Genomic DNA, 116394 nt, shown 5'->3' on the forward strand with positions numbered 1-116394 from the left:
AATTGAGGGTTATCAAAATTAGGAGCATAAATATTTATCATAGTAAGTGGGGTGGAGTGAATTTCTCCCAAAACTATAACATACCTTCCCTCTTTATCTGATATAATATTCTTTGATTTAAATGGTATGCCTTTTCGAATGATAATAGCCGTACCTCTGGATTTAGAAGTAAATGAAGAGTAAAATGTTTGACCTATCCAATTTGCCTTCAATCTTATCTGTGTTTGTTGTTTCATGTGTGTTTCCTGCAGAAACATTATGTCAGAGTTGAGTGATTTTAATTGGGCAAAGATTTTGCCCCTTTTAATTGGTTCATTAGTACCCCTTATGTTCCAACTACAGAAAGTAATTCCTCCATTCTTTTTATGTCTGTCGTCTTGCATTGTGGATCAATTTGATATCTTTAAGTTATATGGTGCAACCAAATACCTCAGAACTTTGGGCGTTAGGTGGTTGTCCCGAACTTTTGCGTTTATTTGGCATCTCCTTTCTAAAACGCACCTTAAAAAAAGATAAGAAAGTGTATTGTGATAAAAATAAAAAAGTAAAAATCGTAGTAATAAAAAAAAAAGTGATGTTAAGGTATCGAAGAGAAGATACCTTAAGAGAAAGAGACCACCTAAATTGGAAAAATCTTGATGGACTTCCGTTTATGTTATTCTACATTCAGCTCCGCCCCCTTGACCAAGTGTCATAAAAGGCTGATGGGCCGTTTAGTATTTGTGGAATTTATCCAGCCAGAGCAAGAAAAAAGAAAGAGAAAGAAATTTAGTTCTAAATATATATATATATGCATTTCCAAGTAATCTAGCAATAAGTATATACTAAGATTTACCATATGTAAATTATATGCCCGTGTTTACCTATACGCCCGGCGTTATTACATTATTTCCCGCATTTAAAACCCAGTCTTTTATCTTAGACAAGAGCAGGTTCCGAGGGGATAAACATAGTATCAAACGTATGACTCTCCTCCCCCTCGATCACCCATGGTTGTATTAGTATTATTATAATCATTTTGATTAATTGCTATATATTTGTATACATCATTATTTTTACATAATTATCTTCAAACTTAATTAAAGTTAGTTAACGTCTTGAACTGAGCTTCCTGTGGGTTAGTCATTGTTAGAATTACGTTAGAGGTAAATTAGTATTATTAAGTTAGTAAAGTTAATTGATTATTTTATGTTAATATATGATAATATGAGGATTTTTTAAATCAAAAGATTTTTATATTCCAGTCCGTTAATATTTTTTTCCATGTTCCCAGGCCGATTTTGTATCTGTAATCTTTGACTTCGTTTTGTTTATCTTTAAGTCTTTCATTCAAGGTGAAACATGAACTGTGCGCTCGAAAACACATTCCAGGGAGATAACATGTCTGGCCAGTGACTGTAAAGGAATTCCACCATCTTAATGAATGCAATTTCTTTTGTTAAAAAGTCTGATCTTCGTCGGTTCTCCACTATAGACTTCTGGTAATCAGCCTTGCTCCTTTACGATGTCTTGTGCATACTTAAATGCCAGTTCTGGGTCCGCAAAGGAACGTTCAGCAGAGTTATAGGTGATCCTCATTTTTGCAGGATACATTACTCCAAATCGTACATTGGAGATTCCTTTCAGAATATATCTTGTCTTTTATATATCTTCCCTTTTTTTGACAATTTCAGGAGGATAATCATGGAAAAATCTGAGATTATTTCCTTCATACGTCAGATCCGATCCATAGGGAATCTTTTCCATTATATCTTCCAGTGCAGAGATGTCAAGAAATTTCACTATTATCTGTCTTGGGGGGGCATCTTGTCTTTTTTGTGCACGTCGCACCCGGTGAGCCACGTCTATGTTTGGGTTTTTCGGCAATTTTAAAACTTGTTTAAGTAAGTAGATAACGAATTCCCGTGTTTGAACTCCGGTCTCTCGTCCCTCCTTAACTCCAACAATTCTCAAATTCTGCCTTCTCAATCTCGCTTCCAAATCCAGACATTTATCAGTCATTTTTGCAAGATTCTACAGATTCATGTGCTTCTCTCAGATTCTTTATCTCCTCAGCCATTTCATTCATTGTAGCCTTCATATCTTCCATCAGCGAGTCATACTTTTTAGTAGTCACGAGCATAGCACCAAACTTCCTATTACAGTTTTTCTCCACGCGGTTAATTTCTGCAGTTAACTTTTTGTCAACATCTTTAACTTGCTTCTTTAAAGAAGTAAGTTGCTCCTTTAATTCTCCACAAGCAACTTCAATTTTTCTAGAGAGATTATTCTCCAATGTACTGTTCCCGTCCAGTATCAGTTGGGAAATGTCCTTAGTAACAGTATTTCTTACCGAGCAGAGGTGTTGGGCGAAGCGATCGCCAAGCCTACGCTTGGTCTCACAGATGTAGAGCAGCTGACACCTAGAGCAGCGGATGCAATAGATGAGGTTGGAGGAGGTGCAGGTGAACCTCTACCGCAGGTGAACCTCTACCGGGGAGGAGATGGGAAGATGTGGCCAGCGGTGGGATCCCGTTGGAGGTGGCGAAAATGTTGATCGCTTCGCCCAACACCTCCGCTCGCTTTGCTATAACCAACCCGATCTCCCGGTGGTTCAGCACTTCAACTCCCCCTCCCATTCCAAATCTGACCTTTCTGTCCTGGGCCTCCTCGATGGCCAGAGTGAGGCCCACTGTAAATTGGAGGAGCAGCATCTCATATTTCGCTTGGGTAGTTTACACCCCAGCAGTATCAACCATGACTTCTTCAATTTTAGTTAGTCCCTGCTTTCTCCTTCTTTCCCCTCTCCTTCCCAGCTCTCACACAGCCCACTGTCTCCTCCTCTTCCTTTCTTCCCGCCCCCCCCCCCCCCACCCCCACATCAGTCTGAAGAAAGGTTTCGACCCAAAACGTCGCCTATTTCCTTCGCTCCATAGATGCTGCCTCACCCGCTGAGATTCTCCAGCATTTTTGTCTACCCTGAATGCAGAGAAGATTATTCGGAGCGGTGTAGGTTTGGAGCGGAGCTAGGATTGTTCCCTAGCTAACAATTGGCTTATCAGGGAACCACCATGCCTGAGGTAATCTGTTGCTGGCCCTGATTTGTTCTCGTCTTTTCTTACCTCCAGTTCATCCCCCCCCACATTACTTTCAGTCTGAAGAAGGGTTCCGACCCGAACTGTCACATATCCTTTTTCTCCAGAGATGCTGCCTGACCCGCAGAGTTAATTTGTGTCCATCTTTGGTATAAATCAGCATCTGCAGGTCTTTGTTTCTGCCCTTCACCAGCCCTCTATTTGTGAAGGTATTGCATATAGGCACCTTTAGACTTTAGACTTTAAAGATACAGCGTGGGAACAGGCCTTTCACCCCGCTGAGCCCCGTACACGAGCACTATCCCACACACACTAGGGAAAATTTACAATTTACATAGCCAATTAACCGACAAACCTGCACATCTTTGAAGTGTGAGAGGAAACCGGAACACCCGGAGAAAGCCCACGTGGTCACTGGGCGAACCACATCAGGATAAGAAGCCTGGGTATCTGGCGCTGTAAGGCAGCAACTCGACCACTGCACCACTGTGCTGCCCAAACCTCTGAAAGTTAAAACTAGGTTTTTCATTTACCATGCTCTTCAGTAACATTTCATTTCATGTTTGGATTATCAAATACTATTTATTCTGCTATAACCATCAAATTAAGTGTCAATTAATTTTTAGCAAGGATTTTTCCAAACGTTTGAATAGAATTAGAAAATGTAGAAAATGTTCAGTTGGTCAGGCAGCATCTATGGGGCCAGAACATTCATATTTCAGGTTAGACACAAACTGCTGAAGTAACTCAGCTGGTCAGGCAACATCTCTGGAGAAAAATCTTACAACCCAGTGCTATGAACATTGATTTCTCAAATTTCAAGTAAATTCTGCACTCCCTCCCCTCCCCCCTCTCCCCACCTCCCCCACCCTATTCGTCCTACCAGTTCCACAGTTCATATCCCTCTTGTTATCACACCTTCCCCAATCAACAATGGACCATTATGGGCTCCACCCTTCCTGAGGTCATCTATTGCTGGCCCTGATTTGTTCTGACCTTTTTTCGCCTCCAGTTTATTTCCCACCTCTACTTTCAGTTTGACGAAGGGTCTCGACCCGAAACGTCACCTATTCATTTTCTCCAGAGATGCTGCCTGACCCACCGAGTTACACCAGCACTTTGTACCTGTCTTCAGTATAAACCATCATCTGCAGTTCCTTCCTACATGGTTAATGTTTCAGTTTCATCACATTTGTTTAAAATTGGAAAATGACTCATGGTGCAGAGCCAGGGAACAGGGAGAATGTGTGGAAGAGAATGAAAGGATGGCATGGAAGGCAGGAGAGCTGCAACACCAATCAAGAGATTAATATCTACGTTCAAGAATAGCTTCGTCCCAACAACCATCAGGTTATTGAACAGTAAGAACTCCAACTACACTCTAAATAATGAACTGTACTCGGTTGTGCTAGGGACTTGGTGCTATCTTTTGGTTTTGGGCTATATTGGGTTTTTTTAGTTATTGAACTTTGCTAAACATCATCTGTTGCTATTACTGATTGGATGGTTTACGAGAAGAACATCAAACCTGACTATCTCGAGGAATTAAAAGTCGTAAGGTTTCCGTAGGTGAAATTGCGGATAGACCATTAAAGAGCGGAGGTGTGGCGCAGCGGTAGAACTTCTGCCTCACAACGCCAGAGACCCGGGTTCGATCCTGACTACAGGTGCTGTCTGTGTGGAGTTTGCACGTTCTCCCTGTGACCGTGTGGGATTCCTCCAGGTGTTCCGGTTTCCTTCCTCATTCCAAAGACTTGCGGGTTTGTAGGTTAATTGGCCTCTGTACATTGTCCACAGTGTGTAGGATAGAACTAATGTACGGGTGATCACTGGCCACTGTGGACCCAGGTGGGCTGAAGGGCCTGTTTCTACGCTATATCTCTAAACTAAACTAAACTCATGTTTTTGTTTGTTCATGATATTATCTATTGAGTTATGTGTTTACAAACCTGCTGCAAGTAAAAATGTAATTGTTCTGTTCTGGTACAGTCATGACAATAAAATACTCTTGACTCAAAATGGAAAACAATCGCCTCAGGGGAGGTTTGATTGATAAAAACAGAAGCATTATATGATATTGATGAGCTCAGTGTTAAGGACAAACATCCAGTACCTATATTGATCACTGCTGAGAAGATATATTGATGGTAATTCTCAGAAAGGTAAAATTAATTCAACTAAGTGGGAGCTGAAAAGTATTGAAGATAAATTCTTATTTGAGAACAATTGTTTGTGTCAATATTATTCTAGGAAACACTATATCACCCGCTTACATGATACCGTCCAGAGATGCTGCTGGACCCGCTGAGTTATTCCAGCACTTAGCGTCTTTTCTTTGTGAACCAGCATCTGTAGTTCCGTGTATCCACATGATTCTCTCTGATTGCCTCATGGCCTGGTACGGAAATTCCAATGCACAGGAACGCAAGAGGCTGCAGTAAGTCAACCAACCAACACAAGCCAACCCTACCTCAATGGGACACAAAGTGCTGAAGTAACTCAGCAGGTCAGGCAGCATCTCTGGAGAGCATGCATAGGTGACGTATTGGATTAGCACCCTCCTTTAGACCCAAGATTCAAGAAGTGTCTTAACCTGAAACATCATTTATCCATGTTCACCAGAGATACTGCCTGACCCGCTGAATTACTCCAGCACTTTGCATCCTTTTGTGTATTAACCAGCATCTGTTGTTCATACCTTAACGACGGAATTTTAATCTCTTGCAACATTATGGACATTTTTCTAATACTATTTTTGTACTAATATCTTGGGGTTTTTTTTGCACAGTCTTCCTTTTTTCAGAACTTTTATGTGTAATTTTTGTGTAACTTGTTTTTTGTGTATTATCTGAGTATATGTCTGTGATGCTGCTATAAGCAAGATTCTCATTGTACATGTACTTCACCATACATGTGTGGCACAGTGACAGAATTACTGCTTTACAGAACCAGAGACCCGGTTTCAACAGGTGCGGGCGCTGTCTGTACGGAGTTTTTATGTTCTCCATGTGACCGCATGGGTTTTCTCAGGGTGCTCCGGTTTCCTCCCACACTCCAAAGGCGTACGGGTTTGTAGGTTAATTGGCTTTGGTAAACATTGTAAATTGTCCTTACTATGTAGGATAGTGCTAGTGTATGGGGGTGATCTCTGGTCGGCATGGATTCAGTGAGCAAAGGGCATGTTTTCACGTTTTATCTCAAATGTCTAAAGTAAAAATGATCGTAAACTTGAACTTGAACTCTCTTTAATCTCACTGGACCATGGTTCCCATGCCCTGATCTACTGCTCCCTTGCAATTCACTAGGTTCTGTTCACCTCACTCCCCTGAAACTCAACACGTTCCATATCACTCAGAGGCCTGCTGGATCTGCCAGTTGCTAACCATTTCAACTCCCCTTCCCATTCCCACAATGACCTTTCTGTCTTGGTCCTCCTCCATTGCCAGAATGAGGCCACACTCAAACTGGAGGAACAGCACCTCATATTCCGCTTGGGTCAGGCATGGAAATCGCTATCAAAATGTGGGGGGGAACGGACAGAGGGACACAATTTCTTGGCAGCCGCACGCGCATGCGCACACTCACACACACACACGCGCGAGGCTTTGGAGGCTCAATCCAGCGCTAAATGCAGCTCAACTCTGCCTGTCTCGCCGGGTTAACCTACAGCCCTGCCTGGTCTGATGGGGCACCAGCCTGGAGTCGTGGAGCTAGCGCTGCTTCTCCGCGCTGGCTGTACACCTGGGCCATATTTCCCGCGTCCAGGCAGGGCTGTAGGTAACCTGGCGGGACAGGCAGAGTTGAGCTGTGTTTAGCGCTGCTTCTCTGCATTGTCTGTGGGCAGCGCGCCCGTCTGACTACCGGCGTCTCTGGCCACCCCCGGGAGCGATCCTGGCTGCGGATGAGGCGCAGGTCTATGCCGCCCCCATTGCCTGCTGACCGACGTCGATCTTGTCTAAACGGCGCCCTCGATCAGCAGTCCCCCCCCCCCACTGTCTCACGGAAAGAGGAGATTTCACCAGGTTTTAAAAATACGGATTACAAAAAATGGGGGGGGGGGGGGGGGAACTGTCCACCCCGCCTCTCAAAACAGGGGGGGATGTGCCCCCACCTGTCCCCCCCGGGATTTCCGCCCCTGGCTTGGGTAGTTTAATGTACAAGGGTGTGAACATTGAATTCTCCAATTTTGTGTCAACCTGTTATGCAGCTGCAAGTTAGAATTTCATTGTTCTATTGTCAGGATATGTGACAATTAAACACTCTGGACACTTGATTCTTGACTGTTGCTGAAACTTTGTACCCCGGTGGCTCACTGCCTTCGAGTGAAGTGAATGAGATGCAGTGTGAATAGTGAACAGTATCGCCACCTGGTGTCCACACTCTTATTTGGTCGCCTGAACCAACAGTTCAGTTTAGTTCAGCTTAGAGATACAGCGCAGAAACAGGCCCTTCAGCCCACCGAGTCCAAGCTGACCAGCGATCACCCTGTACACTAGCACTATCCTCCACACCAAGGACAATTTCCAATTTTTAGCACAGCCAATTAACCTACCAACCTGCATGTCTTTGTGATGTGGGAGGAAACCGGAGCACCTGGAGAAAAACCACGCCGTCGCATGGAGAACGTACAAACTCTGTACAGACAGCACCCGTACTCAGGATCAAATCCGGGTCTCTGGCGCTGTGAGGCAGCAACTCTACTGCTGCGCCACCCCCACTTGGTGCACCATCCATTAAGCTATTATGTTTTAAATTCAATTGAACATGTAAGGTGAGGAGTGAAATACTTAATGGAGATGTGCCGGACAAGTTTTTTACATAGAGAGTGGTGGGTGCCTGGAACACACTGCCAGGAGTGGTGCTGATAAGATAGTGGCATTTAAGAGGCTTTTAGACAGACACATGGATATGCAGGGAATGGAGGGATATGGATGATGTACAGGCAGATGAGATCAGCTTAACTTGGCAACATGTTCAGCGCAAACATTGTGGACCGAATGGCCATTCCTCTGCTGTACTTCATATGTTCTATGTTCTATGTTCTATGCAAAAGCGCCAGCATATTCAAATGTATATGGTCCAATCTATATAATTTAGCTTCTAGTATTGGTATCGTCTTTTTTTAAATTACATCATTTGATTAGAGGCATAAAAGACTGCAGAAGCTGGAATCTTGAGCAAAAAACTAACTGCTGGAGGAACTCAGCGAGTCAGGCAGCATCTGTGAAAGGAAATGGACAGGCGATGTTTCAGGTTGGGACTTTTCTTCACACCATCTGATTGTCTTTTTTATTGGTAGATAAGTTGTGACTACTGTTTGAAAAGGCACAAGGAACTGCAGATGGTGGAATCTTAAGTAAAAAATAAAGTGCTGGAGTAACTCAGCGGTTCAGGCAACATCTCTGCAGGGAATGGACAGGCAATGTTGCAGGTCAGAATCCTTCTTCAGACTGATTGAACAAGGGCCCTGAGCCGAAACATCGCCTATCTATTCCCTTCACAGGGAGAGGTGTATAAGATCTATATCTTATAGATACGTATGGATCTTAAGAGGAATAGATAAAGTAAATGCACGGAATATTTTACCCAGAGTTGGGGAATTGAGAACCAGAGGAGAAAAGGTTGAAGATGTGAGGGGAAAGATTTAATAGGAACCTAACGAGCAACTTTTCTTCACAAAGAGTAGTAGGTGTATGGAATGAGTTGCTGGAGGAGCTAGATGTGGCAGGTACTATCTTAACATTTAAGAAACATTTAGGCAGGTACATGGATAGGACAGGTTTAGAGGGATATGAGCTAAAGGCAGGCAGATAGAACTAGTGTAGAAGGGGCATGTAGGTCGGCGTGGGCAAGTTGAGCTGAAGGGCCTGTTTCCACACAGTATGACTCTATGACAATCTGTGGAGGGAATGGACAGCCAACTTTCGGGTCAGGATCTTTTTTGTACAAGGGTCCCGACCTGAAACGTCGCCTGTCCATTCCATCCATAGATGCTGTATGACCCGCTGAGTTCCTCTCGCACTTTATGTTTGGGGAGATCGTGGTATTATGCAGAGATGTCAATGACTATACCTTTTAACCCAACGTCAGTTTGCAGTTTCTCCTTTTTAACATCAACCAGCGTCAGACTTTCCAGTTTGTTTCAACTGTTGCAGCAGGTGCAGGATTTGCTAATTGAAATCTTATTTTGTTTTAAGAAATCTGAGGGCATAAAATCAAAAGCCTTCAGGTGACAATTCCAACGGTGATTTAAACCTGTCTTTTTCGGCAGTAATTATCTGGTTCAAGTCAGGAGGAGTCGCAAACATGAAACCTATTTCCCTGCGCTCTCAGTCCCTGCACCACATTTTAATAAAAGAGTTTATTAACGTTTATTGGAAAGCCTAAGATTGGGGAGTTGGGGGAATTTAGAGTTTGTTACTTGCCAGAGTTGTAGCAAATTGCCTAAATAGCTTTGGGGCATGGATCAAACAATTTTTCTTAATTGCAATACAGATCCTAATTCCTCAACTGCCTTCCTGACGCACGTGTTTGGCCGGGACCCGTGGGACAAATTCAAAGTCTCACTTCAACTTTTAGCAGTTTGGAAACAGATCAATCAGAGGTTCAGTCTCCAGACACGAGTCTCACCCTCCAGGTCAAAACAAGACAACCCATCAAAGCAAATCCTCTGGGCTTCCAATGGAGAGATTGGAACTGAAGATTATTTATTCACTCTATAATGAGCAGTACTTTCCATGCAAACAAATAGTTTACTTTAGAGTGAACAGTGCGGAAGCAGGCCCTTCGGCCCACCAGGTCCATGCCGACCAGCGATCACCCCGTACACTAACACTATCCTACACATTAGGGACAATTTACAATTTTACCAAAGCCAAAGGGGTGGCAGAGTGGCGCAGCAGTAGTGTTGCTCCTCACAGCGCCCAGAGACCCAGGTTCAATACTGATTACGGACGCTTGTCTGTACGTAGTTTATATGTTCTCCCCTTGACCTGCCTGGGTTTTTTCCGGGGTGCTCCAGTTTCCTCCCACACACCAAAGACGTACAGGTTTGGAGGTTAATTGTTTTGGCAAAATTGTAAATTGTCCCTAGTGCGTGTAGGATAGTGCTAGTGTACGGAGTGATCATTGGTCAGCGCAGACACGGTGGGCCGAGGGCTGGTTTCCACACTGTATCCCTAAATTAAACTAAACTATAAATTAACCTATAATCCTGCACTTCTTTGTGATGTGGGAGGAAACCCACGCGGTCACAGGGAGAACGTGCAAACTCCGTACAGAAAGCACCCGTAGTCAGGATCAAACCCGGGCCTCTGGCGCTGTGAGACAGCAGCTCTACCGCTCCGCCACCGTACCTCCCCAAAGTTATTTTTGTGTTCTGCGATGGTTAAATCGAGTAAGATCGAAGCCATTTCAACAACAATTAATTTATGCATCTTTTCTCATTTGTGAATGGGAAGAGGCGTAGAAAGAAATTGTCGTATAGCTTTCAGATTTTGGTTAACGCAGCGGCGGCACCATGGCGCAGCTGGTAGAGTTCCTGCCTCACTGTGCAAGAGACCTGGCCTCCAGCGTAGTCTGTATGGAGTTTCCATGTTCTCCCTGTGACCGCATGGGTGTCCACCACATGCACTGGCTTCTTCCAACCATAATTGTGCCTGTAAAGTTGCAGCAAGTAAAACTTTCACTGTGCTGTTCTGGGTGCATATGACAATCTGGCCACATCTCTTTAGTACATTAAGAACAGTCTAAGTCTATGTTATGTTTTACGAAGCACTACCATGATTTTCTAATGTTGAATTTTCGCCCAGTGTTAGTGAGTAGAGTCCTCTTCAACGCACACACACACAAATCATGTGGGATCATTATTTTAGCTTCCACTGTCATCTTTCCCAAGAACATAGAACATTACAGCACAGGACCAGGCCCTTTGACTATTGCCAACCATATGCCATGTTCAACTAATCTCCTCTGCCTGCACGTGACCCATATCTCTCCATTCCCTGCCTACCGAGGGACCCGGGTTCAATCTTGATTGCGGGTGCTGTCTGTACAGAGTTTGCACGTTCTCCCTATGACCTCGTGCATTTCCTCCAGGTGCTCTGGTTTCCCCCCATGTTACCAAGGCGTGCAGGTTTGCAGGTTAATTGGCCTCTGTAAATTGCCCTTAGTGTGTAGGATAAAAGTACTGTACATGTGATCGCTGGTCGACACAGACTTGTCTATAAGCCTCTTAAACACCACTATCATATCTGCCTCCACCACCACCCCTGGCAGTGTATTCCAGGCACCCACCACCCTATGTGTATAAAAAACTTGTCCTTCACATCTCCTTTAAACTTCGTCCCTCTCACAAACTTATACCCTGTAGTCTTTAACATTTGACATCTTTTATTGGCATATTTGGCAGATATTGGAATTTTAGGGGCATCTTAGGGTATATATTGGTAAATATTTAGCATTTTTGCAATCTGTACAGAATGGCAATCCTTCTGTGACCTGCTCATTCAAGAATCTGTCTCTTAAATGTTCTTACTGTCCTTGCCTTTAACACCAGTACAGCGATGCAGCCGGTAGAGCCACTGCTTCACAGTGCCAGGGACCCAGGTTCGATCCTCACCCCGGGTGCTGTCTGTGTGGAGTTTGCCCATTCTCCCTGTGACCGTGTGAATTTCTTCCGGGTGCTCCGGTTTCCTCCCACATCCCAAAGACGTGTAGGTTTGTATGTTAATTGGCCCTCTGTAAATTGCCCCCTCGTGTGTAGGGAATGGATGAGAAAGTGGGATTACGTAGAACTAGTGTGAACGGATGATCAGTGGTTGGTACGTACTCAGTAGGCCAAAAGGTCTGTTTCCATGCTGTATCATGAAAAGAAACAAAACTAAACTAAAACTAAACCTCTTCTGGCAGCACTTTCCCAATACCAACTACTCTGTGAGTGAAAAATGTATCTGTCAGATCTCCTTTAAACCACCTCATGTTCATGTTAAACCCATGTCGTGTAGTTTTAGATATTCCTCCATGGGGACCAGATAATGCCTAACTCACCATCCAGTCAGTGCTCTACTCTCACTGCTACTGTCGAGCAGGAGGTACAGAAGCCTGAAGTTCCACACCACCAGGTTCAGGAACAGCGACTTTCCTGCAACCATCAGGTTCTTGAACCGAACCGCACAACGCTAATCCTACCTCAACAACAGAACACTAGGGACCACCTCATGCATTATCGTGGACCTAATTGTGTTTTTGCACTAATGTCTTGTTTTTTGCAGACTTTCTTTTGGAAATGTATTGAATAATGTATGGACACAAAGTGCTGGAGTATCGCAGCCGGTCAGACAGCAGCTCTGGAGAAAATGGATGGGTAACGATTGAGGTCGAGACCCAAAATGTGAGTTGAAGAAGAGTCTTTCCCCAAAACATCACCTATCCATGTCCTGACCTGAAACATTAAACATCCTTTTGCTCCAGAGATGCTGCCTGACCCGCTGAGTTAGCTTGTGTTTTTCTTAGGAGCTGCCAGAGGAAGTAGTTGAGGCAGGTGTGACAACAGCATTTTTGATATCTCTCATTTCCCTTTTCCCTAACTAATCTGAGGATGGGTCTCGACCCAAAACGTCACCCATTCCTTCCCTCCAGAGATGCTGCCTGTCTCGCTAAATTACTCCAGATTTTTGTGTCTACAGTTTAAACCAGCATCTGCAGTTCCTTCCTACACAATAGCATTTAATAGATGGGTGGGTACATGGATAGGAAAGGATTAGGGGGATATGGGTCAAAAGCAGGTAAATGGGATGAGCTCAGATGGGGCATCTTGGCCGACAAGGGCTAGCTTGGCCATAGATGTTGTTTCCATGCTGTATGACTATGACTAATATTTTTGCTCTTCTATTTTGGATGATGGAACATTGCCCATGTATCTTTTCCATCATTACCAACATGACAGATAAAAGCAACATCCTGTTTATCTGTTTCCACAAAAACAAATACTGCTCATTATATCGTGAATTAATGATTTTGGTTTGCAACGTCCCTTGTCTATCAGGTTTATTAGTTATTCTGCTCTGTTATATTTAACCCGGAGCTCGGACTGTCCCTGGGTATTCTGCATCTAATTAATCAAATTTTAAGATGCCAAAAAAATCAAAGTGAGTTAATTAATTTCTAATCCTGGGTCCCATGAATGCATTCAGTGAGGCAGAACTGGAAGCTGAGCTCTGGTGGGACGTGAGACATGATTTAATCTTTGTCTTTGAGTTATTTTGATGTTCTATCACACTTCCTTGTCATTGATTAACAGAGGCAACAAATTACATTTACTTCAGACACCTGTGACTCCACTAACTGTGTCTTCAACTTTTCAGTGGAAACTTGGAAAACTTTGATTTGAGGTGAAGATTTCGTAACATTTCTCAGTTTTACCAGAATGCTGCCAAGATTAGAGGGGTTCGGTTACAAGGAGAGGTGGGACAGACTAGGAGTTTAGTTTATTGCCACGTGTACCGAGGTTAACCGGTTAGCACGCAACAAAAGTTTTTGACTGTACCTCATACACACGAAGATAAACAAAATTAACAGTGAAAAGCTTTTGTAGCATGCTAACCGATCAGTAGAAAGACAATACGTGATTACAATCGAGCCATCCACAGTGTACAGATATAGGATAAAGGGAATAACCTTTAGTGCAAGATAAAGTCCAGTAAAGTCTGATTAAAGATAGTTTGAGGGTCTCCAATGAGTTCGATATTAGCTCAGGACCTCTCTCTAGATGTTGATAAGATGGTTCAATTGCCTGATAGCAGCTGGGAAGAAACTGTCCCGGAATCTGGGTGTATGCATTTTCACACGTTGGAGGTTGAGGGGAGTCTTGATGGAAGTATATAAAATTATGAGAGGCATAGTGGACAATTAGAACCATTTTCCCAGGGTGGAAATCTCCAACACCAGACGGAATAGCTATAAGGTGAGAGGGAGAAAGTTTAAGGAGATGTGCGTGACGTTATTTACACAGAGAGTGATGGGAGCCTGGAACGCATTGCCAGGAGTTGTGCTGGAGGCAGATAGTAGTGTTTAAGAGGCTTTTAGATAGACACACAGAAGCGCAGGGAATAAGGGGATGTGGTTCATGTTCAGGCAGATAAGAGTTGATCTAGGCATCGTGTTCAGCACAGAAATTGTGGGCCAAAGGGCCCATTCCCCGTGCTGTACTGTTCCTTGTTATATGCCCTATAAATACATTTGATCTGAGGTAATAAGATCATGTGATATGAGTAGAATTAGGCCATTCAGCCCATCAAGTCTACACCATTCAGTCATGGCTGATCTATCTCTCCCTCTGAACCCCATTCTCCTCTGTCATAACCTCTGGCACCTGTACTAATCAAGAATCTATCTCTCTGCCTTAAAAATATCCATTGACTTGCACTCCACAGCCTTCTGTGGCAAAGAATTCCACAGATTCACCACCCTCTCACTGAAGAAATATCACCTCATCTCCTTCCAAAAGAACATCCTTTAATTCTGAGGCTATGATCTCTAGTCCTAGACTCTCCCACTGGTGGAAACATCCTCTCCACATCCACTCTATCTATCTAAGCCTTTCACTATTCTATATGTTTAAATTAGGTCCCCATTCTTCTAAACTGCAGCGAGTGCAGGCCCAGTGCCGACAAGCGCTCATCATAGGTTAACCTACTCATTCCTGGGATCATTCTTGTAAACTTCCTCTGGACCCTCTCCTGTGGAGATATGTTTTTATTTAACCTTGTTTCTTTTTCTTCTAATTTGAAAAAACGCGTAAAATAATGCTTGTCTAAGAATGAATTTGCATTTACACACTGTTTTTGATCACAGGTACATTAACACGGTATAAGTTAATGGTTCAATGGTTCCTTTATTATCAAGAGTAACAAGGTACAATGAAATTCTTGTTTTGCATACAGATCAGTAAGATTACTGCCTTACATTGAGTACAACCCCTGATTAAGTACAGAATGCACAGAAACAGCCCATTGTGTCCATATGCAAGAGTCGCCAGGCTTTAGTGCCACTTCCAAATCCCAGCTACAGCTGGCCACAAAGACCCGTGCAGCCGTTGCCTCCGTCAGGAGTGTCCCGCGAACTGTCGTCCCTCTCCTCGCCCGGCCACCGTCAGCCTTCGTGCCCCAGGGCGCCTCTTGCATCCGACCTTGAGGGTGCGGAAAGTAAGATCCCGGGTTCTTCCTACCAGCCCCTTGTCCGTTCTCCCTGTGACTGCATGGGTCTTCTCCGGTGCTTTGCTTTCCTCCCACACTAAAAACACATGCAGGTTTGTAGGTCAATAAGCTTTGGGAAAATTGTAAAATTGTCACTAATGTGTAGGATGGTGTTAGTGTACGGGATGATCGCTGGTCTGCGTGGACTCGGTGAGCCGAAGGGTCTGTTTCCATGCTGTATCTCTAAAGTCTAAAAATCTAAAGAAGAAAGCTCACCAACTCAGTCTCTGGGTGTTGGTCTTATTTTGGGAGCGGTTGAGGACTCTGTTCCTTGGTGCGCAGGAGGATAAGCTGTGATTTTATAGAGGTGTAAAAAATCATGAGAGGTATAGAGCGGGTAGACACATAGTCTCTTGCCCAGAGTAGGGGAATCAAGAATCAGAGAACATAGCTTTAAGGTGAGGGGGAGAAGATTTAATAGAAACCTGAGGGGCGACTTTTTCACACAAATGGTGGTGCGTGCATGGAATGTGTTGCCAGAGGAGGTAGTTGAGGCAGGTACCATCGCAACGTTTAGGAAACATTTGGACAGGTACATGGATGTGACAGGTTTAGGGGCTAAGGACCAAATGCAGGCAGGGGGGACTAGTGTAGATGGAGCCTGTTGGTCAGTGTGGCCAACTTGGGCCGAAGGGCCTGTTTCCACACTGTATCACTCTATGACTCTTCGACTCTAATCAGAAGTTCCCTGGACTGTGCCGAAGGACTGTCAAATGTGGAGAAGGGACCTGACCCGAAGCACTGCCTGTCAATTCCCTCCACAGATGTTGCCTGACCCGCTGAGTTCTTTCAGCACTTTGTGTCTTTCCCAAAATGGAACCAGTAAGCGGTAATGGGTGAATCCATATCCTTTTGATGATACAAGCAGCACAGTCTTTCCAATGTTACAATGAAGCACTTAGATTCACAATCCCGTTGTTTTACCTCACAGGGCAGCTTCCCCTTGTATGAAAGAAAGAACACCGATCACCTGGGTTACTGAACTGTTCTGATGTTGATTGGGTATTGTGGTGGGTCCCATTGTTACTCTCCCATCACCTTTGTATTTTAGTTTTACAGCTGGGGGACAACATGGTTAGCAACTGGAAATATATTTTTTCTTATTGTGTTTTAAAATTTTCTTTACAATAGTTTCACATGATTTCATTCCGGATCTGGCTAGTTCTTGTGCGCAGTTGACCAACTTATACAAGTACAGATTATCTCACTCACTGTGAGGCTCGATATCGGAATGATTTTATTTTTAAATGGAGTGATATTGTTTCATGTTGTTTATTTGCCTTGGAGGCTGTTCCATCTTCTTGTGAATCTCACTACACTGGCAGCCCCATTGGACTTAAAACTAAAGAACAATCAGCATTTAACAATAATTTCATATTAACGAAGAGAGAGCCATCCCCTGCGATTAAAATATAGAATAGAATAGAATAGAATAGAATAGAATAGAATATGTTTATTGTCATTGCACAAAACTGAGCAACGAAATTCCATTTGCTTCTCCTCCGTTAAAAGAAAAACAACACAACAACCAATACACATATGTACAGTTAATAGTAAAATAATAGATACATTTTTTTAAAAGTTTAAAAGAATTTAGCGGTATTCCTCAAAGTTACTTCTTGCTTCCCAGTGTTCACTATTGGAGTTAAGCTCTTTTACCGCACATGGGTAGAAACTATTTTTTAGTCTACCGGTGCGAGCCTGCAGAGACCTGAGTCGCCTCCCCGAGGGTAGCAGAGTAAAAAGGTGGTTGGCAGGGTGGGATGTGTCCTTCTTGATATTTATGGCCCTGCGCAAGCATCGGGCCTTGTATATGTCATCCAAGGAGGGCAGGTTAGCGTTTGTAATGCGCTGCGCAGTTTTTATAATTCCCTGCAGCACCCTCCTCTCAGCCACAGTACAGCTGGCAAACCACACCAGGATTCCGTAGGTGAGGATACTTTCCACGGCACATCGATAGAAGGACAGCAGCAGCGGCTGTGAGACGTTAGCTCTCCGTAGAGACCTCAGGAAATACAGCCGCTGATGAGACTTCTTCAAGAGAGTGACGGTGTTCATTTGCCATTTGAGGTCCTGGGAGATGTTTATTCCCAGGAACCTAAAGTCGTTGACTCTCTCCACCATGTCTCCTTTGATGTATAAGGGAGCAGGTTCCTCTCTCCTCTTATATGCAGTCAAGTGACAGTCAATAGTCATGAGTGTCTAATTGTCATATGTTCCACAAACGGTACGATGAAGTTTAGTTTAGTTTGGAGATACAGCGTGGAATCGGGCTCTTCGGCCCACCAAGCCCGTGCTGACCGGCGATCACACATGCACAATCACATTCACAATAATACTTTATTAGCCAAGTATGTTTTGCAACATATGGGGAATTTCATTTGCCAAGTCAGTCATACAAATAAAAAGCAACGGAATGCACAAAACACATTTTAACATAAACATCCACCACAGTGACTTCTCCACATTCCTCACTGTGATGGAAGGCAAAAAAAAAAGATTCTTTAGTGTCACATGTACTTAGGTACAGTGAAACCATTGACCATTCTTTATTTTTGTATACGATACACAAAGCATCGTTTTACACTAGTTCTATGTTATCCCACTTTCTCATCTGCTCACTACACACTAGGGGCAATTTACAGTTAACCTATAAACGTTTTTGGGATGTGGAGAAAGCCCACGCACGTCACGTGCAGAACATACAAAGTCCTTACAGACAGCACCTGAAGTCAGGATTACATAGAAACATAGAAATTAGGTGCAGGAGTAGGCCATTCAGCCCTTCGAACCTGCACCGCCATTCAATATGATCATGGCTGATCATCCAACTCAGTATCCCAGGATTGAACCGGGATCTCTGGCGCTGTAAGGCAGCAACTCTCCTGCTGTGCCACTGTGCAGCAATGTAACGTCTGGAAATATATAGATAACAGAATAACCAAAAGAAAGTTCAATACATTTAAATATATATTAGTGCAAAACAAAAGCCCGAAGTCCCTAATGCAACCAAGACAGTTTGTAGTTCAAAGTTTAGTTGGTGTTTATAATGTTCAAGAATCTGATGATTGTTGGGAAGAATCTGTTCCCGAACCTGGAGGTCACAGTTTTCAGACTCCCATACCTTTTTCAAAGGTCAGGTCAGAAAAATTAGAGAATGTGCATTTGAGCCTCTAAAGACAAGTTCCTGACCCAAAAGTATTGCAGTGTACAGCCTCTCGTAGATTCATACAGCATGAAATCAGGCCCTTTGGCACAACTTGCCCATACCAGCATGGAAACAGACCTTTTGACTTATCTCGTCCTTGCTGACCAAGATGCCTTATGTAAGCTAGTCCCATGTCCCTCTGAACCTTTCCCATCCATGTACCTGTCCAAATGCATTTTAATTACTGTTATAGAACCTGCCTTAACTGCCTCCTCTGGCAGCTTGTTCCATATACCCACCACCCTCTGTGGACAGAGATTACAACATTGTGGACACTGCCAAGTCTATCATTGGTACTGACCTCCCCACCATCAAAAGGATCTACAGGAGGCGCTGCCTCAAAAAGGCTGCAAGGTGTTGTCATCAGAGACACACACCACCCTGGTCATGCTTTCATTTCTCTCCTGCCATCAGTAAGAAGGTACTGGAGCCTGAAAACTCTAACGTCCAAGTTCAGGAACAGCTTCTTCCCAACGACTATCAGGCTATTTAACACTACAAATTCCAACTAAACTCCAAACTACAAACTGCCTGGGTTGCACTGGGCTTTTGTTTTGTTTTGTACTATATATGGATTTCTAATTTATTAAACTTATTTTTTCATTTGTTTATTTTATTATCTATTGAGTATTGTGTTTACAAGCCTGTTGTGCTGCTGCAAGTAAGAATTTCATTGTTCTATGTCGGTACATACTGTATGACAATAAAACACTGATGTGTTTTTGAATGGCTTGTTTAACGTATAATTATAAAACTACTTGTGTAAATAGCTTGAATAACTACCACCCCTATGTGCTTTGGGATATGTTAAAGGTGTTATATAACTGAGCTAAAAGCAGAGTCTGAAGAAGGGTCCTAACCTAAAATGTCATCTCTCCATATCCTCCAGAGATGCTGCCAGACCTGCTGATTTACTCCAGCACTGTGTTCTACGCAAGATTCCAGCATCTGCATTTCCTTGTGTATCCATTTTACTGCTGCACTGTGAAATCTCCTCAATGTATGCTTACTTTGAAGAAGTTCCTCTTTGGAATCATAGAGACATACATACAGCACGGAAACAGGCCCTTCGGCCCAATTTGCCCACGTCGACCAACACCAGCAAAACCAAGGAACTGATTGTGGACTTTGGAAGGGGTAGGATGGGGACCCATAGTCCCGTTTATATCAACGGGTCGATGGTAGAGAGGGTCAAGAGCTTCAAATTCCTGGGCTTGCATATCTCTGAAGATCTCTCCTGGTCTGAGAACACTGATGCAACTATAAAGAAAGCACATCTGCGCCTCTACTTCCTGAGAAGTTTACGGAGAGTCGGTATGTCAAGGAGGACTCTCTCGAACTTCTACAGGTGCACAGTAGAAAGTATGCTAACCGGTTGCATCGTGGCTTGGTTCGGCAACTTGAGCTCCCAGGAGCGGAAAACACAGCAAAAAGTTGTAACCACTGCCCAGTCCATCATCGGCTCTGACCTCCCTACCACCGAGGGGATCTATCGCAGTCGCTGCCTCAAAAAGGCTGCCAGCATCATCAGCCACTCTCTCATCTCCCCACTGCCTTCAGGTAGAAAGTACAGGAGCCTGAACTCTGCAACATCCAGGTTCAGGAATAGATTCTGCCCCACAGCCATCAGGCTATTAAACTCAACTCAAACAAAACTGAACATTAATAGCCCATTGCACTTTATCTGTTTATTTATGTATGTATATATATATTCAATGGTATCTGGTCACACTGACCTGTTCTATATTTATTTATGCCGACTATATTCTGTTGTGCTGAAGCAAAGCAAGAATTTCATTGTCCTATCTGGGACACATGACAATAAACTCTCTTGAATCTTGAATGTCCATTCAACACTAGTCCCGCCTGCCAGCGTTTGGCCCATATCCCTCTAAACCTATCCACTCCATGTACCTGTCTAAATGTCTCGTAAACATTATGATAGTACCTGCCTCAGCTACCTGCTCCGGCAGCTCATTCCATACACCCACCACCCTTTGTATAAACAAGTTACCCGTCAGATTCCTATTAAGTCTTTCCCCCTCACTTTAAACCTTTGTCCTCTGGTTTCTCGATTCCTCTACCCGAGTTAAAATACTCTGGATTTGGAGTCTGAAGTGGGTCCCAGCCCAAAACATTGTCTGTCCATTCCCTCCACATATGCCGCCTGACCCACTGAGCCTCTACCTTGCGGAATTTATATGTAATTTATGTAGTTTATATTTTTGTGTGTTGTCTGAGTCAATGTACCTGTGATGCTGCTGAAACATTTTCAATGTACCTGTACCTCACCGCATCTATGCATGTGACAATAAACACGACTCGACTTGAAATTATTGATTGATTGATAACCAATAGCTGAGGGCAATGGAAACAGGCCCTTAAGTTCAGCCATCGAGTCCATGCCAACCATTGATCACCCATTCACATTAGTTCTCTGATGTCCCACTTTTGCATCCACTCCCTGCACACTAGGGGCAATTTTACAGAGGGCCAAATAACCTAAAACCCACTTGTCCTTGAAATATGGGAAGAGGCAGGAGATTATAGTTGGGAGGGAAAGATAGATTAGCCAGGATTGAATGGCAGTGTAGATTGGATGGGCTGTATGGCCTAATTCTGCTCTTATAACTTATGAAACTGGAGCTCCTGGAGGAAACCCAAGCGGTCATAGTGAGAACATACAAACTCCACACAGACAACACCTGACGTCAGGATCGAAGTCCGGTCTCTGGCGCTATGAGGCAGTAGCTCGACCTGCTGTGCCACTGTGCTGCCCTTGACTCAGAATTTCTTCAAAGATCACGATGGCGCAGCGGTAGAGTTGCTGACTTACAGCAAATGCAGCACCGGAGACCCGGGTTCGATCCCGACTACGAGTGCTGTCTGTACGGAGTTTGTACGTGCTCCCCGTGACCAGCGTGGGTTTGCTCCGAGATCTTCGATTTCCACCCACACTCCAAAGACGTACAAGTTTGGAGGTTAATTGGTAAATGTTAAAATTGTCCCTCGTGGGTGTAGGATAATGTTAATGTGCGGGGATCGCTGGTCGTCGCGGACACGGTGGGCCGAAAGGCCTGTTTCTGCGCTGTATCTCTCAACTAAACTAAACCTGGTGTGATGCCAGGTGACTCCAACTGCGACACTGGCTCCAACCAATAGGTCCATCTATCTCTCATCTAAGGTCTGAAGAAGGGTCTCGACCCGAAACGTCACCCATTCCTTTTCTCCAGAGATGCTGCCTGTCCCGCTGAGTTACTCCAGCATCTTGTGTCTACCTTCAATTTAAAGCAGCATCTGCAGCTCTTTCCCACACACAGGTCCACCAATCCCTCAGGCTAGATGTTTTTTCTGACCCTTCTGGGTCACAGGTGTCTCTGAGATGACAGTGTTGGAACTTGGTTTCACCAGATTGGGCTACAGTTGCAACTTTGGACAGGTGAGAGGATGCTGCTGCTTTGCCCCTCCCAGGCGCTGGGTGGTGCCGCGACTGCCGCCATGCCTCATCCGCGGCGCTGGGCGGCGCTGCGGCTGCACGCTTTACGCGGCTCGGACTCGAGGTGGCGCTGCGGGAGCTTGCTGTACCCCGCCCGGACAGCAAGGGGGCGCTGCGGCCGCTGCCCTGCTCCATCCCGGCTGCCGGGGGGGGGGCGCTGCGGCCGAGTCTCGCGATGTTTGGTCGCCCCGTTACACGTCACTTGGGGCCGGAGAGATGGCGGAGCGGCGCAAGCAGAAGAAGCGGAGTCAGGTACCGGGGTGAGGGTCCGCCGTCCTGCCGCCGGGGACACGGCCATGGGGCGGGTGGCGAGGGAGCTAAAGGCCATGGGCTGGTTGAGCGAGGGGAGGTGGACGAGGTGAGAGTTTTGAGGGGAGATGAGGTGAGGATTAGGCTGAGCAGTGGTTGCAGGGGGTGAGGGGGGAGGGGGAGGGTGAGGTACAGTGGGGAGGGGGTGAGGTACAGTGGGGAGGGGGTGAGGTACAGTGGGAGGGGGTGAGGTACAGTGGGAGGGGTGAGGTACAGTGGGAGGGGTGAGGTACAGTGGGAGGGGGTGAGGTACAGTGGGAGGGTGAGGTACAGTGGGAGGGGTGAGGTACAGTGGGAGGGGTGAGGTACAGTGGGAGGGGGTGAGGTACAGTGGGAGGGGTGAGGTACAGTGGGAGGGGTGAGGCACAGTGGGAGGGGGTGAGGTACAGTGGGAGGGGGTGAGGTACAGTGGGGAGGGGGTGAGGTACAGTGGGAGGGGGTGAGGTACAGTGGGAGGGGTGAGGTACAGTGGGAGGGGGTGAGGTACAGTGGGAGGGGTGAGGTACAGTGGGAGGGGTGAGGTACAGTGGGAGGGGTGAGGTACAGTGGGAGGGGTGAGGTACAGTGGGAGGGGGTGAGGTACAGTGGGGAGGGTGAGGTACAGTGGGAGGGGGTGAGGTACAGTGGGAGGGGGTGAGGTACAGTGGGAGGGGTGAGGCACAGTGGGAGGGTGAGGTACAGTGGGAGGGGTGAGGTACAGTGGGGAGGGTGAGGTACAGTGGGAGGGGGTGAGGTACAGTGGGAGGGGTGAGGTACAGTGGGGAGGGGGTGAGGTACAGTGGGGGGGGGGGGTGAGGGCGAGTTGAGGATTGGTGGGACAAGAAGGAGACATTGGGAGGGATGGAGGGTGTTTGATGGGAGGGGAGGTTGAGGAGGGGGTTTGGATAGGGAGAAGGTGTTAAATGTGGGAAGAGTGGATTTGCGGGGCTGGGTGATGAGGGTAGATGGGATAGAAACATAGAAAATAGGTGCAAGAGGAGGCCATTTGGCCTTTTGAGCCAGTACCGCCATTCAATATGATCATGGATGATCATCCAAAACCAGTCCCCTGTACCTGCTTTCTCCCTTGATTCCGTTAGCCCTAAGAGCTATATCTAACTCTCTTGAATACATCCGATAATTGGATGGATGAGGGAGGTGGGTGTGAACGGTGAAGGATTTGGGGTGGTGGGGAGAAGTTAATGGGATGTGGAGGGGTGGGTTTATATTGAGAAGTAGAGATGCTAAGCAATGGGATGGGTGAAGGGTGATTTAACTGGATGGAGGCTTGTGCAAAGAGATAGTTGGGGTGGTGGGATGTGGAGGGCTCGAGTGTGGGACAGGTTTAGGTTTAAAGCTCATGGAGAACTGGTGAGCAAAAGGCCAACTGAGACACTGGTTCATAGCTTTGTTCATAATTAGCTCTTTACTTAATGCTCTAAATTCCATCTTTATTCTCCTTGTTAAATTTGGTAGTGGAATAATGTGAGAACATGCCATTAAGTGGTTGTAGAATTTGGTCTTTTTTTTCCCCAGGGCAAGGTTAATCCAGAAATTGGATCAATTAGCATTGATACAAATGTGCAGATTGCACAAGCATTGAGTTGATGTGGTGATCATTTCTAGGTGAAGTGATGTCCATTGGACTGAATATTTAACCTAGAACACAGTATAGGAGACAAGGAACCACAGTGGCTGGAATCTTGTGCAAAACGCAAAGTGCTGGAGGAACTCAGCGGGTCAGGCAGTATCTATGGAGACTTCATACTAATCAGTCTGTGTTTTTGGATGCACATTTTTCAAAGATGAATGCAAATTTTATATCTTACCTTACAAAAAAACAAACGTGGTCGGTTAACTAGTAATTTAGAAATTACAAACTCTGCAATTAGAAATTAGAACAGTACAGCATAGTAAAATGCCCTTTAGCCCACAATGTCTGTGCCGAACATGATAGTTCATAAGTTGTATGAATAGAATTAGGCCATTCGGCCCATCAAGTCTGCTCCGCCATTTAATCATGGCTGATCTACCTTTCCCTCTCAACCTCATTCTCCTGCCTTCTCCCCATAACCCTTGCCACCTTCCTCATCAGGAACCTTAAAAATATCCATTGATGGCCTCCACAGCCGCCTGTGCCGATTAATTCCACAGATTCACTTCCCTCTGATTAAAGAAATTCCTCCTTGCCTCCTTTCCAAAGATACGTCCATTTATTCTGCAACTATGGCTTCATGTCCTAGACTCTTCCACTGGTAGATGCATCCTCTCCACATCCACTCTATCCAGGCCTTTCACTGTTCGGTAAGTTTTAATGAGGTCCCCCCCTCATTCTTCTAAACTCTAGTCAGTACAAGCCCAGTGCCATCAAATGCTCTTCATATGTTAACCCACTTATCCCTGGGATTATCTTCGTAATCCTCCTGTGGACCCTCTGTGACGCCAGCACATCATTCCTCAGATATGGAGCCCAAAATCGGCTCGCAATGCCACCTGGGTTGCCTCATAATGCCACTAATCTTTTCTGCCTGCACATGATTCAAAGCCCCCCATTCCTGACACCAGTTGCACAACTAATGGTGTCACCGTTTAGGCAGCACCACTTGCTTCCATAAATTGTAACCATCATTGAACAGCCCACAGAGAACGAGGAGCAGATTGTTCTTTGTTGCTGACCTCAGAGTTTAAGTTGACATTCTTGCAGACAGCGAGATGTGTGGCTGGATAATTTTGCAGGTGATTCAGACATGATCTTCAGAGGATGCAAAAACTAACAGGATGCGTTTTCTGCATAATTCAACAACCAGCAACTGGGTAGTTACATGGCTGCCAACATTAATCGGCGATGTAATGATGGCCTTAGCTAGCCGCTCACAGTGGATCAGGGTGCTCAGGACAGAAGGCAAATACCTTGCCCACCGATGAAGAATCTGACCTTGCAACTCTTCTCCGATGAACAACCAGGCTCGGGTTTCTGGTTTGGTAGCAATGGTAGCAGAGTCGCAGAAACAGGCCAACCCAACCTGTCCATGCTGACCAAGATGCCCCATCTTCGCTAGTCCCACTATAGTGTAAAGAATTACCTGAAATTAGCAATGTTACAAAATTTTGAGATTTTAAAAATCAAGTCTGTAATTTATCCCATCAGATAAAGCATAAAAATAAGTTTAATTTGACATCTAATTCACTTTCATATCTCAAGTATTTAAAAAGTTATGGCCATTTTCATACTCGGAAATGAGCATCTTGTTCCCTATTGATTTTCTATGGACATAACAAAAAAGTTGTGATCGTGAACAGTCAAAAGCCCATAACTTTCTTAAAAATTAAGAGAACTGAATGAAATTTTCAGTTATCATAGATTGAAGCATTCTGAAACAAATATAAAATAATCTTACTTGGATGACCTGAAATTAAAGCATATAATTAGTTAGTTACCTAATTGTAGCTAATTTCAGACTTCAATTACTAGATCTAAACATCTATCCATTTCTTAATAAATGATTAACATTTTTAAATAGCCTAAATGTCCAAATAATATTCACAAATAATTCACAATAAAACATGATTTTTAAATCTCATTTACATTAATTTATAGGCCAAATGGAAGGAATTCAGTGTTCAATTGCTGTAAATAAATGCCCATTTAAATCAGCTTTCCAGTGGGTCCCTGTGGAACGCGCTGGTTTAGAACGTTCACATTGCGGTAGATTTGTGCCTCAAATGCCGAGAAAAATACTGCGCGATATAATGGGCCCAAATTGAGCTACTCGCAATATTAAATTTTGTATAAAAGGATCTTTAGAAGCCCTTTTGAATGTAAAAATATACAACCTACCTTCTGCTATTTTCTTTATGAGACCCTGCGGTTGCTGACGGTCGCGGGTTTAAAGATTGATTTTTAAACTACTATAACTATTATTCAAGGCCTTTAAACCTAATAATAGCTTTTGCGACGGGGTCTATCAGCGATTTTTCGTTAATAATTAACTAGGCTGAACATTTTCGATTGGAACAGCTTAGAGAAAATCGCGTTTTAAACCCGCCCCCTCTAAACGGCGCCAAAATCGCGCACAACCTCAGCGGCAGATATTCAGCGACGCTTCAGGTAGGCTTTGCAACATACCTACTGAAATGTCACTGAGATACAGGGCGGAAACAGTTCCCTACAGCATGGAAACAGACTCGACAAATAAACCTCCTTCCTTGAGTCAACTCGCCTAACATCAACACATGCATTCTTCTTCATGTGCAATGAATCTGAAAATGTTAAATTTTCTAGTACACACTGTTTGCACATTCTATAAGCCCACCTCTATTATTCACCTGACATTTTCTCCACAATTTCTCTGGGGGTATTCTGAATTAGTATTCCATGTGTTTAGTCATACAACACAGAAACAGGCCCGGCTCAACTTGTCCACAGCTGACCAACATGCCCCATTTAAGCTCAGTTCCACCTACCCGAGTCTGGCCCATATCCCTCTAAACCTCTCCTATCCATGTACCTGTCTAAAGTGTCATTTAATTGTTATAGTACGGTCCTCTGGCAGCTCGTTCCATATTACCACCACCCTCGGTGCAAAAGTTGTGCCACAGATTCCTCTTAAATCTTTCCCCTCTCACCTAAAATGGCGGCATAGTGGTGCAGCAGGTAGAGCTGCTGCCTAACAAAGCTGGAGACCCTAGTTTCAATCCTGACAATGGGTGCTGTTTGCACGTTCTCCTTGTGACTGCGAGGGCTTTCTCTGGGTGCTCCAGCTTCCTCTGTCATTCCAAAGACGTACAGGTTTGTAGGTTAATTGGCTTCTATGAATTGCCCCTAGTTTGTAGGATAGAACTCGTGTATCAGCGCAGACTCGGTGGGCCGTAGGGCCTATTTTCACGCTGCATCTATAAACTGAACTAAACGATGTCTGCTGGTTCTTGATTCCCCTACTCTGCATTTACTCTATCTGTTCCTTTATACATCTCTATAAGTTCAGCCCTCAGCCTCCTGTGTTCCAAAGATTCTACGCTATAGGTGTGGGGCCTATATCCCAAGGCAGTGGTGATCTTACGGGACTCTTTAGCACCTTTTTTTGGTGCATGTAACATTTGTCTGAGGAGAGTATCCTGTCTGAACATGCAGGGGGAAAATTGCAGAGAGATTTATATAACTGAAATAGTTTATTGTCCTACCTTACCTGATCCTGACTTTGTTGTTAGTAGCCGTTTATCCATTGACCTGTAAAAAGTTTGAATATATTCCACGAGAAATTAGTAAGAGTAAGTCATGTTTTTAATATATATTTCACAACAGTACGCTGAACAGTACACCACAGGAACGGGCCCTTCCGCCACAACGATTGCAACAAATGACGCCAAGTTAAACATCTCATCAGCCTGTACTTGATCAATATCCCTCTACTACCTGCACTTCGATGTGCCTTTGTAAAAGGCTCTTGAATGCCATTATTGTATCTGCCTCCACCCTCGCCCGTGGCAATATCCTGCAACCAAATTTAAACAAAATGCTTACTAGCCTAACACCAAAGAAGTCTATTGATAGACACAAGTGCTGGATTAACTCAGCAGGTCAGGCAGCATCTCTGGGGGAAAATAATGGGTGATGTTTTCGGTCAGGACCCTTCTTCATATAGTTGTACATTATCTACACCTTCGGCCCACCTTGTTACTGTTCCTGCCTCCAGCATCATCTCTGGCAGAACAGTCCTGATACCAACAACTCTGTGTGAAAAAATCTATCCCTCAGATCCCCTTTCAAACTCCTACTTACCTTAGACTTAGACCCTTTAGTTTTAGACCCCCCTCTCAAGGAAGGCAGATTCTGGCTGTCTCCCCTGACAATGCCTCTCGTTGTTTTATATACCTCCATGAGATCACCTCTCATCCTCCTGTGGTCCTGGGAAAACAGACCCAACCTATCCAATCACTGCTTAAACCTCCAACCCTCCAAGCCAGGCACTAACCTTGCATAGGAACAAGGAACTGCAGATGCTGGTTTACAAAAAAGGACACAGTGATGGAGTAACTCACTGGGTCAGGCAGCATGAGTGGATGGACTGGGCTGACTCCCATACTCTCTGCAGCCTCTAGCAAGTGGATCTGTTGAGCATGCACAGTCTCGAGTCAACATTCGGACTATGGCTGCAATTAAAAAATCATTATCCTAGAGCAAGAGAGATCAGATTATGTTTTTGACAGCATTGGAATGATTTTAGGAGTGCAGACATATCTTCTTCATGTATCTTGCAGGCAAGACTGCCCAACAAATGCCGCCAACTTTACGAAATGTTGCCAATTTATTTTAAAACTGCAGCTTGTTTCTGCAGAAACCCACTTTATCTACACCCAGTGCAGTTCTTACTGGCTAGAAACCTTCAGCTTGTGCCTATAACCTGTAACTATTGAAGGTATGTTTGATGTCAATGGTTGCAAATTGGATAGCCTCAGGGATAATGTCAGAAAATATTTTCTTTACAGTTCCATTTACCATTTTCACAAGCTTTTCTCCTTGTGAATATATTAGACTTGGCTATCATCTAGCTAATTGTTTTTTTTTATTGTCACCTGTACTGAGGTACAGTGATAAACATTTTGCGTACTATCCAGGGAAACGATCTATACATGATTACAATTATACCATTGACGAGTACAACAGATAGTGCAAAAAGAGAAAGGAAGCAGTGTGCAGAATGTAGTGTTACCTCTGCAGAGAAAGTGCAGGTTAAAAAAAAGTACAAGGGTTGCAATGAGATTGATTGGGAGATGGGGCATACATCCCCTAGCTTATGGGGAAAACCAATAGTCTGAGAACAGCAGGGAAGCAGCTGTTCTTGAATCTGGTGGTATGTGCCTTCAAGCGTTTGTATCTTATATCAGAACCGACAAGGGGGGAGGCAATCTTGGATCTGGTCCTGTGTAATGAAGCAGGATTGATTAAAAATGTCATAGTTAGGGACTCGTTGGGAACAAGTGACCACAATATGGTCGAATTCCATATTCAAATAGAAGGGGAGCAGGTTGAAACTCAGACTAGGGTGCTTAGTCTAAATAAGGGGGATTATGAAGGTATGAGGACTGAGCTGATCAAAGTTGACTGGGATAGCAGACTCAAGAATAAGACGGTACATGAGCAGTGGTGTACGTTTAAGGATCTACTGTATAACCTTCAAGAAAAATTTATTCCTATGAAGAAAAAAAGGGGTAAGGGTAAGAACAGTCAGCCATGGCTCAGTAAAACTATAAAGGATAGTATTCGGCTGAAGGCAAGGGCATATAAGGTAGCCAGAGATAGTGGGAGGGTAGAGGATTGGGAAGCATTTAAAGGTCAGCAAAAAATAACTAAGAGATTAATTAAGACGGGGAAAATAGACTATGAAAGGAATTTAGCGAACAACATAAAAACTAATAGTAAGAGTTTTTATAGCTATATAAAAAGAAAAAGGGTGGCTAAGGTAAACGTTGGTCCATTGGAGGGTGAGACTGGAGAGTTGTTGGTGGGGAACATGGAAATGGCAAAGGCATTAAACAAGTATTTTGTATCAGTCTTCACCATAGAAGACACAAAAAATATTCCAACGCTGGATATACAGGGGGCGGTAGGAATGGAGGAGCTAAATACTATTAAGATCACCAAGGAGGTGGTATTAGGGAAATTAATGAGACTGAAGGAGGATAAATCCCCTGGGCCTGATGGATTACATCCAAGGGTCTTGAGGGAGATAGCGGTGGGGATTGTGGATGCATTGGTGATAATTTTCCAAAACTCCCTGGAGGCAGGAACGGTCCCAGTGGATTGGAAAATGGCCAATGTAACACCTATATTTAAAAAAGGAAGTAAACAGAAGGCGGGTAACTATAGACCGGTTAGTCTAACATTGGTGGTGGGTAAAATGTTAGAGACAATTATTAAAGAAACACTAACGGGGCACTTGGATAAACATGACTTCATCGGACAGAACCAGCATGGTTTTGTGAAGGGGAAATCCTGTTTAACGAATCTGCTCGAATTCTTTGAGGAAGTAACAACCCGGGTGGATAAAGGGGAACCGGTGGATGTGGTATACTTGGACTTCCAAAAGGCTTTTGACAAGGTGCCACATAAGAGACTATTGCTAAAAATAAAAAATTATGGGATTGGAGGTAATATATTAGCATGGGTAGAGGATTGGCTAACAAATAGGAAGCAGAGAGTGGGGATAAATGGTTCATACTCGGGATGGCAACCGGTAACTAGCGGGGTTCCGCAAGGGTCGGTGCTGGGACCCCAGTTGTTCACAATTTATATAAATGATTTGGAGGAGGGAACCAAGTGTAATATATCAAAATTTGCGGACGATACAAAAATGGGAGGAAAAGTAGGGGATGAGGAGGATAGGAAGAGTCTGCAAAAGGATATAGATAAGCTAGGTGAGTGGGCAACAACTTGGCAGATGAAATTTAATACTAATAAATGTGAAGTCATTCACTTTGGGAAAAAAAATGATAGGGCAAGTTATTTTCTAAATGAGGAGGAGCTGCGTTGTAATGCAACTCAAAGGGATCTAGGGGTATTAGTACATGAATCACTAAAAGTCAGTATGCAGGTGCAGCAAGCAATCAGGAAGGCCAATGGAGTTTTGGCCTTTATTGCTAGGGGGATTGAGTATAAAAACACGGAGGTCTTGCTGCAGCTGTACACAGTATTAGTGAGACCACATTTGGAATACTGTGTACAGTTCTGGGGTCCATACTTAAGGAAGGATGTACTAGCCCTGGAGGCAGTGCAGCGAAGGTTTACAAGATTAATTCCTGCAATGAGGGGATTGACATATGAGGAAAGGTTAAGTAAGCTGGGACTCTACTCTTTAGAGTTTAGGAGAATGAGAGGCGATCTCATTGAAACATATAAGATCGTGAGGGGCCTTGATCGGGTGGATGCACCGAGGATGTTCCCAATGATCGGGGAAACTAGAACCAGGGGACATAGTTGCAGAATAAGGGGGGGCTCTTTTAAAACTGAGATGAGGAAGAACTTCTTCACCAAGAGGGTGGTTAATTTATGGAATTCACTGCCCCAGGGAGCAGTGGAAGCAGAAACGTTAAATATATTTAAGTCTAAAATAGATGGTTTTTTAGCTGCCGAGGGGATAAGGGGCTACGGGGAGAGGGCAGGGATATGGACCTAGGTATGGTTAGTATAGTAAGACCTGAGTGATCTCCTGGACAAGTGTCGATCGCCTGGATTGGGGTCGGAGAGGAATTTCCCGGATTTTTTCCCCGAATTGGACCTGGGTTTTTATCCGGTTTTTTGCCTCCCCCAGGAGATCACGCGGTTCTTGGGGTGGAGAGGGGTGATAGCGGTATAAAGGGGAGGGTAGTGTCTTGTGTTCTGTGTCTTGTGTCTACTGTTTGTGGGTAAGTGTGTCTGTTTAGTGTTCAGCCATGAGCGAATGGCGGTGCGGGCTCGACGGACCTGGTGGTCTACTCTCGCACCTACTTTCTATGTTTCTATCTTCTGCCTGATGGGAGAGAAGAGGGAATGACTAGGCTGTGAGTGGTTCATAGTGATCAAATATAGTTCTCTTTGAATTATAGATCAAACTACAGTGCTCTCTATAATGTTTGGGATAACGATCCATCATTTATTTATTTGCCTCTGTACTCCACAATTTGAGATTTGTAATAGTAAAAAATCACGTGTTTAAAGTGCACATTGTCAGATTTTATTCAAGGGTATTTTTATACATTTGAGTTTCGCCATGTAGAAAATACAGCTGTGTTTATACATAGTCCCCCCCATTTCAGGGCACCATAATATTTGGGACACATGGCTTCACAAGTGTTTTTAACTGCTCAGGTGTGTTTAAATGCCTCCTTAATGCATGTATAAGAGAGTTCTCAGCACCAAGTCTTTCTTTCCTTAGTCTTTCCATCACCTTGGGAAACTTTTATTGCTGTTTATCAACATGAGGACCAAAGTTGTGCCAATGAAAGTCAACTAAGCCATTATGAGACTGAGAAACACGAATAAAACTGTTAGAGACATCAGTCAAACCTTAGGCTTACCAAAATCAACTGTTTGGAACATCATTAAGAGCGAGCACTGGTACGCCTACTAATCACAAAGGGACTGGCAGGCCAAGGAAGACCTACACAGCTGATGACAGAAGAATTCTCTCTATAATAAAGAAAAATTCCCAAACACCTGGAACAGATCAGGAACACTCTTCAGGACTCGGGTGTGGATTTGTCAATGACCACTGTCCGCAGAAGACTTCATGAACAGAAATACAGAGGCTACCCTGCAAGATGCAAACCACTGGTTAGCTGCAAAAATTGGATGGCCAGGTTACATTTTGCCAAGAAGTACTTAAAAGAGCAACCACAGTTCTGGACAGATAAGACAAAGATTGATGGCAAGAGCAAAGTATGGAGGAGAGAAGGAACTGCCCAAGATCCAAAGCATACCACCTCATCTGCGAAACACGGTGGTGGGGGTATTATGGCTTGGGCATGTATGGTTGCTGAAGGTACTGGCTCACTTATCTTCATTGATGATACAACTGCTGATGGTAGCATAATGAATTTTGAAGTGTATAGACACATCCTATCCGCTCAAGTTCAAACAAATGCCTCAAAACTCATTGGCCGGCGGTTCATTCTACAGCAAGACAATGATCCCAAACATACTGCTAAAGCAACAAAGGAGTTTTTCAAAGCTAAAAAAAGGTAAATTCTTCTGTGGCCGTCAATCTCCCATTCTGAACCCAATTGAGCATGCCTATTATATGCTGAAGAGAAAACTGAAGGAGACTAGCCCCCAAAACAAGCATAAGCTAAAGATGGCTGCAATACAGGCCTGGCAGAGCATCACCAGAGAAGACACCCAGCAACTGGTGATGTCCATGAATCGCAGACTTCAAGCAGTCATTGCATGCAAATTATATGCATCAAAATACTAAACATGACTACTTTCATTTACATTACATTGCTGTATCCCAAACATTATGGTGCCCTGAAATGGGGGGACTATAACACTGCTGTAATTTCTACATGGTGAAACCAAAATGTATAAAAATGGCCTTTATTAAAATCAGAAAATGTGCACTTTAACCACGTGATTTTTTTTTCTATTACAAATCTCAAATTGTGGAGTATAGAGGCAAATAAATAAATGATGGGTTGTCCCAAACATTAAGAAGGGCACTGCATATCAAGTAGATGAAGTCACAGGGACTATAGATGCTGGTTTACAACAATTGATACAAAGTGCTGGAGTGACTCAGAGTTAAAGAGAAATGTGAGGTAGAATTTGCTTTCAACTTTGAATAAACATGTAAGATTTTTGTCAAACATATAAGATTGAAAAGTCATAAGAACAGAATTAGACCATTCTGCCCATCGAATCTGTTCCACCATTCGATCATGGCTAATCTATTTTTGCCTCTCAACCCCATTGTCCTGCCATCTCCCCATAACCCTTGATAAGATTCATAAGACATCGAAGCAGAAATGTTTTAGTTTGGAAGGAAGTGTACAGTTGACTGTATTTAAAGTGCAGGTTGAAACTATTCTGGTCCATTATTCTGTGGTCCAACAACTCCCAATTTTTGGATCCGTGGTATACATCCGTACTGATTAACTAATTCCACCTGAGATTTAAAATCAACCAAGATCTGTACTGATCTGTACCTTATTAACCCATCAGTGAAACTTCCATGATCGTAGCTGACAGCATTCCCTATTTATTGAAGCTTTGAGTTACCAACACTTTTCAGAAATGGAACAACGCTCATGTAACCATGACGTGTCTTCTATCGAGACATGGAACAGTTCTACTCAGATGAGGATGTTTGTGGGGAATTTTCTGTGGTCTCACACTGGATAAACTCCAAGGCTTGGGGTAAACCTGGAGTAATTTCCCTACATATTCTTATTACACAGGCCCACCACTGATTTTCCGGCAGCTGGTGGTCTGCCACCTCCTTCAATCTTGTCAAAATTACTATAGCACATTGGACATCCCTCACGCCCGGAGGTTTCCCCGAAAATGTGGCGCCTAGGCTGGGTGAAACAGCCGATCTCAACATCAACGCCACTTCCGCGCCAATCAGCGGGTTGAATTGCCCCCCTGCAGCCACGGTTCTGGGACTGCGGCCACGGCTCTGGGACTCTGGTACGGGCGGAGCCGGCAGGTCCATTCTCATAGTCGACTTCCAAGGCCAACTTGGTGGGCTGTTATCTCGGTCCCTCAAGGCTCTGAAATCAAGGGTGATTCAGATTATTTCTCAAAGGCAGCAATGTGGTAGCTTTCATTCATGATGTTGGTATTCCTGGACAAACTCAACAAATTAGATCTGTATTTTCAGATAGATTCATGTTGCTGTTTACATATTTATAAGATACTTTTTTTGATGGTGCTGTCTAGTTCCTGAAATGAATAACAGTTACAAAATATAAACCACAAACCAAGATAAAACACTGTCATTTTTAAGGAAATGATTTTGCAATTGAATGATTTAGTTGAAAGCTACAACATGGAAACAGGCCCTTGGACCCACCGAGTCCACACCGACCATCATTCACCTCGTTCACACTAGTTCTCTGTATCCCACTTTCTCTACACAGCAGAGGCAATTTACAGAGGCTGATTCACCTACAAATATGCACGTCTTTTCAGATGTGAGAGGAAAGCAGAGAACCCGGAGGAAACCTACACGATCACAGGGAGTATGTGTGAACTCCACACAGAGGTCAGGCTTGAACTTGGGTCTCCTGCGCTGAGGCAGCAGCTCTGCCGACTGTGCCACAGTACTGCCCTGGTGTATTGGAAATGTATTTTTCAGAACTTTTTTTTAAATAAGGGAAATCAGCAAGAAATGGCTTCCCAAAGCCCGAATAAATATTTAAATTAAATATAGAGAGTGACGGAAAATACCACAGGTGCTGAAATCACAAGCCAAGCACAAATGCGGGAAGACCTCAGCAGGTCAGGCAGCATCTATGGAGGGAATAGACAGGTCATTTAAGGTCGGAGCACTGCCTGAGCTGCTGAATTCCTCCAGCATGTTTTGTTTTGCCTTAAAGAGGTAATGTGAAGCAGTTTTGGTGAAGGTGCAGTCTTCCGAGTTTGCTTGAGTGTGTAGAAGCTGGAGGATATCATCATTTGCTCTGAAACTTCATCAGTTATCGTGTACGGTTGAAAATGAAATACAGATGGGCTTTAGATAAAGAACACTGGATGACATTTTAATTAAACAGATAATTGCACGAGTTTGGCATTATCTCAGTGGATCTCAGTCAGCGTATACATTGGGTATGCAAGCAAATAATTTCACAGTGCCTAGCCACATGTGACAAAGTATTCCTTCCTATCAAACTTATTCTTGCAGTCAAGGAAATTTGCTTTCAAAATTGATCAAGTGCATCATAGGTCTCAATGGAAAAGAGCAGGAGGAATATTGTCAATAATACCATGCAAACCAGTTCTGTTCATAACTAGTTCATTGTTTAGGAAGCAAATTTATCTTCCATTGAGTGGATCTTCCCAACCTCCCTACCGAACTATACGATGAGGTTGGACAACTTAGATTGTTTTCTCTGGAGTGCCGGAGGCTGAGGAGAGACCTGATGGAAGTATATAAAACTATGTAATGTATAGATAGGGTAGACAGTTGGAACCTTTCTCCCCAGAGTGGAAAGGTCCAAGACTGGAGGGTATATCTCCAGTCTGAAGAAAGGTTCTGATCCAAAACGTCTCCTATTCTTTTTCTCCAGAGATGGTCTGACCTGCTGAGTTACTCTAGGATTTTGTGTCTCTCTTGGGTATACTTTTAGGTCAAGTGGGTCAAAGTGTAAAGGAGATGCACGGGGCAAACATCCATGTACCAGTCAAATTGTCTTTCAAATGTAGATACAAGGAACGGCAGATGCTGGTTTACAAAAAAAGACACAAAGTGCTGGAATAACTCAGTTGGTCGGGCAGCATGTCTAAAACGCGGATAGGAGGTTTTTTTTAAGTTGGGGATCTTCTTAAAATTGATTATCCATGAGACGAGAATGGTTGAACTTGGAGGAAGCCCATGTGGTCACAGTGAGAACGTGCAAACTCCCCACAGACAACACTCAAGGTCAGGATTGCACTCGGGTCTCTGCCGCTGTGAGGCAGGAGCTCTACCAGCTGAGCCATTGTGCTGCCCCAAGCCAGAATACTACAGCATTTCTTCAGTGCTGCATTAAGGGCTTTGTGCTTTGGCCATTTTCGGAGGTTAAACCCCCAATTTTCGATCCAATGGCATTAATGCAGGATTCTCACTATTAGCAAAAACGGACAATAAGGTGCACAAAGCTTATACTGCTTGGACCCTCCAATGTGTTCTGTATAGTACATATTGATTCATTTTCAGTAACATATCTGGAGGACATGGATGGGCAATGGAACATTGATTCTAGGACGTCTCCTGCCATATGTCATTCCTAATCCAAAGTAAATTTAAGATGAATCAAGACAGAAACACAAGGAGCTGCGGATGCTGCAAGATTCCAGCAATTGCAATTCTTTGTGTTTCTGTCTTGATTCATCTTAAATTTACTTTTGAACTGGAATGATATTTGGCAGGAGACGTCCTAGAGTCATACGGCATGGAAACAGGCCTGGGCCCAACTTGCCCACGTTGACCAAGAACCCCCATTTACGTTAGTACCTTCCTGAGTTTGACCCATATTCCTCTAAACCTTCCCTATCTATGTACGTATCCAAATGTCTTTCAACTGTTGTTATGGTACCTGCCTCAACTACCTCCTCTAGATCCATATACCCACCACCCTCTGTGTACTGAACTCCGATTAAAGTCACCATTTACAAACTACAATTGTCTTTTGTTTTTAAGGAGGTTGGAGAACCGACGAAAGAGGAGAAAGTGGTGGCGAAGTACTTGCGATTCAATTGTCCAACCAAGTCCACCTCCATGATGGGCCACAGAGTTGATTATTTTGTTGGTAAGATCACAGCGTAACATATTAAAATCAATTGTCTTTGTGCCTCTACATGTTTCTTGACAATGACAATTCTTAAGCTAATGAATCATGGGTTTGGTCAGGAGCATATTCTTTTGTAATTCTTGGATTATGCAGTCTTGCACCATTCTGCTGTTTTGCACATTGCATTTATTGTTGTATTTATCATTACTGTTCATATACTTTTACTCTGAACTTCATGCAAACAAGGAATTTTATTGCACCCAGGTGTATATGACTTTAGACTTTACTTGAGAGATACAGCACAAAAAAAGCCCCTTCGGCCCACCGAGTCCATCCCAACCAGTGATCACCCTGTACACTAGCACTATTCTACAGACTAGGGGCAGTTTACAATTTGACAAAAGCCAATTACAAACCTGTATGTCTATGGAGTGTTGGATGAAACCAGAGCACCCGGAGAAAACCCAATGTAAAAACAGCACCTGTAGTCAGGATTGAACCTGGGTCTCTTCAGCTGCAAGGCAGCCACTCGCTGTGCCGCCCATAACAATAAACTAATCTGGTATCATTCAGCCACTGGGGTCTTAACTGCCATTCAATTAGGTTATCACTGACATGCACTGTGGATCCATTTAGTTCCAATTTCTGATATCCAACAAAGCCTGTCATTCTCGGTTTTGAAAACGTCACTTGTTCTTTAGCAATTGTATGTTGAAATATTCTAGCAAGTGTTAGAAAGGGAAAGAGTTAAGCAACCCTTCAGCCCAACTCTGAAACAGTTTAGTTTATTATTGTCTCGTATGGAGAGGTACAGTGAAAAGCTATTTTGTTGCATACTATCCAGACTATACATGATTGCAATTAAGTCAACCATAGTGCACAGATATAGGATAAGGGAATAGGGGAATAACGGGAATAACGTTTAGTGCAAGATAAAGTCCAGCAAAATTCGATTAAAGATAGTCCGAGGGTCCCCAATGGCCCAGACTCTTCAGCCCAACTCGTCCGTGCTGACTAAGATGCCTATCTAAGCTGACATGTATCCCTTTAAAACTTTCCTATCTGTGCACCTGTCCAATTGTCTTTTAAATGTTGTTATATTCTACTTATACTGTTATTTACAGTTATACTGGAATAAAGGTCTTCAGATATGAATATCTGTTTTACTTTCCATAGCTCCCAATCCCGATCTCTCTGAAAGCTTTTCTATTCTTGATCCCATTGTTTCAAAACTCTTCATCGGTGACCTTTGCCATAAGTTATTATCCATTGTCTAAAGTACTGTAACTTGAAGAGCATTGTTTCTCCTGTGCATTTTGTTCTTAATTTGCATGTCAATAAACTCAGACCAGTTGTAATGATGGTATTTTGGCTTATTGTATTTGTGCAAAATCCATCTTCCCTGAATATTTTCTTTGTAAAATAATGTAGTAATAATATTTTTTAAATAAGTTTGAAAGTTAAAAAAAATATTTGATCAGAATTATTCCAGATATGAGAGGCTATATCGCACCAAGAAAAGTGGGTTCCATTTATTCTTGAGAAAATAGATATTGTATGATATATTTTTTAATTATAAAGAGGTTTGATAGGGTAGATCTGGAGGAAATGTCTCAATTTGCCTGCTAGATTGGAACTGGGGACCACATAAGTAGTCATAGTCATACAGAGTGAAAACATGCCCTTTGGTGCAACTTGCCCACATCGACCAACATGTCCCAACTACACTAGTCCCACCTGCTTGTGTTGGGCCCATATCCCTCTGAACATGTCCCATCCATGTACCTGTTTCATTGTTTCTTAACCATTGCAATAGTCCCTGCCTCCTCTGGCAGTTCATTGCATGCACTCACCACCTTTGTGTGAAAGTAAGCCCATCAGAAAATTCATGAGCTGTCTCTTGACTGATTGTTAAATTGTGGAGCTCACTATCATTATTAAATAAATGACTGTTAAAACACAAAGTACACCAGGATAAGCGTTCAACCAAGAAAACCAAGCTCAATGCCAAAGTAGTATCTAAACTGCTTATGTACACTTATGCTATATTATGCTCAGTAATAAGCTATCTTCATGATCACAAACACATAAGCTAAATGTTTAACCAAGAAATCCAATCCCATTGACACATAAGAATCTAAGATGCCTTTACACAGTTGCACAAAGACTAGGCGAGTAGATGCCACTATATCATTGGGGTTATCAAGTGGGCACCTCCCTTCACTGGTGTTTCTTTGAGTTGGGGCCATGACACCTCGGGAAGGCTCAACAGTTAGTTCTGGCATCCCAGAACCATCCTCTCAATACCTGCTCTCACCACCAATGCTACCAGTCAAAGCAAACAAAGTGAAAACTAACAAGATGTATGAAGAACAACGGGGTAGTTTAGTGGGATTAAATTAAGTTGAGTGATGGGTGGTTGTTGCATTATTAATAAAGCTATAAAATAGTGGGGTTGAATGGTCTATTGCTGCTCTTTGAAATGCTTGGTAATACTGCCACCTCATTTCAGCTTCCAAAGCTATAGATTGCTTGTTGGATTCTAAATGGGCAAAAACAAAGAAAGGAGAGGAGGCTGTCTTTACAACCAGAGAATCAGCAGTGGAATATTGTAACAGGTTTGTGGAATTTTTCTATTGCTACATTAGCAAATGTTTCCTATATTAATACCATTGGCAGTTGAAACTAATCCCATCTACCCCATTTATCTCTATTCCCTGCCTACTAAAATATGCGTCTAATGAATCAGAATGGATGAAAGGGGATGGGGCATCATTAGGAACATCTTCCCTCTCCTCCATCTTCTGTCTCAGTGCCCCACCAGGATTCACAGCCATTTCTTCCATTTCCCCTCCTCTTCCACCTATATTTCTTCCTCTGGCTTCACAATTCACAACTCTTTAACCCTTATCTCACACCTTTTGTCTTCTCATCTCTGGCCTTTGTCCAACCATCCTCCTATCAAGAACCCTCCTCACCTGCATCTACTTACCACTCACCTTCCCCTTTCTCTTCCAACTTTCTCCTCCCCACCTTCACAAATCGTCTGAAGAAGGGTTCCGACCCCAAACGTCACCTATTCCTTTTCTCCAGAGATGCTGCCTGACCTGTTGAGTTACTCCTGCAATTTGTGTCTTTGTTTATAAAACAGCATCTGCAGTTCCTTGTTTGTCCGTATTAAGAGCATCTGTTTGGGTTAAAGGTATTAATGATAACAAACTCGCAAATATTTTTCTTTAACTTGTACTTTAATGGTGAACGTAACCCAAAACATTTCCCCCGAATTGCCGACAGGCTCCTCAAGAAACAGTTCTTCCACAGAGCCCTGAAAGTCATGAAAAAGAAGTCTGAAAAGGAAATCAAAAAGGAGAAAGGGAAAAATGACAGCAGCAAAGAGGAGGAAAAGAAGAGCAAGAAGGAATTGGCTAAGGATGAAAAGAGTAAGAAGGAGAAGAAAAAAGATAGTGAAAAAGAAGAGTCTAAGAAAGAGAAGAAGGTATGAGACCTAGTCCCCTCCTTCGTACACCCATCTCCCATCCCCTTCCACATAATTTTCCTTTTATCCTCCCCATCCCCTTCCACCCATATCCCTCCCTCTGACTTTACATTTCACTCCTCAGTATCTGACACCCTCTTGCCTCATTTTCAACTCCAGCCTTTGTCACTTACTCCACCCATCAATCCCTTCCCACCCCTCCCAGCTTTCTCCCCCTTACTAATATCATTCTGAAGAAGGGCCCTGACCCAAAATGTCGTCTGTCCATTCCCCTCCAAATATGCTGCCTGACTTAGTATTATAGAGACACACAAATAAATTGCAGATGATGGAACTTTGAGCAAAACAAACAAAGTGCTGGAGGAACTCAGTGGCTCAGAACAGCATCTGTGGAGGGAATGGGCAGGCAACATTGTCAAGTCGCCAGATATACACCATGGAAACAGATCCCTACAGCATGGAAACAGGCTTTGTGTTCCAGGTAGAGCGGATGGTTGGGTTTAATCAATCAATCAATCAATGTGTTTTATTTGTCAAATGAGCAACTGCACAGTGAAATTCTCTTTGCATACGTATGTGTCTTGCATACACATGCAGGCGCCGCCTTGATTTGACACCATTTCCAGAGTCCGGTCCGCCCGCGCGCTCGGTCTACTGCCACAGTTCTACTGGAGCGGAGGACTTCCTGCGGTTGCAAAAGGCACTGTTGATCTCACTGCACCCCTTGGAACTGCTCCAGTCCGCAAGTTTGGGCAATTCCGCATATAAGTGCGACCTGCAGAGAACGGTGGTGAGTGGAAGAGGCCCAGCACAGCCCACGAATTCTGGGCCCAAAGGGGCTCAGGACAAATGCGTTCACTGAAACCTCAACACTGTACCCAGCAAAATGTCCACGTGGTTGCCCAAGGTAGTGGTCAGAATTGGAGGTTAGACAACATTCCCCATCTCCTTCCACCCCTCCCCTCCGTCCCATTCTTCCTCCTAGACTTGAAAGCCTAACGTTAGCTACTGTGGAGGAGTTCAGAAGCAATAATAGATAGTAACTGTCCCATCCTACAACATTCTGGGTATTATTAAAGCAGGACTTGACAGATTCTTGATTAGTAAGGGTGTCAAAAGTTTAAGGAGAAGGAAAAGTTTAAGGAGAAGGGTTGATAATGGGGTTGAGAGTGAAAGATACTATAGATCAGCCACGATTGAATGGCAGGGTAGACTCGATGGGCCGACTGGCCTAATTCTGCTCCTATGAGCTAAGAACATTTTATTATTTGGAAACATGGTTGTGCCCTTTGAGTTCAGCACTATTAAAAAAAGATTTGATGAGGCATTGAAGATTATTAAGTTAAGGAATTTGCCAAAACGGACAGTCCATAAAATCATGAGGGGAATAGATAGGGTAAATGCACAGAGTCTTTCACCTAGGGTAGGGGAATCAAGAAATAAAGGACATACATTTAAGGTGAGAAGGGAAAGATGTAATATAAACCTGAGGGGCAACTTTTTCATCAGTGTTTATGGTGGGTAAAAAGAACTGTTAGAGGAGTTAGTTGAGGCAGTTACTAAACAGCATTTAAAAGACTTTTGGATAGGTACGTGGATAGGGAGGATATCGAGGGATTAGGACCAAACACAGGCATGTGGGACTAGCTTGGATGGGGCATCTTGGTCAGCATTGACCAGTTGGGCCAAAGGGTCTGTGCTAGTATAAGGGGTGATCACTGGTTGGTGGCGACTCAAAGAGCCAAAGGGCCTGTTTCTGCGCTGTATCTCTAAAGTCTGTTTCTGTGTTTTATCACTAACACTGAGGTGATTCTTTACTCTTTTCCAAACCATCATCGCAATCGCAGGACTTTATGTCAGAACCTTACACTCTGTGTTTGTTGTTTGTTTAGGATGAAACTCCAGGAACACCAAAGAAGAAAAAAGAAACAAAAAGAAAATTTAAGTTGGAACCGCACAATGACCAACTTTTCCTTGATGGGAATGAGGTAATCACCAGCTTTAGAAGCTTTTTCAAAAGAGGTTATCTCCTGTCCCTCCCGAAGCTGGTGACCAGCTGCAGACATGAGTTCCACAGGTGATCAGAGATCCTCCGTACCTCAGTGATCAGAGCCCATCAGTCACAGCCGAGTGCCATCCTGACCCCACCAAGGTCCATTCATGTCAGTCACCCAGATGGACAGGTGAGATGGAACTGATCTTCCCAAATCCCAGTGGCTGGATTTAATTCAAAATAATGGTCTGCACAATGGAGCTGCTGGTGCCTCTGAATCACAGTGCCAAAGACCCGGATTCAATCTGACTATTCTGGGCGCTCCGGTTTCTTACAACATCCCAAAGCAGGCAGGTTGGTGGGTTAAAGTGGGTTTAAGAAGCAGCACAGTGGCACAGCAGTAGAGTTGCTGCCTCACAGCGCCAGAGACCCAGGTTCGATTCTGACCTTGGGTGCTGTCTGTACAGAGTTTGTACGTTCTCCCCGTGACCGCGTGAATTTTCTCTGGGTGCTCCGGTTTCTTTCCACACTCTAAAGACGTTCAGGTTTGTAGGTTCATTGGCTTGGTAAAATTGTAAATTGTCCCTAGTGTGTAGGGTAGTGCTAGAGTACAGGGTGATCATTGGTTGGCACAGACTCGATTGGCTGAAGAGCCTGTTTCCATGCTGTATCTCAAGTCTAAAGTAAAGACTGCTGTAAGTTGCCGCTGGTGTGTAAATCATAGAACCTTGCTAGAGTTGATGGGAGAAAAAATGGTGGGATCAATGCACATGGGTGGTTGATGGTCGACAGAATCGATAAGCTGTGCCGCCTGTTTCTCTGCTGTATCCGAGCCCCGACTTTCAGCAAGAGAAAAGCACACAAAGAGACTGCAGACACTGAAAACATGAGCAAAAAACAAAGTGCTGGAGGGACTCAGTGGGGCTGCAGCATCTTTTGAGGGAAATGGATAGCCGACATTTTGGTTTTGGACGTCGTCAACCTCCTTCTGTATGAGGAAGGGTCCTATCCCGAAACGTCGACTATCCATTCCCTCCACATGATGCTGCCTGACTCGCTGAGCTCCTCCCAGCACTTTGTTTTTAATTTTAAGCAAGAGAGTTTTGAGTGTGGATACGGAAACATTGAACTGAAGTGACTGTGTAATTTGAGAATACCCATTCTTCAGTAGTACCTTGCTTTACTTTTATCTCAATCTGGCATCTATAAACTGCATGATGTGAAATGAATGTAATCCGTCAACCCTGTCTTGAGACAGTCTGAGGAAGTGGGATTTTCTTCTGCTGAAGCCAACACCGTTCCTGAGATACCTAGCCATTCTTACTGAATGGGACAATATTAATGGTACATAATAAGTTTCCTCCAGGTGCTCCGGTTTCATCCCACATCCCAAAGACGTACAGGTTTGAGGGTCAATTGGCTCTGTAAATTACCCCTTGTGTGTAGGGAATTGGTGCGAAAGTGGGATGACATAGGATGGGTGATAGATGCTCGCCGTGGACTTAGTAGGCCGAAGGGCCTTTTTCCATGCTGTATTTCTAAAACTAAAACTGGATATCCACGGATCTGATGCTTTTCTTACTATTCTTTCGATGTTTTGAGTGAATCCAGTGTCTGTCCATTTTTTTTGCAGATATACGTGTGGATCTATGATCCTGTTCATTTCAAGACTTTTGCGATGGGACTGATATTAGGTAAATGGCCCAAGAAGCTGTCTTGCACCAGCAATTTATGGAAGCTTATTATTCAATTTGTTTTTACTTCCTCTCCTCACTCCTGTATCCTACCCACTCCTGTCATCCCACCCCACTCCACTTGCCCTATCTCACTCGACCATCATTTCAGCAGCCGGCTGGACTAACTCTCTGTGTGTTTGCTTGTTGAACAGTTATTGCAGTGATAGCTGCCACACTGTTCCCACTGTGGCCAGCAGAGATGAGAGTAGGTGTTTACTACCTCAGCGTTGCGGCAGGCTGTTTTGTGGCCAGCATCCTTCTCCTGGCAGTGGGTGAGTAAGGATTTCTGTTCAAACTATTCTTACCATGTATTGTACTCATTTATTTCAGTTAAATAAACTGCTGAACCTTAGGGGTAAAAAGGCTTTAAGAAGCAGAAGCTAAAAGCACTTTAATGGTAAAGACTGCTTTTGCTACAATCCTGGATGGGGCATTTGGATGGCATGGGCAAGTTGGATTGAGGGACTCTGCTGGTAATTATATATTTGTTTCTTCAACCCCTTGTAGCTCGATGCATCCTCTTCCTCTTAATCTGGCTTCTGACCGGTGGCCGACACCATTTCTGGTTTTTGCCAAATCTGACTGCAGATGTTGGCTTCATTGACTCCTTCAGGCCCCTGTACACACACGAGTACAAAGGGCCCAAGTCGGACTCCAAGAAACCTGGTGAGGAGACGAGCCCCGAGATACCCCAGCCTGGCGAAGAGGAAGCCAAAGAGGAAGAGGGAGAGGGAGAGGAGTCGGCGACAGGAGCGGAGGGAGTGGCGGCGGGTAGTCCGGCTGCGGAGCGACCGTCTGACACGGACAGCGACCGTAGAGATGAAGACTGCTCCCAGCACAGCAGCGGCAATGGGAATGACTTTGAAATGATCACAAAAGAAGAACTGGATCAGCCCACAGACGACGAGGAAGAAGACGAAGAGGAGGATGAGGATGAAGATGATGAGACACAACCACTACACAGTAAGTCGTAGAACCGGGACATTTCCACCTCCAGCAGCCAAGCACAACGAGCTGATGTTGGAGACAGTTCCACGTTGGTGCAGACATCTGCCTAGTCCACTGTGAGCACCGCCAATGAGAAATTATGAAGTTTAAAACTGCATGATAATCATAGCATTTTAAAATTACCCCACTCAAAACACAACGATCATATGCCGTTACATTCAGGTGGAGCTGAGGGTCGTCAAGGAAATTGTGCCGGTGCAAGTTTGTTTCAAATGAATAGTAGGGCTTCCCACCAATTTGCATTGTGATATTTCAGAATATGATTTCACAAAGGCCCATCGACACAACCCACCTAGAGTTCCAGGGGAGTTCTCAATGGTGTGTGTTATTGCTCAGCTGAAGGAATCGAGAGCCAAAGGCAGGGTGCTAAGGTTTGAAATATCCCCGCTCCCAGCATTGTAACCTCCCCCTCCTCCCCCATGGCTCACAGGAACTCCACTCTCCCGCCAGTTAATAGGTGATGCCATGAAGATGGAAGGTGAGGTTATGAAAGATGAGACTTACTGTCATCTGGGAAAATATTGCTGTTTGTGGGTTGGAGAATATGTGGGTGCTAGATGGTCTATAAAAAGTAACGCTAAATTTCACCACATATTTGGGCTTCTGTGCGAAACAGAGCCCTGTGCAAAGCTGCTGGTTTCTTACGGACCTTTGGTGCTAGGAACGGTGGCTTTGGTGGCCTTGAAGAAACTAAAAATGGAACCAGAACAGAACGGTCCGTTTCTGTTTAACGATCTCCTCAAATCTGATAATGAACCATAAAATGCACCTTGACTGCTGGATCAAGCACCAACATGTTCCATTGCAATTCAAATTCTCTTGTCTGGCTTTGGTCATTTTTCGGGTGATTATCAATTGAGCATTAAAAACGGATGTCTTTTTCAGCTGTGGATGGAATTGATTAAGCCTAGACAGGAACAATACTTAAGTATGGGTTTTATAATTAGGTTTAAAAATTTGTGATAGGTACACACAGTATGTGATAATTTGGTACGTTTAGATTGCAGCCAAAGAATTTCCACCCCTTCAAAGCGTGGGATAACTGAATAAAGCATTTGATTCTCCAACTTCCATTAGTTTAACCTCTTGATGGCTGCGCAAAATACTCCTTTAAAAAAAAGTGGAAGTGTTGGGGGTCTGTTTCAACGGAAGGAACACTCAGCTTGCTGCAGTTTTCACATTGCATTTAATTTAGTTTGTACAACTGGGGCTGTGGACTTTGAGAAGACAGGATGTTGTAGTAAAACCCTTGTAGTAAGCAAGCGACAGGAAATCCTGATGCAATTACAAACCACACTGACCATGTTACCCAATGCATAGTTAAATAATTCCTTGTGTAATGGATGTTCAGATATATCAGCATTACACAATTTGTTCAATATCTCTTCAACTGAAACACACACACACCTCCGAGCTAATTAGAAATGATGAACATTTGGAGTTGTCAGTTTTCAAGCCTTCATTAGATCTCTGACACTGATGCATTGAGTTAAATGTGGAACTAAATTAGTCTCCAGTATCTGTTCATGGAGCAGTAATTAACTGAGGTCTGACATTTCACCGAGCTATCTCAACGTGGACCACACAACTTAATAGTTAACTGTTTAATTAATTAAACTATAGCACAGAAAATAAATACTTGGTAGTGTAGGAATTTTCTATATTCATATGCTTTTCCTAATGAAATGATAAAGCATTTTTTTTTCTGTTATCATGTGTCTTTCTTGGAGAAAGATTTGCCGGCATGCCAGTTGTTCTTCTGGTAGTATCTCAACCTGCTCTCGGCTGTTTTTTTGAGTATTTGTACATCGTATAGTGTAGCTCCTGGCTAGTGCTATTTGTGTATATTGCAGCAGAGAGAGTGGTGGAGAGAGAGTAAGAGGGAGGCAAGTGCTTGCTTCTTGCTCTTGTTCAAACCCCGTTATGTCCATATTTGGATTGCTATATAATTTAAAGATTTGTCTTTATGATTACTGGAACATTATTTAAACAATAACTGTTTAGCTATTTGAGGAATTAAATGTATCCTTCAATGCAATTAAAAAAAAGTGAAACAAATGTGTCTCTTGATTTACCTTTTCACTCAATTTCTAGGAGCAGGAGTTAAAGAATCTTGTTTTTCAACAAGGTTAACACTATAAATGTTCACACAATTCTGCGCTCCACTTGTAACATCCCTTAAGAGAATATCTCCTAACCAATTGCCTAAAAATGGTCCACCACCAATTTTCCGGCACCCTTGGTTCCAGAGCCTTTCCTGATTTATCTGTTCTGCCGGACCAACAGTACTGGAACGGTCCGCCCAGGGCCTGAGATGCAGCCCGCAAAGTTGGCTATGGGAACAGATCTGCCGGGCCAGAGTCGACAACGCTGGGGTAAATTTGACCCGATGATCGGCGCGCTAGTCCTGATATGGTCGAGGTCGGCCACCTCACCCGGCGCCACATTTTCAGGGGGGATTTCAAGTGCGCTCTTGCAATTCTGTCCGAAAATCGGTGGTGAGCCTGTATCTAATGGATACAAACCTTACATGAAATTTGCAAGGAATCGTGTAACTAACAAAAAAAATACAGAGAATGATTTAAGATTTAAAATAGTTTATTGAAAAAAAATCTTGGTAATTTTGTATAATATCCTATTTTCTTAAACTGGAAATACAAACTGGTTTAATGGCACAGGTGTATCTTAACCAAATTTAACATCGACTTCACTATAATGTGCATTTGTCCATTATGAAAACATAGAAACTATTTTTGGTTTGGTTCTCTTTGACACAGTACCTGAAATTTAATCAGAAACATTAATGCTAATTTACAGCAGAAGGTTCTCCTGTTTTGAGCATATTTTCAATTGAAGGATGCTAATCATTTAAATGCAAACACTGAATTTTGATCACTAGTTAAAATATGACTTTAACTAGTTATATAGCTCTTAACTCTGCAGTTGTAATGGATAGATCTCTCTTTGTCCTTGTCCCTCCTAGTGTCAGAAGAACATCCATACCAAGGCTGGATGTAGTTGTGGATGTTTACACTGGAAACTAAACACATCAGACACCATGCCGTCTGCAGTGGAGATATTTGTATCTAATCAGTGTTGGCTGGATTCAAGTTTAGATTCTCGAGGCAAGTTCATCTTGTTCATACAACATTTAAATGTGACTGATTTAATTAACCAGAATTAAACAGAACGAGGAACGCAGGCCATCAAATTCACAACAAGTCTCACTTGATTACAAAGCAAACAAATGACAGACCTCAAAATTGATCATATTTTTAATGTTTTTTTCTTTGAAACAGTAACCATTCTCAAAATTATTTTCTATTTTCACTATGAGTGGAATGCTTGATCCCATTTACAGACCTTGTTCTGTTGACAGAGGGGGCATAATTTCATTGGCAATAAGAGGCTAATATCTAAGCCAGATGATGAAATTTGGGACATTTGAGGTAGAGACTGATTTGCCTTCAACCAGCAACTGGGAATAAACCTGGTCTGTGCTAGTAAGCTTTGGACTTAAAAGTAATTTGTTGGAAGTTACATTTATATGGCACAACTTATAACCTCAGAATATTCCAATGTGCTTTACATTCAATCAGGTTACTATTGAAATTCAGTCACTGTGGTCAATTCCATAAAGAGCAATAGCGATGACTATCAGGTTCAGTGCTGGAGATTAACTGGGTAATGAAGATACATCTCCTGCTCTAAAAATAAACAATATGGATACTTATGTTCACCGCAGAACTAATGCATCCAAAACAGCACCTCTGGCACTGTAGCACTCCCTCTGCAATGGGAGAAGATTATGCTCAAGTCTCTGGAGTTGGACTTCAGTCCAACCTTCTGACCCAGGTGATAGAGTCATCCATTAAGTCAAGGGTACATGCCAAAATGTTCCAATTTTCTTACATTTACAACCGTGGCAAGGACATGTTCCATAAATCTGTTAACTTACTCATAAAGGCACCTTGAAAGAAAGGCAATAAAATAGTAACATCCAAATTCAGGTCCATAGTGAAGGAAGCCGATGCATTCTTTCCCCACTTGCTGATTCCGGACTTAATCATTCCTTCAAGATGACATGGATCTGGGTACAGAATGGGGGGTTCTGCAGAGAGGAAAACAAGACAGTCGTACCTGATAAAATGTTATATGCACGGTCGGCCAATATGCCCATCTACACTAGTTCCACCTGCCTGCATTTGAGCCCATATCCTGCCTAACCTGTCCTATCCATGTACCTGTCTAAATGTTTCTCATATGTTCCTATAGTACCTATCTCGTCCGGCAGTGCTTTCCACCGCCTTTTGTGTAAAAAAAGTTACCCCTCAGCTTCCTCTTAAAGCTCTCCTCCCTCACCTTAAACCCATGTCTTCTGATTCTCAATGCCCCTACTCTGGGCAAGATACTCCATGCATTTACCCAACCTATTCATCTCATGATTTTGTACACCTCTAGAAGATCACCCCTCATCCTCCTACGCTCCACGGAATAGAGCCCTAGCCAGCTCAACGTCCCTTATAGCTCAGTCCCGTGAGTCCTGGCAACATCCCCGTAAATCTCTGCATCCTTTCCAGCTTGACGCCATCTTTCCTATAAATGGTGCCCAAAACTGAATACAATACTCTAAATGTGGCCTCACTGACGTCTTATGTAACTGCAGCTCACCGCAGAAGTGTCAGATGTTTTTTTGTGGGGTGGGGGAGGGGAGTGGGGTGGGGCGGTTTGGGGTTAACAGGGAGAGGAGATGGGAATGGACATACACCTTCGACTAACATTCAGTGTCTGAAGAATCCGTGATTTCTTCGAAGCGCGACTGTTTTTTGCGGACGTTCCAATGGAGGCACTCGGCGAGGCTGTCAAACCAGTCGTACACCAGGTCATGGCAACAGATGGATGGCACTGGGTAGCAGGACGTGGTCACCGTGATGCTGCAATGGGAAAGCACAAGACAGTGTTACCGAAGATAAACACAAAGTGCTGGAGTAACTCAGCTGGTCAGGCAGCATCTCTGGTGAATCTCCAAAGATGTGCAGGTTGTTGGTTAATTGGCGTTTTTTTTAAAAAAATGTACATTGTCCCTAGTGTAGAGGATAGTGCTCGTGTACGGGGTGATCGCTGGTCGGCACGGACTTGGGCCGAAGGGAACGTTACCGCGCTGCATCTCTTAAGTCTAAATTCCAGCTCACGCTCACTAATGAGTGCGTCAAGTCATTTTGCAAGAACTCGATTTGTTCTATCATGTACAAATCAACTGCGCAATGAACCTTTCACTTTAGACTCCCACGCACGCACCCCTTCACCGTGGCAGGCAGCACGTTGGTGCGAGGGGAGAGGTCCAGAGCTAGAGCAGTGGGGCACTTGCCTGTCCGCGTGTTGTATCTCCTGCCTGCTCCTGCCATCAAAGGACACCCATGCCATGTTCCTAGTGTCGGGTGACAGCATTATCTTCAGAAAGCAAACACAGACAGTTGGTGAGCTCACTGTTCATTTCAGAGCGACTATGCACAAGTTCATTTACCTATTACATTTATATTTTAGGGATACCGCCCTTCGACCCACTGAGCCACACTGGTTATCCCACTAACACTAGAGGCTATTTTACAGAGGGCCAATTAACCTACAAACCCACAGATCTTTGGGATGTGGAAGGAAACTGGAGCACCTAGAACAAACCCATACAGTCATAGCGAGCACATGCAAACTACACACCCGAGATCAGGATCAGACCCAGGTCTCTGGCACTGTGAGGCAGTGGTTCTACATGAGGCAGTGGTTCTACAGCTGCACCACTGTGCCAAATGTGTTTTTGGAAACACCATTTCTGTGGTGCAGAGTTAAATGAACCGCTGTGAATGGACGCACTCGAAGACAAGACGGCTTCTACAGACATTTCCCTTGTAATCAATGTTCCCTCTCTTCCACAGCCACTGACACACATGCCACCATAGATGCACTGTATAAAGCATGTCAGGTTGCATCACAGCTTGGTTTGGCAACAGCTCTGCCCAAAACCACAAGAAATTGCAGAGATGTAGATGTAGCCATGACACAGACCAGACTCCCCTTCATCTGAACTTCACGCTGCCCCAGGAATGTAGCTAACATAATCAAAGACTTGTGTAGGAAGGAACTGCAACTGCTGGTTTAAACCGAAGATAGACACAAAATGCTGGAGTAATTCAGCTGGACAAAAGAGAAAAATAGGTGACGTTTTGGGTCGAGACCCTTCTTCAGACTGAGAGTCAGGGGAAAGGAAAACGAGAGATATAGACAGTGATGTAGAGAGATATAGAACAAATGAATTAAAGATATGCAAAAAAGTAACAATGATAAAGGAAAGATTTGCTAGGCGAGAACAAGAAGCTGGTGCGACTTGGGTCGAGGAGGGATGGTGAGAGAATGAATGCAGGAGTTACTTGAAATTAGAGAAATCAATATTCATACCACTGGGCTGTAAGCTGCCCAAGCGAAATATGAGATGCTGTTTCTCCAATGTGCGTTTAGCCTCAATCTAACAATAGAGGAGGCCGAGGACAGAAAGGTCAGAGTTGGAATAAGAAGGGAAATTAAAGTGTTAGGCAGCCGGGAGATCAGGTAGGTCCAGGCGGACTGAACACAGGTGTTCAGCGAAACGATTGCCCAGTCTACGTTTGGATATCTTTTTTGCATATCTTTCATTCATTTGTTCAAATATCTCTCTACATCACCATCTATATCTCTTATTGTGTACCGACCCCACTCAAAACGTCATCCATTCGCTCCAGTGATGCTGCCTGTCCCGCTGAGTTACTTCAGCATTTTGTGTCTATAATCGAAGACTTGACCCACCCTAGTCTTTCCTCCTTCTCCCTCTCCGTCTGGCAGAAAATACAGAAACTTGAAAGAGTGCACCACCAGATTCCATGTTTAAGAAAGAACTGCAGATGCTGGAGAAATCGAAGGTAGATGCTGGAGAAACTCACCGGGTGAGGCAGCATCTATGGAGCGAATGAATAGATGACGTTTTGGGTTGAGACCCTTCTTCAGACTGATGTGGGGGTGGGGGGAGGGCGGGAAGAAGAAAGGAAGAGGTGTTTCTGTGGGAGAACTGGGAAGGGGAGGGGAAGGAGGGAGAAAGCAAGGACTACCTGAAATTGGAGGTCAATGTTCATACCGCTGGGTGTAAACTACCCAAGCGAAATATATGGTGCTGCTCCTCCAATAGGACTCTATCCCCTACTCCCAATTCCTCCGTCTACGCCGCAACTGCACCCAGGATGAGGTGTTCCAAACCAGGGCATCAGATGTCCTCATTCTTTAGGGAATGGGGGTTCCCCTCTTCGACTATAGATGAGGCTCTCACCAGGGTCTCCTCTATATCCCGTAGCTCCACTCTCACTCCCCATTCCCCCACTCGTAACAAGGACAGAGTCCCCCTTGTCCTCACATTGCACCCAACCAGCTGTCATATACATCAGATAATCCTTCGACATTTTCACCGCCACCAACGGGATCCCACCACTGGCCACATCTTCCCAACTCCTCCCCTTTCAACTTTCCACAGAAACTGCTCCCTCCGTAACTCCCTGACCAATTTGTCATTTCCCACCCAAACCACCCCCTCCCCTCGTACTTTGCCCTGCAACCGCTTTACCTCCCCCCTCGACTCCATCCAAAGATACAAGCAGTCTTTCCAGGTGAGGTAGAGGTTCACCTGCACCTCCTCCAACCTCATCTATTGCATCCGCTGTTCTAGGTGCCAACAGCTTTACATCGGTGAGACCAAGCGCAGGCTTGGCTATTGCTTCGCCCAACACCTCCGCACAGTGCGCATTAACCAACCTGATCTCCCGGTGGCTCAGCACTTCAACTCCCCCTCCCATTCCGAATCTGACCTTTCTGTCCTGGGCCTCCTATATGGCCAGAGTGAGTCCCACTGCAAATTGGAGGAGCAGCACCTCATATTTAATTTGGGTATTTTACACCCCAGCGGTATGAACATTGACTTCTCCAATTTCAGGTAGTCCTTGCTTTCTCCCTCCTTCTCCTCCCCTTCCCAACTCTCCCACAGCCCAATGTCTCTGCCTCTTCCTTTCTTCTCCTCCCCTCCCCCCACATCAGTCTGAAGAAGAGTCTCAACCCAAAACGTCACCTATTCCTTCGCTCCGTAGATACTACCTCAGCCGCTGAGTTTCTCCACCATTTTTGTCTACCAACAGACTCAAGAACAGTTTCTTCTCCTCTGTTATCAGGCTTCTGAAAGCTCCTTCCATAAGCAGGGTAATGTCCGATTCACATCTATCCCGTTGTTCTCCTAGCCTGCTATCATGATTCTACAAATCTCCCCTCGTGATTCTATATCATATGCAAGCCTCCCTTCATGATTTTGTATAGTTTTACACATGATTTTATCTTTTACAAACCCCTCACAATTTTATGTTGTTCCACAAATCTCCCCTCAGGATTTTATATAATCTACAAGTCACCCCTCATGATTTTATATCGTTCTACAAATCTCTCCTCAATCTTGTACACTCGAAGGAAAAAGACCCAGCCTCTCCTTATAACAAGGCCCCCAAGTCTCAGAGGGTACTGCAGTCCCCATAAACCGATCGTAAACCTGCTCACCTTCAGTTCCATTCCAGCAGGCACCACGATGGGTCGGAAGGAAAGGGAGTGGGGGCAGATAGGGGTGATCATGATGGCCGGGACATTGGGGTGCATCATAGAGGCACCTGCCGCTGCAGCGTACGCTGTGCTCCCTGTCGGGGTGGACACAATCACACCTGAAAAACAACAAGCAAACATTCTCCGTTTATTTAGGCCGTAACACACTAGTGATTGCCAGGAAAGAGACCGGCAAGAACCTGGAACACAAGGAACTGCGGATGTTGGAATCGTGAACAAAATACAAAGTGCTGGAGGAACTCAGTGAGTCAGACAGCATCTACAGAGGGAACGGACAAACATAGGATCCTTCTTCAAATGGAAATTATGGGTCTTGGGGAGGGGAGATGGAGCCCCTCTGGTGCGTACACTTTTCCCCTCCTCATTACACTCATCATCTCCCAAACCTGAGCCCATAATGTTCTCTTTCCTCTTTCCCATAAATAGAGAATGGGGGGGTTGGCGTATTCAGATACAATATCCGTATGCCGATTTTCTGTAATACAAATCCGCATCATCTGTGCTTGGGTCAAGAAACAAGAGGTGAGATTAGACACGCAGTGTTAGAGTAACAACAGTCAGGCAGCGTCTCTGGAGAACATGGATAGTTCTAGATCGGGCGTGTTTTCAGCGGTGAAATAATGTGTATATTTCCTCCCTTCCCTTCCTTCACCTCCCACCCCCCCGATGGTGATGTGAAGCCTCATTACTACTGCGCTAATCTGCAATCTGTTGCTATAGATGTGGAAACCAAATCACTTCATCCAAGGGGGTTTCATACATCACTAGCATCAGGGCCAACGGATGCCCCCAAAAAAATCGTTTTAACACATTTATAACTGGCACAAGAACAAATGATCTATTACTATAGTCATACTGCATGGAAACAGGCCCTTCGGCCCAACTCAACCATGCCGACCAAGAAGCTGCATCTAAGCTAGTCCCATTTGGTCCATATCCTGAACCTTTCCTAACCATGTACCTGTCCAAGTGTGTTTATAGACCCTGCTTCAACTACCTTCTCTGGTAGCTCGTACCATATATCCACCACTGACTGAGTGAAGAAGTTGCCCCTCAGGTCTGTTTTAAATCTTACCCCTCCCACCTTAAACCTACATCCTCTGGTTCTCGATTCCTCTACCCTGGATAAAAGACTCTGTGCATTCACCCTGCCTGTCCCCCTTTATGATTGTACTATCATTCATCTTACCATCACCCTGGACAGATGTGATGAGTCGCCCATCCAAGTACAGATCCACATTGGAGAGGTATGAAGAAGGACCTCGATCCACCACCAGTTCATTCAGCACCTGGAACAAAGCCCGATCAGACCAGTTAGTGACCGCTGGAATGGCACATGTTGTTCTCAGCTCAATGACAGCGGCACAGCATATCATGTACTTCACAACTTGTAACAAGCATTAGTTCTTTTTATCCCCCTTGTATCAATAATGCCCATTCGCTTCAGGTGGCCAAATGAAAACCAGTAGTGAGGGAGGCAAATGCAATGTTAGCTTTTATTTTGAGAGGACTAGAATATAAAAACAGGGATGTAATGCTGAGGCTTTATGGCACTGGTCAGACCGCATTTGGAGTATTTCAAGCAGTATTTCAAGCTATGAGCAGTTTTGGGCCCCATATTTGAGTAAGGATGTGCTGCCGTTGGAGAGGATCCAGAGGAGGTTTACGAGAATTATCTCGTAATTCTCGTAATTCTAGGAATTATTAGGTTAATATATGATGAGCATTTGACAGCACCGGGCCTGTACTCGCTGGTGTTTAAAAAGATGAGCGGGGACCTCATTGAAAGCTATGAATAGTGAAAGGCCTGGATAGAGTGGATGTGGAAAGGATGTTTCCACTAGTGGGAGAATCTAGAACCAGGGGACGTAGCCTCAGAATAAAAGGATGTTCCTTTAGAAAGGAGATAAGGAGGATTTTTATTAGTCAGAAAGTGGTGAATCTGTGGAATTAATTGCCACCAATGGCTGTGGAAGCCAAGTCAATGGATGTTTTTAAGGCGGAGATTGCCAGATTCTTGATTAGTAAGGGTGTCAGGGGTTATGGGGAGAAGGCAGGAGAATGTGATTGAAAGGGAAAAATAGATCATCCATGATTGATTGGCAGAGCAGTTTGATGGGCCAAATTACCTAATTCTGCTCATATAACTTATGTAACTAGCACGAGTTGTTTTTATCCCCCTTGTATGCCTATTCACTTCAGATGGCAAAATAAAAATTTGAAAATCACCTTGGTTCTTCCCTTCAGTGAGAATATTACAAGAGAAACAGTCCAAATCTATATGAACACAGAAGACAAGGACATGCAGCAGCAGTCAAGTGATTCAAATTCATTGGCATTTTGTAAGGGATGAAAGCAAAGTGGGACACAGTGGTGTAGCTGGTAAAGCTTCTACCTCAGCCCCAGCAGCCTGAGTTCAATTCTATCTTTTGGTGCCGTCGGTGCAGAGTTTGTACATTCTACTTGTGACTGTGTGGCTTCCACACCACTCCTGCCCTCCACCCCCCACTCCAAGTACTCTGGGTTCCTCCCACATCCCAAGTATGCAAAAGGATCAAATCAACCACTGTATTTTTCCCCTAGTCTGTCAGTGAGGGGTAGATTCTGTGGCGAGTTAACATAGAACAGTACGGCATAGGAACAGGCCCTTCGGCCCACAATGCCTGTGCCAGACATGGTGCCAAGACCAACTCTAATCTCAATGATTCAATGGCAGTTTATTGGCAAATGTACCCAAGTACATTCTTTTTTTGCGTGCAGTTCAGTGACAACCTTGCTATACATTAGGCACAATCATACCAAGTACAAGAGAGTAAAATAGTAGACCACACTGAGTCAGTACACCAGAGTCACTATATTATAGGCTTCAGGTCCAAAATTAAAATAAATAAATTAGTCTTAACTTGGCCATAAAGGCCATTTATCTGTCTTTTCACTGTACCTCAATACACGACAATAATAAATCCAAGCCAGAAAAATCTCTCTATACAAATCAAGTCTGAAGAAGGGACCTGACCCGAAAAGTCACCTAACCATGTTCTCCAGAGATGCCTGACCCGCTGAGTTACTGTAGCACTTAGTGTTCTTTTTTCTACATTAAATTGGTTAGTTATTATACAGACCACAGAACAACAGGTTAAGTTGAAAGCTTTGCCTGACATCAGTTTTATACAGTTTATGAAATACAGTAGCTTTATCAGTAACTTTATCTTTTTCAAAGATGTTGTTTAACTGAAATAAAAACAGGCAATGCTGGAAACATTCAGCGGGTTATGCAATGGTGACGGAAAGTTTGCGGCCCAAGACCCTTTGTCAGACTTGTATAACGGTGACTAGTCAAAGTGAAAGTAACTTTAAAATGCAAGTTTAAATGCTCATAGTTTACATTTTCAATACGAGTCCACTATATTTTAAAATTACAACTTCACCTTTGCCCTCCAAGCCTAAACAGGTACACAAATAGAAAATGCTGGAAATACTCATCAAATCGGGCAACATCTGTGGAAGGAGAAACAGTTAATATTACCCATCCGGGACCCTTCGCCCTATTTAGTTTGCAGTAGCATATTTTAGTTTGCAGTAGCATAGAAGACAGGGCGAGCATGGGAAGAACAAAAAGAGATATGTCTGATAGGGCAAGTCCCAATGGATCAATGGTCACTCAACCCCATAGCAGAAGCCTCCACGTCACGGGGCTGGAAACTGGAAGTATCCTGAGCTAATTCTGCTACCACCATCATCTATTGCAAGTGATGGCTTCCACTGATTGTCGCCGGAAGCTTGCATCCTTTTCAGGACGGACGATGACAGCGAGGTCAACATTTGTAACAAGATGGACACAAAAAGAAGAAGAAGAACGGTCACTTGCAGTTACCGATGCGCAAAGCTTTTTTGTCTATTGAATGTGCTGTAAATTGTGAGGATGTGAGATATGCCCTGTAGACCAGGCTAAAGCCAAGAAATACCGAGCCAAGATGATGCATGACACAAAAGGCTAATTCTGATAACCCTCAAAAACCATCAGGGTCTTGAACACTACAAAACCCCAACTATACCCTATTATGGAACTGGTGCGCTGCAATGAAGAGAACTATATTCTGCACTCGGTATCTTCCCCTTTGCGACTTCTATTGTTTAACTTGGTTGTATTTTTGTACAGTATTATATGTTCTGCTTGGGTAATATGGAAAACAAAGATTATCACTGTACCTCAGTACACATGCCCATGTCCCAGTGCAATTCTTACTCGTACTCGAGTATGATTGTGCTTATGTATAGTGAGATTTTAATGAATTGTATGCAAAAAGAGAATTTCACTACACGTGACAACAAAGTACCATTGAAGAGGAGGGGATGGAGACAAAGAACTGCAGATGCTGATTAATAGACAAAAGGACACAAAGTGCCGGAGTAACTCAGTGGATTAGGCAGCATCTCTAGAGAACATGGATAGGTGACGATTCGAGTTGAGACCCTTCTTCAGACTGGATAGGCGACGCTTCAGGTCAGGACCCTTCTTCTGAAGAAGGGTCTCAACCATAATGTCACCTACCCATGTTCTCCATAGATGCTGCGTGACCAGCACTTTGTATCTTTTTGATGGAGAATGTGTGTCTGGTGTCTCTAAACCTAGATAAAGATCTCCTTTAGCAGCCTGAAACAGCGGTGAGAGCAGCTAGACTAAGTTACTGCTTTGGAGTGCCACTTCCCATATATAGTGCAGCTACACTATATATGGGAAGGGACATACACCAGCACAAAATGTGCAGGAAAGAACTGCAGATGCTGGTTTAAATTAAAGATCGACACAAAATGCTGGAGTAACTCAGCAGGACAGGCAGCATCTCTGGAGAGAAGGAATGGGTGACGTTTCGGATCGAGACCCTTCCTCACACCAGCACAATGTTGACCAACAGCAATCCAAGTGCTGGTGACGCATTGTAAGTGCAGCAAAGCCATTACACTAGCGCCATCTACTGTCTCAGAGGTTGGATTCAGAGACATGATTCACCGCTCTATTTCCTCCTAGATTTCTGTACTCGATTGGACACAAAATGCTGGAGTAACTCAGCGGGTCACGCAGCATCTCTGGAGAGCATGGATAGTGATGTTTCGGGGAAGAACCCTTCTTTAGACTGATTATGGGGGTGGGGAGGAGAAAGCTGGGAGAGGCAGGATAAAGTGTGGCAGGCAATCACATAAGGCAAACGGTTGGAGCAAAGGCCAGTTGGTAAGGGAACTCGAGGTAAAGGAGCCATTAGGAGGTAGTGACCATAATCTGATAAGTTTTAATCTACAATGTGTGAGGGAGAAGGGTAAATCGGAGCTGTCGGTATTACAGTTGAGCAAAGGAGACTATGGAGCCATGAGCGAGGAGTTGGCCCAAAGTTGACTGGAAAGATACCCTAGCAGGGATGACAGTGAAACAACAATGGCAGGTATTTCTGGGAATAATACAGAAGGTGCAGGATCGGTTCATTCCAAAGAGGAAGAAAGATTCCAAGGGGAGTAAGGGGCAACCGTGGCTGACTAGGGAAGTCAGGGAGAGTATAAAAATAAAAGAGAAGAAATATAACATAGCAAAGATAAGCGGGAAGCCAGAGAATTGGGTCACTTTTAAAGAGCAACAGCAGATAACTAAAAGGGCAATGCGGGGAGAAAAGATGAGGTACAAAGGTAAGCTAGCCAAGAATATAAAGTAGGATAGTAAAAGCTTCTTTAGGTATGTGAAGAGGAAAAAAACTAGTTACAGCCAAAGTTGGACCCTTGAAGAATGAAAAAGGTGAATTTATTATGGGGAACATGGAAATGGCAGACGAGTTGAACAGGTTCTTTGGATCCATTTTCACTAAGGAGGACACAAACAATCCTCTTGATGTACTAGTGGCCAGAGGATCTGGGGTAACGGAGGAACTGACGGAGATTCACATTAGGCAGGAAATGGTGTTGGATAGACCGATGGGACAGAAGGCTGATAAATCCCCAGGGCCTGATGGTCTGCATCTCAGGGTACTTAAGTGGCTCTAGAAATCGTGGATGCATTGGTGATCATTTTCCAATGTTCTATAGATTCAGGATTAGTTCCTGTGGATTGGAGGGTCGCTAATGTTATCTCACTCTTTAAGAAGGGCGGCAGAGAGAAAGCAGGGAATTATAGACCAGTTAGCCTGACCAAACTGTCCTATTTTAACCTCTCTTTGAGCACGATGAAATGGATTGAGTCATATATGGTACAGAGAGAACAATGTGTTAGAGTGCATAACAGTAAATCTGCAACTTCTAAAAACCCTCTTGGAGTACCTCAAGGTTCAATCTTGGGACCGTTATTATTCAGTCTGTACATTAATGATTTACCAAGTAGCTGTCCATCAAATATGACTTGCCAGATGTATGCTGACGATGCAGTTGTGTATGTACATGCCAAAAGCAGATATCAAGCTGCACACGACCTATCAGCTGCTATGATTAATGTGTCAAACTGGTTGCAGTTTTCTGAATTGCATCTAAATTTGTCAAAAAGGCAAGTACAGATGCAGATCCGGATGTGTTTGTTCATGGAACAAAACTTAAAATTGTAAAGGAGTTTAAATATTTAGGAATCGTGATTGACTCACAGCTCGGTTTTAAACAACAGGTAAAAAGAACAGTGAATTTAATTAAATTAAATTTGTCCAATTTTAGATATATTAGGAATAATTTAACTACTGATTCGGCTAAATTATATTTTAATGCTATGATTATGCCATACATGACCTACGGTATAACGACTTGGTCATTGGCATGTAAGTCCACGATAAAGCCTGTTGAAATTGCTTACAAACAAGCCTTAAAAACTCTTGATAAAAAGCCCAGAATGTACCATCACTGCAGCATCCTTAAAAAAGTTGATCTGCTAAGCTGGGAAAATGTAATAAATTATTCGGACTCAATTTTAGTTTATAAAATCATCCATGGACTAGCCCCACCTCCGTTAAAATAATTTATAAAGAAGAACATAAATAGGTCGACAAGAGCAGCATCCAGGGGTGATTGTGTTTTCCCGTTTAAGAAAAGTGTATTTGGCCAGACAGTATTTTCCTATAGAGCGTCGCATACCTGGAACGCGATCCCCTGCTTCATACGGGATCTGCCAACCATCACCACATTTACAAAACAACTCAAAAAATGGTTACTGGAAAATCAAACCTGTATTCATAATCAACCGTAATATAATCATCTGGCAGTCTTTTATTGTTACTTTTTAACTTTATTGTCTGTTTTGTTATGTTTTTTGTTTGTATTTTGTTTTGATTCCTTTCTTATGGATTGAATGTGTTGTGATGTGTTAACCTGGTTTACCAGAGGGACCACAGATGGAAATTAGCCTATAGCTATAATCTTGCATATTGCATGCAAATGTTTATAAATATGCACTGTCCTTAATAAAAAACAACAACTAACTAACATCGGTGGTGGGGAAGATGCTGGAGTCAATAATAAAAGATGAAATAGCGGCACATTTGGATCGCAGTAGCAGGATCTGTCCGAGTCAGCATGGATTTACGAAGGGGAAATCATGCCCGACTTCTGGAATTTTTTGAGGATTTAACCAGGATAATGGACAAGGGAGAGCCAGTGGATATAGTGTACCTGGACTCTCAGAAAGCATTTGATAAGGTTCCACATAGGAGATTAGTGGACAAAATTAGAGCACATGGTATTGGGGGTAGGGTGCTGACATGGATAGAAAATTGGTTGGCAGACAGGAAACAGAGGGTTGGAATTAACAGGTCCCTTTCAGAATGGCAGGCAGTAACTAGTGGGGTACCACAAGGCTCGGTGCTGGGACAGCAGCTATTTACAATTTATATTAATGATTTGGATGAAGGGATTAAAAGTAACATTAGCAAATTTGCAGATGTTACTCCAACACTTTGTGTCCTTTTGTGTAAACATGCTTCTGCAGCTACTTATTTCTATGACGTTTTTGATCCTTTTACGAACAAAGAGGTGGAAGAGATGAAAGAGGGGCAGGCACACAAATGTTTTCCCTGCCCACGTTTTAATATTAAATTAGTTTTCTCTCTTGTTCCAACATCAACTATCAATTATGTAACATCTTTAAGATACCCCAAAGCACGGAATCATTATTATAAGTTCAAAGATTAGAGCACTAGAAGAAATTTCCAATTCTGGGTTTATACCCGCACAATATACAAAGTCACAAGTTAAGTTGAAGTTATTAGGATATTGAAAGCATGATGGAATCTCCCACAACTCTTGGAAATTAAGATGTCTGGAGTCATAGAGTAATACAGCACAGAAACAAGCCTTCTGCCCAACTTGCCCACGCTGACTAAGCTATCCCAACTGTGTTTGGTCCATATCCCTCAAAACCTCTCCCATCTGGGGGGGGGGGGGGGGGGGGGAGTGAGGCGGGGAGAGTGAGGGGGAGTTGTACCGCTCTAGCAGCTCTACCGCTGCACCACCCATTTTAATCCAAAACCTTAGTTAGGAAGCAATCCACATAACCCTCGCTGTTCCTCCAGCGAGAGTAAATGGTGGCTCTGATTGTGCCCTCACAATGCATCGACTTTAAGAACTCCCAAAGGCCTGCTGGCCCGGCTTGCCTGCCACGGAAATGGGATCCCCGCCTGGAGTGGGAGCTTCATCCGACTCTTTGCTCCCACTCACCCACGTGGACTGGGAACCGGAGAGGGCAGCGACGGCATCGGACGCTGGACAAAGGGCTGGTAAGAAGAACCGGGGTGGGTCTTACTTTCCACGCCCTGGATGTCGGCTGCGGGAGGCACCCCCTGGTGCGATAGGCGGAAAGTGGTCTGGCTAGGAACAAAGGTTTGCGGGACGATCCGGACGGAGGCAACGGGTCTTTATTGACGGCTGTAGTTGGGACTTTGAAAACCAGAGGACTCTTGCATATGACCTCAGTGGGCTGTTTCTATGCATTCGGTACTTGATCGGATTGTACTTATTATGGCAATAATCTTACTGATATGCAAAATAGAATTTCACAGTATCAAGGTACAAGTGATAAGAAAGAACCATTGAACCATTGCTTGGTGACTGCCACATAAATCCATGTGCCAACACACGACGAGAGCACAGATTCAGAGTCAGGCAGCAGCAGGCACACTCTTCATGCCAGTGAGTCTGCACCAACCATCAACCCATTTACTAATCCAGAAGGGTCCTGTCCTGAATCCATGTTCTCCAGAGGTGTTGTCTGACCCGCCGAGTTACACCAGCGCTTTGTGTCTTTATTTTACACTAATCCTGCACTTCTTTCACTCTCCTCTCATTCCCAGATTCTACCACTTACCCCCCACACACACACTAGGGGCGAACTACTGCGGCCAGTTGACCTACCAGCCCACGTCCCTGGAATTGGGGAGGAAACCAGAGCAACCAAAGAAAACCCATTGAGAACATACATACTGCAAGCAAACAGCACCGGAGGTCAGGATCGAACTTGGGTCACAATGGCTGCAAGGCAGAAACTCTACCAACTACGCCCAGACTGTTTTGCCCAATCTAACATATCTGTGGAGCAAAAATAGACACCAAGTGCTGGGGAAACTCAGCGGGTCAGACAGCATCTCTGGAGAACAAAGGATGGGTGACATTTCAGTTCGGGGGCCCCTTCTTCAGACTGAAAGTAGGAGCTAGGGGGTGGGTGGCGAAGACCAGGAGGCTTTTCACCCTCCTCCTCCACCCCCACCTTTCAGTCTGAAGAAGGGTCCCGACACGAAACATCACCTATCCCTTTTCTCCGGAGATGCTGCCTGACCCGCTGAGTTACTCCAGCACTTTGTGTCTGTCTATCTTTGGTATATACCATCATCTGCAGTTCTTTGTTAATACCTTTGGAGCAATTATCTTTGTAGGGTTTCTGTTCTCACTACAATTTGGTGTAAATTCAACAGCTTTTAATGCCCAATTACTGACCCTGGCCTCCCTTTTCCTTCCCACGCCCTGTTACGAACAGGAGTTTGCAGAGGGACCTCTAGTCATTGTGCACATACATGTATTTGCATGAAGGCCTTTTGTGTCTCGTTGTTAATATGACTCTGTGGGACCAGTCCGTTATCCTCCACTTGGTAATTCCTCTCTGGCTCTGCTGTTTTTAAAGCCTTAACCACCTTCACCTTCAGACGACTCCTCAGAATTATCCTGGCATCTCCTGCTCAAAGACAAGGTTCCAAGTTAAGTTCCATTCACTTCAGAGTTCTGCTGTTCATCAGTCTACTACCTGTAAAATAGCAAGACAGGCACTAATCAGGTAACAACTAGCCTGCTTACGGCACCGACCCATCACAATATTCCTCCTCTTCTTAATTCAACCCGGCCAATAGGTCACAGTGCAAGAAGAATACCCCAGGGCCAACACTTGCCTTTCCAGAGTGCACTCGACTTATTTGCAGAGTACCATGAAATGCTTTTGGATACTTTTAATCCATTAAGCCTTTGTCCTCTCTTGGTTGCCTCACAATGAAGTTGCCAAAAGGACACAAAGTGTAACGCAGCGGTTCAGGCAGCATCCCTGGAAAAATGTGGCTTTGGGTCGGGACCCTTCTTCTGAGTTTGATGGTGTCCCACCCCGAAATGTCACCTATCCATGTTCTCCAGAGATGCTGCCTGACCTGCTAAGTTACTCCAGCGCTTTGTGTCCTTTTGTTTAAACTAGCATCTGCAGTTCCTTCCTTGTTTCTACTGAAGTTGCCAACTTTCTCTCAAGACCCCAACTTTTAAACTCCTTACATTATCAGCATTCAAGTTTAGAGATGCAGCATGGAAACAGGCCCTTCGGCCCTCTCTGTCCATGCCAACCATTGATTACCCGTTCACACTAGTTCTGTGTTATCCCACTTTCTCGTCCACTCCTTACATATCGGAGACAATTTACAGTGGCCAATTAAACTACAAACCCCCTTGTCTTTGTGATGTCGGAAGAAACCAGAGCACCCATAAGAAACCCATGTGGTCACAGTGAGAACATGTGAACTGCTTACAGATAGCAGCTGAGGTCAGGATAAAACATGGGTCATTGGTGCTGAGGCTGCAGCTTCACCAAGATCTTGAATACTATATCACATCAGGGATCAAATAGGACAATAAATCAAGGGCCCTTCGGGCCACAATGTCTGTGCCCAACATGATGTTGTTAAACTAATCCCCTCAGCTTGCATGTGATCTATATTCCTCCATTCTCCATATCCATGTGCATCCAAAAGCCTCTTAAATGTCACTATCTTACCTGCCTCCGCCACCATCCCTGGCAGCGCATTCCAGGTGCCCACCGCCCTCTGTGTGGAAAAATACCAGCCCCATACCTCTCCTTTAAACTTTGCCCATCACACCATCAAGCTATGTCCTCTAATCTTTGACATTCTACCCTATCTATGCTTTTCATAATTTTATATCAGGTCTCTCCCAAACCTCCGACCTCCCAGAGAAACCAATCCAAGTTTGTCCAATCCAAGATATAATAATGCAGCAAGCAGAACAATTTAGGTAAGATTTTCCAGTTTACATGACTGATTTGGAAAAAACAGATTTTGTAGTTGGCAATCCTTTGGTCCAGCAAATGTGAACAAATGAAATGAAATCCACTTCCCAATGAGGAACTAAGATATCCAGCTTTTATGTTCTCCCTGCAGTAATACTGCCCGAGGTGACTTAGCACTGTCATAAACAATGGTTATAAAATAGTAGATGTAGGTGATTTAGTTTTTGAACTTGATCCCTATTCAATCAGCTATCGGGTCAATGAATGACTCAAATACCAAAACAAAAGGCTTCAAACATTCTTTTGGTCAAGGCATCAATGAAAAGCCATTGGCCAGGGAAGGCTCAGACACTTTCTCCTTCCTTGGTCCAGGTGTAGGGAGTCCAACAATCCCAACATTAGAATATACGTTAGAGAACAAATGCCGCAAAAAATTGGGGAGTTGAAGACGTAACCCAGTCCATCACACAGACCAGACTCCCCACCATTGAATTCACGCTGCCTCGAAAAAGCAGCCAACATAATCAAAGTCTTGTCCCACCCCCACCCTGGCCATTCTTCATTTTCCCAGAAGGTATAGAAGCTTGAAAGAGTGGATCACCAGACTCAGGAAGAGCTTCTTCCCCTCTGTTATCAGGCTTCAGAACAGTCCTGCCTTAAGCTAAGATACTGTCCGATTCACCATCTACCTTATTGAGGCCATTGGACTTTACCGGTGAGCTACAACACTGAGAGTTATATTCTTCACTCTACATCTTGCCCTTTGCTTTATCTGTTGTAGTTTGGTTTCATTGCATTTATGTATAGTATTATCTGATTTGACTGGATAGAATGCAAAACAAAGCTTTTATATTTGTTATAGGTCATTGGAGCAGAATTAGGCCATGTGGCCCATCAAGTCTACTCCACCATTCAATCATCACTGATCTATCTTTTCCTTGTATTCACTGGAGTTTAGAAGGATGAGGGGAGATCTTATAGAAACATAAAATTATAAAAGGACTGATAGAAACATAAAATTATAAAAGGACTGGACAAGCTAGATGCAGGAAAAATGTTTCCAATGTTGGATGAGTCCAGAACCAGGGGCCACAGTCTTAGAATAAAGAGGAGGTCATTTAAGGCTGAGGTGAGAAAAAACTTTTTCACCCAGAGTTGTGAATTTATGGAATTCCCTGCCACAGAGGGCAGTGGAGGCCAAATCACTGGATGGATTTAAGAGAGAGTTAGATAGAGCTCTAGGGGCTAGTGGAGTCGAGGGATATGGGGAGAAGGCAGGCACGGGTTATTGTTAGGAGACGATCAGTCATGATCACAATGAATGGCGGTGCTGGCTCGAAGGGCCGAATGGCCTCCTCCTGCACCTATTTTCTATGTTTCCTCTCAACCCCTTTCTCCTGGCTTCTCCGTTGTGACGTTGGCCACCTTTACTAATTAAGAGCCTGTCAATCTCCGCTTTAAAAATACCCAATGACGGCCTCCACAGCCGTCTGTGGCAGTGAATGCCACAAATTCACCTCCCCTCTGAATAAATAAATTCCTACTCATTTCATTCCTAAACCTATGCCCATTTATTGTCAGGCTATGCCCTCTGGTCCTAGTTACCCCTAGTGGAAAAATTATTTATACACCCACTCTATCCAGGCCTTTCACTATTCGATAACAATTAGGTCACCCCTCATACAATTAGGTCACCCCTGCACACAACAATAATATAACCCAAACTATGACCCTGCTTCCTTGCTTGAATTAAAAATAGAAAAATAGAACTTTGACTTGAAACATTAACTCAATTTTGCTTTACGCCTGACTTGCTGAATTTTTTTCAGGATTTCTGTTTCTAAATTTATAGCATCTGCTTACAACAAATTTTAATTCAAATTCCTTGCCCATAGAGGTCAAGTTCAAACTTGCCTGCGTGGGACAGTTCCAGCTGAGACAAATATCTATATCACATAATATACAGAAAAGTGTTGGAAATATTTAACAGGACAGTTCAGGTGAAGGGTCATAACTAGCCATAGGCGTGTAAGCTTTAGAGATACGGCACAGAAATAGGCCCTTTGGCCCATCGAGTCCGTGCTGACCAGCGATCACCCCATATATAAGCACTTTCCTACACACTAGGGAAAATTTATAATTTTATTGGAGTCAATTAACCTACAAACTTTGCTGGGGAGTGTGGGAGGAAACCAGACCACCCGGATAAACCCACGCGGTCACAGGGAAAACGTGTAAACTCCATACAGGCCGCACACATAGTCAGGACCCAACCTGGATCTCCGGCGCTGTAGGGCAGCAATGCTACCACTGTGCCACTGTGCCGTACCAATGTGCAGGGCCCAAGATAATCACTCAGCCTGCACACTTGGTGATCTTAACACATCTCAAATTGCTCCTGTAATAACCACAATTTTAGCCAAGGGGTTTGTCTGTCAGCAATCTAAGTCCAATCCAAGCCCACTTGGGCATAAGGTTTTGCTATGTGAGAATTCTGTATTTTTTTAATTGAAAGATTACAGCTCGTAAACAGGACTTTCAGCTGATCTAATCCATGCCCACCATCGCTCACCTGTTCACATTAGTTCTATGTTTTCACACTTTTGCATCAACTCCCAACACTTTAGGGGCAATTTAACGCGGTCAATTAACTTACAAACCAGCATCTCTTGAGGATGTGAGGAGGAGAATGGAATACTCGGAGGAAACCTACGCAGTCGCAGGGAGAACGTGGAAACTCCGCATAGGCAGCACCCGAGGTCATCATCGAACCCGGATCTCTGGTGCTGTGAGGCAGCAGCTCTACCAGCCGCTCCTAAGAATACTTCTGTCAGAAGTTCATTTCAAGTTCTTTATTAAAAGCCAACAGTTCTCCGTGCAGACAGCAAAATAATCCATAGCATTTTGCTCCTACCTTCAATCACTTTGGTCACTTCTGTTCTGTAGGACTCAAACTTAAACGGAGTAAGAAAACCCAGCGAGCCAAGGTGGAACGCCATTACAGGAGGGACGCTGGTCTGAAAAGAAACCACAGCACTTTAACCATAGAACTGACCTGCTGAAACCGAACCATCGAAGGGTAATGGTCCCTACTTTTGTATGTGACCCATGAAGCAAGTCCAAACAGGAAGCATCACAGAAGAGCATTAAGTGTAACTAAACAAGCTCCCAACAAGCAGGTCAACATTGAACACTGATACACCCAATCCAATTCAGAGAAGATTTCTCTCAGTAAAGCTTGGGAAGAACAAGCAAGTTTAGATCGAAAAAGGAACTCGGTCTGTTGGAGACAAATTAATATTTAATTAGCAATAGTTAGCAAACATTTCTACCAGTCCATCACTCAGACCAGACTCCATCTTCACTTTGCGCTGCCTCGGGAAAACTGGCAAAATAATCAAAGAACCATAAACCTGTCCCACCCCGGTCATTCTTTTTTCTCCCCGCGCCCGTCTGGCAGACGGTACAGAAGCTTGAAAGCACACAGAAACTGCTTTTTCCCTTCAATTATCATATTTCTGAACAGTCCTTCCATAAACAAGGGTACCGTCCGATTCATCTCTACTACATTGCGGACATGGGACGCGGTCTATGGAACTGATGCACTAGTTTCTTTGTTCCATTGTTGGTGCTTAAGACAATTAAATACTTCACCTGCTCCTAGCCCAGTGCTGTGCCTAAATTCATACTCAATTGCAAGGAACCCTAGACTGCTCTAATTTTTCTCCAAGGAGGTTCCCCAGGTGCAGTCTGCCATAGAGCTGGTTCAGTAGACATAGATTAAAGTTGAGCTTTGTGCAATGATGCAAGTGCTGGATGTCATAGACTCGAGTCATCTTTTATCCTGGAATCTTTGCCTCTGGTTGGGTTTGTGGTGCAAGGTGTTGCAGTTGGCCACAATTGTGAGAGTTTGGATCACTGTACGGTCAGTAATCAGAACGCATTGTCTGCCCCTTTCTTAAATTTGAGCCTTCTAAATAATTATCTAGTATTGCAACAGTGTTTTTAAAATCAAAAGATGCAGCAAAACCTCCAGAAAGAGCTGCATCATGTATGTTATTTCTTGTGGGGAAAATGTTGAAATGATAAACAGAAACCTGGGCAGCACATTGGTGCAGCTGGTAGAGCCGCTGCCTCACAGTGACCCAGGTTCGATCTTGACCTCGGGTGCTGCCTGTGTAGAGTTTGCACTTTCTTCTTTGACCACATGGATTTCCTCCGGGTGTTCCGATTTCTTCCCACATCACAAAGACGTGGTTTATAGGTTAATTGGCCTCTGTAAATTACCCCTAATGTCTGGAGAGAGGATTCAAAATTGCGATAACAAAGAACAAGTGAGAACGGGTCATCGATGGTCGGCATGGACAGTGGGCCGAAGAGCCTGGATAGAGTGGATGTGGAGTGGATATTTCCACTAGTGAGTCCAGCAGCATAAGGTAGACACAAAATGCTGGAGTAACTCAGCGGGACAGGCAGCATCTCTGGAGAGAAGGAATGTGTGACGTTTCGGGTCGAGACCTTCTTCAGACTAGGACCAGAGTCCATAGCCTCAGGATAAAAGGACGGACCTTTAGAAAGGAGATGAGAAGAAATGTCTTTAGTCAGAGGGTGGTGAATATGTGGAATTCAATTAGGACACCCCTGCACCTCAGTACACACAACAATAATAAATCCCAAACTATGACCCTGCTTCCTTGCTTGAAATAAAAATAGAATAGATTAGCCATGATTGAATGGCGGCGTGGACTGGATGGGCTGAATGGCCTAATTCTGCTCCTATTCCATATGAACTTTCCATGCTGTATCTCTAAAACATTACATACCTGGAAGAGTGAGGAAGCATACAGCAATGTGCCATCACCACCAAGACAAATGATGAGGTCTATGTAGCCAGACAACTCGTCGTAACCTGAGATTAAAAGAAAATGCATCAATCTATTCTGCTGTGAATTGATCACACATTGATCACTTTCAGAAAAATAGTGCAAATATCTGAATAATCAGTTGGTCATCAGCCAAGGCTGTTTTCAGATCAGATTCAGATTCAGATTCAACTTTAATTGTCATTGTCCGTGTACAGTACAGAGACAACAAAATGCATTTAGCATCTCCCTGGAAGAGCGACATAGCATATGATTTGAATAAATATTTACATTAGCATATATACAGAGATAGTGTTTTACCTGTGGGGGGGGGGGGGTGATTGGCAGTCACCGAGGTACGTTGTTGAGTAGAGTGACAGCCGCCGGGAAGAAGCTGTTCCTGGACCTGCTGGTCCGGCAACGGAGAGACCTGTAGCGCCTCCCGGATGGTAGGAGGGTAAACAGTCCATGGTTGGGGTGAGAGCAGTCCTTGGCGATGCTGAGCGCCCTCCGCAGACAACGCTTGCTTTGGACAGACTCAATGGAGGGGAGCGAGGAACCGGTGATGCGTTGGGCAATTTTCACCACCCTCTGCAATGCCTTCCGGTCGGAGACAGAGCAGTTGCCATACCATACTGTGATACAGGTGGTAAGGATGCTCTCGATGGTGCAGCGGTAGAAGTTCACCAGGATCTGAGGAGACAGATGGGACCTTCTTCAGTCTCCTCAGGAATAAGAGACGCTGGTGAGCCTTCTTGATCAGAGTTGAGGTATTGTGGGTCCAAGAGAGGTCATCGGAGATGTTAACACCCAGGAACCTGAAGCTAGAAACACGTTCCACCTCCGTCCCGTTAATGTGGATGGGTGTGTGCGTGCCGCCCCTGGACTTCCTGAAGTTTACAATGAGCTCCTTGGTCTTCTTGGAGTTAAGGGCCAGGTTGTTGTCAGCGCACCATGCTGCCAAGTACTGGACCTCCTCCCTGTAGGCCGACTCACCGTTGTTGCTGATGAGGCCAATCACCGTTGTATCATCTGCATACTTGATGATGGTGTTAGTACCATGTACAGGTGTGCAGTCATAGGTGAAGAGGGAGTAGAGGAGGGGGCTCAGCACACAGCCCTGTGGAACGCCGGTGTTCAGGGTGAGGGTTGAAGAGGTGTGCTTGTCTAACCTAACAGACTGTGGTCTGTTGGTTAGAAAGTCCAGTATCCAGTTGCAGAGGGAGGGATCGATGCCCAGGTTACCGAGTTTGATGATCAGTTTAGATGGTATAATGGTGTTGAATGCTGAGCTGTAATCGATGAACAGCATTCTTACGTAAGTGTCTCTGTTGTCGAGGTGGGAGAGGGCGGAGTGAAGTGCCGTTGAGATGGCATCCTCCGTACTCCTGTTCTTGCGGTAGGCAAACTGATAGGGATCCAGTGTGGGGGGTAGGCAGCTTTTGAGGTGTGCCAGGACCAGCCTCTCGAAGCACTTGGTGATGATGGGGGTAAGTGCAACTGGGCGGAAGTCGTTGAGGCTTGCCGCAGTGGAGTGTTTTGGCACTGGCACGATGGAGGTGGTTTTAAGGCACGTGGGGACAACTGCTTGGGCAAGTGACAGGTTGAAGATGTCAGTCCAGAAGTCTGTCAGCTGCGCAGCACAGGCCCTGAGCACGCGCCCGGGGATGCCGTCAGGGCCAGCAGCCTTACGTGCATTAGTCCTACTCAGTGCCACGTATACGTCGTAGGGGGTGAGTGTGAGGGGTTGGTGATCGGCAGGGAGCACAGCCTTGATGGCTGTCTCTAGATTGTCCCTGTCGAAGACCAGATCATTCCATAGGTCACATATCTCGCACCAATTCACACAGATTTTACAAGAAAATGCAAGTCCTTGTGTGGTCGGTGGGGGGAAGAATACACATGAACTGCAACAATTCAAGATGGTCACCATAATGGTGCACAAGGACTGGCAGTAAAGACCGACCAAAACCCAGATCCAGGAACAAATTATAATTTAAATTGATACTTTTGCTCTTCAAACAAATCGACACAATGATAGTACCCCATACCCACCATCTCACCTTCGCGGAAGGGGCTAAGTTGCTGCCTGATGCGCTCAAAGTCTGTGTCTTTAGCAAGCGCTGTGTCATCTACCACCTTCTTCTCCACAAACACAACCAAGTTCTTCTCCTGGATAAAATTTAAAAAGTGGGGCAAAGAGAAAAAAAAGAGTATGTTTCTTTAGAGTTAAGAGTGTTTTATTGTCATATGTCCAAAACAGAACAATGAAATTCTTACTTGCAGCATCATATCAGGATATGTAAACACAGTACTCTATAAACAATACAATAAACCTTGTTCCTCAGTCCGCTGCTAACATGCAGGGAACATTTACGAGGACGTTGCAAGGACTCGAAGGCTTGAGCTACGGGGAGAGGTTGGGCAGCTAAGGACTTTATTCTTGGAGTGCAGGACGCTGATGAGAATTAACATGTGGGGAATAGATAAGGTGCAAGCTCAGCATCTTTTTCCCAGGGTAAGGGATTCAAGAACTGGAGGGCATAGGTTTAAGGACAGAGGGGAAACCTTTAATAGAAGCTGTGGTACAACTTTTTCCGTGGGTATATGGAACGTGGGTATATGGAGCTGTCCGAGGTAGTTGAGGCAGGTACTATAATTTGGGACAGATACATAGATAGGAAAGGTTTGAGAGGGATATGGGCCCAATACAAGTAAATGCTACAAACTTAGATAGGTCATCTTGGACGGTGTGGACAGGTTGGGTTGAAGGGCTTCCGTGCTCAACGACTGACTCTAAGACATCTTTAAATTCCATTTTCAGGATCTGGTCTTCACTGGCAAAGCCCAATAGAGCCCCCATCCCTCATTGCTCTCGAGAAGAAGGCAAACCACCTTGAGCTGCTGCAGTTTTTCCAGTGAAAGTCCTTCTAGCAAGTACCCAGTCTGAAGAAGGGTCCCAACCCAAAACATCACCTACCCATGTCAACCAGAGATGTTGCCTGACCCGTTGGGTTACTCCAGCACTTTATGTTCTACACAAGGTTCTAGCATTTGCAGTTCCTTGTGTCGAGGAAGCCCCCAGATCGATACTCAGCAACAATGCAGGGAAATTTCCATATCTGGATGCACAAAACCTGGAGAACCAATAAGTAAGGGAGCTCTTGTACCAGCGACCCTTGTCTTTCCTGGCAGGTTGCTGATTTGGAATGGTCTCCAGCCACTCCCACAACCAGGACCACATGTCTTGTCCACATTGTCTAACCCAGCATCCTCTGCACTCCATGAATCAACCTCTGCCATTACTGCCATGTACAGCATCTCATATTTTGCTTGGGCAGCTTCCCAAACCAACGGTATGAACATTGATTTCTCCAATTTCAAATAACTCCTGCATTCCCTCTCCCCCCCTCTTCCACCCCTCCCCCACCATTAGACGTTGCATCAGTTCCACTGTTCGCATCCTTGCATCCCTCTCGTTAGCACATCTTCCCCAGCCAACAATGAGCCATTAGGGACTCCACCTTTCCTGAGGTCATCTGTAGCCAGCCCTGATTTGTTCTGGCCTTTTCTCCCCTCCAGTTCCGCCCCTCACCCACCCCGACCTTTATCTTTCAGTCTGAAGGGTACAGACTCGAAACGTCAACAATTTATTTTCTCCAGTGATGCTGCCTGACCCGCTGAGTTACTCCAGCATTTTGTGTCTATCTTCGGTATAAACCAGCATCTGCAGTTCCTTCCTACACATATTCAAACATCAGTTTAATTGCGTACATCAAGACTTGTTCCACTCCTCAATCACCAATACTCTTTGCCCTCCTACGGCAAATTACTAGACAGCCTAAAAGCGAAATATCTGCTACGAGGCATAAAACTACACAGAGATTGCGCAGTAATACGTGTTGCTTCACCTCAATGAGAAAAGTGCACAGCTCCTTGAATGGTTCGAGAAGGGCTTCATCCTTGACTTTTTTGATGACCAGTACATTCGTTGGGGGTTTGGCCCAGATCAATCTTTGACTAGTTGGATCCTGAATTTGCCTGAATAAATAAGAAATGAAAATGTACAAGTAGAGCATATATTCCTGCACATTATAACCCAGGGGTAACAACTTTTCTTTAATGGTGAGGTAACAAGAGGGGTCGAGTATAGGAGCAAAGTGGTCCTTCTGCAGTTGTACAGAGCCCTAGTGAGACAACACCTGGAGTATTGTGTGCAGTTTTGGTCCCCTAATTTGAGAAAGGACATTCTTGCTATTGAGGGAGTGCAGCTTAGGTTTACAAGGTTAATTCCCGGGATGGCGGGACTGTCATATGCTGAGAGAATGGAGCGGCTGGGCTTGTACACTCTGGAGTTTAGAAGGATGAGAGGATATCTTATTGAACCATATAAGATTGTTAAGGGTTTGTACACGCTAGAGGCAGGAAACATGTTCCTGATGTTGGGGGAGTCCAGAATTAGGGGCCACAGTTTAAGAATAAGGGGTAAGCCATTTAGAACGGAGAGGAGGCAACACTTTTTCTCACAGAGAGTTGTGAGTCTGTGGAATTCTCTGCCTCAGCGGTGGAGGCAGGTTCTCTGGATGCTTTCAAGAGACAGCTAGATAGGGCTCTTAAAGATAACGGAGTCAGGGGATAAGGGGAGAAGGCAGGAATGAGGTACTGATTGGGGGATGATCAGCAATGATCACATTGAATGGCGGTGCTGGCTCGAAGGGCCGAATGGCCTACTCCTGCACCTATTGTCTATTGTCTATTGTGATTTTCAATCAATGCTTCCGTCTTCTGAAGGAACTCTTTCAGCAACATCCTCATACTACTTTTCATATTTAATAAAACAATTGCTATTTCCACTTCAAAGTCAGCTTGGGGAAGGAAAATATGCTTTCTACTTACACAATACTCGTGGAGTTCTGCAAAATGGAGGCTTTGGGTCCAAAGTGTGTATCAGGTGATGGGCCATGAAGGAAATGTGCATGTCTGAAAGAAGAGAATATAGTTTTCTCACTACATTTCTTGCCTTCTCCACCAACCCTTCCTCCTTCCCACACGCAAGAACAGGTTTGAAAAAAAAACAGGGTTCCACATTCATTACAGCATCTAATGCTCCAGTGATCTGTATCCAGTAACTTCAACCCAGTCATTATGCTCCATTTTGGTTTGCTCCCTCATCTCAATATATTGACATATCCCTCGATGCCTTTCTTTGATTACTTACCTGGATTCTCAAAATTAAGGAACAGCACAGTGGTGGAGCTGCCTCACAGTGCCAGATACCCGATCACGGGTGCTGCCTGTTCTCCCTGTGACTGCGTGAGTTTCCTTGAGTTTCCTCCCACATCCCAAAGACATGCGGGTTTGTAGGTGAATCGGCCTTTGCAGGTAGGTCCTAGTGTGTAGGGCGGGGATATGAATTTGAAATAACAGAACTAGTGTGAACGGGTGATTGTCCGCATGAATTTGTTGTGCTGAAGGATCAGTTTCCATGCTATTTCTTTCAATCAATCTATAAACTCGTCATTAAAAATCACAGCCAATTGCGACAAGCTCCATAGTCTAACCTCTCCAGATGAAAACAAATGCTCCTGAATAATTTACAAGGAAAACCAATTACCATTTATATAGCAGCTCCTAAAATAATGTATTCACACACTGTCATATTTAGAAGTACAGCAAATCCTCATTTTAACGAACTCCGTTATATAGGATTTTGGTTATAGCGGATGGACTTGCCAATGCCTCCTGCACCGCCTTCCCAGCCGCTTGCATCCCTGCCTTCTGACACCACCCCTGGCTTGCAAGATGCACCAGTTAACCCTTCTTCACCCACTACATGATCCGGTTATTGTGGCTGTTAATGCGGCTCATGTCAGACCTCGGGAGACAGTGCTTTCTTCAGGCCACCACCAACTACAGGACGCGCTGAGCCACCGTAGGGTTCTCTCCCCTCTCACCAGCTGCTGCTTCTTCCTGCTGCCCGTCACTGTCCGTTTAGCTTCTATCTCCCACCCCCACCTCACCCACGTCTTTCTCCTACTTCTCCGCCTCCCGGAGTCGCGGAAATACTCCACCTGGGAAGATGTCGGCGACTGTAGGAGAGAAGGGGAGGGGCGCGGTGGAGCAGCAGAGCGGAAAGCAACGGATGACAGGAAGAATCGGCAGCTGGTGGGAGAGCACCATGGCAACCGAGCGTGGCCACTCAAGAATTTACCTTTTTTTAAGCTTTGAAAAACTCCTTTGTTGCTTTAGCAGTATGTTTGGGATCATTGTCTTGCTGTAGAATGAACTGCCAGCCAATGAGTTTTGAGGCATTTGTTTGAACGTGAGCAAATAGGATGTGCCTATACACTTCAGAATTCATTATGCTACTACCATCAGCAGTTGTATCATCAATGAAGATAAGTGAGCCAGTACCTTCAGCAGCCATACATGCCCAGGTTATAACACCCCCACCACCGTGTTTCACAGATTCGATGGTATGCTTTAGATCTTGGGCAGTTCCTTGTCTCCTCCATACTTTGCTCTTGACATCACTCTGATATAAGTTAATCTTCATCTCATCTGCCCACAAGACCTTTTTTCCAAAACTGCGGTTGCTCTTTTAAGTACTTCTTGGCAAACTGTAACCTGGCCATCCTATTTTTGCGGGTAACTAGTGGTTTGCATCTTGCAGTGTAGCCTCTGTATTTCTGTTCATTAAGTCTTCTGCGGACAATGGTAATTGACAAATCCACGCCTGACTCCTGAAGAGTGTTTCTGATCTGTCGGACAGGTATTTGGGGATTTTTCTTTATTATAGAGATAATTCTTCAGTCATCAGCTGTGGAGGTATTCATTGGCCTGCCACTCGTATTACGATTAATAAGCTCACCACTGCTCTCTTTCTTCTTAATGCTGTTCCAAACAGTTGATTTTGATAAGCCTAATGTTTGGCTGATGTCTCCAGCAGTTTTATTCTTGTTTCTCAGTCTCAGAATGGCTTCTTTGATTTTCATTAGCACAACTTTGGTCCTTTGATAAACAGCAATAAAAGTTTCCAAAGATGATGGAAAGACTGGAGAAAAGACTAGGTGCTGAGAGCTCTCTTATACCCACATTAAGGAGTCAATTAAACACACCTGAGCAATTACAAACACCTGTGAAGCCATGTGTCCCAAACATTATGGTGCCCTGAAATGGGGGGGGGACTATGTATAAACACAGCTGTAATTTCTACATGGTGAAACCAAAATGTAGAAGAATGCCCTTTAATAAAATCTGACAATGTGCACTTTGACCACATGTGATTTTTTCTATTACAAATCTCAAATTGTGGAGTGCAGAGGCAAATAAGTAAACGATGGGTCTTTGTCCCAAACATTATGGAGGGCACTGTATCTTTAATTCATCTTTCCTATGTACCCTCTATATCTCTCAGTTCCCTTTCCCCTGACCCTCAGTCTGAAGAAGGGTCTTGACCCGAAACATCACCTATTCCTTTTTTCCAGAGATGCTGCTTGACCTGCTGAGCAGGGCCGTCTTAACGCATGGGCACGCTGTGCAGTTGCCCAGGGCCCCACGAGCATAGGGGCCCCATGCTAATCTATGTACGTTGTGACTGGCTGTCCATAAATAAATACTATACTATACGAAACTATAAATATTTGTTATGGAAAATGCATATTTGGCATGTGTTTTACTAAAGATAATGAACAATATTAATGTTAATTTTTATGATAACAAGTGGACATTGGCATTCGCCTCTGATTTAGTAGCACGGCACCTCTGCAACCACACGTGCAGTTATGTGTACGTATCTCACGCGCTACATAACATAAAAGAGCAAGCGATCGCCCGGCTTCGCGATGGAAAGTCCGCGCTGCGCCCGCTGCTGAAGCTCTGGACCCGACTCCGGGAAAGGCCGCACCAATCCAAGTTGTTAGGCCGCGAGGGAGGGCGAAATGTAACTATGAGAAAAGTCGCATTCCACCGAGGTAAGTGACTAAAAAACAGTTTCCCCCAATTCCAGCCCCCACCCCTCCCCCCCCATACTAAAACACACTTTTAGACATGCTAAAAACAAAATAAAAGTGGAAAGGACGAACAGCTGCTGGCGAGGCTGCCGGCTCGCAGCGCCACCCGTTGTTCAAATGTTTGTGTTGATTAATCTTTGCTGTACAGCATGTTTTTTAATGTTTAGACACTGATTTTGTTGGAAATACCAATAAATATGTTTAATTTTATCGACCATTTACATTTTTATTCCTGTGAGTGGTTGTGTAGGCATGGGCCCCAGTGCACTGCTTTGCCCGGGGGCCTACAATGCTGTTAAGACAGCCCTGCCGCTGAGTTGTTCCAGCTTTTTGTGTCTATCTTCGGTTTAAACCAGCATCTGCAGTTCCTTCCTACACATGATAATCCTCACTCGGTTATAGCAGATAATCAGCAATAACCGACAACATTCTCCCCCCCCCCCCCCCCCATACAGTCCATTATAATGAGGGTTTACTGTACTATTGATTGCCAAAGGAGCAAACTTTTGAATGAGTTATTAAGTCAAGATCCACCCTTGCATCCGGCTAAAAACTGGCGGAGGCACTAAGTTGTTTGCAAACTAAAAGAACATACTCTGCTTGTATAATCTAAATCTAAATCCAATGGTATGAATATTGAATATTGTAGTGTGCCCAAGGAAAACTCTTAAACTAAACATCACGTGTAAAAAGACACAAAGTGCCGGAGTAATTCAGCAACATTTCTGGAGAACACGGATCGGTGGTGTTTCGTGTTGGGCCAGGCCTCGTCTTCAGACTGATTGTACTAACGGGAGAGAAAACTGGAAGAGATGTGGGGCTGGTCAAAGTAGAGCAAGTGATAGATCTCCACCTGGATGAGGACCCATTTCTTCCCTTTCTGCCCACAACCCTTCCTCCAGCTTCACAATTCATGTCTCCTCGATTCTTATCTCACACGTTTTGTCTTTTCACCTAGTCTTTGTCCATCCATCTGCCAATCAAAACCTCCCCCCCTCACCTGTATCCACCTATCACTTGTCACACTTTGTCCCGCCCCCACATCTCTTCCATCTTTCCCCCTTGTAGTACAATCAGCCTGAAGAAGGGCGTCGACCGAAACCTTGCTTATCTATCTTCTCCAGAGAGGCTTTTTCTAATATCTTACCTCGACAGAGATGCGATTTTTTCCGTATCGTATCTCCATCCGCACTGCGGCCTAACATCGAGGAGTTGGCGGCCTTTGCTGGAGACCAATTTCGAGAGCTCCACTGCGGGAGTCTGCAGGACTTTAACATCACGGAGCTCGCGGTCTCTGGTCAGAGACCGACTTCGGGAGCTCCAAGCCGCAGGAGCTTTGACCGCCCCAACGCGGGAGCTTCGACCACTCCAACGCAGGGACTTCGACCGCTCTGACTGCAGATGGTTAGACTGCCCCGACCGCAGATGAATAAAGGAAGAAGCTTGGACTTTATTGCCTTCCATCGCAGTGAGGAACGTGGGGAATCCGCTGTGGTGGATGTTTATGCTAACTTTTATGTAGTTGTGTCTTGTTGCTTTTTTTTAGTACGGCTGTATGATAACTCGAATTTCACTGTACCTTAACTGGTACATGTGACAATAAACTGACCTTGAAACCTTGAACTGGTGCAAGCCTCAACATTTCTCACTGTGGCACTCTATGTACTATATTAAATAGTCAATCTTTTATTCATGATATTATCCCGCAATACCAAAAGCTCTTGCACAATAAAATCTTACGAGGCACCGAACATGTCTCTTGGAAGGCCAAACATCTAGCTTTATTATCTGAAATCCGATCAACACACACACACATACACACACGGGCCAGGATAAACTCATGGATCACAATATTTTTGCGATAATGGAAACGCAGGTGCAAAATGGGATGGGGCATAGCTAATCAGAAAGAGGGTTAAAAGTGGGGGATATCAGCTAGACTATATGGGTTAAAATATAGGCTTAAGAAAGGTGCGCTCACTTTGATGGGGTCTTAATTAAAGGCTTCCTCAAGCCAATGGGAATTAGAAAAAGAAATATGTAGGTAGATCGCAGAAGGTTATAAAAGCAATATTATTGTTCCCCCGAGGTGTTTTAACCCTTACCAGTATTGACTGAAATTTCCTTAGTGCACGAGGCTTAGATGGGGTGCAATTTACAACATGCATACAGGAGTTTGTTGAAGTAGTAAGTAGATAGTTCCACCAGGGACGGCGCTGTTCAAAACCTTACAGTAAGAGTCATACAGCACAGCAGCAGGGCCTTCAGCTCAACTTCCCTATGCCGACTAATAAGCCCCCATCTACGCTACTCTAACATGCCCACGTTTGGCCCATATGCCTCTAAACTTTCCCATCCATGAACCTGTCTTAGAGACGGGCAAATTATATTGTTGGCTGTGCAGGATTCCTTGGGGATCAGTGACCATTGTTCAATGAGCTATATGATTACCGTATAGAAAAGATAACATTGGCCTTCGAGATACGGCCCTATACTGGGGGAAGGCAGATTCCAATAGTTTGAGACAATGGATCAGGAGCAGCTGCCAGAAGGGAAAGCACCATCCGATAAATGGGAAGCATTTAAGAGTGAAATAAAAATAGTTCAGTCAGCATGTTCTTATAAAGGCAAGAAGCAAAGATGGTAATCTAGGGAACCCGTGGTTAACAAAGAATACTGACGTTTTGATCAGGTTAAAGGACGCACACACGGGGGAAAAAAATTGTATCAAATGAATCCTTTGAGCTTTAAAGAGATGACGAAACAACAAATTTCAAGCATAATAAATGGGTCACAAAATGACCTTGGCAAATAGGATTAAAGAGAAACTTCAAACATTTTTTAATATATTGGATGCACAAGGCTAGCTAAGTTCAGGGACCAAAGGGCCAAAAAGGATGATCAACGATCAACGATTGGCGCCAGAGTATGCAAATAGAATCATAAACGATTGTTTCCCTCAGGAGGATGTGAAGGCTGGAGAGTGAAAGGGGAGAGGGGTACGCTGACATTGTGGAGCATATCACTATTAGACAGGAGGAAAAGTTAAAAATATTGGCCCACATTACTGTTGATTCATTCCCAGGGGCTGGACAGGAACCATCCCATGATACCAGGGGAAAGGAGGAGATTGCTGCAGCTCCGATGGAGATTTTTACATCTTCATTTGCCAGAATATTGGAAGACAGCTAAAGCTGTATATTCAGCAAGATGTTGCCTGGAATGGAGAGTTGTCATTATGATAGATTGGACAGACTGGATTTATTCCCACTGGAACATAGGAGACTCAGTGGTGACCTAAAATAAGTTTATAAAATTACGAGGGAGATAGATAGGTTCAGGTAGAAAAGAGTCAAGCGGTAGTGTCGCATGTTAGTATATCCTCCTATGGGAAGAGTAAGCAAAGAGTTACCACGCTCTGGCGCTACTTTTCCGTAATGTCTCCTCTTTCCATATTAAATGAAGTATATTTTCTTACGGTGGCAGAGCCGAAAACTAGGGGGCACTAGCTTAAGGTGAGACAGGAGAAACTTAAAGGAGATCGGAGACACAAAGAGTTGTGGTTTTGCTGAACAAGTGTCAGCAGAAGTGGAAGAAGCAGTTACAATTACAATGTTTAAAAGGCCTTTGGACAATTGATAAGAAAAGGCCACAGAGAAATAAAAGGCAAGTGTAGGCAAATGTGATTAGTGTAGATTAGCTTTAGACTTTAGAGATACAACCAGGAAACAGGCCGTTCCGCCACCGAGTCCACAACGACCAGCGATCACCCCATACACTAGAAATATCTTACACACTAGGGACAATTTACAATTTTACCGAAGCCAATTAACCTACAAACGTGCACATCTTTGGCGTGTGGGAGGAAACCGGAGCATCCGGAGAACAACCACATTGTCACAGGGAGAATGCACAAACAACCTGACTGACAGATGAGAATGTCAGAAGCAAGCTGACCTTTAAGACTTTCGAAATGCTGAGTAAAGAGAGGAAACGGTCCCACTGCTGCCTTACATGCATTTAAAGTTCAAATTTACCATGAGCGTCAAACAAATACCAATAATGCATTAGCGTCAAGTTTAGTGGAAAAGATAAAAGCCCAGAAAACTGCTGATGCTGGAATCTGGATGACTAAACAAAATGCTGGAGGAACTCACGGGCTCAAGCAAAATTTATGGAGACAAAGGGATGAGCAATGTAAAACACAAAATGCTGGAGTGACTCAGCAGGTCAGGCGGCATCTTTGGAGAACATGGATAGGTGATGCTTCGGGTCGGGACCATTCTTCAGACTGATTGTACTTTGGGGGGGGGGGGGGGGGGGGCGGAAGGCTGGAAGCGATTTGGGCTGGACAAAATCTAGCAAGTGATAGGTCACCACCTGGATGTGCACCCTTCCACCCATTCAGACACAAAGGGGGAGCAATGAGAGAGGGTCTCTCACAAAACTCCCATTAAGAGAGAGGAGAGTGTTCAAGAAGGAACTGCAGATGCTGGAAGATCGAAGGTACACAAAATTGCTGGAGAAACTCAGCGGGTGCAGCAGCATCTATGGAGCGAAGGAAATAGGCGACGTTTCGAGCCGAAACCCTTCTTCAGACTGATGGGGGGGTGGGGGGGAGAAGGAAGTAAAAGGGGAGGAGGAGGAGGAGCCCGAGGGCGGGCAGATGGGAGGGTGGGAGGAGACAGCTAGAGGGTTAAGGAAGGGGAGGAGACAGCAAGGGCTAGCAAAATTCGGAGAATTCAATGTTAATGCCATCCGGACGCAAGGTCCCCAGGCGGAATATGAGGTGCTGTTCCTCCAATTTCCGCTGTTGCTCACTCTGGCAATGGAGGAGACCCAGGACAGAGAGGTCGGATTGGGAATGGGAGGGGGAGTTGAAGTGCTGAGCCACCGGGAGTTCAGGTAGGTTATTGCGGACTGAGCGGAGGTGTTCTAGAGAGAGGAGAACTTCCTCTAACTAGGCATCCTTGAGGAGATTTTGCAGTGGACCAGTAAAGTGTAGAAACACGGTACTACATATGCTGGTTGACACAAAGCACTGGAGTAACTCAGCGGGTCAGGCAGCATCTCTGAGATGATCAATGTTTTGGGTCATGATCTTGCATCTAGACTGCGAGTGTAGAGAGATGATGGGAGAACAGCCATAAAGAGGTGAGATGGTGGGACGAGGCAGGGGCTGGGAGGAAAAAGGGGGAATCATGTTCAGCCTCAGACGTCTGAGTTAAGGAGACTGAATAAAGAATTCCTTAACTCAGACGTCTTAGGCTGAACACATGGTTTATTACAAACCTGATATGCACAAAAGACTTGAGCAGTGACCTTAAGGTTTGCAGAGCTTGATAAGATCACAGAGATAGTGCGGGATAAGGCAATGGAAGGATTTGAACACAAAATTGAGAATAATAGTAATTAAACTTTGCTTCTTCAGGAGGCAGCTAAGGTCAACAAGCCCAGAGCCGATGGGCGAACAGGACTTGCGTTAATAAGACGATAAGACATAGGGCAGCATGTTGGTGCAACGGGTAGAGTTGTTGCCTTACAACGCCAGAGACACAGGTTCAATCCTAATTACGAGTGCTGTCCGTACAAAATTTGTATGTTCTTCCCCGAGACCCTGCGGTTTTCTTTAAGAGCTCCGGTTTCCTCCTACTTTCGAAAGACATGCAGGTTTGTCGGTTTTTTGCCCAGGGTAAAAATTGTAAATTGTGCAGGATCGTGCTAGTGTAGGGGATGATCGCTGGCCGGTGTGGACTCAATGAGCTGAAGGGCCTGTATCTGCGTTGTATCTCTGAACTAAACTAAATATAGGAGCAGATTTAGGCCATTCAGCCCACCGAGTCTACTCCGCCATTCGATCATGGCTGATCGATTTTTCCCTCTCAACCCCATTCTCCTGCCTTCTCCTCGTAACCTTTGACACTCTTAGCTAATCAGCAGCCTATCAATCTCCGTTGTAAAAATACCCAATGACCTTGCCTCCATAGCCGTTTGTGCCAATGTATTCCACAGATTTACCACCCTCTGGCTGAAGAAACTCCTCCTTAATGGACAGGCAGCAGCGGTTCAGATGTCCTCAAGTTTACAAACCAAAACAGGAAGCTTATCAGGAAAATGTTGGACAAATCAAGTCTAAAAGTCAAATGCTGTGATATTCAGGTCATCACTTTCCAAATGTTCAGCTTTTAAAAGAAACATTGGGGCATGGAATAAGACTTTCAACAAACAAGCAGCAGCTGAACCAAATCCGTAACCCTGGAATAAGTAAACCATTTGCGAGAGTTTTTAATTTTAGTGCGTGCTTTTTAGTTTTGGAGTTACAGTATGGAAACAGGCCCTTCATCCCACTAATTCCATATTGACCATTGATCTCCCGTACACCAGCATTATCCATATTATCCCATTTTCGCATTGTATACACAAGGGGAAATTTACAGAGGCCAATTAACCTATAAACCTGCACATCTTTGGAATGTGGGAGGAAACTGGAGCAACCGGAGAAAGCCTACGCAGTCGCAGGAAGAACGAAAAAACTCAGCAATGACAGCACCTGTGGTCAGGATAGAACCTGGGTATCTCGTGCTATGAGGTAGCAGCTCTACCGCTCCGCCATTGTGCAGCCCCAAAGCTCAATTCATGAGTTATCCATCTCCACTGCTATCCTCAGGAAACTATTCCAGCTTCTACAATCTCAGCACAAAGATGAAATCCCTCATCCCTGATTTCATACAAATATATCACCAATGTCAGACACAAAAAGCTGGAGTAACCTAGCGGGACAGGCAGCATCTCTGGAGAGAAGGAATGGGTGACGTTTCGGGTCTAGACCCTTCTTCAGACTGAAAGTAAAGGGAAAGGGAAACGAGAGATATAGACGATGATGTAAAGATATAAACAATGAATGAAAGATATGCAAAAAAGTGACGATGATAAAGGAAACAGGCCATTGTTGGCTGTTTGTTGAGTGAAAACGCGAAGCTGGTGGGGGAGGGATGGAAAGAGACGGAATGCCAGGGTTACTTGAAGTAAGAGAAATCAATATTCATACCACTGGTCTGTCAGCTGCCCAAGCAAAATATGGGATGTTGTTCCTTTATCATTGTTAAATTTGATCCAAATTGTCATCTATCCATGTTATCCAGGCAACTGCCTGACCCACTGATTTACTTAAGCGTTTTTAGCTTTTCTTTGGTATAAACCAGCATCTGCAGTTCCTTTTTATTACATTTTGGTTGGCTATTGTTCGTTCATTAATTTAATCGGAGTAACTCAGCAGGTCAAGCAGCATCTCTGAAGGAAAAAGATGGGTGATGTTTTGGGTCAGGACCCTTCTTCAAGACTTTGAAGAAGTTCTCCTCTCAACCAGCATCTGCAGTTCCTTTATACATAAATTGTGGCTGTAGCCCCCAGGGGAACTGTGAAAGCAATGAATAGCAACCTGATCTTCTCAGGTAGTTCAGAGGGCATGCTAGCAATATTCCCCGCTCTGTTCAGTTTACTGTACCTCTGTCCAACCTTTCGATGGATCTTACTTTTCCGTTGACATTTTTCGGCCTGCTCCTGTCTTTTGGGCGATAATTGATCCCGTTTCTTTGGCACCGTGCTGGAGTCCAGTTTCTCGGCTGTCCGTGGTGACACCTCCTCACGCTTCTTCGATGACCGGCCGCACCTTGCACGATCCCACATCTCCTCCCCAGGGCAGGGCTTGCGATGCCCAGTCCCAGGCTCATTGGGGGCTGCAGGAATTTCTTCCCCATTCAGGGCGTCAGAATTATCCGCTGAATCCATCACACACTGAGGGAACAAAATAAAATTAAGGCTGAAATATAATGTAGAGTGGTACAGTGTAAGAAGGAACTGCAGATGTTGGTTTTATACCAAATATGGAGACAAAATGCTGGAGTAACTCAGCGGGTCAGGCAGCATCTCCAGAGAAAAGGAATAGGTGACCTTTCGGGTCGGAACCCTTCTTCAGACAGAAAGTAGAGGTCAGGAGAGGGGGGGGGGTATAAACTGGAGGCGAGAAAAGACCAGAACAAATCAGAGACGGCAACAGATGACCTCAGGAAGGGTTGTGCCCATAATGGTCCTATTTTGGCTGGGGAAGGTGTGATAACAAGAGGGATACAAGAATGTTGACAGTGGAACTGGTAGAATGATTAAGCTGGGGGACCGGAGAGAGAGGGAAGGGGAGGAAAGGTAGGGGTTACTTGAAATAAGAGAAAACAATGTTCATGTTGGTGGGTTGCAAGCTGCCCGAGCGCAATATGTAATGTAGAACAGTACGGGACAGGAACAGGCGCCTTCACCCCATAGTATCAGAATAAAATGATGAACCTTTAGAAAGCAGATGAGGAGGAATTTCTTTAGTGAGAGGGTGATGAATCTGTAGAAATCATTGCCACAGAAGGCTATGGAGGCCAAGTCAATGGATATGTTTAAGGCGGAGTGACATTCTTGATTAGTAAAGGTGTCATGGGTTATAGGGAGAAGACAGGAGAATGGGGTTGAGATGGAAAGATAGATCAGCCATGATTGAATGGTGGAGTAGACTTGCTGGGCTGAATGGCCTACTTCCGCTCCTATAACTTATGGCCTTATGAATACCTGTGCTGTATATTATACCAAGATAAACTAACCCTTCTGGCTGCACGTGATCCATTGAACCATTAAAAGTAAAGCAAAAATCACAAAGAGCAAGACCACTACTAGCAATTCCCCAGTTACGACAGAAGTTATGAATGAAACCAGTCTTGTGCAGACAAACAACAGGATTTAAAGATGGGCTACCAAGTAAATAGAGCAATAAAAAAATATATAATCTCTGAATAAAACAGAATAATTAGGAGTTGGCCACTCGGTTCCTCCAGCCTTTTTCATTGATTCAATATGAATATGACTGACCTATCCTAGCCTCTCGCCTTTTCATACTTTTCATTATTTTGTTCTTTATACCTCCTCATGTTTCCAGTTGCCCTTTCCCTAAGTCAGAAGAAGGATCTCGACCCAAAACGTCACCTATTCTTTTTCTCCAGAGATGCTGCCTGGCCAGCTGAGTTACTGCAACATTTGGTGTACACCAGCATCTGCAGTTCCTTGCTGCATCTCTTCTGTGCCAGTTCCCCTAAACGCACTGTTCATCAATCTTTCAAATATTTATCTATGTCCACCTAAAGTGTCTCCAATGATCTGGATTTCACCATTGATCAGGACTTTACCAACCACAGGAGTAGAGATTTACCACCCTCTGAGAGAACATTCTGCATCCCAAAAGAAAAAATACTGCAACAGCCTGAAATCTGAAGTGTGAGTAAAGTTTATTTATAATTACACAGATTTCACAGCCAATTCAAAGATATCTTGAAAGAAAAGGAGACTGAAATTCCAGCGATTCGCTAGGTGAGAAGGAACAAAATACTTACAAACATTTTAAAGACCCAAAATAACTTTTGAGGAAAAGGGGCAGCATAGCCATGCAAAGAGAACACTTAGAAATAGAAATTGGGCAGTCAGCAATTGACTGTAAACACGATCAAGAGAACAAAGTTGATCCCACAGACAGGATGTATTTGGTGAGAATATCAGCAGGGATCAGGGAGAATGAAGAATACAACATTTAGAGGGAAATGTCAATAAGTTAGTAATTAGTTCAGGCATCTAAGGAAAGAAAAGTTGATTGGATAGTCTATTTTTTTACCAAATCCACAGAAATTAAGGTTCTGTAAACACTCAAGGCTGGAGTAACTCAGTGGGTCAGGAAACATCTCTGGAGAACATGGATAGGTGATGTTTTGGGTTGGGACTCTTCTTCAAACTGAAGAGGAGTCCTGACCCAAAATATCACCTTTAGACTTTAGTGATACAGACGGGAAAAGGCCCTTCGGCCCATCGTGTCCGCACTGACCAGCGATCACCCCGTACACTAGCCCTATTCTACACACTACAGCGCTACCCTATCAAAGCCAATTAACCTACAAACCTGTACATTTTTGGGAGGAAACCGGAGCACCAGCACAAAACCCTAAGAAAACCCACGTGTTCACAGGGAGTGTCGACCTGAAATGTCACCTATTCCTTTTCTCCACAGATACTGTCTGACCCGCTGAGTTACTCCAGCTTTTTGTGTCTATCTTCGGTCACAGGAAGAGCGTATAAACTCCATATAGACCCGTAGTCCGGATCGAACCCGGGTTTCTGGCGCTCTAAGGCAGCAATTCTACTGCTGCGCTAACGTGCCGCCCCAATCACCTATCCATTTTTTCCAAAGATGCTGCCTGACCGACCAAGTTACTCCAGCATTTTCTGTCTATTTTTGGTATAAACCAGTATCTGCAGTTCCTTTTTATATTACTGTAAACATTCAGCATGTTAGCCAATGCTGGAGAGTCATACCACGTACAAATGGGCCATTTAGGCTACAATGCTCATGGCAATCTTTCTGTTCATCTACACTAGTCACACTTGTCACCTTGTGGAAAGGGAAACAGGTTTAACACTAGAGATCAAATAAACTACCTACAACAGAACTGTATAGCAGTTGATCAGAAATGTTTGTCATATTGGAACAGGTCCTTCAGTCCGCAAAAAACGTTTCATTGTACCTCAGTACACATGACAATAAGCTAAACTAATCAATGCCTGTGCCAAACATGCCGCCAATTTAAGCTAATCCCATCTGCCTGCACATGATCCATATTTCTCCAAATCTATATGCCTATCTAAAAGCCTCTTAAATGGCACTATTGTATCTGCCTCCATCCCCACCTCTGGCATTACGTTGCAGGCACTCAACACCCTCTGTATAAAATAGTTGTTCCGCACATCTCCTTTAAACTTTCTCCCTCTCACCTTAAAGTTGTGCCCCTCTCATCTTTGACACTTCCACCCTATTCACGGCTCATAACTTCTCAGGTCTCCTCTCAGCCTCCACCACTCTAAATAAAACAATCCAAGTTTGTCCAACATCGTCATAACTAATACCCCCTACCTATAATATCATAGCTATCTAGACTACGTCTCCTCAGCCCGCTTCCTGTACAGACTCTATCCCCTACTCACAATTCCTCCATCTATGCCGCATCGCAAGACGAGGTGTTCCATACCAGGACATTGGAGATGTCCTCATTCTTTAGGGAACGGGAATTCCACCCTTCAATCATAGAGGAGGGTGGGACCTCACTAGGTTCTCCTCGATACCCGCATCTCTGCTCCTGATCCTCCTCTCCCCAGTTGTAACAGGTACAGTTCTCCTAGTCCTCACCATCCACTCCATCAGCTGTCACATAATCCACCAACATTTTCGCCACCTCCAATGGGATCCCGTCACTAGCCACATCTTCCCATCTCCACCCCTTTCTGCAAAGACCGTTCCTCCACATCTCCCTGGTCAACTCGTCCCTTCCCACCCAAACCACCCCCTCCCCAGGTACATTCCTTGCAACCGCAGGAGATGCAATACCTGTCCCTGTACCTCCCCGCTCGACTACGTCCAAGGACCCCGACACTCTTTTCAGGTGAGGCAGAGGTTCACTTGTACCTCCTCCAACCTCATCTACTGTATCCGCTGTTCCAGGTGTGGTCTCCCATATATCGGCAAGACCACACTCAGTCCGCCTAAACCAACCTGATCTCCCGGTTGCTAAACACTTGAACTCCCCCTTCCATTCCCACGCTGACCTTTCTGTCCTCTTTCATTGTCACAGTGAGGCCCAGCAGAAATTGGAGGAACAGCACCTCATATTTTGCTTGGGCAGCTTACACCCCAGCAATATGAACATTGACTTCTCTAATTTCGCTTTCCCTCTCTCCATGGCTCCCCCTTCTCAGTTCTCCGAAGTCTTATTGTCCCCGACTATTTTATCTGTTTGCTGTTGTTACTTCTCCCAGCTAACAATAATCTATTCTACATTTTCCTTATAATTCATTCCCTTTGCCCTATTTTAACACCTTATACTTCCTTATATCTCCCTCTGAAGAAGGGTCACCCATTCCGTCTCTCCAGAGATGCTGCCTGTCCCGCTGTTACTCCAGCATTTTGTGTCTATCTTCGCCTGAAACATTAACTCTGTTTCTCTTTCCACAGATGCTACCTGAACCGTTATTTTTTCCATTGTTTTTAACTTCATATTTCCAACATTTGCAATTTGTTTCAATTTTCAAAGAAATCCAGCTGCATGCCCCACCCGTTGGCAGAGACAAAGTTGAAAGGGAAAGAGGTTTAAAATACTTTGTAGTGGAGTAAACACGGCCCGCAGTTTAATTTACAGTCGATGATGAACAGATTTGAAGGCAGAAGCAAGAGCAGGTTGTGCTTTACATCATCCAACCGTGAGGAGGGAGGGGAGGGGAGGGGAGGGGAGGCGACCGCCAGCTTCACAACCCGCCTCTCCGCCCCCACTTACACTCCGGGCCGCTCCGCGCTTCTCCATGATGAGCAGCGCCGCGGGGAGGGGGAAGGAAGGCGAGGCTCCGCTTCACCTGAGGCCGAGGCCGGTGTGCGGCCTCCACTCCGGGCCGCGCCGCAACAATGGCGCCGATTGGCTGCGGCCGCCCAGCACCGCCTCTCGCCATTGGCCGGCCAATCGGCCGACCCGCATCCAATCAGCAGCCGGCCGAGGCCCGCCTCCCCATTGGCTCCAACCCACGCTAATTTGCATAGCACTTCTCAGTGAAAATCAAAGATCTTAGAGCAGAGTTTTGGTGAAAATGTGACTTGTTATCTTTTTGAACCGGACCCAGCGTGGATAAAATTGCCTTTAAAATGTTGGCATTGCATTGTAGTTGCACTTTTATGTCTCCTTCAGTACAGTTCAAGACAGTATGTTCACTGTTGTAGCAAAAGTTAGTCAATCTCCACACAACTCACCCACTCACAGACCAAAGTTAAAGGCAGCTGCAGAAGGAACACAATTAAGTGTGGAGGCAGAGGGATGGCTTCCGTTTAGGGTCAAGACAGTGCCTCAGTCTTCTGCCTGAAGAAGGGTCTCGACCCTTCTCTCCAGAGATGCTGTCTGTCCCGCTGAGTTACTCCAGCAATTTGTGTCTACCACTGGTGAGTAAACTGGTTCTGTTGAGGTGAATGTGAAGATGGCAACACAAGCAGATAGAGTCGTAAAGAAGTCGTATGGTATGCTCAATATGTGCATATTGGCTATAGTTCATGGCAAGAGTTGACATAGTCAAAGACTTGTCCCATTCCCGGTCATTCCCTGGCAGAAGGGCAGCGCAATGGTGCAGTGGTAAAGTTACCTCACAGAGCCAGAGACCCGGATTTAATCCTGACTACTGGTGGTGTCTGTGTGGAGTTTGTACATTCTTCCTGTAACCGCGTGGGTTTTCTCCAGGTGATCCCACATTCCAAGGATGTGCAGGTTTGTACGTTAATTTACTTCTATAACTTGTCCCTAGTGTGTAGCGTGAGCTACTCCAGCATTTTGCACCTGCTTCTGAATATGCCTGGCACAAATCTAACACTGCAGTTTCCCTACCCTCAATATGATGGAATTACTTGTAGAGCTTAGAGGGGAGAGCCTGTTTTAAATTCATTTATCTTTAAAACAAGCTAAAACATAAAGTTGACACGTTTGTAACATGATTACATGGGCAGCACATTGGCACAGCTGGTAGAGCTGCTGCCTCCCTGCACCAGAAACCTGGGTTTGATCCTGACCTCGGATGCTGTCGGTGTGGAGTTTGCACATTCTTCATGTGACCGCGTGGGTTTCCACTGGGTGCTCCGGTTTCCTCCCACATCCCAAAGACGTGCAGTTTTGTAAGTTAATTGGCCCTCTGTAAAATTGCCCCTAGTGTGTAGGGAGTGGATGAGAAAGTGGATTAACATAGAACTAGTGTGAACGGCTGATTGATGGTCTTGCTTCCACATCCCAAAGGTGTGTAGATTTGTAGGTTAAATGGTCTCTGTAAATTGCCCTTTTTGTGCAGGGAGTTGGACAACATGGTGCTAGTGTAAACTGGTGATCAATGGTCAGTGTGGATTCAATGGGCCGAAGGCCCAGTTTCCATGTTGTATCTATAAACTAAACCAAAGTATTTGAAAATGAAACAAATGGGTTGGTGTGGGTTTGGTGCAAATGGGTGGCTGATGGACAGCATGAATTTGGTGGGCTGAAGGTTCTGTTTCTATGCTGTTATGACTTTATATCTCCAAGTATTTAATCAGGTATTCATCTAGTGTAGTGTAAATCTATCCTCGTGTTTCAATGGTGTGGCAACCAAATGGGCTCCATTTTCTGTAAGTAGTAATTTCATTTCAAGGTTTATCACAAGGCCAATTTAAAGTAATAAGTGTTCTTTGGTACGAACATACTGTGGCTTCACAAATCACAGTTACGGAATATATACATATATATATATATATACACAGTGAAGGAATATTTGACCAACCCGAACTGCCATTTTCTCTTCCCTTCATTGAGTCTTACAGCGTGGCAACGGCTCCTTCAGCCCATACTGGCCAGCATGTCTCATCTACACTAGTCCCACATGCCTGCATTTGGTCTATAATCCCTCAAAACCTGTCCTATCCATGTACCTGTCTAAATGTTTCTTAAACGTTGCTATAGTACCTACCTCAACTACCTCCTCCGGCAGCTTGTTCCATACACCCACCACCCTTTGTGTGATAAAGTTACCCTTCAGGTTCCTATTAAATCTTTCCCCCCTCGCCTTAAACCTATATCCTCTGGTTCTTGATTCCCCTACTCTGGGCAAGAGACTCCATGCGTCGACCCAATCTATTCCTCTCATGATGATTTTGTACAATTTCAAATTTGTCTTTCACATTCCATATTTACAGATATCTTACAGTAGTGATTGAGCCTTCAGCTATCTGGGTTTTAAACTCTGAAGTTCTCTCCCAAAGCCTACTCTGTCTCTATCACCCTCATAAAAAAACTAAACTCTTTGAGGCGGTCTAATGGTGCAGCGGTAGAGTTGCTGCCTTTCAGCGCCAGAGAGCCGGGTTCGATCTAGTGCTAGCTGTACAGAGTTCTCCCTGTGACTACATGGGTTTTCTCCGGGTGCTCTGGTTTCCTCCCACATTCCAAAGACTTGCAGGTTTGTAGGTTAATTGGCCTCTGTAAAATTATGTATTTGTGTTATGTGTTTTCGCACTTCTGTACCTCGCCTGATGGGATAGGGGAGAAGAGAGAATGACCGGGGTGAGACCCATCCATGATTATGCTGGTGGCCTTGCCAAGGCAGCGTGAAGTGTAGATGGAGTCAATGGAGAGGAGGTTGGTTTGCACCGGGTGACGCTGCCAGTGATGGCAGCCTCGCCAACGGTCTGTCTGACTTTTCTTCTTTTTTCTTATTTGTAGTGTGTTTTAAGTTTGTGTTAATGTTCTCTGGTTTGTTTTATGTGGGGGAGGGGGTCAAGGGAAACTTTTCAATCTTTTACCTTGCTGGAGATGTGATTGTTTTCCGGATCGTATCTCTGGTCACTCTGCGGCTTAACATCATGGAGCTGAAGGCCTTGCTCGAGGCTGACTTTGAGCCCCACCGTGGGGCTGTGGACTTAACATCGGAGCCGAACCCTTGCCTGGGATCGACGCTCCAACCACTGCCTGCGGATTTCACCATCGAAGAGCTCGCAGTCGGGAAGCTCCAAAGTCACAGAAGGTTCGACCAGCCCCAACCCTTGGTCCGATCGCCCGGCGCGGGGCAGCTGAGATTTCCCCCCACCCCCCCCCCCTTTCATTGGTATGGCAATTCAAATTCCTCATATGTTGTAAAACATGGCTAATAAAGTGTGATTATGATTATAATTATGATAATGGTCTGGGCTGTGTCCACAATCCTGGATGGAGCTGTTCCTAAACCATTCTGTGATGCATCCCAATAAAATTATTTCTATGGCGCATCTGTAGTGGTTAGTGGGAGTTGTTCGGGACATGCCGAACCTCCTCAGACTTCTAAGGAAGGAGAGGCGTTGGTGTGCTTTCTTGGCCTTCTTAGCTATATCGCAGCAAGAGTCAAGAGTTTTATTGTCATATGTCCCGGACGGGACAATGAAATCCTTACTTGCTGCAGCACAACAGAATAGGTGAATATGTAAACATTGTATATAACGGGGGAAAAAAAGAAAAAGTTCAATAAATGACAAATATAGTGCAAATAACAAATAATAATAGTCTTTTGCAGGACAAGTTGCTGGTGGTGTTTATTCCTTGAAACTTGAAGCTTTCACCCATCTCTACTTCAGCACCTCCAATGTACAGCGGACTGTACAGTCGATGACTTTCTCCCTTGTCTTGCTGACATTGAGAGATAGGTTGTTGTCTTGACACCAGGTCACGAGGCTCTCAATCTCTTTCCTATACTCTGTCTCGTCATTATTTGATATCCAGCCCAATAATGGTGGAACGAAATGCAATTAACCTACGAACCCGCACGTCTTTGGATGTGGAAGGAACCAGTGCGCCTGGGGAAAACCCACGCGGTCACAGGGAGAATGTACAAACTCACAGGAAGAACAGACAGCACCCAAGGTCAGGATTGAACCTGTGCTTCTGGTGCTGTGAGGTAGCAGCTCTACTGGAGTTGTCCCCAAACCATGCTCTGAAGCTTCCTGATAAAATGCTTTCCACAGCGTATCTGCAGTAGTTGGGGACGTGTTGAACTTCCTAAGATAGACATAAAATGTTGGAATAACTCATCGGGACAGTCAGCATCTAAGGAGAGAAGGAATCGGTGACGGTCGAGACCCTTGGAAGTAGAGGCATAGGTGTGCTTTCTTGGCCATTGCTTCGATATGGGCAGTCCACAATCCGGGTCTCTGGCACAGTAAGATGGCAGCTCTATCAGCTGCACCAGTTTAAGTAACTACAATTCACACAAGGGGCATCCTTGAAGCCACATAATGTGTTCTATGAAGACACACTTTTTGCATATTCCAATCCGAGTTGACAAACACTTCTCAGTTGGTCACCTTTATAATCTGTTTTCTAATTTGCAAGGGAGGTGCAGCAGAAATCGTCCAACCTTGAAAACCAGTCGTACAAGTAATATGATTGTAGATTTGATGGTATATTGTTTCTCCTATGGCAAACCAGTCGATGTTTGAATCATCCCTCCCATCCCTAGCCTGGAGCAATGGTTCAGTTTAAATGGGTGAAGTTAATGGGAGAAGGAGTCAATATATAAAGTATTTTCGTTCCTCCTTTATCACATAGTTCCGTAGTGTATTTTGGGTACTTGGAACTGACTCAAAAGAACTCTCAGATACAGGAGTAAACTCACAAGCTTCTTTATTGCTGGACACCACCATGAGTCTCCTCTAGCGTATGCGTCCCCTCGCACAAGACATAACATATGCTAATTACATTATATACATTACACTGCTCCCCCTTTAACTTGGAGGCAGGTTACACCATTTACATTATATACATTACACTGCTCCCCCTTTAGCTTGGAGGCGAATAACACCATTTCTAGTACATTAAATATAATTGATTAACACAGTTGCACAATTATATTATTACAGTCATCTGACATTACATCCTCATAACTCTAATAATCGTACTAAAACTTAGCACTTATAATGGTTCATTCCACTCATCTTTCTAATCACTCTAGCTCTACCTGTATCTCTGCCTCTTCCCTTTTTAAATATCCTAATGTAATTTGCAGATTTCTTCCTGTTCTTGATATTCTGCTAAAGTTAACATTTCCTCTGTTTCTGTTCTTTATTTGTAGGTGGCATCTGACACATGACTGCAGGTTTTTGTTTTTTCAGTCGCTCTCTGTCGCTCAATTTCTTGGCGCTACATATTTATCTGCTCTTGTTGTATAATGACATTCTGCAATGCATAAACATTTGTCCATTGCTCAGTGAAGGAAGCTCCATGGTGGACTATACTGAAGTGTCCTAATCGCAATCGGTCCTGCATACTTTTGTCTCGACCGACAAGCCTCTCTTCTTTAGACTTTTCTATTAACAACGTTTTGCTCATCGTCACACATTTATTTAACCGTTCTTTGCAACGTTTAAGCATTTTCTGCTGTTCGTCTATTTGTCTTCTTAAATCACCTTTCTGGTTATTCATCAAGCAGTAGGATCTATACTGTCCTTGCAATACAGCAGTGGCTTTGATTAGCGCTCTGTATATTTCTCTTGCTACATAAGCACGGTAGTGATACTGCACTACAACTGCTGTATAAATCGGTTTGAGGAAGTCTTTCCTATATCGTTTAAGCCTTTTTGTATCGTTTCAGCCTTTTCTGTTGTGCGTCTATTTGTCTCCTTAGGTCTTTCCTATACCAACTCATACGGAGTACTGACTGCACTTTTACAGTAGCTCTCTTTTGCTTAACCCACTGCCTAACCACCATACTCTTGTAGGCAGTCTGAATGGTAATAGTTGCATCCCTCATTGACTGATATTGCACAAACTGGGAATGCCCTATTTTGCATGCTTTGTACCATCTCTGGATCGAAATGACTGCTTGTCGCATAGCTCTGTACCGTACCCTTAATCGGTAACCACGGTATGCAGCTTGCAGAGTGACTACAGCTGCCTTTTGCATCAAGAAATGCTTTCTTGTAATGCACATTCTTATGAATGACTTAATACAGCGTGCTGCCTTGGTTTTCTCTACCAATACTCTGGCTTTGATCCCGCGGTACAAGGCCTGAATACACACCACTGCTTCTCTCAAACTCTTATACTGTCTCACTTGGACATCTCTTATCTGGCATGCTCTGTATCGTTGCTGTACCGCAATGGCAGACCTGCGTAGTTTCTTAAAATACTGACGCTGTTTATACATCTGATAATAAGTCTGCAGAGAGGTGAGGGGGTTGAGGACAGGGGGAGGGGGGGGGGAGAGAGGAGGGGGGGTGCTGAGAGGGGGGTGCTGAGAGGGGGTAAGGTGAGGGGAGGTGGGGAGCAGGGAGGGGTAGGGGTGTGTGGAGGGAAGGGGGGAGGGGTGAGGGGAGGGGGGGTTTAGGGGAGAGACGGTGGGGAAGGGACGGTGGGGGAGGGGATGGAGGGGAGGAGGGGGAGAAAAAGAGGAGGGGGAGAAAAGAGGGGGGGGAGAGGAGAGGGGGGGGAGAGGAGAGGGGGGGGGAGAGGAGAGGGGGGGGGAGAGGAGAGGGGGGGGAGAGGAGAGGGGGGGGAGAGGAGAGGGGGGGGAGAGGAGAGGGGGGGGAGAGGAGAGGGGGGGGAGAGGAGAGGGGGGGGGAGAGGAGAGGGGGGGGGAGAGGAGAGGGGGGGGGAGAGGAGAGGGGGGGGGAGAGGGGGGGAGAGGGGGGGGGAGGGGAGAGGAGAGAGGAGAGGGAGGGAGGATAGGGGAGGGGGGGAGAGGAGAGGGAGGGGGGGGGGGAGGGAGGGGGGAGAGGAGAGGGAGGGGGGGGGGAGAGGGAGGGAGGGGGGAGAGGAGAGGGAGGGAGGGGGGAGAGGAGAGGGAGGGGAGGAGAGGGAGGGGGGGAGAGGAGAGGGAGGGGGGAGGGGAGAGGAGAGGGAGGGAGGATAGGAGAGGGAGGGGGGAGGGGAGAGAGGGAGGGGGGAGAGGAGAGGGAGGGGGGGGAGAGGAGAGGGAGGGGGGGGAGAGGGAGGGAGGGGGGAGAGGAGAGGGAGGGAGGGGGGAGAGGAGAGGGAGGGGAGGAGAGGGAGGGGGGGAGAGGAGAGGGAGGGGGGGGGGGAGAGAGTGCCGAGTGTCGCTGGCTCCGTGGACACCCTGCGGAAGGTGTGTTGCTGCGAGTTACTGCTGCTAGTCGGGGGCTGGCTAAGCATTGTGTCCCGGTTCTCTTGCGCGGACCCGCTTCTCCCACGACCGGGCTGACTCTACTCCCGACCGGGCTAAAGTGCTTGAGCGCTGTGTCCTGCTTCTCTCGTGTGGACCCACTCTTTGCTCGGGGCCGGACTTCCTCTCGCGTCCAGGCTTTCTCTGCTCACGGCCGTCTCTTGCGACCGGGCTTTCTCTCGCGACCGGCCCGCTTCTCTCGTGGCCATTTTTTTTTTTTTTTTTACTCTTGTTTGTCCGCTTCTCACGTGGCCGGCTTTCTCCCTCAACCGGGCTGACTCTTCTACCAGCCGGACTTACTCCATTTCGTCGGTGGCTTCACTGGACCTGTCCGTGGCCTACCCGGTACTAGGCCCTCACTCGACGTCGTTGGTGGCTCCTGGCCTGGCTGTGGGCTGCACAGCCCTGGAAAACGTACGAAGTCGGTGGCAGCTGCTGGGCCTCTTCTGCCCCTTTTGCCTTGGCTACACAGCCCTGGAAAATGTTCCAGGTAAGTTGACACCGTCGCTGCCCTGCTGGTTAGGCTTCCAGCTTTCGGCTGCTTTCTTCGGTGACACTTACTTACTGCCCCACTTGTTTTCCTTGCTTCCTGTTCCGACCTTGCTTTTCTTTGGCGCCAATTCAAAACCATTTGGCGCCAAATCTTTTGGCTTGGTGCCGTTCCACTTTGTTTCCAAATGCAACCTTATTTTTTCTGACAGTCCTTCTTCTTTCCTTTTCTGTTCTTTTGTCCTCTTCGTGCTGTTGTTGTGTGTTTTGGTGTATCAATTCACCTAAAACTTATACAAAGACTATTCAGCTTGAGGAATTTGACAAATGGAAAACTCAGTCTAAAATGAGTAACAATCCGAAGGACGACATCTTGCCACGTAGACACAACATAGAGATAGCCTGACAAAACTCGCCGACTTGTACAGCTTATGTTTTAAATGCCGTCCCCGGCATAGAGGGATCTGCAGGCCTCTCTTGTCCAGCTCGCAAACAACTGCGACACAACTCCGTATCTACAGTTTAAACTGTTAAACAATCCTACGTGTTGCAAAACAGTCCTGTGGGTGAGTTCACAAACTCTATCCCATCCTCGTCGCCAATTGTAGTGTATTTTGGGTACTTGGAACTGACTCAAAAGAACTCTCAGATACAGGAGTAAACTAACAAGCTTCTTTATTGCTGGACGCCATCATGAGTCTCCTCCAGCGCATGCGTCCCCTCGCACAAGACATAACATATGCTAATTACATTATATACATTACACCTAAGATAGACATAAAATGTTGGAATAACTCATGGGGACAGTCAGCATCTCTGGAGAGAAGGAATCGGTGATGGTCGAGACCCTTGGAAGTAGAGGCATGGGTGTGCTTTCTTGGCCATTGCTTCGATATGGGCAGTCCACAATCCGGGTCTCTGGCACAGTAAGATGGCAGCTCTATCAGCTGCACCAGCTTAAGTAACTACAATTCACACAAGGGGCATCCTTGAAGCCACATAATGTGTTCTATGAAGACACACTTTTTGCATATTCCAATCCGAGTTGACAAACACTTCTCAGTTGGTGACCTTTATCTGTTTTCTAATTTGCAAGGGAGGTGCAGCAGAAATCGTTCAACCTTTAAAACCAGTCGTACAAGTAATATGATTGTAGATTTGTTGGTATATTGTTTCTCCTATGGCAAACCAGTCGATGTTTGAATCATCCCTCCGTCCCTAGCCTGGGCGGAGTTAATGGGAGAAGGAGTCAATATATAAAATCTTTTACTTCCTCCTTTATCACATTGTTCCGTACCCCTCCCACCTCCTGTTCATGTTGAGCCACGGCACTGAGAGACCTCTGCACAGGAAGAAGGAAGCATCAGGAATGGCTCTTGGCTACAGTAAGTTGCTGCGTGCACTGGTTGAGAATACTTTTTTTGTTTGCATGGGTGGCACAGCATGGAGAGCTGCTTCCTCACCGCACCAGCGATCACTTCTCACCCTTGTGGTGCTCCAATTTCCTCCCTCGCCTCCAAAGAGTACGCAGGTCGATAAGTCAATGTGCAGATGGGTGGTGAAACATCAGCGGGAGCTGACGGGAATGTGGGGGGAGCGGAAATAATGCTTCAAGGTAGCATTTAGTAATGTTAAAGTGGGTGCACGATGGGCGGTACAGACTCGATGGGCCAAAGAGCCTGTTTCTCCGCCGTATCCCTCTATGACCCCGCAAATGCGTGAGGATTTTTCTCGATGGTGTTTGTTCAAGTCCTGTCACTCAGTTATTTTCAATCAGAGTAAATTATATTAAATTTTTGAAAGGCTCTTTTGTCAGTTTTTTGGATAAGAAAAGCACTGAGAATTTGTAGAATCTGCAGATGCTGGTTTAAACTGAAGATAGACACAAAAAGCTGGAGGAACCCACAGGTCAGGCAGCATCTCTGGAGAAAAGGGATAGGTGACGTTTGCGGTCGGGAAGAAAGGCCTTAACCCGAAACGTCACCTCTTCCTTTTCTACAGAGATGCTGCCTGATCTGCGTTACTCCTACTTTTTGTGTAAAGCACAGAGACATGTGCCTTAATCATCGAAGATTAGAGAATTTGTACGGAGGAATACGCAGGCAAATGAAGCCTTTCCTTTTTTTTCTCTGTTATCAGGCTTCCACAAGCTAGGGTACTGTCTGATTCACCTCTGCCCCATTGTTAACTTTGGACTTTGTCTCTGGAACTGGCGTGCTACAATGCTGGATCTATATTCTGCACTCTGTACCTTCCCCTTTGCTCTACCTTTTGTACATAAGTTTGATGATTGTATTAATGCATGGTGTTATGTGATCATATTGAATGGCTGTGCAGGCTCGAAGGGCCGAATGGCCTACTCCTGCACCTAATTTCTATGTTTCTATGTTTCTATGTTTCTATAAAGGATACAGGCCCTAACCAGTCTGAAGAAGGAACAGGTCTCCACGTCACCCTTTCCTTCTCTCCAGAGATGCTGCCTATCCTCCTGAGTTACTCCAGCTTTCTGTCCATCTTTTATTTTATGACTTGTAAGCCTATCAGTAATAGTACATTTTCTATTTTTTTTTACTTGATTTTTAAAAAGAAAATGTCAAATAACTTAGCAGGACTCAACCTGCATGCATAATTTATTTATTTATTGACGTTTCTGCCCTCCTGTTCTGGATTTATTGAACACAAGTAGTCTGTGTGGGCGGCACAGTGGCGCAGCGGTAGAGTTGCTGCCTTACAGCCTGACTATGGGTGTTGTCTGTGCGTAGTTTGTACGTTCTCCCTGTGACCGTGTAGGTTTTCTCCAGGTGCTCCGGTTTCTTCCCACACTCAAGTCGTGCAGGTTTGTAGGTTCATTGGTCTCTGTAAAATTGCCCCTAGTATGTAAGGAGTGGATAACAGAACTTGTGTAAACGGGTGATCGATGGTCAAAGGGCCTGTTTCCAGTTCCCACGAGTGCTAAAGATATGCTTGCCTTCATCAGACGGGGCATTGAGTTATAAAGTTATTAGACTTGGGCAGTCATCACGCAGAGTTATAGGAATGATCAGGCTGCATTTGGAGTATTGGGTGGAGTTCTGGTCACCCCATTACAGAAAAGATGTGGAGGGTTTGGAGATGGTGCAGAGGAGGTTCACCTGAATGCTGCCTGGATTATAATGTTTCAGCTACAGGGAGAGGTTGAACAGACTTAAATAGTTTTTTTCTAGAGCGTCCGAGGTTGAGAGTAGACCTGATAGCAGTATATAAAATTGTGAGAGGCATAGATAGGGTAGACAGTCAGAACCTTTACCCCAGGTGGAAATGTCAAAGAGTAAAGGGTATAGCTTTAAGGAGAGAGAGGCAATGTTTAAAATATTTTATTTTACACAGAGGAGGGTGGGTGCCGGGGTGGTGGTGGAGGCAAATGTGATAGTGGTGTTTGAGACTTTTAGACCTACCTAGATATGCGCGGGATGGATTGATATGGATCATGTACAAGCAGAAAGAATGTAGATTTGTAGGTTAATTAGCTTTGTTAAATTGTCCCTAGTGTGTAGGATAGAACTAGTGTATGGGGTGATCGGTGGGCCAAAGGGCCTATTTCCACGCTGTATCTCTAAACTAAACTAAACTTATTACAGGGATTACAGTCCATAGTCACGAAAGTCTTGGTCATTTTAAGATTATCCAGTTTCCGATTAAGTACTGAAAGCATAGAAACAGCCCACTGAGTCCATGTAAGAGTCGCCAGGTTTAGGCACCATTTCCAAAGTCCCAGCTGACCATAAAGGCCCGATGCAGCGGGGGGGGGGGGGCACCTCCCACAGCCGTCCGTGAGGGTGTGGAAGGTAAGACCCCGGGGTGTGTTGGAAGGAACTGCACATGCTGGTTTATACCATAGACACAAAATGCTGGAGTAACTCAGCGGGACAGGCAGCATCTCAGGATAGAAGGAACGGGTGACATTTCGGGTCATGACCTTTCTTCACGTAAGACCCTGGGTTCTCCTTGCCGCCCTTTTGTCCAGCATCCACCGCCGTCACCTCCGCCCTCCTCTCCTGTTGTCGCCCTCAGGGACGAGCAGGAGACGAGGCTCCCTCCAGGCAGGTTCCCCGGTTCCGTGGCGGGTGAACCAGGCCTGCTGCCAACAGGTGTATGGCAGCAGCACGCTGGGAGGCAGTGCATTGGTCAATCCAGCACTTGCCAGAATTACCAGATAGCCACTCCGGATCTCAGTTTAAACAAGAAATACTCCCAGGGAAATGTCAAAGACTAGCGGGCATAATTTTAAGTTGAGAAGGGCAAAGATTAAAGGAGATGTGGAGAGCAATTTTTTTTTTTACACAGAGTGGTGAGTGCCTGGAACCACTGCCAGGGTGGTGGTGGAGGCAGATACGATAGAGGTATGTACTTAAGAGGCTTTTAGATAGGCACATGGATATGCAGGGAGTGGAGGGATATGGATCACGTGCACGCCGAGATTAGTTTGACCTGGAGTCATGTTTGGCATAGACATTGTGGGCCGAAGGGCCTGTTCCTGTACTGTAATGTTCTAAGATTATAAATGTCTCTGACGTTTCCAAACGTTCGATAACATTTGAGAAAGGAAACCTATTGCTAACATTTTAAAATATTATTAAGAAATTTTAATAAAATGCAAATAAAGTAGAATACTGAAAAACACAATTAGATACATTTAAATTAATTCAGTTAAATTAATACCTCTCCCTGACTGATGAAGGCCAATGTGCTGAAAGTCTTTTTTGCTTCCCTCTCTCTCTTTGACATCACTTTCAGGGAACTGTGTGCCTATACTCCTAGATCCCTCTGCTCTACAACACTTCTCAGAGCCCTGCTATTCGCTGTGAAGCAAAGATACTAGAGGAGCTCTAATATCTTTGCTGTGAAGGGCCCTGTTTGATTTCCCAAAATGCATCACCTCGTACTTATATTCATTAAACTGTAGAAATCTTCTGGAAACTTCTCCTTAAACGTTGTTGCGATCTTTTCCAGTGATCATGTGCTTACGTGCGAGAGTCCTGAAAAGGAGTATTTAAAGGAATGTGGCTTTCAGAAGAAGCTGCATAAATATTTGAATTGTTCTAGGTAAGGATTCCTACAGAAGATACGGAAGCGTGTAAGCACGCACCACCAGACTCAGGAACAGCTATTTCCCCCCCCCTGTTATCAGGCTTCTGAACGGTCCTTCCATAAGCTAAGGTACTGTCCGATTCACCTCTGCAGACATTGGACTTTGTCTCTGGAACTGATGTGCTACAATGCTGAGAACTACATTCTGCATTCTGTAGAATATAGTTCTACCTGTTTTTGTTCATTATTGTCACGGTATCGTTGTACAGTGGAAAGCTTTTTGTTGCATGCTGTCCAGTCAACGGAAGACAGTTGGCAAGAAAAGGACAGTGCTGGAGTAACTCAGCGGGTCAGGCAGCATCTCTGGATAACACAGACATGTGACATTTCAGGTCAGGTCTGAAGAAGGGCCCCAGTCAGTTTCCTCCCACGTGGGTCTCCTCCGGGTGCTCCGGTTTCCTCCCACATTCCAAAGACGTGCAGGTTTGTGGGCTAATTGTCATCTGTTAATTGTCCCCTAGTGTGTAGGGAGTGGATGAGAAAGTAAGATAACATAGAATTAGTGTGAACGGATGATCAATGGCGTGGACGCGGTGGGCCCTAAGGCCTGTTTCTATTCTGTATCTTAAAGGCAATCAAACATAGGGAGATTGTCATCAGGAATGAGATGTACTTTCCATGATCAGATGTTTATTGGCTAACAAAACTTGTACTTGTGTCTTGATAGAACATAAAACAGTACAGGAACAGGCTCTTCTGCCCACAATATTTGCGCCAGACATGATGCCAAGTTAAAATGATCACATCTGCCTGTACATGATCATTATCCCTCGATTCCCTGCACGTCCATGTGCCTATCTAAAAGCCTCTTAAACGGCACTATTGTATCTGCCTGCGCCGCCACCCCTGACAGTGTATTCCAGGCCCCCACTACTCCCTATATATAATAAAAGAACTTGCCCCAAACACCTCCATTAAACTTTCCCCCTCTCACCTTATGGCTACAGCCTCTAGTGTTGAACATTCCATCCTGGATAAAAGGTTCTGACTGTCTACCCTATCTATGTCTCTCAACTTTATATACTTCCATCAAGTCTCCCCTCAACCTCCAACATTGATTGATTGAAATAAGTCCCCGCCGACCAACAATAGCCCTTTCACACCAGTTCTGTTATCCCACCTACTCGTCTAACTACGCACTAGGGGCAATCTACAGAAGCTAATTATCCTACAAACTCGCACATCTTTGAGAAGTGGGAGAAAACCGGAGCACCCTGAGTAAACCCACACGGTCACGGGGAGAACGTACCAACTCCACACACAGACGGCACCAGTAGTCAGGATCGAACCCTGTGGCGCTGTGAGGCAGCGGGTCTACCAGCTGCACCATTGTGCTGCCCTAAAAGCAGTAGAGTGGGGAAACCTCAAAGAAATTCCATGGCAGTATTCTCGATATCACAGGTTCACATCACTGACACCCTTCCAAAGGTACTTCCCTTATGCATCATTTACTATGGAATTGTTTTTTAATTCTGGAATTCACATAAAATTCCTTATGTGATCCAAAACTCCATTTGCAAATCTCCAGATCCACAAATCTGACAACCCTCTCTACCAACTACACGCTTAGAGTCATACAGCACAGAAATAGGTCTTTCATGCCCACCAAGATGCCCCATCTCAGCCTGTGTTTGGTCCATATATCCCTCTAAACCTTTCCCATCCATGTACTTGTCCAAGTTTATTTTAAATGTTATTACTGTACCTGCCTCAACTACCTCCTCTGGCAGCTCGTTCCACATACCCACCATCCTCTGAATGATGGTGGGGGGGGGGGGGTTGGAAAGACTCTGCATTCACCCAATCTATTCCCCTCATGATTTTATACACCTCTATAAGACACCTTTCAGCCTCTTGCGCTCCAAGGAATAAAGTCCTACCTTGCCCAACCTCTCCATATAGCTCAGGTCCTCGAGTCCTGGCAACATCCTCGTAAAACTTCTCTGCACTCTTTCAAGCTTAATGGCATCCTTTAGCAGCGTGACCAAAACTAAACACAATGCTCCAAAAGTGGTCCCACCATCGTCTTGTACCATTACACAACAGAAACTTGTATAGGAAGGATGCTGGTTTAAACCGTAGTAACAAAATGCTAGAGTAACTCAGTGGGAGAAGCAGCATCTTTGGAGAGAAAGATTGGGTGACGTTTTGGGTCGAGACCCCTCTATGGCCCAATAATTGATTCCCCTTCATACTTATCCAATTCCACTGTGGAACGTCATACTGGCCATACATCAGACGGTAGTGTGAGATTCAAATTCACAAATGCTCAGAGACAAAGTCAGAGAAACAAGTTTATCTCATTTATTACATTTCTGCGCAGAAAAGGGTGCCCCTCTGTCGCCCTCTAGAGACACACTGAGAATGGAGATGCTTTCTATCTTTATACATTTCAGTTCACTATTGTCACACCCTCATCCCTCCCCATTGAGCTTCTTCCAATCATAACATAAAGCCCAGATTCCCACGAGAACGTCAAAGACACCTCCCCTATCATGCATCGCATGTGCATTTAAATTAAGCATCTTGTCATAGTGGGCGTGAGTACATATTCATATAATCTCATTAGGCCTGCGCAGATCTGTATGACCTTATGTACTTTCTCCCTTTCACGTACTTCCCTTAAAACTCGTATGAAGTATTTCTATTGCTACTTTTTATCTAGAATTTCTCTCTGTTCTGTATATCGTTACTTTCTATTCTACTAGCAGTCTGGCTTCTGCTGACACCTTATTTCTTTCTAAGTTATAATTCAGAGTTCTAGTATAAATCAACCATCTCTATTAACCCTTTTCTCACAGTAGAGTCAAGGTTGCACCAGTTCACTGCATTTTGGATGTTCAACAATAATTGGATTAATTGTTTTTGAAACTACAACAATGTACTTTCAAATCTAATTCAGATTTATAATCAGTTGCTGGAAGATTTCTATGTAAGATTTTGTGACATTGCCTGATGTCATAAGCCAGAGGTCAAATTGGATACTTTTGGATCAACTGCACCGGGGGAGCAGTGAAATTTAACAAAAGCCTAATTATCACCCCTCAGAGAGTGGTAGCGGTGTGGAATGAGCTTCCAATGGAAATGGTGGAGGCGGGTTCGTTGGTATCATTTAAAAATAAATTGGATAGGCATATGGATGAGAAGGGAATGGAGGGTTATGGTATGAGTGCAGGCAGGTGGGACTTAGGGAAAATAATTGTTCGGCACGGACTTGTAGGGCCGAGATGGCCTGTTTCCGTGCTGTAATTGTTATAAGGTTATATTTGTTTGGATTTTCTAATTGATTCTGATCTTCACCGAGTGCAATGCAGCAAATGTGTACATTCATGATGGTCACTGAAAGAACAATTGATAATCTCCATGGAAACCAACAAGTCAACTCAGTTTAAAGCAGTCTTTGGTTTTCTGCCAGGCACATCAAGCTGCAGCAGTGGAAGGTATACGGAGCTGGTGAGACGCAGCCTCGTGACCTCTTCTTGACACGTGCACGTAGGGCAGTCCTCCCTTTCCTGAAGTTCACGAGAAGAATCTTCTCCCCTTCCTCTCGGCTGAGATGGTAGACTGAATTTCCCAATCTGCTCTCTCATTCAGACCTGGGAGATACCACAGGCAGGCTTTCAAAGTTCTCCCTGCTCTCCTGGGGACATTATTTCTTCAACCAACATCACTCGAGGGAAGAACAGGATCTGGTGTCCATCTGTAAAGAACCCTGTTGTTAAGGTTATGGAACTTTTGCCCAACAAAAACTGAAATTTCGTCATGTCTCCCAACACGAGTGAGTGATTTTCGGCTGCTATTTGCTCTAAGATCTTGCTTCTCTATGCGAGGCACAATGGACCAGCTGTGATCGCTTTTGTTACCTCCCAGTATTGAGCTGTAGAATTTTGCTTACAAGAAAAGTGGGGAATGTGCGTTGTGTCATTGTTATTCTTGGCAGGTGGATTTTAACCCGAATGAATGTGAAGTTCTGAAAAAAAGAACTGCAGATGATGGTTTACCAAACAAAGACACAAAGTGCTGGAGTAACCCAGGGGGTCAGGCAGCATCTCTGGAGAACATGGATATATGACGTTTTGGGTCGGGACCCTTCTTCAGACTGGTAGACTTCTTCAGACAGGACCCTACTTCAGACTTCCAGGGATGCTGCCAGACCTGTAGAGTTATTCCCGCAGGTACACAAAAATGCTGGAGAAACTCAGCGGGTGCAGCAGCATCTATGGAGCGAAGGAGATGGGTAACGTTTCGGGCCGAAACCCTTCTTTAGACTGATAGGGGGTGGCAGGGAGAAGGAAGGAAAAATGGAGGAGGAGGAGCCCGAGGGCTGGGTGATGGGAGGAGACAGCTCGAGGACTAAGGAAGGGGAGGAACCAGCAAGGGCTAACAAAATTGGGAGAATTCAATGTTCATGCCTGCCGGATGCAGGCTCCCCAAGCGGAATATGAGGTGCTGTTCCTCCAATTTCCTCCCCCCTCGACTCCATTCAAGGACCCAAGCAGTCGTTCCAGGTGCGACAGAGGTTCACCTGTTTCTCCTCCAACCTCATCTACTGTGTCCACTGCTCTAGTTGTCAGCTGATCTACTTCGGTGAGACTAAGCGGAGGTTGGGCGATCGTTTCGCCGAACACCTCCGCTCGGTCCGCAAGAACCTACCTGACCTCCCGGTGGCTCAGCACTTCAACTCCCCCTCCCATTCCCAATCCGACCTCTCTGTCCTGGGTCTCCTGCATTGCCAGAGTGAGCAACACCGGAAATTGGAGGAACAGCAACTCATATTCCGCTTGGGGAGCCTGCATCCGGTGGGCATGAACATTGAATTCTCACAATTTTGTTAGCCCTTGATGTCTCCTCCCCTTCCTTAGCCCTCGAGCTGTCTCCTCCCATCCCCCAGCCCTCAGGCTCCTCCTCCTCCCTTTTTCCTTCTTTCTCCCCGCCACCCCCTATCAGTCTGAAGAAGGGTTTCGGCCCGAAACGTTACCTATCTCCTTCGCTCCATAGATGCTGCTGCACCCGCTGAGTTTCTCCAGCATTTTTGTGTACCTTCGATTTTCCAGCATCTGCAGTTCCTTCTTGAACACGAGTTATTCCTGCACTTTGTTTCTTTATTAGTTTGAAGTTCATTTCGTTTGGTTGTGTGTTTCGTTTAGTTTAGAGATGCAGCATGGCAACAGGCCTTTCGGTCCACACCGATCACCTGTTCACACTGGTTCTGTTATCCCAGTTTCTCATCCACTCCCTAAATATTGGGGACAATTTAAGAGCGCCAACTAATGTACAAGCATGCACGTCTTGGGGATGTGGGAGGAAACTGGAGCACCTGGAGGAAAGCCAGCACAGTCACAGGGAGAATGTGCAAACTCTACACACAAGCATCCAAGGTCAGGATCCAACCCAGGGCTCTAGTGGTGAGAGGCTGCAGCTCTACCACTGTGCCACCCTAGGTCTGGCATAAATTAAATGGGCCAAATAACCTCCTTTGCTTTCAACTCTACAATTAACGTCTCAAGGACTAATTTTTTCTGTTCTTTAACTTCTAGGAGTTCTGACCACAGTAGAAAGTTGAAATAAGCCCTGGGAGATTGATGGTTGGAGATCCATCAAAATTGGTTCCATGTAACGACTGCATAAGAATTGAGTCCAGACGGTATATATTCCAGATCTTCAACAGCATGGATTTACTGCTGGTCATTTTGTTTGCAAAGGTCATCCTGAACATCATCCTTTTAAGTATGAAGCGAAGAATGCTACAGAGTCTCATTGGCCATTTCTGCGTTTCCCTGGCCCTGATGGACGTGGCATTATTTGCTTGTGTGACAATCGCTTCATTCGTCAAGAACCATGGTACATTCGGAGCTCCGAACAGTTTCTTCCATGTCTGCGGACTGCTGCAGTTCTTCTCCCACGTCTACAGTATCCTGCACTTCCCACTCTGTCTCATGTCTGGCATTGACCATTTTGTCCACCTTCGCAATCTCTCCAGGTCCTTGGGCCTCTTCCGGAAGATGCTGTACACCTTCACGGTGTGCTTCTTGTGGATCGGAGGCATTCTCTACGCCCTTTACAGCCATGGCTTTCACAACCTGCCATCGGCAATGATGCAAGACATCCCATTGTACCAATGTGACATTCCCATCAGCACCCAGAGTCTATCGTTGTCCGCCTTGATACTGTCAACTCTGTGTGTGGTGACGATCTACTGCTGGCGTAACCTAACCACCCTTGTCAGATCCCTGCGCATAGACACCTACTTGGAAGAGATAGTCATGTGGAGTTCCCATCCGGTTGCCCAACTGCATGCCGTGTCCAGCAAGAAGCAAGTTTTAACCAACGTTGTTATTTGTTTTGCCCTCGCTTGGATACCGTTTATTCTGCTTCAGTTGACCATAGTTTTGATCTGGGCTCCACTTCCTGCCTACATGGATTTGAACGTCCCTTGGCTCTGCTTCATTAACAGTTTCCTCATCGGAATAATCTACTGGATGAATTATAAGGATATCCCTCCAGAAGACATCTCGTTGATTCCTGACGGTTTCTGTCACTGGGAGAGCTGTAAATTACAGCAAGTTCCCTTCAACTGCAAAGGGAAATGGGTCCCAGACAATGAAATCAAAGCTTCAAATATTCTAATCGCCTGAACGAACCCAATCCTCCTCCTTCCTGCCGTTTTTGTAACTATCAATTAGCTAAGTTATTCCCAGTCCCAGTCTTACAACTACATCTAACACCCATGAATGCGAGTGATCTATTTGTGCATTAGTGGATTACTTAAATGGTCTTTTATTACTCTTCACTCTCCTGATGCACACACCTCGGATTTTAATCCATTTGGCATTGTTTCTATCTGTACTTTCCAAGATGCCGTTTAGAGTTTGGGTTGTATTTTGGTTTCTTGTTTATGATACACTTTCTACAGGGATGAAAGACCATAAAACTTTAAAACAAAATATTAGCGATTTGTACTGATGTTTTCTGGGGTTATGTCATTACCATTTGTGCCAATTCTCTATTAAATAACAAATAAAAATCAGCTATTGGTGTTTGCGTGTGTTTGACGGTTTATCCAGGGCACTTGGAATGCATAGGGGGAATGCACAGATAATTTAACCCGGTGTAGAGGAATCAAGAACAAGAAGACACGGGTTTAAGGTGAGGCAGGGAGGAGGGGGTGGGGGAGGGGGTGGGGGAGGGGGTGGGGGAGGGGGTGGGGGGGGGGGGGGGGGGGGGCGCGCATGGGCTAAACAAGGGCAGGTGGGACTAGCATAGATTAGAAATCTTGGTTGGCATGGGAAGGTTGGGTCGAAGGGCTTGTTACCATGTTGTATGACTATGACATTGACAAAGCATAGGCCAGGAGGTGGACAGAGGGAGAGGTGGGACATCCCAGGGCTGGGAACCTGGAGTGCAATGGCCACGACAAAGCTGGCACAGTGGGAGAGCTGCTGTCCAACAGCGCCACAGACTACAGGTCTGTCTGCACAGAGTTTGTACGTTCTCCCTCCGACCGCATGGGTTTTCTCCGGGTGCTCTGGTTTCCTTCCACACTCCAAAGACATAAAGGTTTGTAGGTTAATTGGCTGTGGTAAAATAGTAAATTGTCCCTAGTGTGTAGGGTTGAGCTGATGTATGGGGTGTTCGGTGGTCGGCACAGACTTGGTGGGCCGCAGGGCGTTTCCATGCTATATTTCTAAACTAAACTACATTAAAGAAGTTGTTGAACTGGTGGGGTCTGGAGTGGGAACAACAGCCCGTCCCGAGCCTGACCCAGTCTAATGGGACCCCACTTTGGTCCATGGTCCACAGGATGGAATCTGACTCTGGAGACAATTTTCTACACAGAACAGAAATTTGTACTGTTTAAATATGAAACACTGTGTTGCTAAAGTGATGTATTGATTGCCAGATGTGGGATCTGTGGCTTTGTGCCACTTAGTGTGAGCTTTTAAAATTCCTTTTACACAGAACAGTGCAGCACAAGTTCAGGCCCTTCAGCCCACAATGTACCGAACATGATTCCAAGATAAACTAATCTCCTCTACCTCCATTCCCTGCATATCCATGTGCCTATCTAAAAGCCACTTAAGCGCCACCATTGTATCTGCCTCCACCACCTAGTCCGTTCCTGGTACAGACCACTCTCTGTAATAAAACTTTCCTGCACATCTCCTTTAAACTTTGTTCCTCTCATCTTAAAGTTATGCTCTCTAGTCTTTGACATTTCCACCCTTTGGAAAAAAAGTTCTGACTGTCTTAAGACATTTTAGACATGTTATAATTTTCCATCGGGCCTCTCCTCGGCTTCCAATGGTCCAGAGAAAACAATCCAAGTTTGTCCCACCTCTTGTTACAGCTGACAACTTCCAAAACCTCCATGTGCTTCCTGCAATGGAGTGACCAGCAGAATTGCACGCAATATCCTTGATCAGTCCGACCTTCTTTACTGTCATCTGCACAAGTACGATCAGGTACAGGTACAATCTTGATGGCAGCAGCATCACAGGCACATAGACTCAGACAACACACAAAACAAATTATACATAAATTACATAGATGTTCTCTAGAGACACCTGACCTGAGTTACTCCAGCATTTTGTGTCCTTTTGTGTATCCACACTAGTCCCACCTGCCTGCGTTTTGCACTTTTGTGTGTAAACCCCACACAGACATCACCGAAGGTCAGGATCTGTACCACTGAGGCAGCAGCTCTACCAGCTCGGCCTTTGTGCCATCCATAATATTACGAGAGGCACAGATAAGGTAATCAATCAGAACCATTTTCTCAGAGTGGAAATGTCTAATCTTCGAGAGCTAAGGTTTAAATTGAAAGGAGATGTGTGAGGCAAGTCTGGTAAGAACACTGTAAAAGTATCTGGATGACAATATAAAGACTTGCATGGGATTCTGTACATACAATATCGGTACAGCCTCAGAAGGGTTTGTATGCAACAGCAGTAGGCCCCCCTCGACCATGACTGACCATGGGTGATGTATCCTAGTTTGCAGCTGATGTGTGATCGGATGCAAGCCTGGGCGATGTGATATGGAGGACAGGCTGTTGCCCATACAGCACGTCTCCCCCTCTCCACGTCGCTGATCGATCCAAAAGAACAGCAGGGCCGTGACAGTTTGGCACCAGCGCCGTTGCAGGAGCTGCCAGAACGACGAACTGCCTTAGGGGCTCTGACTCCGGATTTTCTTGAGGTTTACTCCAAGGGCCTTATCCATGACTGGATATGGCCACAAGGCAGTGGAGGTTTTAAATCAGTTTTCCCTCTGCTAGATGGACTGCCTTCCCAGGCTGATGAACCCCATCAGCCCGAGACTCATGGGGGCAGGAGCGTCTACCTTCCCGTGCAGGTCTATAGCACCTGCAGCTACCCAACCCATTGAGTTCCCTCCAGCACTTTGCATTCTGTACCTAAAGCGGGGTGTGGTTTGATACATTTTAATCATAAAAACTTCTGTCACAGCTGTGTTTGGATACACCAACATCCTGGTAGATGCTGAAATAACTATTGCACATTTAACAAGATTTTTTTAAAAACACACCCATGTACAAAACAATGTAATGCAATCGCTTATCTGTTGGGAAACACTTGGCAGGCTCCAGCGCACAAACCAATTGGAATTATATCATTATTGAGGGTGGTATTTGGCCAGAATTCCCTTCTGAAGACAACAGTACGTGCACACAAGGCTGGCAAGAAGCTGGACTACTCCTGCCTCCTACACTGGCCAGCTTTGAGATGCTGATGGAAGGACAACGCTAACTCTAAATCAAAGTGCTGTCTCATAACTACAGTGCCCTCCATAATGTTTCGGACAAAGACATATCATTTATTTATTTGCCCCTGTACTCCACAATTTGAGATTTGTAATTAAAAAAATCATGTGGTTAAAGTGCACATTGTCAGATTTTATTAATTGCTTCTTTTATACATTTTGGTTTCACCATGTTGAATTTACAGCTGTGCTTACACATAATCCCCCCATTTCAGGGCACCGTAATGTTTGGGACACCATGGGTTCACAGGCATATGTAATTGCTCAGGTGCTTTTAATTGCCTCCATGCTACAGGTATAAGAGAGCTCTCAGCACCTAGTCTTTCGTCCAGTCTTTCCATCACCTTTGGAAACTTTTATTGCTGTTTATCAACATGAGGACCAAAGTTGTGCCAATGAAAGTCAAATAAGCCATTACGAGACTGAGAAACAAGAATAAAATTGTTAGAGACAGCAGCCAAATCTTAGGCTTACCAAAATCAACTATTTGGAACATCATTAAGAAGAAAGAGAGCACTTACTAATTGCAAAGGTCAAGGAAGACCTCCACAGCTGATGACAGAAGAATTCTCACTATAATAAAGAAAAATCCCCAACACCTGTCCGACAAATCAGAAACACTCTTCAGGAGTCAGGTGTGGATTTGTCAATGACCACTGTCTGCAGAAGACTTCACGAACTACAGAGGCTACACTACAAGATGCAAACCACTGGTTAGCCGCAAAATTAGGATGGCCGGGTTACAATTTGCCAAGAAGTACTTAAAAGAGCAACCACAGTTTTGGAAAAAGGTCTTGTGGACAGATGAGATGAAGATTAACTTATATCAGTGTGATGGCAAGAGCAAAATGTGAAGGAGAGAAGGAACTGCCCAAGATCCAAAGCACACCACGTCATCTGTGAAACACGGTGGTGGGGGTGTGATGGCCTGGGCATGTATGGCTGCTGAAGGTACTGGGTCACTTATCTTCTTTGATGATACAACTGCTGATGGGAGTAGCATAATGAATTCTGAAGTGTATAGACACATCCTATCTGCTCAAGTTCAAACAAATGCCTCAATACCACAGCAAGACAATGATCCCAAACATACTGCTAAAGCAACAAAGGAGTTTTTCAAAGCTAAAAAATGGTCAATTCTTGAGTGGCCAAGTCAATCACCCAATCTGAACCCAATTGAGCATGCCTTTTATATGCTGAATGGAAAACTGAAGGGGACTAGCCCCCAAAACATGAGCTAAAGATGGCTGCAATACAGGCCTGGCAGAGCATCACCAGAGAAGACACCTAGCAACTGGTGATGTCCATGATTCACAGACTTCAAGCAGTCATTGCATGCAAAGGATATGCAACAAAATACTAAAAATGACTTTCATTTACATAGACATGGCTGTGTCCCAAACATTATGGTGCCCTGAAATGGGGGGGGGGGGGGGGGGGGGGCTATGTAGAAACACTACTGTAATTTCTACTTGGTGAAACCAAAATGTATAAAAATTGCCTTTTTAAAATCTGACAATGTGCACTTTAACTACATGTGATTTTTTCTATTACAAATCTCAAATTGTGGAGTAAATAATAAATGTGTCTTTGTCCCAAACATTATGGAGGGCATTGTATCAGAGTTAACACTGACAGCTACCCTACCGATGGAGTACCCTCCAGCACTTTTTGTTCTGCACCTAAAACGGGGTGTGGTTTGATACATTTTAATCACAAAAACACAGCAACATCCTGGTAGATGCTGTAACAACTATTGCACATTTAACAAGATTTTCAAAAACACACCCCTGTACAAAACAATGTAATGCAATCGCTTATCTGTTGGGAAACACTTGGCACGCTCCAGCACACAAGCCAATTGGAATTATATCATTATTGAGGGTGGTATTTGGCCAGAATTCCCTTCTGAAGACAACAGTACTTGCACACAGAGCTGGCAAGAAGCTGGACTACTCCTGCCTCATACACTGGCCAGCTGTGCGATATTGATGGAAGGCCAACGTTAACTCTCTAAATCAAAGTACCGTCTCATAACTATCAGAGTTCACATTGGCAGCCGGCTTGATGTTCTTACGAGTGGTCGATGGAATTAGAGTAACACTTGAAATAACATTAGGAAAACATTCATAGTTTGTAAGAAAGACGATAAAATAGTTTCAAAAGGCTGTTTTTCCAAATGCTCATTAAATATTTCACTGTGTTGATGCAGGCTCCTGTGATCCACTTACATTTTTAGTTTAGAGATGCAGCATGGAAACAGGCCCTTCGACCGACCGTGTCCATGCCGCCCATCAATCACCCGTTCACACCAGTTCTATGTTATCCCACTTTCTCATTCACCCACAACACACTAGTGGCAATTTACAGAGGCCAATTAACCTGCAAATCCGCAGATCTTTGGGAGGTGAGGGGAAACCCGAGCACCTGGAGAAAACCCACGCCTTCATGGGGAAATTGTGCAAACTCCACACAGACAGCAGTCAAGGCAAGAATCAAACCCGCGCCATTGTCGCTGTGAGGCAGCGGTTTCACCAGCTGTGTCACTGTATGCCATGGTCAATATCAGTTTTGGGATTTTAAATGATGGCGATGTCAAAGCCAGTGGCATCTTCCATCCAGTCTGCACAGTGTTTTTAAACTGAGAGCGGCCGTGTCTGT

General features: G+C 44.8%; 3 protein-coding genes across 8 annotated transcripts; 2 read left to right on the top strand and 1 right to left on the bottom strand.

The window, feature by feature from the left end:
- Nucleotides 1-22188: 22188 nt before the first annotated feature.
- sec62 (SEC62 homolog, preprotein translocation factor) lies at nucleotides 22189-48731 on the top strand. The gene is made up of 9 exons (XM_033031774.1): nucleotides 22189-22284; nucleotides 37197-37305; nucleotides 39800-39905; nucleotides 40582-40783; nucleotides 42676-42771; nucleotides 44410-44470; nucleotides 44665-44784; nucleotides 45020-45475; nucleotides 48504-48731. Exons 1-9 carry the CDS (start codon nucleotides 22249-22251, stop codon nucleotides 48536-48538), a joined length of 1221 nt encoding a protein of 406 aa, XP_032887665.1. The 5' UTR covers nucleotides 22189-22248; the 3' UTR covers nucleotides 48539-48731.
- LOC116979869 (NAD kinase-like) lies at nucleotides 48106-91143 on the bottom strand. Of its 3 annotated transcripts, none has more exons than XM_033031771.1 (13): nucleotides 90975-91106; nucleotides 86078-86367; nucleotides 75458-75541; nucleotides 74473-74602; nucleotides 72625-72733; nucleotides 70523-70608; nucleotides 68614-68716; nucleotides 64216-64373; nucleotides 55383-55482; nucleotides 54134-54291; nucleotides 50889-50971; nucleotides 50289-50454; nucleotides 48106-49631 (listed from the first exon to the last, which is right to left on the bottom strand). In XM_033031771.1, exons 1-12 carry the CDS (start codon nucleotides 90999-91001, stop codon nucleotides 50295-50297), a joined length of 1488 nt encoding a protein of 495 aa, XP_032887662.1. In that variant the 5' UTR covers nucleotides 91002-91106; the 3' UTR covers nucleotides 48106-49631; nucleotides 50289-50294. The 3 variants fall into 3 exon arrangements, with proteins under 3 accessions (XP_032887662.1, XP_032887664.1, XP_032887663.1); XM_033031773.1 differs by having other exon boundaries at nucleotides 72625-72730; nucleotides 90975-91094; XM_033031772.1 differs by having other exon boundaries at nucleotides 48778-49631; nucleotides 50300-50454; nucleotides 90975-91143.
- A 462-nt stretch (nucleotides 91144-91605) lies between these two features.
- gpr160 (G protein-coupled receptor 160) lies at nucleotides 91606-110980 on the top strand. Of its 4 annotated transcripts, XM_033031779.1 has the most exons (3): nucleotides 100133-100211; nucleotides 103909-104022; nucleotides 109491-110980. In XM_033031779.1, exon 3 carries the CDS (start codon nucleotides 109536-109538, stop codon nucleotides 110586-110588), a length of 1053 nt encoding a protein of 350 aa, XP_032887670.1. In that variant the 5' UTR covers nucleotides 100133-100211; nucleotides 103909-104022; nucleotides 109491-109535; the 3' UTR covers nucleotides 110589-110980. The 4 variants fall into 4 exon arrangements, with proteins under 4 accessions (XP_032887672.1, XP_032887669.1, XP_032887670.1 ...); XM_033031781.1 differs by lacking the exons at nucleotides 100133-100211; nucleotides 103909-104022 and adding an exon at nucleotides 91606-91624; XM_033031778.1 differs by lacking the exon at nucleotides 103909-104022 and having other exon boundaries at nucleotides 100061-100211.
- The last annotated feature ends 5414 nt before the right edge of the window (nucleotides 110981-116394 follow it).

The sequence above is a fragment of the Amblyraja radiata genome, chromosome 13 (assembly GCF_010909765.2).
Source record: "Amblyraja radiata isolate CabotCenter1 chromosome 13, sAmbRad1.1.pri, whole genome shotgun sequence".
Taxonomy (NCBI): Eukaryota; Metazoa; Chordata; class Chondrichthyes; order Rajiformes; family Rajidae; genus Amblyraja; species Amblyraja radiata.

What these genes read in the sequence shown, in the direction of transcription:
- LOC116979869 (XM_033031771.1), bottom strand. Translation starts at nt 91,001, where the DNA reads ATGGAGAAGCGCGGAGCGGCCCGGAGT. An exon ending in TGTGCACTTTTCTCATTGAG is followed by an intron (nt 72,734 to 74,472) that starts GTGAAGCAACAC and finishes AATTTTATCCAG; the next exon opens with GAGAAGAACTTGGTTGTGTT. An exon ending in CACATCTGTCCAGGGTGATG is followed by an intron (nt 54,292 to 55,382) that starts GTAAGATGAATG and finishes GTTGTTTTTCAG; the next exon opens with GTGTGATTGTGTCCACCCCG.
- gpr160 (XM_033031781.1), top strand. Translation starts at nt 109,536, where the DNA reads ATGGTTGGAGATCCATCAAAATTGGTTCCATGTAACGACTGCATAAGA.
- sec62 (XM_033031774.1), top strand. Translation starts at nt 22,249, where the DNA reads ATGGCGGAGCGGCGCAAGCAGAAGAAGCGGAGTCAG. An exon ending in GCAGTGGAATATTGTAACAG is followed by an intron (nt 39,906 to 40,581) that starts GTTTGTGGAATT and finishes AATTGCCGACAG; the next exon opens with GCTCCTCAAGAAACAGTTCT. An exon ending in TGAGACACAACCACTACACA is followed by an intron (nt 45,476 to 48,503) that starts GTAAGTCGTAGA and finishes TGTCCCTCCTAG; the next exon opens with TGTCAGAAGAACATCCATAC.